Here is a 124,393-nt window from a genome sequence, read left to right as displayed (position 1 = left end):
AATAAAATATGAATTTCTAAATTATTTCACAAAGAAAAGCTTGAAATTAGAACCAGCATTGAGCCCTGTTACATTAATACACCGAGCAGTGGCTGCAACCTACAGCCTTTAAACTCATGATTAAAATGCTGACAATAAACTCATCAGTCCAGATTTCACCAACTTATTTTCTGATATATTGTGTTAAAAGAACTGAGATAGGGTCATTAAAATAAAAGCTGTCAGTTCTCTCATTCCTCATTGTACTTCCCTCATTTATTTTAAATACAAGATTTCTGACATCTCTTAATGTCGCTCAGATTTCTGAATATAAAGAGTGAATGCATTTACAGCAGGAACTTCACATCTAGCCATCAAAAGTTTGGTAAAGTTGCATGAGTACTGTAAAGTTTTCTGGGGTCCTGTTAAAAATAGCACAAGCGTCACACCACATCTATAAACTATATATTCCAGTTATCCACTTATCAGTAATTTCTGAATCACAACAAGGACACAAAGCTCACTGCTTATCACAGACGTTACATCCTCTGTAAAGCAATTTCAGAGAGAAAGAGCAACAACGACTCATTAAGATCAGCCAGAAATCTGCCCCTCTCTGGCAGCTGTGGCAACTCACAATAAGAAAGCTTGCATTCTTTGAACAATGCTGGGTCATGTATGATTTGTCCGAGACCATGTGTCATGAAAATGTCATGAAATTAAGATATTACATTTTGGATTTTCTGCACCTTCACTCTCAGTGAAGTGTTTTAAACTTTGATGAAATATGGCAACTTTGTGTTGTGCTGCAAGATAAACCCGCTGTCCTCATGAGCGCAACTTTTTAAAAACACTCTCTGTTCAAAGGTAATTTTAGTTTTTATACTTATAGGGTCCAACTAACAGGAGAAAAAAAAATGCAAACAACAAACCAGTTTATAATTGGTTAATGATGTATACTTTATTTATCCCCGTAGGGAAATTACTCATAGGAAGGAGTGGCTGCCCACTGCTTCACTGTAGCCAAGCAGGGGGCAGCCAATCCAATGCCCAAGCAGTGTGTAGGGACAGTACCTCAGGGTAGCCGTTCAGTGGATTCGACCCCCTGACCTTCCAGTCACTCATCCAAGTGATTTCTTCAGTCTCAGCTGACTGCAGGTTCTTTTACTACCGCGCTGGGTAGGAAACAGGAATTCTGTTGTACATGTACTGTTGGGTCGCAAATTTTAGAGCCAATATGATAACCTTGGATACACACCATTGGTGGATAACCTCCACCAAGTACACCAGAGCCTATACATCGGTAAGTTGGCTGCCTTCTAGCACATTGATCTGGCCTCTGTGGCAGGTATATAAACATCTAATGTTCTTAACACTTTAATGTTAGCATTTGATGGCCACTAAAGCATGTCATGTTTTATAACATTTTCTTCTTAATCATTGGATCTGTATTTTATAGGTCACCTTCAATATCCCAAACATCTGATGTGCAAGTATATAATACTCTTTTGTATAACAATGTTGCATATTTAATTGTTCAGTTTCATTTGCATGCCATTACATTTGCAGTTGATATGGTATTGTGTTGTGTTTGTGTTTATGCTGAAGGTTCAGTGTGGTACAGAATCTCAAATGGCATCCACATCAGGAGAACATACTACAAGTTAGTCTTAAGTTATAAAATTACATGATTTCCCCCTAGGGATCAATGAAGTATTATGATTCTGATTCTAAAATTTAAAAAATATAAAATGATATACTTGAAAATAATTCTAAAGTAATAAGCTCAGTGAAACCGTTTTTTTCTTTTTGGTTTTATTTTTTTTTTTTGGTAAATTATTGAGGCTCTCTATCTAATCCATAACTTGAGCAATTTCAGCCACGGTGAAGTACTTCAGACCCAACCCAGCCAAATGTAGAGCCAGAATTACTACTGCATAAAATGCATTTTAATCTTCTGTTTATACTCTTATTTCACAGTATGTGTAGTGGCAATTCCTTTACTTTTGAAAGATCAAACGTCCCACAACTTAAAGTCCACAAGCCACTGCTGCATTGAGGTAATATTTCGTACGCAGGCAAAAGAAGTCCATTGTCCAAACATTTTTGTTGAGAGTTTTGGTTTATTTATCCATCTTGGCAAGCAATAACAAGATCCTTCCTGCTGCTTCTCCTGCTCTGGTAAAAAAACCATAGGCCCACCCCAATGCATGCTGGTCCTATACCAGTCTCTTTATTTATAGAAAAAATGGCCCTACAGCTCTTACTGACTAATTTAACAAAATAACAACAAACAAACAAATCATTTAAAACAAAATATTAACCGACAAATAAACCCCAAAATATAAGTAAACTAACAACAAACTTTAACTAATTTCAAAAATAAGAACAAAAACAAAAATAAAGAACAAATAGCTCCAACACTCCGGCCCCTAATTGTGCATACAATCACAATTACTTTAAAGTCCCAAAAGGAGGAGCTATTCCCTTAAACAAATCCTTAATTTTCATTGAGGATTTTCTTCACGATGAGGCTTCCAGTAGCAAAATAAGTTTTGTCACTGGCCTTTCCAAAACACTGGTCCTTGTTTGTAGTCTCACAGAACGCACCAAGCCTTTTGCATCCTGGGCCCTATTTCAGGAAGCCAGTTTAGAAAACTCAGAGTGAAAAACGATACTCAGGGTTGAGTAACCCCGAACTGTCCAACTCGGAATATTCGGTTTCAGAAAGGCTGATAACAATTAGTTCAATCAACGCGGAGTTGCTTTAACCCCAAGTTAAGCGCGCGCACGAGGATACATAAAGCCCTGATTAGTGGAGCACAGATTAAGCGAGTCTCCATGGAGACGGAGGGAAAGAAGGCGCGGTCAATGTATTTTACAGCGCTTGAGGCCGAAATTCTGATGGCAGCATATGCCGATAACATGCAAATTCCGCGGAAAAAAGTAACGCAGCCTCAGCTGCAAAAGAAAGGGAGCATGCATGGCAAAACATAGCCGACAGAGTCAATGCGTGAGTGTTAATTTAAACATTGATCGAGGGATTTCCACCCATTTAACACGTTATTTTATTTTATTTTTTATTTTATACATTTTATTTTGTGATGTGAGCGCAGGTGCAACCCAACAGGCCCCAAACGTTCCTGGCAGCAAGTAAAAATGAAATATAAAAATATAGTCCAAACAGGTAAGGTGTAATTGTATTATGAGCCATAGTGCTTGGTCTGTTTGTCCCATGTAAATCAATTGCAGTTAGAGGCTACATTAATTTTCCTTCTGTAAGCACTTATTGAAATTATCTGAGCACATTACAAGTACATATTTGCTTACTCTGTATGCTCAAATGTGACCCGTTATAGCCAACAGAAAAAAAGCGGAGGCCTGAAAAACAGATGGGGTCCTCCACCACCACCACTCACAGAGCCTGGCCACTTGGCTTCCACATTTGTGATAATGTTGGCAGCATCACATATGATCTTCACAGTGCAGAGAACACAAATTAGCATCCATTACTATAATGAAATAATTTGTTAGTTTGAAATGCTACAGGGAACTATGTACCTGCACATTAATGCTGTGGAAAGACTTCCTGTTCACATAGTCTCCTTCATTTACTGAAGGAGCAATGATTGGAATGTGAGTGCCATCTATACAGCCAATCACGCCTGGGAACTGTGAAAATAAATGTAAAATTTAAGTAGTAGTTCAAGTATCACCACATCATAAATTAAGTTTCGTTCATCCTGATACCTGCAATTTTGTGGCATCCCTCTTTGATGAATCTTGTGGGTCTGTGACCGGGGAACACCACAAACGAGTGCAGGAGACGTTTCAGTGCAACTGTAACATTCCTGACTGCCCGACAGACGGTAGCCTTGGAAACGTGCTCAGCGTCACCAATATTATACAGAAAGCTCCCGTTTGCAAAAAACCGAAGTGCAATACAAATAATATGTACAGAACTGAGAGGATGTCCGCGATGTGTCACATGAGCAATATTAGGCCTGAGGATGTTATTCAAATAAATTATAGATTGTGCTGAGAAACGGTAACGTTCGCACAGGAAATCATCAGGAAATGATAAAATGTCCAAACGCGCTCTGATCACTCTCTCCCGGCGGAGAGCTCTGCGGAGAATTTGGGCTTCAACATCTACTGGCTCTTCAAGGAAGGAGCACGCCATGTCTGACACTTCCTACTGTCAGGTTTCTGACAAAGAGGCGGAGAAAGTCAGGGTTAGTTGTAGTAAACCTGCTAGGGGGCAGGTTAGCTTCACGGAGTGTGTCGTCATAGTAACTCACTCAGAATTAATCTAAACTCGCTTTGTGAAACCGAAAACCCAGAGTTTTCGTTATCTCAGGGTATACTTACTCAGAGTTTGCACTAAACCGGCTTCCTGAAATAGGGCCCATGTTTACATTTAAGACTTTCGCCATCATCCATGATCCTCTTGGAGCTGTAGCGTCTGCAATTAAAACAACATCTCCAGGTATAAGACATCTTTTAGTCCTCATCCATTTTTGTCTTTCTTGCATCAAAGGTAGGTACTCAGAAAGCCATCTCTTCCAGAACAACTCTGCCATGTACTGTACCTGTTTCCACCTTTTCCTGACATGCAAATCACTTGGATGAAACAGTCCTGGTGGAAAAACTGGTTTATTTTTCAGCAACAACAAGTGATTGGGTGTCAGTGCTTCAAGATCATTTGAGTCATCTGAAACTTTAGTAATGGGTCTGTCGTTCATTATAGCTTCAACCTCACAGAAAACTGTTTGGAGTCCTTCATCATCCAGAACTTGCTCCTTAAGAACTGAGGCTAAAATATTCTTTACTGAACGAATGAGACGCTCCCACACACCGCCTTGGTGAGAAGCTGCTGGGATGTTGAAGTTCCATTTCATGCCATCCTGAACAAAAGCCTTTTGAATTTTGGCATGGTCCAGCTCAGTCAAACTTTCTTTCAACTCTCGATTCGCCCCAACAAAATTTGTAGCATTATCAGATCTGATGGTCGAAACTGGGCCTCGTCTACAGATGAACCTCCTCACAGCATTTATACAAGAGTCTGTATCAAGTGTACATGCAATCTCCAGATGTACTGCACGACTGGTGAAACAAGTAAAAAGAACTCCATACCTTTTAAGGAGACTTCGTCCTCTTTTAACACTTATAGGTCCAAAATAGTCCACTCCAACATTTGTGAATGGAGCTATGTCTGGCAGGACTCTCTCTTCAGTCAGATCCGCCATCTTTTGTTCAACAAACTTTCCTCTGTTGCGTCTACACGTGACACAACGAGAGATGATTTTCCTGGCAGCAGAATTTGCATTTAGTATCCAGTAATTTTGTCTTAGTTTTGACAGCATGTGTGCTCTTCCTGCATGTCCCAACCTTTGATGGATATGGCGTAAAATCAGTGTTGACACATGCATATCTTTTGTCAAAATTACAGGATGCTTTAATTCCATAGGCATGGCTGCTTTATTCAATCGGCCACCCACTCTGAGGATTCCTGCATCCAACACTGGATCAAGTTTGTAGAGACAATTTCCCTTAGAAACTCCTTTGAGGCCATTGCGGATTAAAGCACAGATGGCGTTGGCATGTTTCAATTAGCGATCCAATTATGCACCAATTTAGTACGTCAAAACTAAGTTCATCAGTCTTTGTAGTGAAATTATGTCTTTAAACTCCAATAGCTTCACTGTTTTCCTTTACGGCTTAAACAATATTATCACTCACCAGCTTTGACGAACGAGTGACATGTTGATCCAGGCTTCAACATCAAATCCGTCTGGATTACTCACCAGACGATCCAATAACTTTTATTCGAGTTCGACGGTGATCCTTGAAATCCTTATATCCAATAATGAAGGATTATTCCTTTGTCCACGGGAAGGTTTTTTACTTTATGTAGTGGCAATTCCTTTACTTTTGAAAGATCAAACGTCCCACAACTTAAAGTCCACAAGCCACTGCTGCATTGAGGTAATATTTCGTACGCAGGCAAAAGAAGTCCACTGTCCAAACATTTTAGTTGAGAGTTTTGGTTTATTTATCCATCTTGGCAAGCAATAACAAGATCCTTCCTGCTGCTTCTCCTGCTCTGGTAAAAAAAAAAAAAAAAACCATAGGCCCACCCCAATGCATGCTGGTCCTAAACCAGTCTCTTTATTTATAGAAAAAATGGCCCTACAGCTCTTACTGACTAATTTAACAAAATAACAACAAACAAACAAATCATTTAAAACAAAATATTAACCGACAAATAAACCCCAAAATATAAGTAAACTAACAACAAACTTTAACTAATTTCAAAAATAAGAACAAAAACAAAAATAAAGAACAAATAGCTCCAACAGTATGTATAACAATATCTATGCACCTGTCGTTATTGACAGCAGTTCTTCAGATGCAATACAACAAACCCATAGTGTGTGACTTGCAGTTAACTTATTTATCAAATATTTGTTTACTAAAAATAGTGCTGGGTACTGCTGCTATTTTTGATCCTAACCTTTTACAGGAGCAAACATAGCTGAACTGTTCCTGTGAAGTTATTCTGCTGATGTTTGTATTCAGAAAAAAAAAAGATTCTTAAAATTATTTGGTTGCTGATGATTGTTCTTCAGATCACTATTTTGCTTTTTAAAATGAATTAACAGAAAAAGGCCAGTTGATAAAGCAAGAAAAAATTACTTACAAGATATTAAACAAAAAAAATTACATAAAGTGTAAATAGTGTAAATATTTAGTTGCTTTTCACTGACTGGTTCTACAGTGATGAACCTGATGGATTGACGGCTGCAGATGTCATCTCAAATCCGCCTCTGAAGATCAACAAAACCTCCTGTAGCAGATTCAACATTAACCGGGCCAATGTCTGGGATCGTGCCTACCGAGGCTTCAGAAGGTCTTCATAAAGTCCCAACTCTGGCATGATGGTGAAATTCTCTGATGACGTGGGGCTGGCTGAAGAGGCAATAGACACAGGTGGGCCTACTCAAGAATATCTCACCCTTTTGATGGAAGCCATAAGGACGAGAAGAATATTCGAAGGAAAAGACTATGCCAAATATCTCACATTTCATAGTAAAGGTGTTTATTTTTTTCACATTTTTTGCCATGGTCAAAATGACTTTATTATAATGTAATGTCTTTATCTTTAGCTGCAGGTGAAAATGAATATTTCTACATTGGAAGAATGATTGCAGTTTCCATTGTCCATGGTGGTTCAGGGCCATGTTGTTTATCTCCAAACTTCTTTATGTACCTTGTTGGAAAAGACAAGACATTTGAGGCTCCAATTGATAATGAAGAAATCAAGAAGGCTCTACTAGAGGTAAATATGTGATGTTATGATTATGACAAACACCAATAAATAAAAATCTACATTTAATATTAGTTATTTACTTAACATAATCTTGGCAACTAACTGATGCCTGAAATGATTACTGATTGTGTAATTCAAGACTGTGTTAAATTGCACATTAACAGACAGCATGCCAAGGATGTCACTTGACATGCAAATTGTGTATGGGCAGAAATCTGTGCCATCAGAAACTGAATTTGAATAAGTTAAATTTCAATTTGAATTGCTCGGATTGAATCTGAATTGTAACTTGAATAAATGCTTTTAAAAACTGAATAGCCTTATTTAAAATTCAATTTACTGGTTTGAAAATGATCATCACTTGTGTACACTCAAAACTTCTCTTTCTGACCAGTAGTGTTTTACTCGCTGCAGCTGGTTCCTGTCCGGCCAGCCCTCTGCACAGAACTTCATGACTTGGGAACAGACGCTGTCAGACTGTAGCTGCTCACAGAGATCTGCAAGGTATTTGCTGCTAGTAGGAAAGCCCTCCAGCACTGTGTCAACGTAAATATCAGTGTCCTCCATAAGATCATTGTCTCTGGGCATCACACTGTCTATCAGCGGTAACCGTGAGAACGTGTCAGCTGTGGTGAGGCTTTTGCCTGGAATGTGCCTTATAGTGTAAGAGTACCTCATTAGGCGCATGCTGAATCTCTGTAACCGCGGTGGAAGCAAATCCAAGGCTTGCCCTCCGAGTAGGCTCACGAGTGGCTTATGGTCGGTCTCAAGCTCAGTTCTTGTGTTAAACTGCCCCCAGTACCACATGTTTTTAGTTGAAAGCAAGTCTCTCAGTGGTTTGTCTTTTTCGGAGAGTTTTGGGGTGAATTTTGCCAGCTGATTCGCCATTCCTAAGAAGCTCCTAAGCTCACTCACGGTGCTTGGCTCTTTCATATTCTGTGCCGCACTGGTTTTGTCAGGGTCAGGACTCACACCTTCTGATGACACAATGAATCCTAAGAATTTCACTGGAAATTCCAAACTCACATTTTGACATCTTCAGGGTGACGTCTCTGCACGGTCGAGGACAGCGTGGAGTCTCATGTCGTGCTCCTCTCGTGGATCCCCAGACCAGGATGTCGTCCATGTGGCACACGACTCCCGCGAGGCCGGCTGTCACTTCCGTCACCATCATGTTTTGGAAATGCTCTGGTGCACTGGAAATACCAAATGACAAACGATTGAAATGGTATCTACCAACTGACGTAATAAATGTGGTGAGGAGAGCAGATTCTTTGGACAGCGGTATTTGCCAAAAGCCCATGTTAACATCAAGCTTGGAGAAATACTGCGCACCTGTGAGCATGCCTAGTGTTTGGTCTACAGAGGGGAGGATATATCTTTCACGACACACTGACTCATTTAATAGTGTCATGTCCACACAGATGCGGACTGTCTCTTTGTCCTTTTTGGGGGCTACGACCATGCCGCAACACCAGTCTGTCTCCAGCTCTGTTTTGACTTTGCCCAGTAGTGGCAGTGGAACATGCCTTGGCACTTTCAGTGAATAAGGTTCAGCGTCAGGCTTCAGCTTAATCGTGTATGGTTTTTGAACAAGCCCGAGCCCATCACATAGTTTCGGGTACACTTTTTTTTACTGTCTCAAGGTCAATATTGTCCATTCGGGCAATTAGTTTCAGTCTCACGAAAGCGGTCATGCTTAAGAGAGCTACACAAAGATTTCTGACTACATAGATTGTCTCTGTAGTTCTCCTGTCACTGTAGGAAATGTCCTCCTTTGAATGTCTCTTCTGAGATAGCTGTGACATCTGCCCCCGAGTCTAATTTAAATGTCATGCTTTTGCCTCTCACCCAGATGTTAGCAAGCCACGGGTCTTCCCCTGAATCCAGTTCACCTAGGAAGAGTCCATCTGCGCTGTCTGCCACCTCATGCACAGTTGTAGACCTGCAAACTCTCCCGTAGTGTCCACGTTTCCCACAGTTGTGGCATTCTGCATTTTTAGCTCCACCCAGTGGAGTTGGAGTCTGCTGAGCCACAACAGCTACTGGTATAAAAAGAAGCAGATCTCCTCCTAAACCGAAGGCTCAGTGTGACAGACTCTCGGCTTTGTTTGTCTGTTAAAATGCTTTTTAAAATTCCTGCTCGAATCAATGTCGTTACAGCTGCAGTCAAAGCAAGATGGAAATAATCAAGAAGGAAAGTTAAAATCCACCCAAACTAAATGCCTTAAGTGTGTCAGCCTCCAGTTAACATGTAGATATAGAATCATGTTTTCACAGGAGAACCCGAAGTGCTCATTAGCAACTTATCTTCATTTTGTCTGGCTGCTCATTCAACACAGTCCTTTTATGAAGCCCACAATAACATTATAAAGCATTACTGTTTGCACTGACTTGTCACAGGAATCTGGCAGGAATGCAGTTTAACACAGTTCACCCTCTGATGAGGGGGACCTCAGTCAGACACGAGTGGACCCTCGCACAGCTTGAACCTACAACTCTAGTGATAAACTGCACTTCTACAGCAACTGCATTTTGGTGCTCCATTTAAAATCACAAGATTTTATGCACAAACTGAAAGAAGCATCTCTGGTCTCTGATGAGCATCAGTGACAGATACAGACTCTCACCAGGGGGAACTGTATTGCATTGAATCATATCTGTTATTAACCTCTGTCTCTCTTCCACAGCATGTCTTTATCCTGTCTTCCTTCTCTCACCCCAACCGGTCGCAGCAGATGGCCCCGCCCCTCCCTGAGCCTGGTTCTGCTGGAGGTTTCTTCCTGTTAAAAGGGAGTTTTTCCTTCCCACTGTCGCCAAAGTGCTTGCTCATAGGGGGTCATATGATTGTTGGGTTTTTCTCTGTATCTATGAAGCGCCTTGAGGCGACTTATGTTGTGATTTGGCGCTATATAAATAAAATTGAATTGAATTGAATTGAATTGAATTGCTGGCAGTGAGTGACCTCAGGATTCACAAAAACAGAGCAGTAAAGACTTTTCTGCTCCAACTTTTTGTGAGCAAACACTCGACATCTTCCAACAAGCTCCAAATCAAGAAATAAAACATTCACATTTTCCTAAACTGGTCAAAATCAGTCATCACTAAAGGACGCTTTACGGAGAGCAATTTATCAAACTGAACAGGCAAAGCTGTTGAACTTATATTAAGAGATTTTTGTTTTGTTTCACAGAGCCCACAGTTTTAGAGTAAAGTGTTTATATGAATCGCACAAACATGTGAATTGCTTTGGAAAAATGCTGGAAAAAAACATGGTTAACATTGCATCTGATGTGGCTGCAAGCTGTGCTGTTAAGAGTTCATTTTTTCTGAATGAGAGGGTGAGGTGTTATCAGAGGAAGTGGTCATAGGCGCTGGTGGATGGCTCAAAGCTGTCACCACAGCATCGAAACCTTGGCCACGTCCTTGCAATCTTTACTGAGTCGTCAACCTGTTTGACTAAAGCCTGACATAATCCTGCTCGTAAGGAGGCACATTTTATTGTTCCATTATCGTGCTGATTTATCTCACTTAGTTAAAGGAGTGAAAAGAACAAACTAGGACGCGTCCAAAGGAGCAGAGCTGGAGATGAAGCTGCGCACACAGCTGGCTGATGTATGAGCACGTAGATTTAGCGACAATTAATCCCTCCACCCTGCACGTTCCCACGAACCTTCACGGTCGCACACTCCGATACTTTAGGGCGCACCTGTGCTGCTTACCTATGGATGAGCGAGGGCCTCGGTAAAGCTGGAACTTCTTCTTTCTTCTTTTTCTTTTATTGGCAGTTGGCAGACAACTGAATGGTGCATTACAGCCACCAACTGTTATGGAGTGTGGACTGAAACATTCATGTCTGTTTCTTTTAACAGGGATTCAGGGGTTAGTGAAGATTTGTGGGATGAAGCAAGACCCAGAAATTTTTTTTAAAGGAATCAAGGCAAGGAATCAAAAATCAAGGAAATGGTAAATGGATTGGTAGTTATATAACAACTTTCTACTCAAACAACAACAGCTGCATCTCTCATTCATTCAGTCCCACACACACTCATACAGCACTTGTATTTATGGTCAGTTGCTTTCTAACATTCCCACTCACACGGATGGATCCATCAGGGGTTCAGTGTCTTGCCAAAGGATCCTTCAGCACGAAGACAGGAGGAGTCTGGGATCAATTCACCGACCTTCCAATTGGTAAACAACCCACTCTACCACCTGAGAGTGTAAAGTAAACAGACTATGTGACAAAGGGAGACTGCACAGATGGCTAGCTAGGACTGAGTGAAGACACTTTGGACCTGGGAATGCAAAACTACAATGAGCTGCTGACATGTGATTATGTGAAAAACTATTTGTGTTCTTGAGCAGCTGAACAGGTGTACCTAATGAAATGACCAGTGAGTGTATATTAAATTGCAATATATAATTAGAACATTGTGGCTAAATGCCTCGATGCTCTCATCAGCTGGTGGTAGTTATCTGTAGTAGAGCTGAGAAGGAAACCAGAGGAGGAAGCAGAAAGATGCCAGAATATAGAGAAAACGCTCAGTGAGGATTAAAGCTGAGCTTCAGCTGTTTATTCAAAATCACTATATCAGCTTTCTCTTTCAGCTTTCAGCTGCTGCTGATGGGAGAACAGCTAAAAGATGCAGCTGAAGGTAAATGAAGTAATAATAGTAATAATAGTAATAGTAACAAAGGCGTTACTGAGAAATAAAAACGCACAGACCCGTGTTTCTATAGCGGAGCTTCTGAGACCTTATCACTGCTCTCTTATCCGCAAACCAGGGTCTCCTCTGACCCTCCCTCTGGTTTTAAAACCAGAGGCGATCATGTTTTTGAAGTCCTCAGGTCAGCTGTTTTAAGTGACACCTGAAAACTCGGTTTTGCAGGTTAGCTTTCCCCTGATTTTCCCCTTTTATTTTGGACCATGGAAGTGTGCATGTTGGAATGAATGTCTGACCACATGGTTGCTCAAACATGTATACATAACCTTAATATGTGGCTTTGATTCAACCTGTGATGCTGTACTATATAAATACATTTATTATTAATAATAATGTTATTAATTTTATTAATGGATAAAGAGGTTTTGCTTTAGTCAAAAAAGCATTCACATCTTTTAAAAATGAATTTCTGGGCTCGTTTTGAACTTTAAGTCCAAATAAACTGAACAATCTTTATATGGGAACCATTCTACCTCACTTTAGCCTTGCAGGTAGTTTCTTCTAAAGAAGCAACTCAACTGCACATGAGTGTGATAAAGAGAGCGCACAGAGACAAAAGATCTTCACGGGCCACACTAATGTAATGTATTTGGAGCTCTGCAGCCATTAGAGAAGACTGAAATTAAACCAAACTGCATTTCTGTGTTTTACAAAGGCTTTGGATCCAGAATAGGGTAAAAGCCACCACATCTCATAACATCTGCCAGATGTGGCCGAGTAATGAAGCAGTGAACAGTCTCACTGTGTGTGCCTTCATCACACGTGAGCGCTCGGTTTTTATCAGGGCTATTTATTAGCATTACCTCAGAAAACCTTCCACTGTACCCAGATCTCTCTGCTTGTAGGTCTCACTTCTTCCACTTGATGGCGCCACACACCCATGCTTTTCATGCGGTGATGCCAAAGGTATGCTGTGTTTGACCCTTTTCATGTTTCAGCTCAACAAACAAATGTTTGTCCAAGTTTATGAGAAAAATCAGGATTTGAATCCCGACTTTAACTCTGGAGTAAAAACCTGCAGCAGGTTCAACTCTGGTTTTGTTGCCTGATCTCAGTTTTTGATTTGGTTCATTCAAGCATATTTACACTCTCAGGGAAGGCTGGGTGTATCAGTATGGCTCTGTGTAACGGTACTTATCTAGACTTTTTCTAGTTTTACTGAAAGCACGTGTTTTTTTTTAAACATCAATCAATCTTTATTTATAAAGCACTTTTTATACAGCAATGTAGCACAAAGTGCTTTACATGGTTAAAAGCAGCCCACCCCACCCTCCAACTCACTCCCAACACTCTCATTAACATAAACAATCATGGATACATAAATTGGGCTGGACACACATGAGCCCGGTGAGGAAACACTATCACAGGGAGCCGTCTGCACCGGGAGCCGCTCACAGACCGCAGCCTCCAGGCTGGGCACACAGCAGGAGGGAGACAAAGGAGGCCCCCAGCCAGGCTGAGAGGACCCCAGAGCCCCAGCAGCCACGGTCGATCACAGCCCCGGTGCAGAGAGCGCCCTCCGAGGAAACACTGGAGATATGACACAATAGGATATATACAGGATAAAAAGATATAATAAATAAGAACAGGATACAATATAAATATAAATATAAATAGAGTAAGAAGATAAAAAATGAATAAGAATAAAATCAATAAATATTAGGTAAAGCCTAAATTAATAATATCAATAGAATAACCGGATAGAATAAATAAGCATAAAATAAATAAACGCTAAGTAAAAGCTAAATTAAAAAGGTGGGTCTTGAGCCTGTTCTTGAAAACATGTACGTTCTCTGCGGCCCTGAGCTCCTCCGGCAGGCTGTTCCACAGACGAGGACCATACCACTGAAACGCTGCCTCTCCGTGAGTATGTGTCCTGACTTTAGGAACAATCAAAAGGCCAGTACCAGAGGACCTCAGGGTCCGCGAGGGTTCGTATGGTAAAAGCAGATCTGAGAGATAAGAAGGCCCGAGACCATTAAGACATTTAAAAACCAGTAAAAGAACTTTACAATCGATCCTGAAACACACGGGGAGCCAGTGCAGCGATTCTAAAACCGGTGTAATGTGGGCCCGCCCTCTGGTCTTCGTCAGCACACATGTGGAGCATGTTATCTGCCTCTCACCTGTGATCAGCATGCATGTTTTTCCTGTTCTGTGGGAATACCCAGAGGGAACGCACACTAAAGACCAGCCCTTTGAGGGCAGGGCTCATACCAGGAACCTTTTGGCTGATAGGTGACCATGGTAACCACAGCACTGCAACCTGCCGCCCATGTGAACCTCAGTAAAGCCAAATCCAGTCCATGAAAAATAAACACGACCACCATGAAACTTCAGAGCGTTGCCAGACAACGCGCTTTTGTGTGTATGGGAGTGTGCGGGAAATACCTGCCTTGATTGACATCACTGAATGAGGCGTGTCCTGGGAACATCAGCCCACTTACTTTATTACTAGTATTACTACAGTTATTATTTTTATTTTGTTCTCAATAATTGGTTGTCGATTTGTGACCATAAGCAGGCACGCTGCAGTGTTCCTGAGTCTGAGAGCAAGCCGGGGCAGATCTGTAAGTGTGAGAGGAAAGCTTAGTCCCATTAAGTCCAACTTAACGAGTTTAATATTTAAATATTCTTCAATAAAGAAAATGCTTTCTTACAAAATCACAAACATATTGTATCTTTTGGAAAGTATCTCACAAATCAGCAGCTGTCTCTGCGAAACAAACATCACAATGTGTAAAAGCTACAATTTTCAAAATAAAAGCTTTAAAACTGGTCGTTGTTTGTTCAGTTGACCTTTCTTAATATTATGCTCTTATCTGTTTTCCATTTAACTGGACTGCCAGGATGATCCTGCCCCAACTTGTCTCACCAGCGTAGTTCAGGTGCTGAATCTAGAACCGGTTCCACACATTTTCCCACAAAAACCGCTGGCATAGCACCACAAAACTTGCTATTCCCAAAGTTTGAATCACAACTGTCAGTGGCTATATGAGGGGGGAATGCAAAAAACTCACTAATCCAAACCTGCCTAGTAAAAAACTCCAACTTCTGTGAACTTTGGTTCTCAAAATTGTCACATTGTCACAGATGCAGTGGTGGAAATGAGGAAAAACTGGGTTCAAACAGTCGTCTTACGATTTTAGAAGAGACCTGTTGCAGGGTTTGGGAGGGAAATTAACATTTACTGTTGAAAAATCAGACGTATCAGAAAAATGAGATGCAAACCAACCACAACGAGACACAGACATCGTAAAAGAAAGACGAAAAATGACTACAGACAAAATGAAGAGCAGTATGGGAAGCAACCAAAAAGAGACAGAAAACAATTATAAAAGGCGCAAAATGGCAGAAGAGACACCAAAAAGAAAAAGAAACTGTGCAAAAAGAAGTGCCACGATGACTCAGACAAAGCAGCCACAAAGAGACACAAACTGTCTGCAAAGAACAACCACAGAAAGATCAGTCACAAGTTCCAATACTGAAGAAATCTGAACAGGTGGCAAAGAAGAAATTACAGCTCTAAAAATACACACAAGAAAAACTAAACACAAAAATATGGTTTGCTAAATATGAGCAAAGACGCCAGACACAAAACAACAACAGAAATATTGCAACACAACCACAAAGCAAGACGATAGCAAGACTGCCACAAACTAAACATAAAGTAACAATGTCCACGGAGACACAAACTGACTGCAGAGAGCAGTTGCAAGAAGATGAGAGGCAATAAACATACAACAAGACCAAAAAGAAATGTGGAAAGATCATGAGACAAAAAACCCCCACAAAGAAACTGAAACACAAAGCAACCACAAAGAGAAAAAAGAACACAATCACAAAAAGCTCTAAAAAGTCAACCATGAAGAAACTGAAAGGACACTAACAACTAAAGGTGGCTCACAATGGCAACGAGCTTCAAAAAGGAAAATGACATGAAAGACACCACTGCAAAAACACACAGAAGCAGAGACAACAAACAAATTCCAACAGCCAATTGCCAAAAGTCCAACAAAAAGACTCAAATTGATCAAAAAGAAATGTTAAAGGACAACGAAGTCCACCAATCCAAGCAGATGACAAAGCCACAGCAAAAAAGTGGAAAATGGTAAAGAAAAGATGCTCAAAATGTCCAATAAATAAGTAAACTGGGAATAAAAACCCCTAAAGCATGAAGTTGACGGTGCTGTGTAGAACAAAACTATAACAAACAGACACAAAAACACATAAAATTAAAGGAAGGAAACATGAAGAGAACCAAAATGACTCCAGAGTGATGTCGAACAACACAAAGAGACTCTTCTTTACAGGAGGGGAAAGTGGCCCGTTACACACCCCCCCTTTTTGTTACCAATCCAAAACTCAAGCACTGCTCTCATGGACAGTTTAAAATGTTCTTAGACCAGGATATCTGTCTGTGGGTAACAGAATCACTGCTTTAGACTCCAGACAGGAAAAAGGGAGGAAATGCAACAAGAAGACAAAAGAGAAGTTGCACTAACAGAAAATGTTTGAGCAATAAACTCGCACATGATGAAGATTTTTTATCATGCGTAGGAACATAAATTTGGTGCAAACTATTAAAGGACACAGCAGAAAACCTTGCAGTAGAGTGTTTCACTGCTTGCACAACAGCTCACTCATGGTTCGGAGGGCGTGTCCTGCAGAACTCTACCTGACAATCTGTCAGTGGCTGCAGAGAGTAGTGACAGCAGGGCATGTGAAATCACGGCTGAGCTTTTCAGGCATGCGTTTAAGCATTCGACCTGGAGACAGCTTCGGGGGTGGGAGGGTGGGGTCACTGCAGCCTGGGGTTCGAGTGGGTGGAGCTACACAGGCTGAAACACGAAAGATTCCCTGGAACCTGACAGGTCAAAGAACACCAGGAGTGAAAACGCAAGGAGGAGATTTGTGTTGTTGTTAGGAAAAGTCTCCGAGCCAGGCTTCAATAAAGTAAATACAACAACATCCTCAAAAAATTGTGGGTTTTAAAAATAGTTTAAAATCTTCCAAAATGAACTAAAACTATCAACAGAATGTGAAGAAGCAGCTGTTAAAGTGGAGTAAACCAGGGCGGGGCTGGTATAATACCAAGATGTCCCAAAAGATGGAGCAGTGGAATCTTTATTTAATCAGTTAAGTCGTTAAACAAATGTTTTTATTTGCAACTGTGGCAAAGGTGAAGGAAGTCGGGGTAAACAGAAACATCATGACACACCTGGGGGTGAAAACTGCTACTAAATTAGTTACAAAAATCTCCTTTGAAGTGACCTTCAGCTGGCGGCTGAATGAGATACCAGCAGCAGCCAAGATGGTGCTGGTGGAGTCAGTTCAGACATTTGGGTGAATGATTCAGACGCTGAGTGTTAGGTGTGGCTGTGTGCAGGCAGGAATAGGACCCAAGGTGCAGACTCCGGAGACAGACGTGAACTCAAAAAAAGGCTTTAATTTAATACTCAAAATATAACAAAACTAAAAAAACTCAAAACAAACTTAAACTAGAGAAATGACAGAACACACAGCTAAGAAAACAGTAGATCGCAACATGGACACAGAGAAACACAGGGCTTAAATACACAGAGGGAGCAATCAGGGAATGAGTAACAGGAGGGAAACACAGCTGGGGCAAATCAGAACTGACGAGACCAAAGAAGCGTAAACTGAACACACTGAGAAAAGACAGAGACCTTCAAAGTAAAACAGGAAACACATAACACAGACTGAACAAAGACACAGCCTCACATGTAGGCACTACAGAGGGAACAGAGACGTGGGACCAGGGCAGACACAAACACTGACTGGACACGGGGATATAGGAACTAAGGATACACATAGACGCGAACTAGACAAGGGGATGCAGGTGATAGGGGAGACAGAGCAACTAAAGAAGACAGAGACATAAACCATAAGACAGAACTCAAAGAAACCAAAAACTAGAAAATATAAATAATATCATAAACTCAAAAACCCTGGGTCAACGACCCAGGCATCCTAACACTGAGTGATACCGAGGACACGGTTAGAGAGTCAGCTGTGAGGAAACATGAGAGACAAGCGCTGGGGTTAGCCAGCAGGCAGTGAGTGCACTGAGTGAGGAGACAGTGACGGATGATTCTCTCCAAAATGAAGCAACAAAAATTCAGAAACGCTAAAATCTTAAATCACCTGAGCATCGGGCCAAAGCAAAACTATGGGAAGGAAACTGCAGCGAGGTGCGTCTGTGCAATGACCAGCTAGCTTAGCAGCTGATTATTTAGCACTCCAGTCTCTGGTGTGGAGATTTCTGGTGTCATCACTAACACTATTCAGGATCTGTGTGGGCACACAGGCACAGACTAAGATTCAGGACCCTTAGCATCAACATGTTCAGTTCCAGATGCACAGTAATCATATAATGTCATAGATTGTGTGTTTTGTGTGTGGTGTGTACTGAATGAGGCCAGTAAAGTCTACTCTGCTCTTTTTCTAGCCCCAGGCGATGGGGGCAGCCACAAAACGGGAATGGAGCTTCAAAATGGTTGATTATGAGCACCAGGGTGGCTCCATGTGCATCTTTTATATACAGTCTGTGGGAGTTATTGACGAGGCAGACGATTCTGCCACTCGAGGTAGCAAAAAGTAAAACGAAGGCAGACAGTTACCACACACCCTTTGTTTCTTCTACTGTTTTTGATAAATACACGCAGAACTGCTCCTTACTATTTCTTTCTGTATTCATTCCTTCAGTCTTTGTTTTTATGCTGAAAAATAAATAAAAAGTATTGAAGTTTTAACAATTTTTAAAAATGTTTTTAAAAATACAGATCAAGCGACACAACACGAAGCGTGATTTATGGAGTTTGTTGCGCGTGTTGTGCATTTTTCTACAAAATAAAGCAGTTTTATTTAAAAAAGAAATACTTTTCACCCAGATGGTTAGAGAGTCTTCAGGATATAACCTGAGAAGCTTCTGTTTGACATCTTCTGAACGATCTGAAGCTTTCCTCTGCTGCTGGTCCGGAGGCACAAACTGGGACCAGCCTAAGCAGAGAGGCCGCTAATGTCCCCACTTAAGTGTCCCTTTGATGTGACATTAGGGCAGAAATGGGTCTTGGAAAAGTCCCATGTGGGCTCTATGAAAGCCGCTCTGGCAGCGGACACACAAAAGGGCAGGGCCCCTCCTGTGTGTGCTGACATTTAACGCTTGAGGGTTTTTCTTGTGTCTGAGCTGATTAGCGCTAAAATAATACAGGAACAGTCAGCTGTGTCAATGTGTCTTCTTTTCACCTTTGCACTGAAGGTGTGTGTGTGTGTGTGTGTGTGTGTGTGTGTGTGTGTGTGTGTGTGTGTGTGTGTGTGTGTGTGTGTGTGTGTGTGTGTCATTGTGGGCGTCTCTGTGAGTAGCGCAGCCTTCTCTCGTCAGGCCACTCCCGGGAAGCGCACTGCTGCTCCGCCTCGCACACGGACGCACGGACGCTGTCCTCGCGCGCCTCGGCTGCTGTGCGCTCTTCTCCGTCCGCGCGCGTCTTCTCCTCTTTCTACTGTCCGGATCTAGGGGGGGCGGGGGTGTCGAGGTGGAGGCATGTAGCAGAGGATCCACGGCGCAGAGCGAGCAGCATGTAGCAGCACCTGGAGCTCCGCGAACATCGCCCGCCTCCCTCCTCCTCCGGCTCCTCTGCCCTGCCGGAGCGCTCGTTGCTCCTCTCGGGCTGAAGCATCGCCTGCACCGGGATCTTTCCGAGGATTTTTTTTCTGTAGGGGTGGGTGGGGGGTTTGTTTACTGCACGGGAGTGTGAGCGTGTTCCTCCCCGCCGCTCTGCACCTCTCGGTCGATGGTCGTTGGGGAAGCTTCCATCTTGAGTCCCGTGTCTACCGAGAGAACCATGGCGAGCGACTCCCCGGCACGGAGTCTGGACGAGATAGACCTGTCTGCACTACGGGTAAATGTGTCCCTGCGTGTGTGATGAGCTGTCTGTGCCTGTGCGCGTGCGTGTGAGTTTGCCGAACACCTGTCCCCCCTCCTCCTTTTCTCCTTCTTCTCCTCTCCATCCTCACCGGTGATGGATGCGTCTCTGTGCCTTCCTCTCCTTTCTTGCTTCTGCCGTGCTTGCGCGTGCACACGAGTTACACTGTGCTGTATGCGGGGGGGCTGTGCTGCTCGTGATTGAGGAAATCACATCGGATATCAGAGTGTGGGCTCAGGCAGCCTCCTGTTGTTGTTTGTTCCTTTTTTATTTATTCTAAACAATTGGGACGCGATGTAACGACGCTCCGAGCTGTGCGCGTGCACCAACCCCGTACGCACACACACCTGCGCGTGCGCACGGCAGCAAGTAGAGGCTGCTGTGTCTGTGGTATGTGGGGCAGATGTTAAGCTGCCTGCTCATTGACACTTTCACAGCACACACAGATACGGAGGCTTGTGGTGCACGCGCTCACTTGCCTCACTCGTGCACGCGCGTTTTGCTCTAGGTTTCTCACTCTAACACACACACACTCACACACACACCGTGAATAATAGCGACGATAACCGCAACAGGAGCGAGTTCCGCCATTTCGCGATGTTGTGGCGACAGCAGCAGCAGCAGCGTGCACTGTGTGCAAGGGGTTATGTGCGTGCACGTGCGCGCGCCCCCGCCAGGATGTGAGATGTGCAGAAGGAGACAGTGCAGGAATGTGAGAGTGTGTGTGTGAGAGGAAAACTAATGATAGAATCACATTTGTATAAACTTTCTTATTTTTTAATTCAGTGTGTGTGTGTGTGTGTGAGTGTGTGTGTGTGTGTGTGTGTGTGTGTGTGTGTGTGAGGCACAGCTCCCCTTTCTTTGCTGCTTATGCAACACAGATGTACCTGCAGAGTAACGATCAAGTCTGGACATGATCGACCGGGTGGGACTGCAAGCCTGTGTGTCTTTGTATCTGTAAAAGGCGCACGCACAGACACACACAGACACACACATCGCTGGGATAAATAAAGACAGAGGAGTCTGTGTGTGTTTTCTTGTAAAAATCCTTTGCAGCCTCCATGAGTAGCTGAAATTAGGTCACCCAGGACGCAGCAGATAGAGCTGTGGGGGGGGGGGTTGCGTGACGCAAAGCCTGTCGCAAGCACACTCACACTAGCACACTTCCTGTTTCTGCAGAGTCCCAAATGATCTTGTGTGATCCCCTCCTCCTATAGGCAAACCTGCTTCCTCCTCCTGGATGCTCAGGCTGGGGTTAAGCTCCTCTGATAGCTCCGGTCAGATGTTGTATTAATAGCTGTTTGAGGCTCACATGGGGACGTAACCTTGGCGTCTGTCACATTCCATTATTTTACAGTCGCCTGCCTGAAATGGGGCTGAGTCAGGAGGGTGAGGTGGAGGGTGGCTTTGTAGATTTGACGCCGGCTGGCGGAAACAGGACAGGTGAGACGGTCGGGGACATTTGAATGAAAGGGGATCGTGTCAACCGAAAGGAGCGCGGTCAAAATCACAGCTGTGCATCGGCTGCAGGCAGCATCGTGGTGTTCATGAAACAGTGCAGTCGTGGATGTTTCAGAGACCACAGCCCCTGAGATCAGGCAGCAAAGGTCCAAAAATCATCCTGCAGATGGAAGGAGACACAAAACGCACAGCGCTGCTTTTTATCTCCATCGTCTCTGTGGGTCTCTGTGGCTATTTTGTGTTTCTTTGTGATCATTTTGAGTCTCCTCGTGGTTATTTTAAATTTCTTGGTGTTTTTTTTATTCTTCTTGGTATTCTTGAGAAGCTTTGTGGTCGTTTTGTGTCTCTCTTTGGTTGTTTTTGTCTGTTTATGATCCCTTTGAGTCTCTTCCTGGTTGTTTTGTGTTTCTTTGTTGTACTGAGTGTGTTTGACATTTTGCAGCTGAAGCCCACAGGCCTCCTGACCCCTTGAGTCTTGAGCCCAGTTGAATCATTTAGTAATCCACTCATTCTTTATAAGACAGTCAGTGCCGTCTCCTCTGGTGTCTCAGCAGTATCCGCTTAGCCGCTCAGCTTTTGAGAAGAAGTCCCAAAGTTCAGTGGTTATGCCCAAAAGTAGACGTGGAACACTGACGCTGTTTAATCCAGTAGTTTGGATTAACCTGAGATCCCTAGAAATGTTCGTCAAAATGACTCGATTTATGCAGAAAAACCTGTAGCTTGAGGCTGAACCGGTTTGTCTTAGCTAGAGGTTTGTTTACACCCAGCGTGAGCGTCTATATGTTCCAAAGATGTTTTTCTCAGCCAATGAGTGAGCAGAGTGATGTCTTACAAAGGAATGAGAACAATGACAGCTTATTCACGTTGTTCTTTTGGGTTTCCACTGTGGTTTTGCTGCACTGTTGAATTTGCAGAAGTGGAGATGATACCTGTGGCAGACAATGGTCTCGGCCCTGCTGCATCGTTTTGCGTTCACAGAGCTGCAGCGGCACTCAGCTCGTGTACGCAGTGCTCCAGTGTAACAGGCTACAGTTTAAAGAAGGGGTTAGCGAAGGAAAACCTCGAATCCTGAGAGGATTAATTAGAGGTAAAAGGAATATTTCTGGTGCACAGCTCATGAGTTTCCTCAAATATGTGCAGGAGGTGTAGCGATGACTCTGTTGTGGAAAATGCTGGTCCCCAGCTGCAGACTGCTTGTGGATGCAAACTTGTGTTTTACATGTCAGTGTGAAATCTCATTAGCCGCCCCTCAGGTTAAATGCAGACCTTTGTTTCTGTAGCTTTTCCCCTCATTTGCCATCCAAATTTCTTCTTCACGTCAGGTGTTTGTCATACATGTGTGGTCTCACGGCTGGTAAAAGCTGTGCACAGGTGTGTGTGGATGCACGCTAGGCTCGTTCCTCCAGGATTAGATGTGCTTCTGTTTGACCTTGACTGAAAAGGAACACTGCTTTTTAAGCTAATCCCCTTCAGGAGGCTCTGCTGTAACAGTCCCAACGCTCTCCTGTGGCCTACTGTACACCAACACACACAGACACGCATGCACGCACACGCAGGTGTGCTAATACCAAACACGCACCACTCAGGTATGCTTAAAGATCGACGTGTGTGTTTTGGGAGGTTTGCTGAATTTGAATAAACCTGAATATAAGATTATCTTGTGTGTGTGTTTATATGTGGGTGGGATTTGACCTGTGTGGGTTGTACCTGTATGTGTACCATGTGTTAGTAGTTGCGTTATAATAAGAAATAAACACATTTTTTTACATTTCAAGGGAAGATTTAAAACCAAATGCACGGTTTTCTCTGGGCTGATTTGACCCGTCTGCATTGATTTGGTGTGCCCAGTTTTGGAGACGCTCTCTGTCTCCTGACTGCAGTGGAAACGGCTCCTGTGGCACCCAAAGAATCTCTTTTTTCAAAATGTCCGCAGGAACTACTTTTTCTTCAGAACTCCACCTGACAGTCGGATCACTGTGCAGAAGGAAGTGGTGAGAGGTTTGTCTTGCCTTTGCCTGAACCATGGTGTTAGTCAGCTGTGTGCTTCTTTTAGTTCCATAGAAAGGAAATAGTTTTGAGTGAACAGCTCAGCTGGGGGTGCTCCCCTTAATGTTTCCATCACGAAGCTCTTTCAAACTATTACACTTCTAGGAGCAAGTCCTTCCACTTGGCTGCCATCTTGGTCAGGTATTTTGAAGTTCTTTATCAACGTACGTTTCCCATTAATGGTAGATTTAACCATCAGTGTGGTGTACTGAATGAATTGATTAAGGTGTTCAGTGGCAATGTTAGGTTTCCAGTATTCAGGAAGCAGTAAAACGTGACATTAACAGGAATAGATCTGAATAATGTGTGCTTTTTCCACACAGTCCACCCGAAACTATAATCTAACTTTTCTGTGGCAAGTTGAGAGATCGCAAAGTGAGATTCTGGTGAATAAGAGGCATATCTGGCTCTGCCGAATGAATCGAGTCTGTAAGAGTAATGCAGAGGTTATCTACTGAAGGACTAATAACAGTGTGGTGACAGTGGGAGGCTTTTTACAGGGTAATACCACAGGTATGCATTGCTCAGTCACCCTTTTAATGAGTGCATGCATGAAGGTCAGATTCCACTTTGAATGGCTTCATCCTTCTTCTGTCCTGCTCAGCTGTGAACCACAGTTAAGTTCTCCTGAATAACGTTGTGCTTTTTATTCCTTCTCTTCCCTCTTTAACCTCTACCTCCCACTCTCTTGTCTCTCTTTCACACCCAGGACCCAGCTGGTATCTTTGAGCTGGTCGAACTGGTTGGGAATGGCACCTATGGGCAGGTCTACAAGGTAAGGCAGTGTGCAAAAACAGGCTTTTTCCTTTTCCTTGATTGTGTGGAATTAAATCCATGATGAGAGGCAGTAGCAATGGCAGAGCCATTTTTATTTTTCATCAGTCACAGCTCTAAAAAGAAACCCTTAGTCTCAACTTGTACGGGCCCTTTGTGTTGCCCCTCAAGTCATCTCTAAAACTGAAAAGACTTTTTAGCTCCTTTCTTTTTAAGCAACCCCCGGGGAGGTTTTCTTCTGATTGGCCAGCTTCTGGAAACCTCCAGAGGGGCAGCACCCAGTGATTTCTGATCTGCTACCCTGCTCACGTTGACTACTATTGAAAAAGGAACTTAAAATCTTGAAGCTTTAGATTTGTTTACCCGTATATCTGAAATTACATCATCATGTATGCAATAAGGAAACAGATAATTGTTCGCTTTTAATGTAAATACCAATAGCAAGAATCGTTTTCCTGATATTAACAATTCTGCGGCTGTTTTGTATTCACAAGTCGACGAGGGCGGAAGGAGGGGTCAGTAAAAATTTGACTTTAAAAGCAGGAAGCTGCTGCTGTTTCCTACCAGTTTGTTTCCTCGTAATGGTCAACCACTAACCTCAGAGTGTTTCACAGAATATAATAAAATGTTTTCATGTGTCAGTGATTTGTTCTGCTGAACGTGGTGTTAGATTAATTACATTTTGTCCCGTAACTCTGAGAACCACTGAAGGCAAAAAGCTGCGCTACTTTTTTACTGTTGCTGCTGCTCGCCTTGTTTGTAAATGTTGTCTTTTTTTATTGTGATGTGAGCTTTGAGAGACTGAGTAAGAAGTCACGCCATTAGCTCCTCCGTTGTCTCTAAAACAAGCTCTCACAAATGTCATCCCGTCTCATTTTTGACTAAAACTGAAGTTACTACTGACTTTCTCTTAAGACGCCCACGCTGGCTGTAAAAGCAGAGAGGCTGTGTGTGTGCGTGTGTGTGTGTCTGCGTGCGTGTAGTCTCACTTTGAAAGCAATTAACACACTCAGACGTGTCTGCTGATGCACACAGAGCTGCAACAAACTCGTTCCGTCTGCTGGATGTTCTGTATTGATCGTTTCAACGAGGTGACGCCTCCTGTGTGGAAATGATTGATAGAACGAAATTAACCTGTGCTCGTTCTCAAGGCATCGTGGGTAAATTAAGACCTTGTGTAAAGCAGGAGACACCCTGCTTGTTTCAGCAGCGGCACAGAGCAGAGGTTACACTAAAAAAACATCTGAGCAAACTTTAATAATGGTTCAAAGATGAAGTTTTATGTTCTTATTACCCTTCATATATTTTAACTGGAGAAACCACACAACTGGAACACCAGTAGCAGCAAGGAGTCCAATGCATGCCATCCTACTGTTATAACAGCGTCTATTGCACATGCTGCACAGCTGTAGCATTCCTATTTGAAAACTTATAAAAGGTAATGAAGATCAGCCAAACGTGTGCAGGCAGCGCGGTGCACAGCGGGGATTGGGAGCAGTGTTGCTCAGGTTTAAAAAGTAATTACTTACTACTTACTGATTACTTCTCCAAAAAAGTAATCCTGTTCCTTTACTGATTACGTATTTTAAAAAGTAATTAGTTACTTAGTTACTTTTGAAAAACAAAATGAATACATAATAAAGCAATAGGCCTTTCAGCCCAATTCTATTTTTTCTGCATAATCCATCATATAAAATCTAAAAATCATTTTATTAGTTTTAATCTATTAAAATAGTACACATCGCATTAAGCAAAAATGAAATTATATGCAACAGTCTCTGACTTGAAGAAATTGTTTAGCATTTAAACGTATGTTCTGCATATTCCAGTATATAAAATTAATGCTTTGTGTTTACTCTCACTCTTTCAAATAGATGCAAGTAAAACACAGAGAAAAAAATAAAATTAAAAAAAGAAGCAAAGTCATGTGGTTGGAGTCATTTATTTGTGATGCGTTCAATGGCAGGAAATTAGTGCAGGAAATTACTCTGGGTTACAGTTAGCTACGTCATATGTGTTGGTGAGTGTGCGCTTGGTGTTCAGTAAAGGAACACCTGGGCTTTGGCGTCATATCTCTGTCATGCTGGAGTCATGCAAGCGAGGCTGCACTTCCTCCTCAATCCCACAGCCAAGTTTCTGTTGGAAAACCTTCAGACGTCTAATCACTGAGTCATAACTTTGCAGACGAACAGTGACAACAATGCTGAAGATGATGACAAATGCATATTTAAACATTCCCACCAGAAATAATGAAAGGAAAACTACTAGAAACTGTTTATACAAATACAGACAGGTAGGAATGACTACTTTAACAAGTGTTACGAGCTAAATAATCTGGGTAATTCATTGATGTATTGCACGCTGAATTTGATCACAGCCCAATGTCCTGTATTTGCCAATAAAACAAAAAAAAAGCTTTTTCATATAAAAGAATAAGCCAAAAAATAAAATCAAAGACTCAGCAGCACTGACTCCGGTCGTTCTTAATTCTTTTTTCACCTGTTTAGCAGGAGTGGGGCGGGTGGAGGTTTGCCCGGTGCCACAGCGGTCATGTCCGTGGGGGGAGCCGGTGGTTTCTCTGTGAATGTCACATTCCCGTGGCAGCGTGCTCGGTGCTTGCTCAGATTTGAAGTTTAGGTGGAGTTTATTTTCGTTGTGCTTTTTACAGTCAGTTACAATAACTCGTACTGCGTGCTAGCTAGCATGACGGAGTTTCTATACAGCTGGGTGGTGCTATGATGTTACTGATAGTGAGCTTTATTTTATTAATAAGGTTCGTTAGTAGAGTTGCCAACGGCTCCTTAAAAAATGGAATGGTCCCTCATTCAGAGAAAATATTACACGTTTCGTTTTGAGCTGAAAAGGAAAACAGTTTGGAAAAAGACTGTACAAAAGGGTTAGGTTTGTGTATGGGATTTCCTATGCCCCCTGAATGCACCATCGGGGTGCATGTCCGCAACTTTAGTTCAGAGACAAACGGCAGCTGAACAACGGACAGTGTGTGCGTTCATAAGACCGTAAGTTAATGTTTTACTTCACTCAGTTATGTTGGTGTTCAGCCATGAGTGTATTTGATGACTTACCAGCATCTCTCACATGATGATCAGGGGAAGCATTCTACTCATCCTGAAATTCTCCAATATATTCATCATATGAAAGAGGAACACAATCAACTCCGACTAGATGTGCAACGCCTGACAGAATTGATCTCTAGCTCACCTGTACTAGCTCCACAGCATGCCACATCACGGTCTGAGGATGGGACGTCAACCACACCTGCCCACACTAGTAAGCTGGTGCCAATCAAAGGTCAGAAGAGCCCACATCAGCCTGAAAGTGCCCCACAGGTGCCATTTGGGGATGAGTCTCAACATCCAAAGGACAGCCAGCATGGCCTGATTGAGGAGCTCACCCACAGTCTAAATGACGCAGATCTTGACAGGGAGCGCAGCGCACAGTCACCATCACCTTCAGTCGACTCATGCCCTGAATCTCAAGATTTTCTTTCACCAATGACACCAGGTGAGAGGCCCTCTCCACTTCAAGCGTCAGCAGCAAGGGGACGGTCACCGTATCATGCAGGCCAAAGAAGGGTTGACGAGGTGTATGCTCGTCGCCACAGGAACTGCAGTCAGCCTGCCACTCCTCCTAGATTGCCAAGGCTAGGGGCCTGCTATGAAGATGATCCATACTACAGACAAGATGACAGGCATCCTACCCCTGGTCACCCAAGCTGCCCTGACAGTCACTATCGTTCTCCTTATGGATATGGGTATCAGGATTCGAGTTATCCGTACAGGCGCTGTGGTAACTATCCAGATGACCGCCGACAGTGTCCAACCGATCGCCTGCAACCAGGTGGGTGCCCTCAGACACCACTCTCTCTCAGCAGAGCCCAACCGATAGAGACTTATCATGGACCTCAACCAACGATCCCCGACCTTGTGCACGAGGACCCACGTGAGTTTGCAAGATTAAAGCTAGCTCTAGATAACATACTTCCACTTGATGCTCCTGAACACTTCAAGTTCCAAATCTTGACAGATCACCTTAAGTGTGAAGATGCACTACTTGTAGCTGACTCATACAGTAACAGTCCATTCCCATTTGCTGACACCATGAGAGCACTTACAGAAATGTATGGGCAACCTCAACATCCGGCCTTAAAAAGGATTACCAAACTGATGGATGGACCCAACATTAGGAGTGGTGACATCAGAGCCTTCAAGTCTTTTGCACTACAAGTCCGTGCGCTAGTCGGTATGTTACACCAGTTGGGAGAACAAGGTCGGACAGAGTTGAGGTGTTGACAACTGTTTGCAGAGCCTCCCATCAGAAGGCCAAGCCAAGGAGTTGGTGGATCGCCTGCAGTCTCTCCTCTTGGAGGGTGGATTTGAACTACGACAATGGGCTAGCAATGTCCACACGGTCATCAGCCACCTACCAGTTGAATCCCAGTCAGAGGGTAGCGTTCTCTGGCTCTCCCAGGAGTCAGCTGATCCGCAAGAGCGCACTCTAGGACTCGTATGGCACTGTAAGACTGATGCACTCCGGTACAAGCATCAGCAGAGCGTCAGTTCAGAGCCAACAATGCGCAACATTTATCGGCTGCTCGCCCAGCAGTATGATCCTCTCGGGTTTCTTATTCCATATACAACCAGGGCAAAGGTCATCGTGCAACACCTCTGGGACAAGAAAAGAGGATGGGATGATCCTCACTTACCTGAGAATCTGCTCCACGCCTGGCGTTTGTGGGAAAGTGAACTCAGCCAGCTCTCACAGATAACGCTGCCGAGATGCTACACTGACTCACGCTCGGATTGTAGTCACAGCCATCGAAGCCTTCATGTGTTCTGTGATGCCTCTGAGCGTGCCTATGGGTCTGTGGCATATCTACGGACCGACCAAGGAGAAGGAAAGGTCCAGGTGGCTTTCTTGGCTGCGAGGTCGAGAGTTGCACCCAAGAAGCAACTCTCAATTCCAAGGCTAGAGTTGTGTGGAGCCCTTACAGGAGCACAGCTGGCTTCTGTTCTGAAGAAAGAACTGACCCTTGACATCCAAGATGTGGTGTTCTGGACAGACTCGACCACAGTGCTTAACTGGCTCCATTCAGATTCATGCAGATATAAAGTCTTTGTGGGAACCAGAGTTGCAGAGGTACAAGAACTCTCTGCTGCAGCATCTTGGCGGTACGTGGACTCAGGAACCAATCCAGCAGACGATATCACAAGAGGGAAAACTGTGGCTCAGCTTGCTGGTGCGAATCGCTGGAGCCGGGGGCCACCATTTCTTCAGCGGCCACCCAGCCTTTGGCCACAAGCACCGGTGGGAGAAGCTAAGGAGGAAGTGGAGGAGCTGAAGAAGCCAGTGTTCTGTGGTCTGCTTACTGGATCCGCTAGTCCAGCGATACCTGACATCAAACAGTTCAGCACATATGAGGAACTCCTGAAAGCCACTGCTCGATTGATGCACGGGGTGGCTAATGACACCAGTCACCCTGATGCTGATGACTTTAAAAGGGCAGAGCTGGCCCTGCTTAGACATTCTCAGATGGAGAGCTTCCCGAGAGAATTCACATTACTTAAATCAGAGAAGCTGATTCCATCCAGTAGCAGGCTAATTACCCTCGCTCCTGAGTATGACAAGGCTTCTGACTTGATTAGAGTTGGAGGTCGACTCCGCAGATGCGAAGGCCTGAGCCCTGAGGTACTACACCCTGTACTTCTAGAGCCTGCTCACCCAGTTACGAAGCTTCTAATCCAGCGATGTGACAATAAGCTCAACCACCCGGGAGCTGAACATGTTTTCGCTGAGTTGCGCTGGAAATACTGGATCTCAAGGGGGAGAGAAGCAGTCAGAAGACATCAGCATTACTGTCCCGAATGCAAGAAGTGGAGAGGTCAACCAGAGGTCCCGAAAATGGCAGATTTGCCACCCTCAAGTTTGAGGCTCTTCTGACCTGCTTTCTATTCGACTGGAATGGACTGCTTCGGCCCTATGCTCATTAAAGTGGGTCGGCGCACAGAAAAGAGGTGGGGCATCCTTTTCAAGTGTCTTACTACTCGAGCAGTTCACCTGGATCTGCTGGTAAACATGGATGTTGACTCCTTCTTGATGTCACTCAGACGGTTCATAGCCCGTAGAGGGAAGCCGTTTGAACTCCGTTCGGACCAGGGTACTAACTTTCGAGGTGCAAGTAAGGAACTACAAGAAGCATTCATCGCCCTAACGCCAGATCTTAGACAGCAACTGGCAGCAGAACAGATCCGATTCTGTTTCAATCCCCCTAGTGCTCCACACTTTGGAGGGTCTTGGGAGAGAGAGGTGCGATCTGTGAAAACCGCTCTGCGCACCACGTTGGGAGCGCAGATAGTGTCAGAGGAAGTGCTGAGGACTGTCCTGCTTGAGGTGGAGAGTATACTCAACTCCAGGCCTTTGGGTTATGTTTCTTCAGACATCGCAGACCCAGATCCCATCACGCCCTACTCTTTGTTGATGGGGCGGCCAGATTGCTCTCTACCCCAAGTGTTCTATCCAGAATCCGAGCTGCTCAGTCGTAAGAGATGGAGACACACTCAAGTCCTGGCTGACCAATTCTGGAAGCACTTCATACGGCATTTTATTCCCACCTTGCAACCACGGCAGAAATGGCACAAGGACACAGACAACATTGCAGTTGGATCTGTGGTTCTCATTGTTGATCAGCAGACCCCACGAGCGCTCTGGCAAGTAGGAACCATGAAAACTATCTTACCGGGGGCCGATGATCGTGTCAGAGCTGCAGTCGTTCAAGTAAAGGACCTAACTTACACTCGCCCGGTGGCACGGCTCATCAGGTTGCCTGTTCTACCCCAGGATTCTGCTTAGGTGCAGAGGACATTCCATCGAGGTCAAATTTGTACACCAAATTTGGGGGCGGCTGTACAAAAGGGTTAGGTTTGTGTATGGGATTTCCTATGCCCCCTGAATGCACCATCGGGGTGCATGTCCGCAACTTTAGTTCAGAGACAAACAGCAGCTGAACAACGGACAGTGTGTGCGTTCATAAGACCGTAAGTTAATGTTTTACTTCACTCAGTTATGTTGGTGTTCAGCCATGAGTGTATTTGATGACTTACCAGCAGTTTCTGCTTCTGTTTAAGTGACGTTATGTACAAGTGGCAGTTCGCTAGCATAACAGATTTGTTTGCTAATTAGCTTCTAGCAGAGAGATTCGTTGGTATCGTGTTGTTGATTCTGTGCTCTGTGTAACAGATGATAAACCGATGTAAAGTTGCCTTCAGTGCATAGTTGTATGCGGTGTGTTGATGCATAATGTCTGACTTTAAGTTTATGTAACCAGGTTGAAGTATAATGTCAGCTTATTTAGCTATATGCTGTACTTGAGTACACCTCAGTTATATCTTTATGTTTATTATGTAATTTGATTCCTAATTGATTTGTATCATTATGCTTTGTCTGCAGAAACCACACATACACACACACACACTCTATCTCGCCCAGCTGCGGGCACATTCTCAATTGAAAATACAAAGAATGACAACTTTATTCCTGGACTCTGCCTGTTTGTTCCTCTCACATCTGAACATTTGCAAGTGTCCTGACCCGACACTCTGAAGTGATTGCTGCCAGCTCAGATTTCTTTAACCCTTCTGAACAAAGACACAAAGCTGAAGTTATTCTGCCGTTACGCTGCACAGCTGCCTCTTCTCTCATTCTCCCCCCTCCCTCTCCTGCTGCTATGAAACTGATCAATGATCAGCTGATCAGCTTTTCTCTCTTGCTTGTTTATCTCCCACTTTGTGCCAGAAACAGGAAACCAGCAGCGGTCACATTAAGCAACAGCAGCACGTTTAAGCTTGATCAGCTGTTGTTAGAATGTATTTAATATTAATTTCTAGTATCAGCTGATGTTTGCTGGAGCCACAGCTGTAAAGCTGCTGGTCATGATATGGTTTGGATATGTGGTGAGAGGGAAACATGAAGATGAAACCAGGAGATGTCCTTACTGGATCATCAGAGCTGAACAGGTGATGGAGAAACAGGTTTACCTTTTAGGTGACATGAATGAGTTGAAGTTATGAACTGTTTCTGAGAGACAAATAACACCAGGATCCTTTTCTAAGTACCTGACAGCTGGTAACTGTGCAGGGGTGGATCTAGCAAAGTGTTGCCAGGGGGGGCAGGTGGGGCATTAACAGGGAGAGGGGGCACAAAGAAATACTTTTCTTTCTTATTCTCATTTAAAATGTCTCGCTGTTATTAAATAATTATCTGAATCTTACAACCAAAGTTTTTATCTGATGTAAAATGTATAGAAATCATACATATACCAACAAGACTGTACATCACTGTCACCACAGCGTTTGTTTTCATTCAAAGGCTTTATGGCTTTAATACCTGGGGGGCCGGTCTCTAGTCAAAATGCCCGGGCCGAGTTTTTGTCCCAGTCCAGTCCTGGCGGACGCTGTTTTTGTCAAACTCAAAGTACGCAGTACGCTGCACGGTCGTACTCTCTCCATATTATCCATCTGCACATGTCTGTTACCATCATTGTCATGAGACACTCTCACAAACAAACTCATGACGGTTTAGTAACGCAGTAACGCAGCGTGCTTACGAGAAAGTAGCAGTAATCTAATTACTTTTTTGCAATAGTAATCCCTTACAGCGGTCCCCAACCTTTTTTGTGCCAAGGAGCTGTTTATGTCCGACAATGTTTTCAGGGGCCGGCCTTTAAGGTGTCACAGATAAATACAACAAAATAAAACCAGTACCCAAAAAAAAAAACACACAGGAAAAGACCAGGGCTGGGTATCGTCACCGATTTCTAGAATTGATTCGATCCACGATTCAATTTGAATCGGGGAAATTTTGCCTCAGACAGTCAGAAATATTATAATTCAGATCATGCATCAGTACATTTCCATATTTTTATAGATATAAAAAGAAAGCTGACACCTGCGAGACTTTATCAAAGCTGTGACCATCACAGCAGAGGCCTTTGTGTCAAAGTAGCTGAAGATAAAACAGAAAAACATGAAGGTTTTCCTGTTCTGGGATTTTATAAAAATATTCTGCAGTACATCAAAAACAAAAGAAAACCATTAATGAACACATGAACATTACCTGATGCTGCTGACGTGAAGCAGAGCAAAGTTACAGAGGTTTGATTACAGACACAGCATTTTGCAATTTTGCATAATTTTAAAAAGTTTAAATTTGTTCAGAAGCCTGTGGAATGGCAGAAAAGATTTTTTTTTCCTTTTACTTACTTTTCGGAAGTAAGTAAAAGGAAAAAAAAACAGCGGCCGACAGCCTGTAAACAACGGTAGACGTGTGCGTAACAAGCAAGCGAATAATGCAGAAAACAGATTTTTAGACTGGAAACTGTTCTTGAAGTACACAGAGAGAGAGCTGTGCATGAAGTGTGATTTTATTGTGGTGGAAACAAAACAGCAAAAGTCAGAGTGAATTCATGACGATGTTTATGTGAAGCGTAGTTTGGATCTTCTTTTGCTGCTGGTTCGCTCAATATTGTTTGGAGAGAGATAAAACCTGCTGAATCAGCGCAAAAAGGGCGTGAACACAAAGCGCGGACCCGCCGACGGATCAGAGTCAGCGAGCTGTCGGCTTTCAGCCCCGACCGTGTCCGTGCCGTCGGGTGAGAAAGGCGACATCTCACTGATTCTGATCCGCGGGTCCGCGTTGTGTATAACTGTCACAGGCTGGGTCTCTGACCCAGCGCTCTGAGTTCATGTTTGTATTTTTTTCATTTTGATATGTGATTAGTTTTTGTGTCATTTCCTATCTAGCTTTAGTTTAAGCTGTTATTTATTATTGTTCCCTTGGTTTTCTATGTTTTGGGTTCTTGTATTATTCTTCACGTATTAGGTCTGTTTAGTTGTGTTGTCATGTCTAGTTTTAGTATTTCCTGTTTTATTCTGACAGTGTCATGTGTTCTTTGTTCATTGCATTTAGCTTTCCTCCTCCTGGTCCTGTCATTTAGGTTTATGTCAGTCAGCTGTTTCCCCCATGTGTCTCCACTTCCCCTGATCACCTCATGTATGTATTTAAGCCCTCTGTTTTCTGCATGTCATTGTCGGGTCGTCTGTTTACCTCACCTCAGTCATAGTTCTAGTCTTCGTCTGTATTTCCACGTTAGTCATAGTCTTAGCCTGTTTATTTCCACCTCAGTCATAGTTATAGTTTTTGGTCTTAGTACCTTTAGTGTTTTGTTTCTTAGTGTTTTGCCAGTTCGTTTTGGTTTCCTGGTTTAACCCTGCCGTCATTTTAATAAAGCCTCACCTTTCTGTTAAGACCTTACTACTCCTTGTCCTCATCTGCTTTTGGGTCCTGTTTCCACACACATCGGCGCACCCCGCCGTGACAATAACGTTTTGGGCAAAATAAATTTATATTTAAAAATCGATTCAGGATTTTAATGAATCGATATCACGTTATCAAAGCCAGAATTGATTTTAATCGATAAATCGATAATCGAAACCCGCCCCTAGAACAGACCCAGCGAAACCGAGTTAATGATAAAAAATGATACAAAAATAAACATTTCACACACAAGCCTCAGCTCTCGTGGCCCGGCACCAAACGACTCACGGACCGGTACCGGTCGGTGGCCCAGGGGACCACTGCCTTACATTACTCGTTACTTGAAAAAAAGTAATAGGATTACAGTAACGCGTTACTTGTAATGAACCACCTTTAACGATACAGCACAGATGCCTCACATTCGACTCAAGGATACTTTGGTGTACAGAGGAGTTCACGGTCGACTCACCCCTGTCCTGACAGATGGGATGAGGTGTTTGTGCTGTTATGAACTTCAACATTTGACATATTAACAGAGGCCCACCGAGTCTGAGATGAAGCTCCTGGGTTTTTGCAGTTCCTCTGAGCATTGCACAGTCTGACCTTTGGGTGAATTTGCGGGGACGTCCCCTCCGTAAGGACTGGCAGCTGTCAGGAATGTTTTCCACTTGGGAATAATCTTTCTCTGTGCAGAATGATGGACTTCAAATGTTTTTGCTTCTCTAAGATTGTTGCTGATGTCTTCAACACACACCTGAATACTTCACAGTAGCAAACTGTCTGACGTTTGCTTTCATAGAGGTGCTCACATAAGGCTGTTCGCTACAACGATATGTATCACATGGCGACGTCTGTCGTTTCCTATCACGCTATCGTTTGTTTCGCAGTGTCGCAAAACAAACTGTTTACGGCAATATTTTTTCATGGTTTTGATGGTCACTGTAGTGGCTTTATTAATTTCTTAAAGTTCTCTCTTTCTCTTATATTTAAAATATCTACACTATGGACAGACAAGCGCCGACAACAACGACAGTAAACCCAGCATGTGGCTCCACCGTCCACTTGTTTATTTTCCACATTAATCTTTCGCAGTAAAGCTGAAGATCCTGAGATTTTTTCAAAATTAACTGAAATGGTGACAAACAGAAGGACGAGTCAAAACAAATCGAGGACCTTATTCCTAAACAAGGGGCCTCTGTACTCTCTATCTATACATGTAGCATGAACATGGTTTGGTTATTAAAAAGTCTGACACGGACCAGAAAACTGTACTAATGCAAATTATGCAGGAAACCTTTCCCCACCACAGACTAAACACGGCAAGCCTCTTGTACCGCCTACCCAAGAGTCATGTGAAAGAGTACGGAGAGAGTTTATGGATGAGGAGCAAAAGCAAGCCGTCAGGTGCTCAAAATAAACCTCAGACTCAAACGTTAGGACAGGCTTTACCCCGCAGTACGCCGTGTAATAAATACTCTCAAAGAAAATGGCGGCCATTACAACTCGTGCCTAAAAATGTATAGCTTCATGCATTTATCGTCCTGACATGCGTTGTCGGGGAGATAAATGTCTTATATCGGGATTTGGTCACATCGCGCAGGCCTACGCTCACACATGCTGATGATCAGGTAATAAGAAGGGTTTGATCAGCAATACCGGACTGCTTCTTTCTGTGGAAGTAGTGAGGGTATACTTACTTACTTACTTATAAGATGGTATTGCGTGGTAGAGCTCTTTCTTTTCACATGACTGTAGGCTAAACGACTGCAGCCCTGACGTGATAGCTGTCACTTTGTCACTTTGCAAAGTAAGATTTTATTTTTATACCGGAAGCAAATTGCTCAGTAGACTCTCTAGGCTATGCTGGAAATTAATTCAGATTAATTAATGTGACGCGTCTCAATTTCCACTATAATTAGCACCAAATTATCCTCTAAACTTCATAAGAAATTGCAATTACGTGGCTGATGCTTTGAAGGAAATTACAGTGAGGCATCAAACGTTAGATATGAGTGAAAACATTTGAAAGGGGAAGTCGAATGCTGTAATGAAAACACTTAGTTCCTGTCCAGTTTTGTGGCATTTATTGAACTAAAGCAGAATCCTTTTTTTCATTCATCCTCCTTGCCAACATTTTCAAGCAGCTTTCAAATCTTTTTTCCACCCTCGGGGCTGCTGACGCCTCCCCTCCCGGCTCCCGGTTTTTAGCAATCTTTCACAGTTACAGGCTGTGAGCGAGCAATGAAGGAGAAATATCTGAATGATGCTGAAAGGCTGCTCGTGGAGGGCGTTAAAGCATGAAAGATACGCTTTAAGTTTACATTTCACTGCGGGCGTTTCGCTGACATCGCCGAGACTGTTCAGCAGATTTGGTGCGTTGCTGACCTTTTGATTGCGCTTGATGGGAGTTTTCAAAGCTCACACTGGAGGGTTTGACCACTGAGGAGGCCGCTTTGGTTTTTACTGGATTTGATTAATCAGTGAATGAGCTCTCGCAGAGTGGAGTTTATTCAATCTGTTGTATCGATTAAAGCACAGAGAGGCTCCTCCAGCCTTCAAGCTTTCTCTCTCTCAGAATATCTCCCTCTCATTTCGTCTCACTGTGCAGGCCTCATTGATAATAGAGTAGAGTCTTTATTCGCTTAGCAGGTTAAATAAGGAATCTCGCGCAGCCACATAGCTGAGATGCAGGAAACGTGCATGCTTTTCATGCACAGATATGCAACAATAACACACGTGTCTACAGAAGTGCAAAAGTAAAAGACTGGCTCTGGTGCTGGATCCGGTTTATAATATCTCCAGCAAAGCCTTCACACTCATTCATCTCCATCAGATTCCTGACAGCTGGAAAGCTTTATTCAGCTGCAGAGACGCGGCATAAATGGAAGTGTTTGATTTTAGCTCAGAAAGTGAAGTCGCTGTTCTATAAAAGGAGGTCTGAAGACAGGAGCTGCCTGTCGGAGGTGCTGATGTCACCGGCTTTTGTTTGCCATGTATTTTGGTTTCTTCCTCTGAATGCAGCATTCAGAAACACTTTATACAGCAGTCTGCAATTTACAGGAGATTTCATTGTATGAGGAAAGAACCAATAACAACACTGGCTGGCTCCTGCTGCGACTTAAATGAAGGCACAGCAGAAGAAAACAAGACTGTAGGGAACAAATGGGCATTTTGGAGGAAATAGAAGATTAATGAAAGCATATGCATACAAGAATAATTGTAACAGGTTGGCCTACGGTGTGGCTTCCTGTGGGTGTTGTTGCTACAGTGTCATAGTAATGTTGCTCTAGGACCATCAGTGCAACTTATTTTGTGAAGTCACAGCTTCTTAACTGTCTGAATCTGCAATAAATAAAATAAAATATTGGCCAAACGTCATAAAGTTTCTGCGGGACGCTGTTCAGACGCGTGCAAACCAAATGCATAGAAACCAAGATCTCTACAGACGCTCAGTCATGCTCAGAAGCTGCCCCACCATTAAGTAGCCTGGTTGGCAACAGAACTGCTCCCCCTACAGGTGGCGAGTTTTACTGGACAAAAACAGGATACGGCTTTACTTAACTGTTAAGCATACATTGAACGAGAATAGCAGTAAATGGTAGAAATAAGGTTAAAAGTTGCTTCTAATATCAAATATCACATTTTTATTGTTTCTATTCTGGCACTTCTTTAATGTGTAACCGTCTTCAAAATGTGGAGCAAACAAAGTACTTGGTAAAGTAACGGTGACTCTTTATATTTTGTATACTGTCTGTAATCCCTTCTGTAGTGTAGAGGACTAAAGTCCACATAAAGATTAGACTATGTTGCCTTAAAAAGGATCAGACACAAGAGGTTTATGTTACATAGTTACTTGTTCATGTTAGTAAGGCTGCAGTAAAAACAATAGGATTAAATAGTATTTATTTGTTCATGTTTCTGCTAGCATAAACTGCTGGCAGAAAGCCTCGAAGGCAAACTTTTTCTGTGTGTGTTGTTTTTTTTCCACACGTTGCAGCATTATGACATCACATTAGTCACTTCATGTGACAGCCTGGGGAAACATACCAGCCTGCGTGGTTACCTTCCTCTTTTGTTGTTTCTTGTCTTTCTGCAAAGCGAAACTTGTTCAATGTTTGTCTGGTTTGCTGATGAGTGCCTGCATGCTTGTTGAGTAAGTTGGAGTTTCTGCATCTGACACTTCTTTGTAACTTCCTGAAACGGATTCGGAAACTCTTGTGCCCACTTCGCACAGCAGTTGGCCTCATGTGGAGCTGAGAAAGTAGCCACTCTGAACAAATGCAACACTGTGAGTGTCTTCCAGGAGTCTCCGTCTAAAAATGTGCTCTGTTGAGTCACATCTCTGTGTGACGGCAGGATTTTCAGCCTGACCTTGAGTCTGGCCGCTCTCTGCAGCTGGACACACTTTGGCCTTCAGACACCTTTTACACAGCAGTTTATTTCGAGCTCATCCGGACGTTAGCTGTCTAAGCTGCAAAGCGGCATTTTAGCATGAAAACTGCTGCATGTGCTTCAGCAGTCTTCAGTTTGCAGCAGGTTCCAGGTTATTCTGCATTTAGCTGGAAAGAAGAGCTCGTTCCATGAAGAGAGTTCCTGGGAACACTGGCATCTCACTTCCTGGCATCAAACCCCAGAGATTAGTGCAGACACTGGTACATGATTCATGCAGTGAAATAACAGTGTGCAGTACATCACAGGCTGCATTGTACGTGTAAGTGTTACTAATCGTTCCTTTTTTAGAAATGATCAGCAGAGATTAATCAGAAAATGACCTTTGTTATGGCAGATAAGTCATTTCAGTAGGAAACCAGAAGGTGAGTCATGACAGAAAAGCTGATATGTGTTGCCATAAATAATTGGCTTGGATTTGAAAGCAGACCTCCAAGAAAAGAATCATAAACGGACAATCTTTGTTTCAGCCGTGTCTCCAGGTTTACAAGCACACATACGTTTGAATTTCTGGGATAGTTCATCTGGAAAAGTGGAAGCAAAAGTCAGCTTTCCACAGGGTAGCCTCGGTCATGCCCTGTTTATCAGCTATTTTGCCCTAAATGGAACTGTAATTTACAAAATAAAGATTGTTGTGTTGTGTGAAATAAAACTTTTTTGGTGATTAAGACCATAAAGATTTAAGGTCAGTTTTTGTTGGCGTCGTAAAGTGAGAAGTCAGGTCATTTCCTCATAGACTTCCATATAGGAAGATATTCCAATCCTAGTTATATAATGGACATGGGTGTAATCTGTAGACTCTCAGCTTTCATTTGAGGGTATCCACATTCACACTGGATGAAGAGTTTCAGCCCCTTAACATGTGCCACATAGCAAGGTGCAAGCCGCTCGTAAGCCTCAACAATATTAAGGCTAGATTGGACTAAAACATCTCAAAATCCAGCACAAAATGGAAAAACATTCTTTGGACAGATGAAAGATCAACCTCTACCAGAATACTAGTGTTTACTGATGATGTGACACAGGACAGAAGAAGCTGAATGAATGCTGATGTGTTCAGAGACAGACTGTCTGCTCAAATCCAGCTAAATGCAGTCAAACCGATTGGGCGGCGTTCCATAATACAGATGGACAATGACCCAAAACATACAGCCAAAGCAATGTGTTGCAAAAATGTTGACTAAAATCACGACTCCTGCACTTTTCTCCTCCACAGGAGATCTGATTGAGGTAGTGCTAGCTCTTCGGGTCTACTGCTATCACTCGTCTTATAGCCACAGTCGTCCTGAGAACCCAAGCTAGTAGCATTAGCATCCAGGACTGTAACGCTGGCACAGCTGTCAACAGCCTTTCTCCCGCAGATTGTTTTGCTTCCTCCTGGCTGACTGACCTGACCCGTAGCGTACATCCTGCTAATTTGAAAGGCAAAAAGGTAAAACACCAAGTGATCCACCCGGGCAAACCTGTTGGCTGTTAGAGAGAATGCAGGTTTAAGGCATTACCCCACTTCACTTGTGGGGTCTGCAATTATTTTTTATATACAGTCAGATAGCAAAGCTCAGATATGTTTCTGTACCAACCTCTCATTCTTTATTTTTAACACACAAGAGACTGTGAGAGCACAAGGTGAGGAGAGGGAGCTCCCACTGGCACAGAGAAGAAACCGGAGCTGAGATGTACAAGCAGGGAGCCGGTAGAAATTAATGTAGTGTTTCAGGACTGGAAATAGGACAGTAATGACAGCAGTGCAGTTTGGGTGATGAATGTCAAACAGGAGTCTGCAATTGACTTGCTGCCTTCGTTAGTCGGCAACAGAAATACCCATTTAAATTAAACATTCATATTTCAGCCACGTTTGCAGTCAACTATGGGGTAACACTGTCTTATTTTGCCACTTACTTGTGTGCAGGATGTGGCTCTGAATGGTTGTATGGGACAGCTTTGCTCCAGGTGTCACAGCACACCTGGCGAATTTAAGGTGCAGCAGCGGCTTAGTTGTGGCAACCAGACAGCCTCAGTCAGGGCCAGATGTGGCCCAGGTGTGGGCCAAACATGCATTTGGGTGTCACGTTTAAGTTTAGGCGTTAGACATCTACAGCCTCTTTGACATTAAGACAAGGGTTGGCAACATTTCTGATGATGAGTGCCATCTAAAATTTCCTCAGAAATCAATGTGCCATATGACTGTATTAGCAATAAATTTAATAACACTCTACACGAACAGTTACACGCTTTATAAAACAACTTTACAGAATGATATTTGTTCGCAGATGTTGGCAGCTGTCTGCGAATAGTTATCAGCTATTTTGAAACAAAAAAACAAACACTTTTATCCATAAATCCAGCTTTGTCTTTTTCCATTGTAGCTGAAGTCCGGGACAAACTGTGTTCCTTTTCAGCTCAAAACGAAACGCGTAATATTTTCTCTGAATGAGGGACCATTCCATTTTTAAGGAGCCGTTGGCAACTCTACTAACGAACCTCATGAATAAAATAAAGTTCACCATCAGTAACATCATAGCAACCGAACAGCTGTATAGAAACTCCGTCATGCTAGCTAGCACGCAGTACGAAAAAGTCAGCATAACGAAAATAAACTCCACCTAAACTTGGTTTATATCTGACCCAGATGGACTGCAGGTCATAATTTCTTACCTGAAGTTCAGTTCACCTGATGCTCGGACCGGCGGCCGCCTCGGGTCTCTCCTCCTGCCTCCCCTTTCCCTCATCCACCTGCTGGCCTCAGTGGGAGCTCCGCCACAGACACGACTAAACAATTGAGTTATTTTTACACATCTGCCAGCATCTGGCCAATCCACCACCTTTCATTGTTTATACCGTTACAAAAAACAAAACAACAAACAAACAAACGAATGAACAAAAATCATCGACCCATAAAAATGAAAAATCACATCGGGCATACCAATGGCCAGTCCAACTATAGTTGTGCCATCAGTTAACCCTTCGTGCCCAGGGTTGCCGACCCCTGCATTAAAAAATGGCAGTCAAGAGTCAGTATTGCTTTAAAGTGTGACCCCAAGGACTGCTGACATCCATACCTGTCGAGTTAGGAATGACATCATTTTCACTTTCGTTGCCGCTGATGCGCCGTGGCACCGACACAAAAGCAGATCTGAGTTTCTCTGAAACTAAATTGTCTTTGACAGCATGGCAGTATTTCATGCCTTGGGAATGATGATAAGCTAGTCTAGCTGCTGCCAGTATGGGGGTTTGAAAACAAAATAACAGCCTGCTGTTTGGTGTATTTTGGCCTCCAGTGTTTGCTTTTAAGCTCCTTTAAAACAGAGAATAATGCTTCTTTGAAACTGTGGTTTTCATATTTTCAGTTGTCCTTTTGCAGTCACTTCTAAAATGCCAAACGTGGTGAATTTGTGTATTTCTGCGACAATAGGACGCAGACAAAAGCCCACGCTGGTTGCACAAGCTCGCCGTTTCCAGAGGACGTGTTGTTACATTAGAGCGCAGAGAGAGAAACGCTAATTTGTGTCTGTCAGTCTGTTTCTGTCGTAATGTGTCGGGGCTTGTGTTCAGGTTAGGAATGCGAGGCTTGTCTGAACGCAGGACCTGAGGTGTGTTTTTACGCCTGAGGCAGCCTCAAAAGGATATTCTGCCCTTTTCTACCTCCAGTCATCCTCCTCCTCCGCCTCCTCCTCACCTGCCACCTCCCTCTGTTCTCCCTCTGCTGCTATCTTTATCTCTCTCCCTGCATATGTGCGGATTCGGGTGATATTTTAATGCAGCTTCCTCATGCCGCCCGGCCTCCATAATCTGGCTCGAGCACGCGCACACACGTGAACACACGCTGGGAGCTCTGTGTCACCTTTGGGAGATTCGTCTGGCCGGCCGTCGGTGTCGGAGGAAGAGAGATAGCAAAACAAAGAGCCTCTGTGAGATGCTATCTCTTCCTTATCTGCCTCGCCTTTTATTGCCCCATCGTGCTGGATCGCTGCCGTTTGTCCTGCAGTCACAGCAGCACTTCACACACTTAACCCGAGGTCCAGGGAGCAGGTTTACTGACTTTTCGAATTATAACTTAGCTTCAGCTGCACAAAGCTGCTGCCTACTAGTGACTTAGCCGTGTACCATCAACAGGAAGAGTGAGACAGGCTGCTACTTTGTCAGACTGTAAAGGTGCTGTTATGTTTAAAATAATTAGTCAGAAAGTTGTTGATTGATTTGTATGAGAACTTGATCCAAGGTGGAGCTTGGTCCCGGCTGGGCATGAGTAACATCTGGAGATCTGGATCCAGGAATTTTTGAAAAGATTATTTTCCATTGCGAAACAGGCCAAGTCATACGTTTCAGCTTTATCTTGATCTTGATCTTCTCATGGTGCAGTGGTTAGCACTGTTGCCTCACAGCAAGAAGATTCTGTGTTTAAATCCACCATCTTCCTGTGTGGGGTCTGCATGTTCTTCCTCCCACGCTCTACAGACATGCAGTTATCAAGGTAGCTGGAAGAGGCTCCAGCCCCCCCGTGAACTTGAATTGGACCAGTGGAAGAGAATGTACTGAATCCTAAATATGACGAGTTCATGGCTGGTGTGGAGCGTTTCCATGGGCAGTATTTAAATCGCAGGGCTGGACAGTTCAGGCTTTAATGAACAAACCTTACATACAGAGAGAAGGATGATCACCATCGTTAGGCACTTCCTGTTTTATTTTATTATATTAGAGCATATTGTTTTATACTTCCTGCCTTCTTTGTGCTACACCTGTCAGTTAATCGCCTACGTCAGTGTATCATGTACCTCCTGCCTCACTTACACTCGGGCTTTCCAACATTCCTCGTATGTTGACGTTTGTTTATTTACTTATTTTCCCCCTTAAATGTTTGTTGCTTGCTGATCATTATTGCAGCAGTTCTCCAGATTTCTAAAGGATTTTCAAAACTTTTCTTTGAGCACTGGCAGTTTTTCAGTCCACTTTACACTGACCTATGAGTGTGACCTCATTAAAGCATAAAACAGGAACTAACTGAAGCAATAAATCAGTGTTGTGTCTACACAGCTTAGTAAATAACCTTGTATCACATTGATTGTTCACATTTCTTAGCTGAAACTATGAAAGATGCCAAAAATAATTGTCAGACATATAATAGTATTTTTGCGCCATCAAGGTGATTCCCAAAGAGCTATTAGTTAAAAACATGGCACATCTAAGCATGATGTAAAGTGTGTCCTTAAAAGCGCGAGGAAACCGGACACGTGTAGAACAGAGAAGGCCTGAAAATGATCTACAGTGAATAAACAAGCTGGAAGTCATTAAGAAATGGTTAAAAATCCAGCAAAGATCTGACACAGAACCTGAGCGATGTATCTGGACATTCAGTGTTTGCACTGTTTACTGAGGCCTCATCAGGAGAGAGGTCCAACAGTTACAGTCCACAGCCATCTAGAAAACACAGTGGGGGTCTGTCATGGTCTCAGGCTGCATTTCATCCAATGGTGTTGCAGATCTTCTCCATATAAAAGTGCGATCGGATACAATACCATCTGGAAACAATGACCCCAAAGAGACAATGCACTAAAAACACACATGAATAGAAAAGCACAGAGCCTCATTATTGAAGCAGTGTGGGACGATGTTAACAGAACAAACTCCCAGAGAAGAACTTTGATGTCTGAGAATTATTCCTGATGACAAAAAGCTGAGTTCAGCCCGTGTTGAAGGGTAAAGGCGGTCATACCAAATGACTTTCCATGTTTCCATGCATTACTGCATCTTTTCCCATTCTCCTGCAGAATATAAAGGAATTAGTGGTGGCTCAAGACTTTTGCACAGTACTGTATGTTATTATGCAGCAGTTGTGGTGGTCTAGCCCACTTGTGATCAAATTGTTTGTTTGCGGCCCCCGAGCTAAAATGATTTAGACACCTGCTGTAAAAGATGCTTCGGTGTAATTAATCAGTTTTATTCTCGCCGCGTAAATAAACAGAGACAGCAGGAAAGGTGCGTGTGATTTGTGTTCATTCGTCAGGTTTTTCCCCGACTGTTAGGCCAGCTCAGAGTTTAGAGCTGTGCACATTTTCTCGTGCGGAGGTACGAACGCATTGTTTGTTATTGAGACCGATCAGAGCGAGCGTGAATCAAGCTTTACACCGACATTAATGGACAGTTTTGCTTTGTGGTTTCCACTCCTGCCTGTCCGTCATAGAACTGACTGGGAGACAGTGGAGACTAAACTAATTATCATATTTTAAAGGGAGGCTGGTGTACACTTGAGCTTTTAATGGCAGCTGGTGGGTGAAGGTTGGAGTCGGTTCACAGCACATCTACTAAAATGGCATCTGACTAGAAAGGTTTCGATTGGATCGTTAACGACAGATCCAAGGTCAGCTTTCGGTAAAATGTGACTGGCATTGTTAGCACGCTGTGAATCATCAGGCTGGTTTTTAGATCAGCTTTAAAGAAAAAAACTGACATTTTCCTAAAGTTATTGACGATTCCAAAGGCTGAATTATCGAACACTTGGCACAGGTGAAAGAAATCGAGGGAGTCGGCGCGATGAAACAGGAAACAAAAGATGTGAGACGCACAAGAGAGACGGGGAGAGAACAAGAGACTTTCAGCACTCCGAGGTGATTTCAGCCTGTCAGATATATTCAGTGTCTGATGCAACGCTGAGTAACCGAGACGCAGTCTGCGTGAGTGTGTGTGTGTGTGAGCTTGTCTATTTCAGCGTGTGTGTCTGAATCTGAGGGACTCACATGTGCAAGTGACCCAGTGTGTGAAATATCATGGCCTCTAACACACACACATGTACACACACACACAAACTGCCATCGCTTTGCCTCCTCCAACCCCACATTCATTCATTGCCCTCACTGCCAGGCCTGTTGCTAGGTTACCGTTAGGAAATGGTGTGTGTGTGTGTGTGTGTGTGTGTGTGTGTGTGTGTGTGTGTGTGTGTGTGTGTGTGTGTGTGTGTGTGTGTAGTGAGGTGGATGAATTTCCACTTTCTCGCTTTAACAGCTGCTGTGATACCGGCTTCGCTTTGAAGGAGGAGGAGGAGACGTTAGACTCAGTGTTGGATTTTAGTTCAGCTTCACTGTAAATTATTTAAACTCAAAGTCGTCACAGTGCTGAAAAAATGGGAGCTAACAGGCTGTGGCGATGTGCCCTGCAGTGAGCGCGGGGCCTTTACCTTTGGAAAGACAAACCGGAGATTGAAGCCATGAGTTGAACAGTTTCCTGTTATAGTTTATATTTTAAATGCAGAGTTGAACGCATGGTTATTCTGCGTTATATCTGCAGCGTCTGGGAGTATAAATATCAGCGAGTCCTTGGCGAGGGGTGCTGACCATGAATGAATTATTTTATTAATGGGACAGTTGTTTGCACTTTGTTAGGTACAGCCAGACTACATGATAGCATCCATAATGTAAATCTGGTGCTCTGCTGGATTAAGATGTGGTGACTGCTGAGGTCATGTGAGTACAGTGAACTCACTGAGGTGACTTAAACTGTGCGACATGTTGTGTTATGTTGCACAACATAAAGTTGGGTACGCTGGTTATAAAGAAATGGACATGGTCAGCAGCAATACTCAGATAGGTTGGTGTTTAAATGACGCTCAGCTGGTACTACACCATTACACCACCCGCAGCCTGAACTGCTGATCCAAGGCAGGGTGGATCCATGCGCCGTGTTGTTTTCCCCAAAGTCTGGCCCTAGCATCGGAATGTTGCAGGAGAAGTAAACACAGACAAGACGACGTTTTGCAATCCTCTGCTGTCCAGTTTTGGTGAACCTGTGAATTGTAGCCTCAGTTTCGTCCTCTTAGCTAACAGGAAGGACACTTGTTGTGTTCTTCTGCTGCTGTGGAACATCAGTTTCAAGGTTCAACATGTTGTGTTGTGCACGTCTGTATTCCTTGTTTGTTACAAGTAGCTGTTTGAGTTACTGTTATCGTTCCAGCAGCCTATCAGCTATTCTGGTAAATGAACTAAATGGCCTGTATTTGTATAGCGCTTTACACATCCAGTCATCCACACATTCACACACTGGTGATGGCAGCTACATTGTAGCCACAGCAACCGAGGCAAGGCTGCCGGACACTGGCGCCACCGGGCCCTCCGACCACCACCAGTAGGCAACGGGTGAAGTGTCTTGCCCAAGGACACAACGACCGAGACTGTCGGAGCCGAGGCTCGAACCGGCAACCTTCCGATTACAAGGCGAACTAATCTAATCTATAACACCAATAAGGAATTTTGTTCCCAGAGAGCTGCTGCTCGATGCTCAATGTAACGTAAAGTATCGATTCTTACTTCTGTTTGGCTCTTTGTCGTTTTCATCTACCTGACAAGCTACACGTGGCTGAACTCTAGACCAGGCCAAACTTAAAGGTGAATTAATGAGCTTAAAATGAATAAATAGTACAGCATGAATATGTAAAAGCATCCCACTTGAATTCAAAAGCAGAGGAGCTCTCAGGTGTTTGCAAAGCACAGTGTTCTGCTACATGTGAAGGGTACTTTCTGGTGATTCATTTTTCACTTCTGTGACGATTATCTGGCTGCACACGTCTGTGAAGTGTAACAGCGACGATAAACAAGCAAGCGGCGTGCTTTTATCGCTGGAGGAAGCTGCAGACAGACACATCTCTCGTGGGCACACGATCTCTTGTGATCAGAACAGTGTGTTGTCAGACGGGATCACGTAGTAAGACATGTGGCAAAAAGTATGTAAAAGGAAAGAATGCAATCATAGTTAGTGTGAAGTCATCGGCTAGACAAACCAAAGAGGGATGCTGCACACTCATGTGGCAGTTATCCTTTTAGACTCTGTTGAGTGTTAATATTTAATAAATATAATATTGTATTTACAAAACCTTGAAACGAGCAACTGAGACTGTGAATAGATCAGGAAAGTGTTCACTAAGAGCGAACCAAACCTTTCCTCTCACAGAGTTCTCTACAGTCAGACTTGTTTTTGCCCCCTGCTGGCCATCAGAAGAAATACAGGTGTGCAGCACTTCCGGTGCTTTTCTACTCTAATTAATTCATTTTTACTAAAAGCTTCATTCACCCAATCACATACATGCGTTCATTTTCTCTGTACCCAACATTTATGCACACATTCACATAACTGTGAATGCACTGGGAGCAGCCCAGGGTTCAGTATCTCGCCCGAGGACACTTCAACATGCCGATTGGCGTAGCAGGTTAGTAGGAGACCCCATAATAATGAGGCATAATATGATGCTTCATATGGCAATGAGACATCGACTTCCCCAAGTCTCAAGCAGCCACAAAAACAGCTTGTCAGGTTTCGAACGCTGGTTCTCTGTCAGCTGTATAGTTTCCTCTCCAATCTCAGCCGGGCTCCTTACAGTCCAGTTAGCATGCACACAGGACCACAGTTTGGGTTTACATGCACACTTTCATACACTAAAGACATGTTAAAAATCAAACGTCTTCCATCTGGATCTACCGGCTTCTATTTTAGTCGTTGAGGAAGCCTATTGAAGGAGTTGACATTGGGTTAGATGGATTCTGTATCATCATCATCATCATTCTTTCTTTGAAGTTTCATGGTAAAGGTGTTTTTTTCCAGCTGAATATACTGAGAATAAGGGCTGTTGCTGTATTTTCGAACAGTATTTGGAACTTGGATCCATAATATGTCAACCTTTACTGAGACCATATTTGCAAAAGAGTCTCTGACTGTATATTGTACACTTTTGTTTGTCCACAAATTCTGGACAGATGGACAGTGCAAAACATAAATATGTCCCCAGAAACCTGCTCTGCAGAGGGCTAAGGCCTGCTCATCTGGATGCCCATCAGAAATCGCTCCAAAACAAGGAATTAGAGGAAGCAAACTGGGTTTGCTCTGTTCTTAAGAGATTAGGGACGGAAATGTTGAGTAAATGTGTCCTAGATCCAAATCCGTGACTCATGTCTTTGATCGCCTCTCCACCTGTGTTCTTCAGGGTCGCCATGTCAAAACTGGCCAGCTCGCTGCCATCAAGGTCATGGATGTCACAGGCGTGAGTGACACACACCGTCTTTAATCCAGCCTTTCTGTTATACTGGGACCGTGTGTGTTATTGGCATTGTGCTGCATCTGTCTCTGCGTTTGTGTGCTTTAGGATGAGGAGGAGGAGATTAAAGCCGAGATCAACATGCTGAAGAAGTACAGCCACCACAGGAACATAGCAACCTATTATGGAGCCTTCATCAAGAAAAATCCTCCAGGAGTGGACGACCAGCTCTGGGTTAGTCACACGAACACGTTTTGTTAGCTGAGCTTAAATCAGTCTGACTGAAAGCTCCCCTGACCCACAACGACAACACGTCCTGTATATAGAGATCAAAGGATGAGATGACTGATAGAGGTTTGCAGTGAAGTGAACAGTTAATAATAAACCCAAAAACTGCACGTATATTTGTGCAGCTGGTGATGGAGTTCTGCGGGGCCGGCTCGGTGACAGATCTGATCAAAAACACCAAAGGGAACTCCCTGAAGGAGGAGTGGATCGCCTACATCTGCAGAGAGATCCTCAGGGTAAGAACCAAAACGCTGTCGCCTATGTTTACATGTTTTCCCACAAAGAAGAAACACCCAGTTGTTTCCCAGAGGAACACCGTCAGAGTCTTTGCAAAAAAGAAAAAGTCTGCCACATGTGTGTGGACAAAACTGACAAGAAAGGAAATTTGTAAATGCATCTAAAATAAATGAAATCAAATTTATAACATTTATATAAATATAAATGACAGATTTGTAAGGAAAAATGCAGATTGGTTAATTATAAATGACAATCAACAATACAAATCTAACATGTACACCTGGTTTTGTGTATCTGCATATTTTGGCCTCAAAGAGCTGAACTGAAATAATGAAGCGATGAAGCTCACGGATTAGCGAGCCTCTCCTCTGCCTCCTGCTGTTCTGTTTTGGATCGTAAGACGACCTTTGCCACTTGTTTCCCCTTGTCTCCAGGGTCTGACCCACCTCCACCAGCACAAGGTCATCCACAGAGATATCAAAGGCCAGAACGTGCTGCTGACGGAGAACGCGGAGGTCAAACTCGGTGAGGAAGCAGCAGCATTTATTCTAAGTTTCATCCTAATTATGGTGACTTGTGTTATAGTTAGAAGGCTCCTGAGGGGCCGCTCTGGATGCGTGCTGTCAAAAACATAACATGTACAGCTCGGCACTGCACCGCAGCGCTATGAACAGTGTTTTGTGTGCAGTGGACTTTGGTGTGAGTGCTCAGCTGGACCGTACGGTGGGACGGAGGAACACGTTTATTGGGACCCCGTACTGGATGGCCCCGGAGGTCATCGCCTGTGACGAGAATCCTGATGCCACGTATGACTTCAAGGTAATTTATTCTAACTAACAGTCGCCTCAGGACTCGGTGAGCTAACTTTAGGCTTAACTTTGTACTAGGATACATCGTCATGGTAACCTATGCTGCACTAAACCACCACTGAGTTTCCTGAAAACAGAAGATCGTTCAGCCCTCGGTTTGTGGAACCCGAGAACATCGTCCACGGGCGCTTGTATTAGTGACGTGTGGAGCCATTTCACACAGTCGTGCTGGTTTTGTATTGATCCTATCGTTGGTAATGGATTAGGGTTTAGTTCATATTGATTCTGTGAGGTTAAACAGCACAGCTGGTGTTGCACAGACGCCAGTTTACCTGATAAACGAAAGGAGACTCGGGTGAAGTCATTAGCACAGGATCATATAAGATAAGTGATGATTTATAGAGCTTGTTTTTCCTGCTAAAAGTGTCTCCTCTGTTGGGCCCCGAGCAAACAAAATGAACCAGTCATTCTCAGCCTCCCCAGCTTCATGTTAGCACCAGCTTAAAGCTTGAGCAGGAGTCGTATGGGATGACCTGAGACGCTCTCTTGTGTTGGTCGATTTTCGCTGTCTTCATCCTGCCATAGGACAGCATTTGTCTCTGAGGTTTTCCTATAACAGCTCTCATCCTCCATCTCTGTGCTAATGTGTCTGTATGTATCCCTTCAAATTGCTCATATTTAGTTTTGCGTCTTGTTTTAATTACAAAGTTACAGCAGTGCTGTACAGTTTATGGGCGGATTTCCAGCTCAGCTACGCTTCATAAATCGTGTTTTTGCCTGGATGCTAAACATTAGCGTAACAGCTGATCTGATCAGGCTGTTGGAGCTCAGTGACGTCTCCGTGTTTGTTTGATCTGAACTGAAGGAGCATTTAAATCTGCACTTAATAAGCTGGGATAAGATCTCACGAGTACAGATCCAGTTTAACAGTGCACGCGTGATTTTCCACACTGGTCAAACAAACCTAAATAAGTACACTTTAAAACGAAGGAAAAGGTAAAGTTTTTCCTGCTTTTCTTTTTTATTAAATTGCCCTCACGGAGCTCCTGTAGTTCAATTTCTCGTCCGAGTCAAACTGCTTGTAGCTGTGAACAAACAGCGCGCACTGACCTTTAAAAACAATCCCTCTCACATCATATCTGTTGTTTTTTGGAGTTGTGTAATCTCTGATTATTGCTACCCGAGCGCACCAACAGAAACGAGTATCGTTCCTTCAGAGAGCTGAAATCAGTGGGTCTGCAGCGGTTACTGTAAGAGGAGCGCGCTGTTATGGGGACAGGACGAACCCCTGTGGCGAGCTGGTGGAGGATGTGCGCCTACACCATTAACTCCAACCCTCCGGGGCTTTACGTGACGAGAAAGCCTGAGTCCGTCTGACAGCACGAACAGCTCAGATCTGCACCTAAAAACAGAAACATAATAATAATAATATGGTTGAAATGTTAAAGACGGGCATCTCCAGCACAGGCACAGATGGGGAGCTGACTGTATTTTTATCGCTTAACAAGTACACCGATTGGCGCGCCGATCTCCTGAAAGTGTTGAGTCGGTAACACGTTGGGAGGATGTGAACGTTTCGTGTTTCTCTCTCTGCAGAGTGATCTGTGGTCGCTCGGTATCACAGCCATAGAGATGGCAGAGGGAGCGCCACGTAAGTGTGATTACACCGTTATCAGCTGACACTCACAGCACAGTTTGTCTGCGAGCTAAACGACTAAATCGATGTCTTTTTCTTTTTTCTCTTTCTGCTTTGCACCTCTTCTTCTTCTTCCTGTCTCCTTCCCTCCCCTTCTTTTATCCTGCAACTTTAAATACTTCCTTTCCTCTCCCTTCCTTTCCTTTCCTTTCCTTTGCTCTCCTTTCCTTTCCTATTCTCCTGTCTTCTTCTCCCATTTCATGTCTCATCATTTCTTGTCTCTTGTCCTTCCCTTTTGTCTTATTTCCTGCTCTTGCTCCACCTTTGCATCATTTCCTTTCTCTCATCTCCTCTCCTTTCCTTTATCCACATTTTGGCACCTTTCCTAATCTCATCTCCTCTCTCCCATTTTTCCTTTTTAATTTTTTTAATTCCTATCTTTTTGCTTTCTTTCCTTTCCTCTCTCTCCTTTCCTTCCTTTTGCCTCCTCAGCTCTGTGTGACATGCATCCAATGAGGGCGCTCTTCCTCATCCCCAGAAATCCTGCCCCGAGACTCAAATCAAAGAAGTGGTGAGTCACTTAAACGCACACACATGCTGTCAGACATCTCTACACAAACACGATGTGACAGTGGCCTGTAAGAGGGTAAAGCTGCAGCTCTCCCTTTAATGAAGCTGCTGTTTTAAGAGAGAGAGCTATCAGCGATTAACTGGTGTGTGTGCTCGCGGTCAGGTCGAAGAAGTTCCAGTCGTTCATAGAGAGCTGCCTGGTGAAGAGTCACAGCCAGAGGCCGAGCACCGAGCAGCTCCTCAAGCACCCCTTCATCAGAGACCTCCCCAACGAGCGGCAGGTCCGCATCCAGCTGAAGGACCACATCGACCGCACCAAGAAGAGGAGGGGCGAGCGAGGTGAGCAGGCACTAACTCACCTCAGCTCACAGCTGCCTGAAGCCTCCGCTGTCAACAGATGTAAACACTGACCTGAAATCTCTGTTTGTTTTCCCCTCAGATGAGACGGAGTACGAGTACAGTGGGAGTGAGGAAGAGGATGAAGAGAGGGACATAGGAGAGCCCAGGTATGTTTACTCATGCCGTAGCCTCCACTGTAGCTGCTGGTGTTAACAGGCAGAAATCTAGAATCCAAAACTGAAGCACCACAAATCCAGTTGCCGGAGTGGCAGCGACAGTGAGACACTCCCCATCGACTCCCACAGCTTTGCAACAGAAATGAACGGTTTACAGCCTGTTACAACACAATGATTTGGTCTTTGTAGATACCTTCCACCTTCACAAGTGTTTAAAACAAAATAACTCACGTGTTTAAATTTATTTAGGGCTTAAAGTTAGAGGTCTGGCTGCTCTATGCTACAGCTGTCTATTAAACATCCTTTCAGCTGACTCAACGCTGACACCAGCCTCAAGTGGCCACTACAGGAACTGCAGCTTCTTGGAACTTCAGCTGTAGCTTCACTTGCAGTCTCAGAATTTACCGCTTCATATAACAACCATGGACTTACTTACAGATGTGACACTTTAACAGTTTACGAATGCAGGCACTTCACGTTCTGTAACTCCACCCTGTCATCTGACGATGCTCACTCTTAGCTCCAAAAAACATGATGGGTGTTCAGAAACAGAGTTCACAAACAAAAACATTATGGTGGCTAAACTTCTCTTTTATTTAGCAAAGACCTGCTATATGCTCCCATTATTACTGCTGCTCGTCCATAGGTTTGCAGATACGCTAAAACTCAAACAAGTCTTAATCCTGTTCCAGCTCCATCATCAATATTCCGGGCGAGTCCACGCTGAGGCGAGACTTCCTGCGTCTGCAGCTGGCCAATAAGGAGCGGTCGGAGCTGATCCGGCGTCAGCAGCTGGAGCAGCAGCAGAACGAGGAGCACAAGCGCCAGCTACTGGCCGAGAGACAAAAACGTATAGAAGAGCAGAAAGAGCAGCGGCGACGGCTGGAGGAGGTAGATTTAAGACCGCAGATAATAATAATAATGACAACGATAGATTGTTACGTTACACACAGGAAGTCGATTTGTCCTTCGGCTGTTTGAATCTGTGAGAAACAGATCAGAATGATTATAAAGTCACTTTTCCTGCATGTGAAACACATCACACCTGTTTGTTAGCACCTCAGCTCATCCAAATGCCAGGAAAACATGCCTGACGCGCACACACAGACACACACGGACATGCAGACAGCTGAGGTGTTGTGTAAAACGGTTTCCACCTACAGCAACAGCGTCGCGAGCGAGAGCTGAGGAAGCAACAGGAGCGAGAGCAGAGGAGGAGGTATGAAGAGATGGAGCAGCTCCGCCGCGAGGAGGAGAGGAGGCACGCCGAGAGAGAGCAGGTACGGAAACACCTGACTGACAGGTGTCATACGGGGGGGTGTGGCTTCTCAGCACATCTCCTGTCAGTTACTCTGATGAGCGACTGAAACATGGAAATGTCAAATCAGAGAAGACGCTACAGAGATGATGTAATAGGAGAATTTCACATATTGTAGATGCTGGCCTCCAGACACCAGGGGGCGCTGTAGAAAGAATTTATGGTAGTTAATTTGTACATTAATCATAAATAAATGAGCTTTACAACAACTAGAACAGGGAACAGGAACATAAACTTCTTACAGAGAATAAGAGACTTAAATAAGCTCTCACTAATCTTTGAGAATTATTATTAATGTCTTAGGAAACAACTCGCAGCTGTTACACGAGCAAATTTGAACCAATTGTTAAATAAACACAAATTAATTAGCTCTACTGTTGTAGCAACACATTCATAATAAACCAGATGGTTTGGTGTTCCGACCAAATCATTGATGACTGTGCGCTCCGTCCCTCACTCTGAGCTCAGCTCTGTGTTTTATTGCTTTACACACTCAGTTAGCTGAAAGCTAAAGGAGCATTTTTCCTCATTTTACTTCTGCTTCACAGCCTGTGAGAACTCTCGTGCTGCATCACTCCTGCATTATTCATGCAGGGTTTAAATGAGACCTGAATTAAAGAAATTTCCAAGCTGCATTATGGGAAATGAAGGTTTCTAATGTCTCTAGAGCTTATCCTACAGTGGAGATTAAAAGTCAGCATGACTCAGCTTAAAACTACATGACTGTAAAACTTCATTTTATCTCAAACATTTATGCAAAAATGTATGATTGTGCAGTAAAAGGCTGTGCTAATATTTTAAGCACCAACACAAATAATCCTCCTTTAATCCGTCTACAACCTTTGACGTGTGATGTGTGTAAAATGGTAAACAGATCACTTAAAACAGTCGTGGTCTACACGGAGCTTCTGTTCTAACTGTGTGACTACAGTTCATGACGTTTTCCACATTTAAAATATTCAGATTGTACGTTTTTCAAGTTTGTGGCTTTAATGCATTTTAAATTTGGCATTTAAATTGGATTTAATCAAAGAAGCTTGTAATTAGTTAGCTTTTTGTGTTTCTGGACCAAAATGGAAATTCAGTCATGTTGCTTCAGCCTAAAAATACATTTACTCAAACCTCTAATTTCAGAGGTTTATAATTAATGTCAAACAATTCTGCGATTATAGATTACTCTTTACTCTTTTTGTCCCAAAACTTTAAGCAACAGAAAGCAGCCGCTTGCAGATATAATCCCTCTGCAGCCTTTAACGTGGTATCGATCGTTTTATGGAGCCGGTCACTCGTGAAATGTGACAACAGAACATTTTCTAGTCCAGAAAAATCTGTGATGTGACTGAGGGGAAACATGCTACATGATGAGGCTTTAAGGTTTCACCGGATGATGAGGAGCATGTCTGACAGACAGAGAAAACTCGTTTTAACGTGTAAACCTGCGCTACGTGAAGGTTTTACACACAGATGTGGGCCGTGTGCTCGTTGTGGTTCGGGTTGCTGATTTTCAGCTGCAGGGTCGCCACACCTCCAGCCTGATACTGTAACACACGAGACTTATAAATGACTCGTAGTTAACTTCGCAGCAGCGCTTCCTTAACGCTCTCTCAGACAGAGATTTCTTCCTCTTGCACAGCTGATTTCACACTGATCTTTAACACTGCCATCTTAATAATAAGCATGTTGTCTTTCTGTTCTACTAATTACGGCCTCCTGCTGTTCCTCTTTTTTCTCTCCTCGCCTGTTCCTGACTAAATCCCTACTTTCACACCTCTTCAACAAATCTCCTACTTTTGGCTGTCCTCCTCCTCTTTCCTTTTTCCTTTTCTTCTATTTCCTCCTCGGGTGATGTCACTGGTTGCCTGGGCTCCGATTCGCTTCCATTTCTCCTGGTCGCTCTCTGATTGGCTGCCTGTGGTGCTGGCTGGGGCTGCTGATTGGTTAGGAGTATATCCGTAGACAGCTGGAGGAGGAGCAGAGGCAGCTGGAGATCCTGCAGCAGCAGCTCCTGCAGGAGCAGGCCCTACTGCTGGTAACACAACACACAAACACACACAGACTGATGAAGGGCAGAGCCTAACGCCGGGCTCAAAGTACCCTGCTTTGATTTTTTATTCACATAAAACTCAAAGTGCCTTAAACTCTAAGATACACAATCTGAAATATTACAGTGAAAGCTTCAACAATCAGATGACTGTTTTTTGGCGACAGCGGGGAGGAAGAACTCCCTGTTAACAGGAAGGGACTTCCAACAGAACCAGACTCAGAGACGTGTTGACATCTGCTGTGATCGGTTGGGGGAAGACGAGAAAGAGAAGTGAAAGAACAGAAGCATGAACTAGAAGCAGATTTGTTAATCCTATTCCAACCCTGGATTCTACAAATGTAGCGAGCTTGGTCATTCAAACCACAGATGGGTGCAGCTGCCACGATAACTCGTTTGTTATTGAAGTCCTTTTTTCATGGACATTTATAGAACCACAAGTCTTTTTTGCTTTCAACCAGAGCAGTCGCCCCCTGCTGGCAGGTAGAAAAAGAAATCAGATTTCAGGCAGTAGCATGTTGGCTTAGACCCAGAGGTCACGTTGGTTTAAAAAAACAATATTTATTATTTGGGCATTTTTTAATGCAGCAGCCGTGACGACTAAACAGGAAGGAGAGAGCAGGGGAAAGCACAGCAGTCACACTCAAACCTGGGCTGCTGCATTTTGGCCTTGTCGTGGTCTCCGGTGAGCTAACCTGGAACTCGGGGAAGGCTTCACTGTGTGTTGTCACACAGTGGTGATCATTTGAATTTGTTTGTGTTAATTGTTAAAACGCTACATGATTCATTCACATAGGAAGGGCCTCAGGTCTCCAGGCCTGGGATTGATGCTCCCGGGTGAGTTCAGTGGGAGGCTGATGTGCAGGCTAGCTTGGGAGCAGCTTTAGGTTTGCTTGATTTCTAAGCTTCGTTATGTTCTGCAATAAGTTTTAGGAGTTTTTCCCACCCAGAAGCACCTGGAAATGCCTCGTTTGTCTGATAAGCGCTAAGGATGCTACATTATACCTGGTGAAGAATGCTAGCTCCAAGTTTGCTTCCTCTACCATCACCCAGTGCTTTACAGCCTCCTAATCTAAAGTCAGTTTGATGTGCATTAACAGTTAACAGTGTGGGGCTTTTTCTCCTGCTGAGTGGGCATCATGGTTGCCTTCTTTGTATCCTCTATCCAAGCAACTTCCTCAACTAAACCACAAAGAGTGTTTGCAGCACTTAAAGAATTCCTGAAACAACTATTTCCTGCTGAGCGCTTTGAGGCAGAAGAACAACTACAGAAAAAATAATCTCCTGAATCTGTCCGGAGTTCAAACAGCACGTTTCTGTTTCACACACTGATAAATCAGTTGATTTATAATAGCTCTGAATCAAGGGAGAAACAGATGGACTGATTACCTTTCAACCTAACAAGCAGCTACTAAACCCCAAAGTAAAGGAAGACCTCGTACTGAGCAGGGAGCATTCACCCATAAAGGAGTGGGCTGCGTTCCTAAAACTTCAGTTCAGTAAAAGCCACCACTGGCCCCAAAATGTAAGATGTCCAGGCACGATTGGTCAGGTTTCCCCAGGTACACGAGAGACTAGATGATAATCGTTCGAGGCTATGAGACCCCAGCTTTACGCTCATCTCTCAGAAAGCAACCGAAATAACACTCACTGAATATTTTATAATAATAATGGATTGGATTTATATAGCGCTTTTCAAGGCACCCAAAGCGCTTTACAATGCCACTATTCATTCACTCTCACATTCACACACTGGTGGAGGCAGCTACAGTTGCAGCCACAGCTGCCCTGGGGCAGACTGACAGAAGCCAGGCTGCCATATCGCGCCATCGGCCCCTCTGGCCAACACCAGTAGGCGGTAGGGTAAAGTGTCTTGCCCAAGGACACAACGACCAGGTCCACGGTCGCCCCAAAGCTTGGGACTTATTTATGTCCCTTTAAAAGTTTAAATTCTTATAATTACAATAACAGCTCATGACGCACACACTCTGTCCTCAGAAGTCAGTTTTAAAAGGTCCCAATCGAAACCAAATCACTAAGATTATTGTCTGAGCGATGGCATGTTCAGGTGCAAAGAGCGAGGTCCAGGTCTGCAGGAAGTCACTTCCAGAGTCGGCTCTCATTGGTTCCTAAAAATCAAAGCAGCACGGTTTCCAGGAAGTCTGCCTGTTTATTGTTTACTCAAATAAATAAAGTGTGACGCGAAGGTGAGGCCAGTCAATAATCGATCAATACCAACCAAGCCGAGATGACTCACGCGTCGGGCTTTTCTTTTTTTCACAGAAAAAGTTAACAAACATCAAATCAATCAGCACACGCAGCAGTGGGCGTGTCAGTCGATGGCCACCGGCGCTGGGAAGACTTTATTCAGCTTCACCGTTTGTGATGATGCGTCTTCCTCAGTCAGTGACATCAGAACAGTCAGGGGTGCAAACTGATCAGTGCGCACGCACACACACACACACACACACACACACACACACACACACACACACACACACCGTGTTTCCATATCTTTGTGGGGACATCTAATTGACACAATGCTTCCCTAACCATCAAAATGAGCGCCTAATCCTAACCCTGACACTAAACCCACATTGTGACTCTGAAACGTCTTCAAACTCGTAGGAATTGGGATTTTGTCCCCAGAAGGGCCGTTGGTCCCCACAAGCACAGTAAACGTTCACGTTTTGGTCCCCACAAAGATACGTAAACACAGTCACTCACACACACACACGCCTAAAAGGTCTGCTGCAGTCTTTCACACGTGGCTCAGATAAATGCCAGACCTCTAAAGGGACGTTACAGTGTGAGGAGAAATGTCAGCCGATGGCATTCAGCTCGTCACTTATGACCCTCGACGTAAGAACACACGCTTCTCTAAGATTTCTTTTTATATTTAAGAATTTTCCTCTTTCAGTCAATTAATAGAGAAACAAATGGGGAAAAAAGAAGTAAAGTATAAAGTGCGGGATGCGTTTCAAAAAGCTCATTTTACATTGATAGTGACTGTAATAGTTCTATAATCTGATGCTTTAAATGAATATTAAAATTGTGCAGCACCATCAAAGTTTGCCTTGAACCAAGATCTGCAGACGGCGTGCAGCTCTGCATGTTCCTGTGGCTGCAGCTCTGCTACACACTGACGTTCCTTTACGCAGACCAGTGTCATTCCCAGCATCTTTACCTTTAGTAGCCATTACTTTCATTTCATGTCACAGATCAGCTCAAAGACTGTGAGAAGAACTTGGGGGTAAGAAAAAGGTGGAGCTCATAGAACTAATTAGCACCTGCAGCAAAGCAAACAAAGACACCCAGAGCTCAGGTGGCTCGGAGGTCGTTATCAAGATACATCAAATTAAACGTGTTCGTGATATCATAAAACAACTCCTCCCCAGTGCAGTGTCGCTCCATGCTGCTTAGTTTTGGTGCATCATTCATTAAAATAACCAAAAAGCACCTCAAAGGTTCGACAGCGTCTGACGTGTCAGGCCTAACGTGCAGGATGGAAGCAGCAGAGACGGACCTCACGCTTGTTCTACTCAGAGGCAGCAGCAGAGTTAGCCAGCATGGCAATTAGATTTTTGAGCCATCAAATGTTTTGTAATTGTGTTGCAGTCACTGGAGTGCTCTTGGATCATTTCTCCACCCACAAATGTCTACTCCTAACAGCCAGTGGCAGAGCTACTTCCTTCCAAACTACAGCTGATAGCTGGAATTAACAAGAGCTTCTGAGGAAGTCGTGCGATTCTTTCTGCATGTATCTAAAAGTTCAATCAAAGAGCTCCACTTTTTCAGCTCTCTCTCATCCTGATAGTCAGCAGTGTCAGCGGGCTTCGCAGTCTGTGGGAGAATCTCAGCGGGTGGGTTTTGCATTTGGTCTAAACACACCACAGGACCAGTGCTCTGGTGTCTACATGCAGATCAAATGCAAGCTGGTCTCAAGACGTGCAGGATAATTAAAGTAGCATAAAGGTTTCTCTTTGCACTCGTGCACACAGGCCATGTTGAGCTGAGCACACGAGCCTGTTTGTTTGAGGAAATGTGATCCTTGTTGTTTTTATCTCTGCAGCTCGACCTGCGCTCAGCTGACGTCTCTCTGTTCTGTGTGCAGGAGTACAAGAGGAAGCAGATCGAGGAGCAGCGGCAGGCCGAGCGGCTGCAGAGGCAGCTGCAGCAGGAGCGGGCGTACCTGGTGTCGCTGCAGCAGCAGCAGGAGCCGGCGCGACCGCCGCAGGACAAGAAGCAGCTGTACCACTACAAGGATCAGGCGCCCAGCAGCAACGACAAGCCCACCTGGGCCAAAGAGGTAGCCTGCAGGCACGCAGTTTCACACGACGAGCCTTACTTTCTTTCATTTTAGTGCCGGTGCATGCTTCTGGGGGGGCACAAGTCATTTAACCGGCAACATCATTTATGTTGATGAGTGTGGAAGAAGCTGTTTCAAGGCGGCTTTGCTCTGATTGGCTGCCCCTCGCAGCAGAGGTGGCCATATTAGTGACACCCTGTCCCCGCTGACATCACACAGAGCCTGAAACTGATTGTTGATTTTTTGATGCTTTTGATCGATTACTACAAACAAATCTTTGCATAAAATAAAGACAAAATGAAGAATACAGCTACATTTAAACAAGTTTTTTGCCACATGTTATGAGAAACATTCGATCGCACTAAAAGTCAGACTATTGTTTGTTTTCCCTTTGTGACTATTGGAAAAGTGGTTAAGCACCAACACCTTCCAACATGTTTCAAGAAAAGAGCTTTTACCGCTCTGAGGATGTGACGCTGCTGTGCAAACAGGTGCTGCTAGCATCCAAATGTGCACACATACACTCAGGTGAAGCTCTGCTGCAAAGACAAAAGGCTGGTTTATATGTGGGAGCAGGAACAAGACTCTACCCACTGAGCAGCTTGTGGTTCCACTCAGACTCACACAAACAGATGTTTCCATTTATAGCAGCACTAACTGAGCTGGAGTCGTGTGAATCAAAGGCCAGCGCGCTCTGTTTGTTCAGGACGCGCTTCGAGTTTCCCACCCTGCAGGCATCATCGGAGCTGATCTGCAGAAGAGTCTGCGATAAATAAAAGTGACAACTTTCTGATTTCTTTCATTTTCCAGGTGAAACAGCAGAGCGGCAACAAACAGGCGGAGAAACTACCAAAATAAGAGTTTCATTTTAAAAAGGCTTGATGTGTAGTGACTTGAGTCGTCCGTGTTCGTCACTAACAGGGTGATGAGCTCAGCGTGTTAAAGGTCAAACTGAGTCGTAGTGAGATGTTTTTCTGCCTTTTGGAGTGTTTCTGTAAAGAGGGCTTACATTCCTCCCATCAAACAAATGTGAATGCAGATCACAGATCTCACTCTCTGGACACCAAAACCAGCGAGTGTCCTCCTCCTGTCCTCCTCCTGTCCTCATGTGCGTCTTCTCCTCGTTAAACACCCACCTTGCCTTCCAGGTGATGCATCGAGCTCAGAGCAACTCCCCCCGCATCGCCCCAAAGAACTATAACTCCTTCACAGAGAAGCAAGACATCAACTTTGAAGAGCTCCTCAAGCTCCCTGGGTACAAACCTCGGCCCCGTCCCCCCTCCTACCCTGTCCACGTCAGCCCCACCAGACATCACATTCACACACCTCGAATCCGCATCACCTGCGTCCCCGAGCCCGCCTACTCTGAGCCTGTGGGGTCCCGGAGGAGCCCTGACAGGAGTCCCGACAGGAGCGCTGACTCCAGGGGCCGCAGCCCCAGCCGCTTGGTTAGTCGGAGGAGGAACAGATGCTTCCTCATCTTGCCGTCTGTCCAGCTTCCTAATTAACCTCCTGCTGGGATGATTTCCCTTTAATCTCTAATAAGAGCTCCTCTAACCAGGTGAACTGTCTAACTGTAACTCTGGGATGATGTGGACTCCTCCCTTTCTCACCTCCTCTCACCACTTGGATCTGTTGGTTAAGCTCCTCTTTGATTGGCTACCTCTGCACTTTCAACCACTTTAGCTCAAAATGTTGAGTTTCCACGGACACCATGCTGTTTGCAGACACACTCATTTACAGGGCGCGCAGTGATGTCACATATAGCATACTGATGTATTCTTATGGCATATCTACAGCATATATAGGTGTAGACGAAGGAATAACCTAGGTAACCTAGCCAAAATGTATGGCACGCCTACAGCGAGCCTACAGAGTAGCTCCTACACATCTATGCTGTAGCAAACCTGCAGCTTACCTGTGTACCTGCATGTCTACCTCAGAGCTGCCCCACGATGGCCTTTACTGCACTAACATTCTCACGTTCAGCACAAACGTTTTGTGCAGAGATAAGTATTAAATCTCTCTAACAAAGAAAAGACGACGATACAGCTGAAGCAGTTCTGCTGCAAAACAAGGACATTAGTTGATACCAGATGAGCCCAGAGTTTTACTAGTGTGTATTTCTTTAAAAAAAGCATATTTATCCTAAAATTTGAACCTGCAAATCTCATTTTTTCTTCTATTCCTGTTAATTATCTGGAATACTGAAGAGGTGTATGTCACTGAAACACAAGTAAACCCATGTTTTGCTCCGGGGCTCCAACTACATGGTGGTCAGTGACTCCAGCAGAGACCCTTCAAATGTTTTTTATGCAAGTTAAAATTTGGATTCCACAAACAGCATCGCTGACATGACATATTTTGTTGTTTTGGGGATGTATGTAAGAACACTTGGTCGCTGTAACACCTGCCCTCTTACTTTTCTTTCCAACTCTTAACTTTAACCATCGCTTTCCATTTTACAGGCTACTGACTGTGCTGGTGCTGCAGGGTGATCTCTACCCAGAGCAGCTCTCACTCTGGTGCTTCTCAAACCTATGCTGTGCATGCTGTTGTATAATATTTACAGGTCATTTGAGTTTATCTGGTGATTTAGAGCAATAAAGAGGATAAAAGCGGGTAAGAGTTTAAAGCCACCCAGACTGAGAGCTGCTCTGTTATTGCATGCTGTGATTTTATCTCTAACATGTACTTAATCAGATTTCCTCTTCGAGGCTTCATGTTAACTTCATGTTAAATTCCAGGTTGTTGAAGTCGTTGTTTGTTCTGTAACATTGGTTTTATTTGCCTTTTACACTCTTACACAGAAGGTACGAGCTCATAAAATCTGTGTTTCATGTGTGAACTCTGCTGATTTTGTCCAAACCATAAATTAGGGCCACTTTAAACTCATGACAGACACACATTTAGGGCAGAGCTCCAGGTCTGCCCCCTGGTGGCAGCTGGTGGACAGATGTAGGACAGCTGCAGCTATATCGGTGTTTCTCCCTGCGGACGCTGAACATGGAAAGCACACTGTGTGCAGATAGGTCTACCCTCATCTCCCAGGATTTCCCTTCGAGCTTCAGAAGAGCAAATGTTTCCATCACAATGTTCCCCTCTAAAAACACATGACCGCCGTTTAGAGAGAACCGACCCTGTGGAGGTGCACCTCATCGGGGGCCGCAGGTGACGTGTGCAGCCAGCTCAAAACCATCAGACGTGATAGTTTGTTAAGCTGACAGTAGAGGAACGAAGAGCAGACTTACAGTGTTTTACAATTTAATGAGAAGCAGCTGAATTCACACAGAAAACAACTTCTTTTAAAAAGTCACTTTTGTCTGACCTGAAGACAAATAAGTTCTCCTGTAGATTTACAAGCTGAAATCATCAGCCACAGTAACCAGCAGCAGAATATGAAACTGAGGGAAAGAGATCAGATGTGAGCTCTTTATTTAACTAATGCAGGAGAAAAGGCCCTGAGACAGACTTCACTTTACTGCACTGTAAAACACATTTCAGGTCAAATTCATACAGGATTTGTATCTAATTATGTAAAGATAGCAAAGAAGGTAAAAGTAGACATACTTAATGTGTAATAATGCCCCAATCAGTGTTTCATGTTGGTAATAGTTAAGTATATAATAAATGTAATAAGTTCAGTAAAGGCCAACGTACTGATTTTCTAGATGAATCAATGTGTTTGTTTAAAAAATCCAAATACAAAGAGTCAATTTTCCATCTACACACTTCAGCTCCAACTAATAATTACATTTTTAAAACATTTCCACAAACATTTCCACAGAAGCTCAAATAAATCAAGTCATTGGGAGAATTAACGGCACCACCGCTGGCTGGAGATCAGACCTCCAGATGTTGGTTTAGCCACATGTGAGAACAGCCGTTATCTTTTAATGACGCCTGTTTTTATTTCGTATCCATCAAACGCTTCATTAAGTCCGATACTTCCAGTTTTCATTTACAGTTTGACATGAACTAAAACATCTTCCTGTTGGGAGCAGAACAACGTGATATCTATGTAAATATGAATAAGTGTATATCACGTACTGCAGAAAAAGTCTTCACCGAAGTTCATCTAAATGTTTGTGTGCAGAGATGCACACAAACAATAAACAATATTGAGCTGTAAACAGTAACTCTGCTTCTTTAGCAGGTTAATAAACCTGTGCAGCAAAGAGATTCATTCACTGTCATGTGTCTGATGTGCTGCTTCTGCTGTTGCTCCTGTGTTATAGTTTTAAATTGTTGTGGTGAAGCCAGCTTCATTTTCTGCATCTTTCGAGCATTAAAAGCAGTAAATAGACGTCATTTTTAAACGAATCCATTTAGCTCTGCACAGAACGAGCTGTTTCCTCTGATTTCAGCAGAAGCACAGTTTAACCTCCTGAAACAATTATTCGTTTCTACCTGAGGAACAAAACTGGAACAAAATGTCTCAGACTTGGTAACGAGCTACAGGAAAACTCCCAGAAGAAGAAATCAGTCAAATCAGCTTTAAAACCAAAACATGTGAACAGACACACACAGCTTAGAGGACACTTTCACCATGGTGTGTGTGTGTGTGTGTGTGTGTGTGTGTGTGTGTGTGTGTGTGTGTGTGTGTGGGAACATTACAAGCTGAACCTCTTCTCCTGCATTGCAGCATAAAGTCTCCAACCGGATCTCAGACCCAACCCTGCCGCCTCGCTCCGAGTCCTTCAGCAGCGGGGGCATCCAGCAGGCCCGGACTCCGCCCATGCACCGCTCCATGGAGCCACAGGTGTGTGACCTGTGTTTGTGTGTTTGTCTGAGTGTGATATACGTTGGTACGGTGCAGTGGAATTCACTGGTTCTCTGGGACTCACCAACTGGCCCGTCTCTGAAACAGGAAGAGAGGATTAGACTCAGGACTGTGGATGTTGTGGTTATGAGGTTGTCCTCTCTGCTAGCTTCAGTATCGTGTCCACAGGATGTCAGTTTAGTTTAGTTTAACTCGCTTTAGCTTTTTCTTTTTTAATCAATCAGTGAGAAGAGCTCCTTTCGTGATCAGCGTTCAGGCCCCTCAATAATGTCTCTCAGTTATTGGACACAAAGAAATTTGTACATAAAATATTTGCAGAGAATGAAGCGTGTGCGTGTCCTGGACATGCACGCACATGCAGATACAAACCCTCCACACTTCTGTGGAACCGTCACAGATGCCCACGAGTGCATTTTAACGTGATGAATTCAAAGATCGGCGAGTGTTGGAGCCAGCGAGGTCGCTCCGTGTCGTCGATGCGTCCGATCGTCACGGACACACGTGGGTTTTGGTTTCATCAAAGGCGAAGCAGCTGAAATGAAACTCTGAGCTCTTTTGAACATCAGCAGAGTGGCCTCATTAGTGCAGGAGAGGCTTATGTGAATGGGATTAAGTGTCTGAGAGGAGCTAGAGTGAGACAAAGATTAATAAGGAGATTGTCGGGTGTGATGGAGCGGTGTCGGCAGGCGGTGACGCAGCATTGTGCTAGAAAGTGCGCAAAGCTTTGTGACGGCTTTTGATCGTATAGATGAAGAGCAGGAGGATCAGGATGAGCAGTTATTGCGAGTTTCTCCTTTGTGAGTATTTGAGTTGAAAGTTATGTATCTTTGCAGTATCACCAGCCATCCCTGCAGCGAGTCTCTCATGCTGTGGTGGAGGTCCAGCTGCACCGTCTGTAGTCTTTTCTGATCTGCAGCAGGAGTGAGCTCGGCGTAGTGGCTCTCCACCCTCTGGGCTCTGGTTGGACTGACCCTCCAGCTGGCAGCAGGTATCAAGATTAAAATAAGGGGCCCGGAGGAATGAGAGTGCTTGATCAGAAATAAATACAGTGAAGAAAACTGGTGCATGAAATGTTGTAATAATAAAAGCGTCGTGAAAGCCTGCACTGGAATCACTGTTTGATTTCAAATCCACTGTGATGGAGTACAGATGCAAAATGACAGGCATCCAGTCGGCAGGGTTACTTATCAGTAACAGTACGTTTGGTTCTGGGTCTCAGCTTGTCTGAGGAGTTTTCAGCAGTTTATAGGTGTCACCCCCTCAAACTGGGTGGGGTCTGTTTATGTTATGGGAACAGTGGATGGTAATGGAAATAAGCAAGATGGAAACATGCCAGACTTTTCCTTGACATCTCTCCGTCTGTGCTCAAGTAAAGCCGGTCTGTGGGGAGTAGTTTCAGTAAAACTCTGGTAGGAGCTGAGTCCTGCAGGTGTGATGCACCTGTTTGTATGACATCAGGAGACACGGACAAACTCCTGGGTTTGGACAGAACGCTGCTGCACGTCACCAGCAGGAGGCGCTGTTTGTCTGCTGGGCTGTTGGAGAAAATACTCACACACACACACACTCTCACACACACACTCACACAGTGCACTGCGAGGAGTGTTTTCCCTCCTCCGTGACCTCATCTTCCTTCCTCTGCATCACTCCTCCTGTATTGTTTCCTCTTGACTTGCCTCCTAATCACTCTGTCCTGATCCTGCTCTCTCCCCTCCACTTTGCCTGTTTCCTGCCTGCGCGCATGTGTGTGTGTGTGTGTGTGTGTGTGTGTGTGTGTGTGTGTGTGTGTGTGTGTGTTCAGATGGCCCACCTGGTGCAGGTGAAGAGTCATGGCTTGTCAGGCTCCCAGTCCCTGTACGACCCCCACGGCGTGTCCTCCTCCTCGGCGTTGCCCTCCCCCTCCCGGCCTCCCATGCCCCGGCAGAACTCTGACCCCACCTCTGACACCCCTCCTCCCCCGCCCCTGTCCCGCCTGGCGCCCCCCCTCGACAAACTGGACCGCAGCTCCTGGCTGCGGCAGGACGACGACATGCCCCCTAAGGTCTCTGCATGCCACCGCCAGTGTGTTTTTATCCACGTGTGCTGAGTTTGCTTTTCTTTAAAGTCTGTTTTTACCTTTTTCTGTCTTTTTCTGAGTTTCTCTTTACTTTTTGATTTTTTGAGTGTTTTCTGATTGTATTTATCATTTAGTTTATCGTTAGTTAAACATGATCTATTTGAAAAAAGGACTTACTCTGGTAGAAATCACAAATTTCTACCAGAAATTTGTGATTTCTGGTAGAAATTTAAAATGATTGTGTTGTGTATTTAGCTTCACATTAATTGTGTTCAGATTAAATGCAAAGCTGGGTTTCAGAGCACTGCTCTTTAGTCTTGTGTTATGTGCTGCAAATATCCTTCATCCCAGTGAAATGAGCTTTAGTTAAAGCTGCTCAGCGAGGCATAATTCTGTCAAACGTTTTTCTTATATAAACACCCAAATGATGTCAGTAACTGCTCTAAAACTAAAAGACTAAGACAAACAGACTTTGTAATGGATAAAGGACAGTCTATCCCCATCACCCTGATTAAAATTGTAATGCACAGACTAAAATTCTGCTCATTTTTGCTTCCTTTTTGAGTTAATTTTGTGAATTAAAGAATGCCTTTGCAGCTCTCAGTTTTGTACTTAAACTCTCTGATGTTTTAAAATGTCAGCTTTTAGCCTGTTGCTTCCGGACAGATGTTAAAACCTGCTGCTGTTTTGTGTTTCCAGGTTCCTCAGAGGACGACCTCCATCTCTCCGGCTTTGGTCAGGAAGAACTCTCCTGGAAACGGGCCAGGCCTCGGCCCGCGGGCCGGCGCTCACCTCATACGGGCCAGGTATGTGCAGCTCCGATGTCGACCGGTGGAAATGTGGGTGTGGGTATTTGTTCACAGTCATGTCTGAGGCAACGCTGTGTTTGTGTTACTGTAGCAACCCTGACCTGCGGAGGCCCGACATGTACTTGGACACTCCCCTGAAGAGAACAAGCAGCGGCAGCTCCTCCAGCTCCAGCACCCCCAGCTCTCAGGGAGGCTCCAACGAGCGCGGTGAGTCACCTGTTTGTCTGTGAACTCACAAAAACCTGACCTGAACCCACGAAACCCAGTCTGAGCGCCCAAGTAGGCCTTTGAAGGTCTCTCTCAGTGTAAAGGTACTGTTTGTAATTACCCTCTGAAACTTTTTTGCTTAAACTCTCACCACCAGGGGGCAGCGTTTTATTAGTTGAGATGTTTTTAGATATTTTGATGTCTCATTTTCGTTAATATTTCATGCTTGTTGAACTTGTTTCCTTAACAAGTTTAAATTTTTTCCATTAGTACTCGACATCGCTCAACGCGACTCAAGGTGGTACAGCTCGCCTCGCCTCATTTTCTCAGTGTGCGTGGTCCTGGTTATAGTACCGTGTCCGAGGTTGTGATAATTAGTATGTGACATGAACGCTAAAACAATGACATACCTGCTGCTCGGCCTGAAGCTTTTAGTCACACTCAAGGATCACGGCGTTGGTTTTTGTGGCCTTTTCACTCATTGCCAGGTTTCAGAAATGTCCATTTTGATTTCGTCACACACTCTCTCATGACTCATCGAGTGACGCCACTGACCAGCAATCGGTGGCTTGCAGTCTTTTGACGTCACATTTTTGCCTTGGATCACTTGGAACCTCGACCGAGTAGGTACTAAAAAGTACCTGGTAACAGGTACTTTGTGTTCGTAATGGCCAACCTGATTAAATAAAGGTCACACTGACTTGCTGCACCACCTTGTGGTTCAAATTGGTATTGCGTTAAAGTCTAACCTCACCTTATATTTCCCTATGCACAGACGTTTTGGACATAAAGTCATAGCAGTTGATTTTTTTACGCTCAGTTGATAATTTTGGATTTTGGAAGGCTCACCAAACCCACTGATGAAATGCTGCCCCCTAGTGGAGATATTTGTAAAGGGTAATTACAAAAAGTGCCTTTAAATTGCTTCTTAGAATTCTTTCTTAGCGTTCTGTCTTCCCCAATTTGTGCAAGCTCTGCTGTTTTATGAAAAACATCCTCTTGTGTTTGGGTTTTAGGTAATTCAGCCTCTAAGACTGAAGGCCACGACGCCAAAGACGACAACAGAGAGATAACCCGACCCAGCAGGCCTGCAGTGAGTACACACTGTGTATAACACAAACACACACACACTCCTGCAGCTCTCCTGTGTGTGGCAGTGCCACAAACCCCCGTAAGATTAAGAATACTCATTAAATAAACATGCGGTGAAAGCCTGACTGACTCTTCTCTCTGAACTAACCTCTTCCTGTCCTCCATCCCTCCTCCATCGTCCGTCAGAGCTATAAGAAAGCTGTAGACGAGGTTAGTGATGTTTCTCCTCCTTCATCACCTCACCGCACTGGCACCCTCACATACGTTCTGAATTAAACTCCCGATGTTACCCTGTGCGATTCTTTCAGAATAAAATCATGCTCGGCTTGTGATATTTTTTTCACTCACATTAACACAGGCTTCGGCCCAGATAATAATGAGAGCTGGAAAAGTTGAAAAGCCGTAAATGCTCCTCGCTGAGAAGCCCTCCAGCAAAGCCTTTGATTTTTAGTTTCTTGCTGTGAATTTTCACTTTGAATGAATAAAAAACACAGTTTGGAAAACTGTCTCCAAATGCTTTGAAGTTTCTTAGAATAGACTTTAATTTTCACCAACTTTCCACTTGTTCTCATGTATGTATCATCGATTCATGCTGCTTTTTTAAATTCATTATCAGGTTTTCATACCGAATAAGTTATATTTGTATTTAAGGTCTTTGTTTTCAAAGAAAGTTCTCAAGAAATATCTTATTTTCCAAATTTCCTTCACTTCCTGAAACTTTAAAAGAAGAAAACGTCTCTCCTATTTCAAAAAAGATTTAAAGCTTTATCAAAATCATCCAAACTTCTCTTTCTGAAATTATTCTCAATCAGTTTCAAAATATAAGGTCTTAAAAAATCCTGATTTTAAACCAAAGTTACTGTTTTCCAATAAAAATCTTCTTACTTTTGGAAAATGTGTCTGAAAACATTCCCTTCTGTTTCCTGTCAAAGAGACTCGGTCTGGATTTAATAAGTTATAATTATGAATAATAATTATAACTTGTGTCATTTCCACATGTGCCCCCCCCCTCCCCCCTTTTCTTCCTTGTTATCATTTCTCTCCAGGAGTTGGTAAGACCCCCCTCCCCCCCGTGCCCCACCAAAGCCCCACTTCCTACCCACTGCTCACGTGCACGTTTTCCTGCTGTGAACTGAAGATGTTTACATGTAGTTGTTTTGCTGAGTCTCTGATTCATTCGCAGGATCAGGATTGGACGATGATTCAAAGTTCAAATAATCACAACTCAAATCTTTCTTACTGACAGAGTGCAGAGTGAAATACTTTTGGTCTTTTAATCCTTTGAATTTAGTTCCTAGTAATTTAAATGAAATGTTTATATTCACCTTATTACATTTCTAATAATAGCCAAAGACATCCTATATTTATTATATTTGTATTGATGATGTCTGATATTTTAGTTTGTTTTGTCTGTTTTTACATTTTCTTCATTTCAGCATTTATTTATATTAATATTTTATATTTATAGTATTTTTTAGAATGCTGTTTATATTTTATAGTCCTTATTTTTATGTGTAAAATTACTTCAGATTTTTAGATTAATTGTATTTTTTGTTTACTGTATTTATATGATTACTTTATTACTTAATTTTTGTAGCAACTTTATTATTTTGTAGTAAATTATTATGGATTTTATAATCATCCTAATTTATAAAATTATTCATTATTTAATATATATTTAATATACAGATGATAAATATATTATCTGTATATTTATGAGTGTATTATTTTTTTGTGTTTTATGGGGTGTTTTAAATTTCCAATAATAAATTTTCCTCCTTTACGCTGCGTACGTGGTTTGTGAGGCTCACAGTGAAACCACAGTGCTGCACAGAGTTCTCGTGTGAAGGTTTAATGCATTAAGGAGGTCTTACAGGAGAAGCTTTTGGTTATTCTTGTGATCCAGAGAGAAACATTTACTGTCGTATTAAACTTCACAACAGGAAAATGTTGCAAAGAGCATCTCAGCTGTAAAGACAGGATATCGGCTGCTTTTCAAACCATCGCCAAACATTTCTAACTTGTTTAAACTGGTGCTGCTGTGACGTGTTTGCAGCAGAGGCAGTGCACAGAAGCTGGATGAGGCGTCAGGGTGCATGTACCTGGCTGCTCGCTGTAAAATATCACAGAGGCTCAAGTCTGCTGAACTTTGACCTCCCACTTTGAGGCATGGTGCATCCTCCTTCTCTCACTTCACCGTCCTCCTCTCGACGGACTCGCTAACGGCTTGCATGGTGGCACAAAAACCAAAAACACATTTGCTTCCTGCTCTTTGCTTCTGAGCCGCTGCAGCGCCGCAAAGAGGCAGGAGAGCTGCGAGAGTCACTGAAGCGTTCCAGGATTGCAAAAATAAGGAATATCAGACATGCAGCTTTTTTTATTGTGGGGGGGGCATAATCCAGGATGATGAGAGATGTTTGTGATAGCATGTTTCACTTTGTTCCACCTCAAACTTTGCAGCACACACTGTGAGATTTTTGTGTAAAAATGAATTTTCCTTAAATGATTGATTTAAGGAAACGTCGCCTCAGGTCAGCTTTGTTTCATCTCTTTGATCGCTGTGTTTTTATATTACTGTGATTTTCTTATTGTAAAAATGTTTCCTGCCTTGAATTTGTTGTGAATCTTTCTCTCAGACAACTTGTATAGTTCGTCTGGTCTCTTATGTCGAGCAAGTGAATTCTGAAATATCGTTTAAAATTAAAATTGCTTTTGCTGCCAAATTACTTTTCCATCATCAACGCTCTTACTCGGCTAATTAAACACTTTATTTTCAGTGTGATATTAATCTAAAATTTAATGAAATGCAAATCTGTCTTCACACCTGAGAGTTGTGCTTTTGTGGTGTTGGAACAGCTTAGCAGAGCTTTTTAGACGTGATAGTTAGGCTACAAAAGACTTTCATAGATGGACCGAATTCCTTTCAGTTATGATATTTAAACCTCCAAGAAGCCACACGCCGGATATATAAGAAGATAAACTTATTAAAGACAAAAATAGTTATTGCATGATCATTTTGGACCTGCACACTACTGACTTACAGAAATGAAGAAAATAAATAAGTGTTGAGTCACTTTTGAATTTGTCTTCCTGCAGGATCTGACGGCTCTGGCCAAAGAGCTTAGAGAGCTGCGGCAGGGCGAGGAAACCAGCCGCCCGCCGGTCAAAGTGACTGACTACTCGTCGTCCAGTGAGGAGTCCCACAGCAGCGAGGATGAGGAGGGAGAGGGCGGGGCTAACGATGGATCTGTGGCCGTCAGTGATATCCCACGCATCATGTGAGTGATGGTGATAATTCAGGAATAGCTTTGCATCCAAACCAACGAAGAGCACGACCACAGACCGTACCAGCTAACGTTTAGGTCTGAGCACGGAGACTGAAAGAAACACCTGTAAGAAATGTTTCTTAATCATTTTTTAATAAAATGGATTTTGTAAAGGATGGATGCAGCTCAGGCGCTGAGGATCCAACTGCAGGAAGCACAAAGGTTTAATCTTTGGGTGAGGTCAAAGGCAATCAGTCAGTGTGCCATAAAATAAGGCGCAGACAAAAGGAGAAGTACATCAAGAATTCAAACACGCAGGAAAAATTGCAGCTAAAAAGGACAACGATGGAGCAAATGGTTAGAGGCAGGCTGTGATTGGCTAATAGGAAGCAGCTGTGAAACACAACAAAGATGATGCCAGTTAGGGCGAGGCTTTTAATCACAGAGGAGGGAACACTAACAGCAGTAAGATTTGTAAGATTTTACAAAATAAAACAGGAAACGACAGAAACCCAACAGGAAGTGCCTTAAGTCTGGATTCTTTCTAATATTGGCCACCAGGAGGCGACTCTTCTGAATGCAAAAAAAGAAAAACAACATTTTCCAGGTGTGCTTATGGGCTCAGTCCCATTTCAGGTCATATTGAGCAAACCATTAAGTCCATTTTGTAAATTTTGGTCATTATGAGGGTTATGCAGGAGGATGCACATCGGCTAATGATGCACAGCGCTATTAGTGCAGCTCGGAGGACGGTTTGCTTTCACAAACATTTGGCCGATACTTGTTTTGCAGTTAAGAGGCGACTTTTGTGTTTTTCCCTTGTTTTCCCAAAGTCTGCAGCTCTGTGCTACACTCATCATTCATCTGGCAAACCTTCCTTTTCTATGTTTCACTGTGAAACAACAGCTAAGGGCGTTAAGAAGAGGCTTCAAGCCCCTCTTGCACAAGATGATATATATGCAGTATTTATGCAGTACTGAGTGGGTTTTTTGTACTTCTTACTTGTTTCTCCACACGCCATTATCACATATATAACCCAGGAGATGGATCTGTTCAAATTGTTAAGCTCTTATTTTAAAGTCAGATGCGTCTGTTTAAAAAAAAACATTTTAAAAAAGTTATTAAAAGATGATAAAAATCTGTTTTTCAGGCCCGCTGCGAGTCAGAGCACCAACGAGTCCTTCGGCACAGCGGGAGAGCACAACGACACCAACGAGGACACGTATGCAAACAGCTCCCAGGACAGCACCCTGGTGATGCGTGAGGTGAGTCTCCGTTTTAACCTTTGACCTTGACTGCACAGAAACCGACACTCTTCATCTCTGCACCAGATTTGTTGCTTTTTTACTGAGTAGAGGGCAGTGATCGTGGTCTGTTTACACAGCTTGCCCTCAAATCTCAGATATGATTCAAAATCAGCTTTACAAAACAAACTGATTTAAACAGTTTGTTTAGAATATGCTTTGGGGCTTTTATTGTGAAAGGACAGTGTAAGGGGAAAACGCACAGAAAATGGCCCAAAGCGAAGCTGAACCTGTGCCTCTGCCTCCAGTGAGCTGGAGCTGAAAGCATAGTTTAGAGGTAACAGAACTATTGCACATCCATTTCTGTTTATTATTCAAATAATCTTTGAACTCCGCTGAAGGTTTTGGAGAAAACAATCTAAGAGACTCACCACAGTGTAAGTGTGTGTTAAAGGCCAAGCGTGGTAGAAACACAGACCTGATAGCACATGTGCCCACCCTCCCCAGTTTAAAAATAACACTGAAACAAGCACACCTGCATGGGTCCCGCCTCCCTCCATCACCTGACCTGTCAAACAGCCTCGCTGCACAGTAGCCCGCACCTCTCTCTCTTTTTCCAGAAACACAGGGAACGGAGGCGGAGCTCAACCGCCAGCAACGGTTTCCCCGGCAAACTGTTCTATGGCAGCGCCAATCTCCCCGATTTGGTGCAGCAAAGCACCTCCCCCCTGGTCTCTCCAGGGGATGCCTCTGGGGTCCAAGTAGGTGGAGCAGCACCCAGATATCGGCCCTGAAATCCTCTCCACCCTAAACCTCCCCGTATCCTGACAAACCTCAACCCTGCTCGCCCCGACACCTGCCCACACTGCTGCTTTATCAGGGTGGGAAATTACCAGCAGCCACATTTAAGGCTGACATTATTGAAGCTTGTGGACTAAATGAATAAAAGGTGCATATGTAGTTTCAGAGGATTGGCCACAAAACCGAGCGCTTGTACAAGATCATCTTCTTGTGCACATCTGGAACGATTTCAACACTGCTCATATATTTAGGCCGCTCAGTTTTGTCTCCTTATACTTCCGATGAGCGGATCTCAGTGATCCTTTGCTTCGATCCTTTGCCAGTCACGCTGTAGGAAAGGGTCCTTAAGGTGGCCGTTGTTGTGAATTGGAGCTACAGGAAGGAAACTGAATTGATTTCAAAGAAGAGAAAACTCAATGTCAAATCTAACACGGTGAGATGCCCCCGAAAAGTTTCGGGGGCAACAGATAAAAGTGGCACCTTTAATTTCCTGCCCTGTCCTGTTTGACTCAACCTGCCTTGCTCTACTCGTTTGATCCTTCTTCGTTTGTTCCTCCCTCGCTCAGTTTTCCAGCCTCTGATCCAGGAAGTAACCCCTTTCCTTTTTCTGAGCACCTGATACAGGTCTCTGACAAAATACAGGAAACACTGATGAGGACCGGTTTATATTTTGTGACACTTCATAGAAAATCTTTGTGTTTCCTATATTTTGATCCCAGTTTTTTTATACAGATTTTTTGCTGTTCATGGTAAGTGTTTGACAAACACGTGTTGGACTGTAAAGTCTGTGTTTCTGTGGCTTGCAGTTTGGCATGGGAGGCAGCGGAGGCTCCAAGTCCTCCTTCACGCCATTTGTTGATCCGAGGGTGTACGGGACCTCCCCGACCGACGAAGATGATAAAACCTCAGCCTCAGGTAGGCTTCTCTTCTAATTTAAAGCATCAGTCACATGAGCAGGTGGTGTACAGTAAACGCAGCCTGGCAGCAAACTGTTTTTACCCTCTGAAAGGTCAAATATAGTGTTAGTGCTGCTGATGCTTCTAACCCGAAAATCTCAGGTTAAAGTTTCTTTAGCCCCCCCTATAGTAGCCATGCATCTGCAAGCTGCTTTGCAACCCACATCCTGACAGCCTGACTTAATCATGTTTGTATCTGTTGTTATTGATTGCCAGCGTTTTTATATATATATATATAGATAGATATATATGTAGTCTAATTTATAATTATGAAAATAATAGAATCCAATATATTAGTAGCGTAAAATGAAAAAATAGTGTAAAATATTGTATTATTGTCTCAGGGATGGGGCAGCTGCAGATGAGATGATGATGCATTTTGTTGTACTTTGTGCTGCAGCGCTGTTTGCTGATGAGTTGCTGAAGCAGGAGCAGGCGAGGCTCAATGAGGCCCGCAAGATCTCCGTGGTCAACGTCAACCCCACTAACATCAGGCCGCACAGCGACACGCCCGAGATCCGTAAATACAAGAAACGCTTCAACTCGGAGATCCTCTGTGCGGCTCTCTGGGGTAAAACTGTCACGTCAGCAACAGCCTCGTGATAATTTGAATCCTGTGCAGATACAGAGGCGCTAAAAAGGAAGCGTGTGTGTGTTTTGGGCAGGAGTGAACCTGTTGGTGGGAACGGAGAACGGCCTGATGCTGCTGGATCGAAGCGGTCAAGGCAAAGTTTACAACCTGATCAATCGAAGGCGCATCCAACAGATGGACGTCCTGGAGGGACTCAACGTCCTGGTCACCATCTCAGGTTGGCAGCTGATTTCACCAAATGCCACATCACAGATCCACAGTTGATGGGTTAAACTCACAAAGACGCAGACACCATTTAATTTATGTTTGTTCCATACAGGAAATGAATTATCATTTCATTTCAATTCTGAATTTTCCTCCAAAATAGGGAAGAAGAACAAGCTGCGGGTTTACTACCTGTCCTGGCTGAGGAACAGGATATTACACAATGACCCTGAAGTGGAGAAGAAACAGGGTTGGATTACAGTCGGGGACCTGGAGGGCTGCGTGCATTACAAAGTCGGTACGTTCAGATCGTTTATGGGAGACGTGCGGACCTGTTCACTAACAAACTAGAAATTAATATCTATCATATCTTATGTTGAATTAAAATCTTTTTTAGCTGAAATCCTGAGATTTCACATTAAAATGTGTCTTTATTTCTGCAGTGAAGTACGAGAGGATTAAATTCTTGGTGATTGCTCTGAAGAACTCAGTTGAGATCTATGCCTGGGCACCTAAACCTTACCACAAGTTTATGGCTTTCAAGGTAATCAAGCTAAGACTTGTGATATTTGGAAAAGTACATGATACTGATTTCTTTGTATTTCTTTATTTTATTTGTCTTCTGCAACTAGAGAGGAAATATCACACGCCTGATTCACAAAGTTATATCCAGCTGCTTTAGTGCATGACTGAACCTCAGTCAATCTTCTTTTCTCTGTCTGCCAGTCTTTCACTGACCTGCAGCATCGCCCCCAGCTGGTGGACCTGACTGTAGAGGAAGGGCAGAGGTTAAAGGTCATCTACGGCTCTAGTGTTGGCTTCCATGTAATTGATGTGGATTCTGGAAATCCCTACGACATCTACATCCCCTCACATGTAAGTGTGTGTGTGTGTGTGTGTGTGTGTGTGTGTGTGTGTGTGTGTGTGTGTGTGTGTGTGTGTGTGTGTGTGTGTGTGTTACTAGGACAGGCCTCCACAAAGTAAATCAGTAATTTCTAAAGTAAAGACTTGGTTTTAGCTCAGGGTAAAGTTAGGCTTGGGTTAGGTTTAGGCTGAGGCAGTGTGTGTGTGTGTGTGTGTGTGTGTGTGTGTGTGTGTGTGTGTGTGTGTGTGTGTGTGTGTGTGTGTGTGTGTGTGTGTGCTGGTATTAATACACTGCTGCTTGTCTTCAGGGACAATTCTTCACAATGTGAATCACTTTGTAAGGCAGGGGTGTCCAACTCCAGGCCTCGAGGGCCGGTGTCCTGCAGGGTTTAGATCTCACCCTGGGTCAGCTCACCTGAATCACATGATTAGGTCATTACCAGCCTCTGGTGAGGAGGTAACTCAGCCATTTAAATCAGCTGTGATGGATCAAGGACACATCTAAAACCTGCAGGACATCGGCCCTGGAGTTGCCCACTCTTGGTGTAAATCTTTCCCACCACAAAAGCAATACTCCTACTATGGATGTACGTGGTTTCACAACAGTACGTCCTCTGAAAACAGCTGTGAACCTCTATTGTGCACGTACAGGGACCTGCCTTCCTTCGGGGAACATGTCCCCATAATATAATAAAGCCCAATGTAAAAGAATTAGGAGAGAGCCATAACTTCAATTTCAGTGGTTACAGGGAATTAAACTGGTAATTCCATAACAAATGTTTTAAAAGTTTTCTGACTTTACCCCAAAAAGTATTAAAAGTTTATTTTAGGTAACATTAAGGTTAAGTTTGGCTGTTGTTGTTGAAGCTGGTGCGAGGCTCTGCGGGGACACGCCCCCATAATTCATTCAGATGTTCCAGTTAGGCCGAGGTCAGACAGATAGCAGCTGTGGTTACAGTAGATCACACCGAATGAATCAATGTGCTGTAAACATGACTGCATATGTGTACTTTATATGTAACTGTGTTTGACTGCATGTTTAATATGAGTGTGATTTAAGGAGTGAACGTGTGAGGAAATGTGAGAGGATGAATGAGCTAATAGCAGAACAAATGAAATGGTGAATGTGTGACAGCCCCAGAACAGAAGTGATGAAGAGAACAAAGGAATGTGTGAGGAGGAGAGGCTGTAAGTCACAGATGGAAATGTTTCAGCGAGTGAGTGAATTAGCAGATGAATGAGTGAATGTTTGTTAGTGAATGAACTGGTGTTTGAATCCAGAGGCAGAGGGTGAATCGCTGTCCTCCTTTAACCCCGCTTTGGTTACAGTCAGAGATGGACGGGCCAAGGAGACGGTAACCACAGCAACCGCCTCTCATTGCTTTTGGCAGTCATGAATCACGCTGTGCTCGTGTCTGTTTCCATGGCAATTGCGTGGCTGAGGAGCGGGAGGCTTTATTGTTGCAGCAGTTTCTTCTCTCTCAGGGTGGGGAAGGGGGGATGTTAGAGGGGTCCAGCTCCTAACACCCCTGCCCCCACCCCATTCAACACCCCCCCTCCCGTCTGTCGTCCTGGCAGATTCAGGGTCAGGTGACCCCGCACGCCATCGTGGTTCTGCCCAAGACGGACGGCATGGAGATGCTGCTGTGCTACGAGGACGAGGGCGTCTACGTCAACACCTACGGACGCATCACCAAAGACGTGGTGCTGCAGTGGGGCGAGATGCCCACCTCCGTCGGTACGTCAACCAATCAGCTCGCTTTTCCCTGACCCCACTGACCTCTGACCTCTGATAAGCGGTCTCAGCAGATCATCTTTCACCCTCACTATCTACCACACCCCTTCTCCGCTCAGAGCAACACGCTTGCCTTTTCTTGCCTTTTGCTTTCACCTGTAAACAAGAAGCCCAGACTGTCGTCTCACTCACCTGTTTCATTACCTGCTTAAAGGGATACAGCAGGTTTGGGCACTTGGTCAACTCAGAGCAGTGAGCTGATGAGAACAAACTGTCTCCATCGCCTCCGTTACCTCTTTCTACGTCTTTACCGTGTGAGAAAATTTAAGTCAGTTTATTTTAAAATCAGCACAAGATTTAGAAAAAGTAACCGTGCTGGCTCAGAGGGAGTGACTTTATTGATTTGAACTTTTACAAAAAGTAATCATGATTAAACTCTTTATATTACAAATATACTCTGCATACACTTTAGTCAACACATAGTGTGGCCACCCTGAAGCACACCTGGTTTATTTTCTTATGTAAGGTCCAAACTTCACTAAATGAACACCAGGTTTAATTCAGCAAGACATGAAACCAGGACTGAGATTAGGGGAGAGTGAGGGCCATTTTCTCAACGACTTCATTGCATTTTGACTTCTCTTTGCAACCCGAGCAACTGATCAGGACTAAAAGTAAAATGTTTAGTTAAATGTAGACAAAATGATTCATTCTCACACATCCAGCATTGACCTGGGGGAATTGCAACAAACTCGATGTGTCTGCAAATCCTTAAAACCAGGCAAGCTTTAGCAACACGCACACGCCAGGATCATGGAGAGTTTAGTGTCAGTGCTCTCATCACACGAGGGGTAAGTTGACCAAATGTATGACATCCCAAAACCTCGACGTATCCCTTTAACGTTAAGTGTTGAACATCCAGCGGCTGCATGAGCTGATAGCGGCGGATCTTTGCCTTCCTCACTCCCAGCTCTCACAAGTCGTTTACTGTCTGCTCGTTCTTCTTTGTGAATTGAGTTTGTGTCGTGTGTCTGCTGTGTTAACTTCTGTCCTCTTGTTGTGTCTCGTTGTTGACCGTGAAACATTTCAAAAGGCACTTTCTCATCCGCTCTTCCTTTCATCCTTGATTGCTCGAGCTCTGCAGTAACCCGGTCCAGACAAAACGTTTGTGAGATCCAGCAGCAAAGCAACGAGATGAAAGCTCTGCACCAGATCAATGCAGGGGCAGCACATCTAAATTCATCTATTATTTAGAAGTAGCGTGAGTGCATCAGAGCGCAGCCGAGCATGAGGGGTGGATCTTGAATCTTACGATCCAAGTCAGTCAAAGCTGGTGTGTGTCTCCGCCCATCCTCACTCTTACAGATTTCTCTGTGCTTAACCCTGAATGACAAAAACACGTGTGTGACTGTGTCTCTGTCCTGGAGCACTGTTGCTGACGTGTCACATTTTCTGTGTGGGCATCGTCTCCTGTTAACATGTTTTTGTGTATTTAACTGTCAGACCAGATTGTCTCACAGCCAAGCCCGGCTTCGACCCCTCCCCCACCCCGTAAAAACTTAAACGCCTGACTTATTTAACTCTCCGCTGCGCTTATAAACACCCAACCGATCCCGATCCTCCGTATGTGGGACCCTTTTTGTCTTTTCTCCCACATGAGAATAAAAAGAAGCACCAAGAAGCTGCACTGACCCTGGGTGACCAGGTGGACCGGCCTGAACACGGTTTTAATAACTTCTGATAAAAGAAAAGATATCAAAAAATCTATTAGTGCCACTTTTCCTGAGCTTGTAGTTTAGAGACTTTCCCTCCAGTATTCTGGTGACGCATTAATATAAATGAAATGGAAGCTTCTGGCACAACTTCACTGCACTGTGAAAGTGCATGAAAGAGAACAAAGATCTAAAGAGGTCAAAGCTCCAGCAACATTTATTAATTAACCTTCATCAGCCTGATCAAGAACTATACTGCACACAGCATGCAAGTAACATATGTAATAGAGTAGAGCAGGGGTCCCCAATCCCAGGCCTCGAGGGCCGGTGTCCTGCAGGTTTTAGATCTCACCCTGGGTCAACACACCTGTATCACATGATTAGCTCATTACCAGCCTCTGCAGAACTTCAGGACATGTTGAGGAGGTCATTTATCCATTCAAATCAGCTGTGATGGATCAAGGACACATCTAAGACCTGCAGGGACACCGGCCCTCGAGGCCTGGGACTGGGGACCCCTGGAGTAGAGAGAAAAAATTTACACCCAATCAGCTCCATCCTGTATATTTATACAGGTCATTTGGGGCGTGAACAGGAAGAGGATACATCTGAGTGATAATTTAAGTTTTTCCTCATACAGTGTTACACACATCCACTATGAGGGGGAAATAAATGTAAAACAAATAAACTGGTAAAAAGGTATATATAGATTTATAATTATGATCTTCTGGGGCGATCGTGGCTCAAGAGTTGGCAGTTCAGCTTGTAATCGGAAGGTTGCTGGTTCGAGCTCCGGCTCCGACAGTCTCGGTCGTTGTGTCCTTGGGCAAGACACTTCACCCGTTGCCTACTGGTGGTGGTCGGAGGGCCCGGTGGCGCCAGTGTCCGGCAGCCTCGCCTCTGTCAGTGCGCCCCAGGGTGGCTGTGGCTACAATGTAGCTGCCATCACCAGTGTGTGAATGTGTGGATGTGTAAAGCACTTTGGGGTCCTTAGGGACTAGTAAAGTGCTATACAAATACAAATACAGGCCATTTACAATTTCTCACTTTTATCAGAAATTAAGCAACACAATAAAATGTATAAAATCAAACTTCTTCTTATGATTTAAAAAAGAAGCTGAAACTTCTGGGGCTTAAATATTTATCTCTTTATCTTTTTTAACCCTCATTCAACCAGCAAGTGAAACTCTTGAGATTAAGGTTCATTTCCTCTGAGAGCGCGCTGGCCTGAGAGAGGCAGCATTAACAGAATAAAGCAGAGAAACCTCACACAGCAGAAATAAGGAGATCCTGAACTTTCCCACTGTAGTGCACATCACAAACAAACATTTCCCGCTAAACCTTCTTGAGACTTCACCATCATTTTAGGGGAGTGTTCATTTTAAAAGGCCACGGCTGTGCACAGCTGGGCGAGCTGTCATCATTTACTGGCCTCCACCCTGCGGACTCACGTTTCACAGTGTTCCCTAATCCTGCAACTAGGTTAAACTGGGTTCTGCTCTTACAGTTTTCCGATTGGCTGACTTTGCCCTTAAACGCTGTAATGACACTGCTGCTGGACAGCCCGATGCAATGTGGCAGCTCAGATAACTGCTTTACATCAAAGCGACGAGGTTTGCCAGACAGCAGGCCTGCGACGCGTCTCTCCCAACGCTGGTCGTTCACATCCGTCAGAAACTGCTGCAATAATCTCCCGGAAGTGAGGCGGAGGAGGCCTCGAGGTGTGACTGGCCTGGGTGTGAGACTGGTGCTGAGTCTTCTCCTGTCCAACCCCCTTCTGTGTGTGTGTGTGTGTGTGTGTGTGTGTGTGTGTGTGTGTGTGTGTGTGTGTGTGTGTGTGTGCGTGTGCACCCTTTCCTCCCCTGCAGCCTACATCCACTCCAATCAGATCATGGGCTGGGGAGAGAAGGCCATTGAGATCCGGTCCGTGGAGACGGGACACCTCGACGGAGTTTTCATGCACAAGCGAGCTCAGCGACTGAAGTTCCTGACGGAGAGGAACGACAAGGTGAGTCTGTGCACACACAGCGCACACGAGCGAAGGCGCCACACCTGAAACACACCTGTATGACGTGCTGCCCTCTCCCTGCAGGTCTTCTTCGCCTCGGTGCGTTCTGGAGGCAGCAGTCAAGTCTTCTTCATGACCCTCAACAGAAGCTCCATGATGAACTGGTAACCCTTCCACCTCTTGGACCCGCAACCCTTGTTTTCTTCACCCCGAACATTGGCCACTGAGGGATGGAGGGATGACAGGAGGACGGTGTATGTGTGTGTAAATGTGTGCGCGTGCGTGTGTTTGTGGATAAACGGACAATTGAGCATCAGGAGAAAACTGCAGGAGTGTGCCCACCCCACACACACCCCCCCTCCAGCTGCAGGGGGCACTACAGGGCCCCCGCGGACGGTGCCACTGCCTGCTGAGCAAAGGCGACTCCTCGTGCTGTCGGCGGACGACGCCTCCTCCTCCCCTGCAGGCCAACGGCTGCTGTGGACATGCCGAGTAGCCTTCGACCTCCCCGTTCGATTGAGTGAGGAGCTGCAGAGTGTAGCACATCAGTGACTTTACATCACAGCAGTGTTCACACTGCGGGCACAGCGGCAGGTGGTTTGGCGTGTCACAGTGAAAGCTGGTACTGCTTCTTATACTGTGATTAAATTAGGTTAGAAGCATGAGCGTCCACACTAAGCCTGCTGGATCTGACAGTTTTGTGGATTTGAGCGCCACCAAATGAACGTTGACGATCGTGAGGATGTTTTGTCACCTGCACACAACGTGGTTTCTGGCTGCCTTTAAGTTTCTGCTGAGACAAACTAGTCCCTCGAAATAATCGCCTTCCTTTGTCTCGATGCACATTTGACTCAGTAAGAAGTGAGAGGGGTGCGCACAGATGGCTTTATTTAAGGTAGTGTTAAAAGAATAGAGATCATGGCAAAGACTTATTTATAGCCAAAAGCGACTCGCTTTGCAGAATCTTTCAAATAAAGAATTTCAGGCTTTAGAAGAAGTTAAAAAATCCTCAGAGAGAAATTGTTTTGTTAGTTTCTCAAAAGCAGAGGAAGAGATGTGAATGACGCAGTGGAAAGAGAGTTAGTGTGACCTTAACCTCCCAGGACCTGGCGTCCACAGATGTGGCTTATTTAGACCAAAATACTCAATTTTGCTCTACAAGGGCCTGATATCCACTTACGAGGACGTTTTACTGCCACTGTTGTATCGAAATTTTCAACAAATATCCTCATATGTGGCTCTGATGTTTCTTAGAAACAAAAATCAGGTAAAAAAAAAAAATCTGGTAATTCTGTGTTTAAATAATCATCAGGTCCCAATCAGCCCAAATATCAAAGAGAAATTAAACATGCTGCCGTGGAAGAGTTCAGGTCTGAGGAGGTTAAATGACTAACACAGTCTCAAAGCTTTCTATTAATCAGTGACAAATCTAGCTACAGTTTTGTGGTGACAAGTCTAACCCCGTTTTTAACCCTTACTTTAATCAGTCTGGGCTCATAAAAATAACCTGACAGTTTGTGTCCATGAACATGACAAAAACAGTTTGCCTTGTCACGACTTTCATGTTTTGTTATGAGACTGTGCTGACATGAGAAATGATGGCCGAGTGCAAAATAGACGCTCACGCTGAGCTTATCAGTAATAATTTTTACTTTTTTAGTAATCCATACCCGTTCAGTACACGTTCTACGAACCGAAGAGAGCAAAGTCTGAGTCGAGCCCTGACGCTGTCCCCCTCGGATGCATGTTTTCTGTTATGTGAGCAGCTTCTGTCATATTTCAGGCCTGCGTCGAGAACAAAACCACTGGGTGTGCATCACTGTGGCCTTACTAGAGCTGTATCGGCAGTATAGGCAGCTTCTGGGTTGAAAAGCAAAGAACCTTTTCAATGGTGATCAAACCACATGTTTATTGGTATTATTGAGGTGTCAGAACCCGTTAAGGATACGGGGGAGGACGTCAGATGTCATCTTTATGGAGGAAAGACTCAAACATGAAGGCTCTTCCTCACAGTGGCTAATACACGTTATGAATTTAACACTGGAATCTATCTGCAGATATCCAAACCTGCAGAGCCAAAGCTGTGTCTTATATGTGAACTGGAAGAAGCTGAATCGGTGCTTCCAAAAACCAACAAATGTGTGTGTTGAAATTCTAAAACACCCAGGCTTAGTGTGGATAAGCTGCTTGTTGTCACGCCGATAACGATGGCGGTTAAATGTTTTGTCTCAGACCGATGTAGCTCTTTGTTCCAGCAGGAAACCACGAGGCCGTGCAGACGGCGTTTCTCACAGTGTGAACACTGATGCTGCTGCTGTTCTTCCCCGTCGGAGGCTACAACAGTTCAGACGAGCAGCGAGTGTCGCGGAGCTGCTGCACAGCCGGCTGCTTTGTCCCGGTTTGTTCCCAGCAGGGGGAGGGAGGTTGTAGATATTGTACCATTGCTGCAACAGCAACACAACAACAAAAGTATTCCCATCATTTTCTCACAGGAAGAACTCAGCTGTAGAGTAGGCGCCACCTTCTGGAGGTTTTTACTCTCGTCTGTCCACGCTGCTGTGTGCACTCGTGTAAATACTCACTTTGATGTTAAGGACAGACAAAGAAAATAATGACAGTCTAGCTTTTTATCCTTTCTTTTCTGGCTCATCCCTTTGTGAATCTGTCGACGCTTTAGGGGGACTAAGCTCAAAAGTTTAGTTTGGATTTTTCTCTCCATAATTCATTTGCCTTTATTTCGTTTTTGCATGATGGCATTCATGTTTTTTTACGTTACTTGTTATGAGTTGTAAATTTGAGGCAATACGCGGTGGGGCGGGGGACGTCTGACTGTGTACCCTACATCTCTGAGCTGAAAACAACAGCTGGGCTTTTATCTGCTGAACTGCACACTGGAGGATCACACGTTTACCATTAAAGTTTTTATGTTCACGATCATTTCCAGAGTGCAGCTGGTAAAGAGCGAGCAGGAGCGTCTTCTTAAAGGCTGGAGCTGAGCCTTTGCTGACTGTACGCGTTTGTGTTTATAGAAGGAAGCTGCTCCATCCTTTACTTGATCTTCTTTTGCTGTTTTTAAAAGAGATGGTGGAGGGGGCGAGTGATGGCGCGTTAAGGCCAGCTGAAGCCTTTTACATGTGCAGGATGTTAGCAGCACCCTGTGAATAAAGGTCAGGAGGCAGGGTCAGCTTGAGAAACCATAGATTAAAAAAAGAGATATATACTGTAAGAATTTTCGTTATGATGATGATATCCTACTGATCATTTTAGAGAAAGACAAAAAAATAATGTTCACTTATTAAAGCATAGTTGTCTTTCTACAGAATAGAGAACATAGCTATAAGAATTTCTAAAAAAAAAATCAAACAGTACAATGTTTTTATTGTGGTATTATTTGTATTTGTATTTCAATTTTTGTACGTATCAAGACTGTGAACATATGTACGATTGTTAGCCTCTGAGTGTGCGTGAGTGTGCGTGAGTGTGTGTGTGTGTGCGCGTGCGTGGAGGTGAGCAGGTGTGTGACATGCATGTGAGTTTTCACCCCGTCTGAATCACTGGAATCAATCAAAAGACAACCTCGACCTGGTAACACGCATCTGTGGTGTTGGGAATTCTACAATAAATGTCCTCTCCTTGTACAGCAACCACACCTGACCCGCTCTCTTTATTCATACCCGAGTCACACGGCAGCTTCTGTGTTCTGAGTGAGATAAAGACCTAATAGGAAAAACACTCATTTGTTTTAGACCCAGAGTTTCTACAGGCTGCAGCACAGATTCACAAACAGTCCCGGAAACACTCCTCAGAGATTTTGTTCCATATTGAGATGAAAGCATCGCACAGTTGCTGCAGGTTTGTTGGCTTCACATTCACAAATTCTGACGCCACAACCATGCCACATTCAAAGTCAGTTAAATTACCTTTCTTCCATCTGAATGTTGCAGACCAGGCAACATTTTTGCACTCTTCTGTGGCTAACTTTTAGTGAGCCTGTGTGGTCTGTAACCTCAGGAGGCTCAACGGGCGTGGTCTTCTGCTGCTGTTGCACATCTGCTGCAAGCTTTGTGCTCCTCTGCACACCCTGGTTGTAACAACTCGTTAATTAAGTTATTGTTGCCTTCCTATATATTCAAAGCGGTCTGGAAAAATTGACTTTATGTACAAAACATCCATGTATGTTGTTAAAAAGATAACTGAATGTGGCAAGGCTGTACTTTAGGGTAATACCAATTTGTACCAGATGGTGTTGTTATTCAGTGTAAGCTTTATTTAACAAGGCAAGTTATAAAGAACACGTTTTTATTTCCACTGACAAAAAAGTAAAGCATCTTGAAGAAATGGAAGTAGAGCTAAAAGGAACGTTTAAAGAACCAGAGCGTGTCATCTGAAAACATCGGAACACCTAGTTGGGAAAAAAGCTGCCAGACTTAAAGCTGACTGAGGTCCTTTGGGATGACCTTAAACATCCCATTCATCCTGGAATATCCTCCAGTGTGGCTGAATTAAAACATTTCTTCAAAGAAGAGTGGGCCAAAGTTCCTCCACAGTGATGTGAAACACTTGTTGTCCATTATCACAAACACTTGTTTGCAGTTTTTACTGGTGAGGGAGGCACAACTAGTTTAAGAGGCAACTGGGCAGCAGATCAGGAGGACTGCACCTCTCTGACTAACATTAAAATTTGTTTTATCAGAAATGTTTAAGTGTGACAAATGTGCAAAATAGATTCAAATAAATAAATCAGGAAGTAGCCAAATCCTTTTTAACTGTAGACACATGCATGTTCCTTTATCCATCAAACACTGAGCTGGTCACTGCATGGGCTTCAGGGAAACTACAGAGAACCACCAAGAGTGACCAAAGCTCAGTGCATCTGCACATTATGTTCACACTCTACCATGTAACGTCTGAATGCATGCTCGATCCAGGTAAGGAAATCCCAAAACGTTGATTCTGTTCATCAGGATGTAACGTTTTCAGCGGGAGAAACGTTCTGCCACTCATCCAAGTGACTACGAAAAACCAAAATAACAAGTTTCAGAGACGTACCGCACACAAAGAATTAAAGAGGACATCACACAGCCAGTACCCCTGATGGGATCAGGGGCATTAGTACACGTTTCTCGGCTAACATTAATGCTGAATGTGTTATGTTGAAGCAACATATGGTTAAAGCCAAACTAATGGATGGAGACCTTAAACTTCATAGCATCTACAGAGTAAAAGGATCTTTACATATTTATCAGTACTTTAAATTAGTATTAAATGTACTGAAGGAGTGAGGAGTGTCCTAAGAAGATGGAAGGAGTTTTGCCACTAGGAGGCGTTAGAGAAAATTCACTGATTCTATGTTATACATGAATACGAATGTCATGTATATGATCGCCTAATGGCGATTTATTCTTGCCACTAGGTCATGTAAATATCTAGGAGCAGTTTATTAAGGTTCAACAAAACACCTCACCAACGTTCTGCATGTCTTCCTCCACTACATCCATGAACCTTCTCTGAGGTGAGGTCTTCCTCCTTTCCGCTAGTTTCATCTTCATCATCCTTTGTCCATTATAACCCCAGTCCTTCCTCTGCACATGTCCAAACCATCACAGCCTTGCTTCTCAACCTGAGCTGTTCCTCTGATGTTTTAATTAACATCTTCAGCTCTTCCTCCTGTTTTTGTTGTCAGTACCACCGTGTCCAATTCATACATCACAGCAGGCATCGCTACCATCTTGAAAACCTTCCCTTTCAGTCTTGCTGCTATCCTTCTGTCACAAATAAACATCTGCACCCACTCGACTCTGCCTGCACTCTCTTATTCACTGTCCATTGCTTTGGCTGGTTGACCTCAGGTATTTAAACTCATCTATCTTCACTACCTCTGCTCCTTGCAGCCTCACTGCTACACCGATCTCCCTGTCATTCATAAATGTCTTTTTTCTTCTGATTTTCATCCCTTTTCTCACCAGTGCATACCTCTACCTCTCTGCCACGTGCTCCCTGCTGTCACTACAGCTCACAATATCATCTGCAATACCATAGTCCACAGAGCATCCTGACAGACCTTATCTGTCAGTCTGTGCACCATCACTGCAAACATGTAGGGACTCAAACCAGGCCTGTCACTTCTACAGCACACCTCCCCACTGTCTCAGTGCCCTGCACCACCCTCAGACATGCATGAAGCTATTCTGCTGATCTGATCGTTACCTTTTTTCTTAACCTACCTTCAGTAACTCTCCCATATCGTCATGGTATGACTCATCAACTTTATCCCTCTGTACCTAGTAAAGCTCTGTACATCACATTTGTTGTAATAAAAAGACCTCATGCCCAATATTAAGTATTAGAAATAAATACCTCGTGTTTAACAAAATATTAGCCAACCTAAATCTAATCCATACCATTGTGTAAGTACATTACCAGGATTTTTTTTTTTAAAAAAGTAGTATTTTTGTATTCTCTTGGCCGGGTTGCCATGTTTCCCTCAGACTTGGCATCCCTTTCTGCCAGGCTGCTACCGGAACACATAAACGCCCCTCCCCTCCTTTCTTCCTCTACGGATGCTGCAGTCAAGTTGGCCGCGCATGCGCACTTTAGGTCCTCTTTTTCTTGGAAGGTAAGTGTGGCATGGCGCGTGTTGCTGCCTTGGGGGGGATAAACGGTGGACTTTAGCGGTTTTTAGGTGACCCATTAACGATTTCAGAGGTATTAAAGTAGTCATGTACTGGTTTGAGATGCCGAGGGAGTAGTTAGTCGGTTTCCCGGTGGATGTAGTCGGTGGCAGGGTAGGGTGTGGGTGTCCATGTTCCGACTAGCGCTAGCATGCTGAATCAAAGGGACATGCGGCCTTCGGCGGCGCGCTCCGTGGAAGCTGCTTGTCATTCTCCGCGCTAACGCTCTTGTCTTCGGTTCGCGGTTAAAATCCGCACTGTTAACCGACGACCCGGCGGGCCGATCAGGAAAAAACAGACTGATGGTTTGTACCCGGTCCGCTGTCGATCCGAGATTAATCCGCGCCTTTATTTGGACCGAGCTGAATGGACGGCTAGCTCGGTTAGCCGCCGCTAGCAGCGCGTTAGCTCGGATAACGGGACTTGGTGTTTGTGAAACAGCAGCGCACGTTGGCCAGCCGCAAATCTCGCGGCATCGAAATCCTGTCCCGATAGCGTTACAATAAATGGTTATAAACCAAAACATCCAGAATAAAACGTGCTAATTTTAGCGTTTGATGCACTATTCTCTGCTGTCTTCACAGCGCTATGTTACATTTGTAAACTCTGAGCCAGCTTAACTTCTGATCATTAAAAGATTAACCTTTAATTTATTTATGTGGCACCGATGGGGCGAAGAAGTGGCTGCGAGTGAATTTTGACTTTGAACTTCATGCGTCCACTGGGCTTGCTAACATTTGCGATAAAACTGCTGCGGCAGATTGAGAAGTGGCGCAGCCGTCCAGCCTCGTGTCGAGCCGGGGTGGCGACGTCCACGTTTCGGCGGAGCTTAGGGATTTGTTTTTTTCTTTTTCAAATTGGATATTCAAAATGTATAACTCGGATCACACTCAAATTAATTTCCCAGCAGATCAAGAGGACTGCACCTTTATTCATTTATTTATTTATTTTACAATAGAAATCTCGCGATATCTACCTAAAAGTAGCAGAGAGCTCTGTGGGGCCCAGGAAAAGGCTGCGGTAGTCTAAATCAAAGCAGGAAAGAAAACTATTAAAGTGGCTCAAAACTCAGCCGAGCATAGCAGATTTATTAAAGTAGAAACACTTTTTTTTTTTTTTTTTTTTACATAATTTTTAAAAAATTGCAATGTTTACAGCAAAATCCCCTAATTTGCTTTTTCTTTGGTATTAATGTTAATATATTAAACAAGGCTGTATTGAATTGCTTTTTTTTTAATCAATGTATGCCCAAGGTAGTGTTTCAACCCTTTAAAAATGGGGAAGCAGTCGGGGGCTGTGGTTTACATTGGGTCAAAATCAAAGCCACAATCAGGCATGTTTAAATATCATGAAACTCCTTAAGCTTTAGCTGAGTTGAAGTAGAATCAATGTTTTTCCAGCAAGCATTAAACTCTGACAAACATTGCAAACATTTAATTCACAGGACTCTATCTACATCAGGCTGCTGTTGACAACTGTCATGAGATTCATGTTTTCCCTCATTAACTACTGTGAAAACACCAACGCCGACACTTTAAGTCCTCTGTTATGTACAGAACAACTATTATATTTGACCAGGGTCAGGGATGCCAAAACTGTTGTAATTTAACCACAATTTGGCAAATGTCTGAAAGTGGAATAATTACTGGGTCATTTTACAGGGTTTTTCCCCGTAACACTTGACATCAGAAGCTTTGAAATCAGGATGCTATTGGACAGATGTAAGAGGTGTATTGAACGTGGTCATCTGTTTCAAGTGTACACTTGACTAGGTCAGGTTACCTTCTGATTTTTGCTCGCTGTCGTGTTAATGCCATGTCTTTCTCCACGAGAACCTAACCCTGTGACTGCTTAGTGTGGAAGTCTGTCGATATAAATTTCTGTGCTTGATTTCGGGGTTAGTGATGTGTAACTGTCTCCACCAGCGCCCCAGACCCATCGCACCATGGCAGATCCCGATCTCGATTTCCAGACTGGTGAGTCTGGCGCCTCCGCCACCTACCCCATGCAGTGCTCTGCTCTGCGTAAGAACGGCTACGTGGTGCTGAAGGGTCGTCCCTGCAAAATTGTGGAGATGTCAACCTCCAAGACCGGCAAGCACGGACATGCTAAGGTAAACTCAGAAGCTGTTTAGTCCTCTTCTTTTATTTCAGATCATTTTGTACCGCATGGTAAACAGCATTGGTCAGGACAGAAAAGGGGGACCATGAACATGAAACAGGACAACGCGCAGAGTAAAGACCAGACAGGCTGAGAGCTTTCAGGTGGAGGACTGATGAAAGCTGCAAAGTTTAACATAAAGTTTTGGAGCAGTACCTGAGGCTCGGCCTGGATTCTCAGGTTTCAAACCTGTCTGATCCAAACTGCATGATGTGTGCCTTTACTAAAACAAGGCCTTCTTATCTTTACTCACAGTGTTCCTGTGTGTACTTTGCCCTCACATGGGACTCCGTCATGATAAAAATGGGGGGTTTTTCAGTTTAGTGTTCCACGACCACAAAATGGGACAAATGTAGTCCTTAGATTTGAGTCCCATTGAAGATGCCTTCTGACCTTTTTATTGGTTGATTTATATTAACATGATGGTAATCTCCATCTTAGTACTAACAAAATGAAATCCAATAATTATCTGGGCTTTTCTGACTGAAGCGGCCTTCTGTGCAGCCAGGTTTCAGTTATAGCAAAGACTTACTACAGCCCAGCTTTGTAAACCTGGTTAAATACTTAAATCTGCCTGTCAGAAGCTTTAGGGAGAAATCCAAAATTTGAAACAAGTGTTGAGTAATTGAAAATGAATAGAGAGTAAAGCTGCAGTGGATGTTTGTCTGAATTTCCCAAGATTTTGTGGTTTACCAAACTCGGATATTTTAATGTGTGAAATTTTTATTTTTCATCACTTTGTGCCTTATAACAGCCGTCCCCAACCTTTTTTGCACCATGGACCGGCCTTTAAGGTGTCGCGGATAAATGCAACAAAATAAAACTAGTACCGGTACCGAAAAAAAGAAAATTTATTCATAACACACGTGAAAAGACCCAGGAAAACCGAGTTAACGATAAAAACGATAACAAAACAACGCTGAAAACCGATACATTTCACACCTGAGCCTCAACTCTCGCGGCCCGGTACCAAACGACTCACGGACCGGTCTGAGGCCCGGGGGTTGGGCCTCGGATGCTAGATTAAACTAAGCCTCACTCTTAAAAGTTCTGTTTTTAAATCAGTCTGTTCTTCTTTCAGACAATGACCTAAAATCTGTTTTTGTGCCAAAGTGTTTGCAGGGAAAATCCAGAGTTGACAAAATTGAACAACCTTTTTATGTCACGTTTTATTGAATGTTCCATTTCAGCTTGGAAAGATTCAGATCTTAAATCTAATTAAACGTTTACTTCCATCAGGATGATGTGACTCTAAAAGTCTAAAGATAGATGGCAGCACAGTCGATTGTTGCATAGAGCAGTGACACAGTGAAAATGCACAATAAGCATCACTCGACATGAAATGCACGTTAAAACTAAGCAGACCTGAAACAAAAGATCTCATTGAGCCAAATAAAGGCTGGTAGTGATGAAGCTGGGTACCTGTAGCCTGCACCGTATTTAATGTCACTTTGAATCAATTCAGTGAGGGCAAAAAAATCTGGAAAACTTCTGCTCATTCAATTTGGGTTTTAAAAAAAAGTTTGATTTTGCAGCTGATTGCAGGAGCAGCAGATTTAATTGCATTTTTTAGTTAAGTGCAAACTTTCAGACTGATGGAAGGAAGAACACTTGGGACCAAAGATGACTTTTCATGCAGATTTTGAATTGGTGTAACTTCAGAATCGAGCTTTAAGTAAACCAAAATAGCCCCTCATAAAAACGAATATGTGGTTAAGCTGAAACCGTAACGCAGGCCGTCGGACAGTAGGCTAAGGTTTCTGTTTAGGCATTTATTGAAGTTTGACCCCGGGCTGGTGTGATGCATGACACTGGCAGGTTGATCAGTTGCTGTTGTGCTGCTTTCAGTGGCTCCTGTTTTCTTTGTTTAAACACTTGTGAATTCCTCATCTTCCCTTCAGGTTAACCTGGTTGGCATCGACATCTTCACCAACAAGAAGTATGAAGATATGTGCCCCTCCACCCACAACATGGATGTTCCCTCCATCAAGAGGATAGACTATCAGGTACTTCCTGTCAGCTGACTGTTTGAAAAGGCTACATGGTGGTTGAGCGGATACATCATCTGGTGTTTGGGTTCCCAGTCGTTGCCTCCCAACAGTGAGTCAGCAGGTGGAAATATTCACAGGGTGTCTTTCTGTTGTGTGAATCAGTCAGTCCAGAAACCTGACTTGAAGTTTGTTTTATAGTCGGAGAAATGTTTGGGATAAGAGCAGAACACGTGCTGCTGAACCTCATCGTCCCTGTGGATGTTTTAATGTTAGAATGGAAGGAAACATTTCCACTCACTCATCCCACTCACGCTAAATAAGCCTGCAAATAATCCAGTCACTAACATTCATGTTGGAGAAAATGAGACGTAAGCTTTAAGAAATGGGCATCTTTACATGAACGGCTCAGATATCTGCTAAAATAAAGATGTGACCACTCGGGTTTCAAAGGTCGGGTTCATCGGTGAAGCGGTGCAGCTGAGATGAACCCTGAGTAACCTCTGGCTGCTGCACGCAGCTGGTTCCAGGCCTTTACCACAGTGCAGATAGAATTTGAAATAAAGTGTAACTGGTTGTGGTCTTGTGTGTTTCTGAGCCAGTGAAAGTTTCTGTACTGTCCTTCTTTTGCTCACTACCTTTACATTTTTATCACGTTGTGGGATAGTCGGCCCAGCATCCAATACCTAAACATGCTGAGTTTGCAAATGAACACGTTTCTATGGAAACGGCACAAAGAGTCCGAATAATTAATGTACATTAGTGCACTTTGCATGGATACATTTCTCATGCAGAGCAAACAGCTAAACTGTCATGTTACAGATGTGCTACCACAGCTGCTTTAATCCGATGGTGTATAATTAGCATTTATGCTCCAGGTGACTGACTGCAGATGTGTGTACAGGTGTGTTTTCACTCTGTGTGTTAAAGTGTGAGAGGTGCTGAGGCTCAGCTGCAGTCTGCTCACGTAAAGTTCTGTCAGAAACAAACACGGGATTGTTTAAGTGTTCGTCGGCTTCATTCTACAGTTGTCTGTATCAGGATGGACTTTGTTTTATTTTTCAGTGAAGTGCCGGTCCTTACTTTGTGCTGTGGGCTTGGTTAGCTGTGATACTTTTGCATATGACAGCAAAACCAAACTGAGCACAGCTGCTTAGGTGGTTAACCTAAATAAAAAGTAAAGGTTCTGTCTCCTGTACGCTTCACATTAATAACTTGCATCATTAAAGAAAATCTCTAGTTTAACTTTCCTTCATCTGTGGCTTGGAAATGGCCAAATCCTCTCAGTAAGGATTTTTGGGCACTGCTGGGGTTTCCTGGTCTCAGAGGTGATTACACGTGACCATCCACGACATTTAGTGTCAGGATGGAGGCTTGGTATAATTTGATTGTTAACAAAACTCGTTTTTCTTTTTTTTTTAAACAGGTCATATTTCCCACAGTCCTGGAAATTTGATGAGCACTTTACCCTTGAATAAATAAAAGGCTACTTGGAGTTGACAGATTTCTGAGATTCAGACATGGCTAGAAATTGACTTCGTATCATTTTCTGGCTGAAAAAAACCAAACTAACATTAAAGTTGTGCTGAAAGTCATTAAAATGTTTATTACGTTGTGGAAAGTTTTCCTTTGTGATACATGTGCAGGAGTGACTCTGGTGCTATACAGCTGGAATAGCTTCATTTGGGACTCAGAAACTTTGAACTGTGGACAGACTGGAGAATGTGGATCGCATGTTTTTATTGTGACCAGCTTGAGGTCTGTGCAGATGTGATCAGTGAAGTCTTTTTGTTTTTCTGCAGTTGGTTAACATCAATGAGAACTATATGTCCCTGATGAGCGACAACGGCGACATCAGAGAGGACCTGCGCGTCCCCGACAATGAAGTCGGCAAGGAAATCGAGTCAAAGTTCGAGGCGGGTGAAGAATTCATGGTGAGTTTAGTCTTTTCATATAATTCATATTTGTCAGCCCGACCTGAAGCCCCGTTGTAGCTGTCACAGTGGTGAATCTGTCTAAAGCACAATGGTGTGGGCTAATTCCTGGGCTGTGAAACAGTTTGTCATCAGTATTAAAAAACAACCTTGTTTTTGGGTCATAAATTGATTAAACTTCCGTGTAGTCTTGGAAAGAAAAGCGTCTGGACTTTGAGTCGCTTGAAGACGTTCCACCTCTCATCCGAGAAGCTTCTTCAGTTCAGAACTGAAGAAGCTTCTAGACTAGGAGGACCTGGATGACTGAGAAGCTTCACAGACAAGCTTCCATGTAGCTGGAGGCTTCGGGGTTGGGAGTCCTGACCCGGGAGCAGAGGGTGGAGATGGCGAGGAGGGCGAGAGCTGCACGTGTAACGTTTCAGATGATTGACTTGAACACGTTGTTTGTGTGTCTGTGCGCTCTCCGCAGGTCACCGTGATTGCTGCCATGGGGGAGGAATGTGCTGTCGCTACCAAGGTCTTGGCCAGCAAATAAGGAGTTGATAGACTTTGCTGCCCGGACAACAAGCACCACCCACAACCAGTCTCTTGCATTCTCATTGGTTCTGTCACCAAAGCGTCGGCCTTCACAGACAACCTCAATCATTCTGTTGTGATCTCTCTCTCTCTCTCTCTCTCATCATTGATCTTTTATTTCTCCCCCCCCCCTCTGCTCCTCCTCCTTTTGGTTTCTCCTTTCCATTTGCTGTTGGGATTGTTCCGCCGCAGCTCGCTGCGTGGTCCTCTGCCTGATCACTGAGGTTTTGTTTGGCAACTTTATATAAAACGACTTCAAAACAAAAACACGATCAGTCGCTCAATTCCTGCGTATTCTGTTTGCCTTCAGACGTGTTGGTTTTGCCACTCACATTCCTGAATGTTGAAATAACAGCGGGATTCAGCTTTTGTATGATTATTTTTTTATATTCTTTAGATTGAATACAGCAGGTTTAAAGCCTTTTAGAGGGAAGGGGATCAGGGGTCGGGGAGGGGCTGGTTTTGAGTTAAAGCCGTGGGAGGGAGGGAGGGAGGGTTGCCCCTGTAGATACTGAATTCTGGATTAGGTCGCCCCTCTAGCAGCCATACCGCTTTCCAGCATGGCCTTTGAGTGCGACTAGGTCCCTTTTATTTTTATTTCCCCTCCCCTGACCGGGGGATCGTGGTGGCCGGCACGTAAAGAGCACTCGAGGTCCCCCCCAGCATGTCAAAGCTCTAAAACCAAGATTTCTTTTCTCCCTTTCCCCCCTCCCTTAAAGAGAAAAAAGAAAAAGAACAGAAACTTCAGTGATTAACCCTCGTGATGCCAGTCTCTTGTCTGTGTAGAAGTTTGAGGGGGCGTGAGGGTCCCGTGCACTCGCACCTCTCGTCCATCGGGGCCATCCCCCAAATACAAAAAAAGAGGAGTGTTGTTTCGTTTTTAAGAGGGCGTGAGTGTGTGGCAGTGTGGGCCTCCGAAATGTGGGAGGCGGTTTGCAGTGAGGTGTGTGTTTCTTTTTTTGAGGGGCTCGATCGGGTTGGGGAGGGTGGTAGAGTTGCAAACGTTTTTTGTTCACTCGAGGCCTTTGTCACCTGACTGGAGATGGCAAAATAAAAACGATGAAACAAATGGAGAAAAACTGCAACCGATGTGTGGTTTTCTGTCTCAAGTATTTTATGGTCTCAAAGGTGGGTGAGCGGGCTGCTGTATCATGTATTTCAAAGTCCTTATTTTGTCATTTATATGCTTAAAAATACTAAACACTGCTCACGGCTCAATTCCAGCTCCTTGTTTTTATTTCTGGACCCTGCTAGAGTCGCCTTTATCACTGCTGTCAATCTAAATGATCACCTCGCACAGATATGAAAATAAGTGTTCTCACTGACTCGTCCTTTGTTGGTGCCGTTTTACTCTTCTGTGGAACTACAAACTCCCTCGTGGGTTTAGTTAATGCTGAGCTAAGACGAAGCTCTGTTTGATTTAATCAGAGAAAAATTAGTTCAACTGCGGAGAAATGCTTTGGGAACTTTTAGCTCTGTGACTTGACCTCATTGAGGCAGCTTTATTCTATGATAATCGCAGTAGTACTTTTCATACAGCGCTCCACAAAATCCACCTTTCAAACGGCTTCACAGGAGCAGCAGAATCAAACTATAGTGAGAAATGTTGCAGAAAAACTCTGAAAAGTCCTAAGAATTTAAAGATGCGACTTGAAGGAAACGAGCGCCTCCATCCTCCTTCCATCCAGCAGGCTGTTCCAGACCCTCGAGGTCCAGCTGGGTCCCTGAAGCCAACTGAAGACTGCTTCCTGAGGCTCTTGGGTAGGTATTTCTGAGCGGGGGTGTGGTCCTGAAGGCCTCTAGGAGTAAACAAATATGAATTGATTCCTGATTGGCTGCCCATTGTAAGCAGAACTGACTGAGCAGGAGGTGGGTGGGGCTTCTTTTTAAGGCTTGTCTGTAAGATTCAGTGAGTTGACCATATTTACAATGGAGCACTGTTGTTCTTTTTGAACTTGGACAAATGTGCGTCAGCAGAATCCTTTCTCTCCACCAGCTGATTCGTTCAGTCTGAAACATCGCAGCTGTCTCCCTATAACGATGTTTGGGAAAGAGTTGAAGTGAAAACAGTAGCAGGGATGTTCATGAAGCCTGCAGATCCTCGGCAGTAAATCCCATGACCCTACTGAAGTTGGAGGAAGATACTTTCCTGCAGGGTGTAGTGTAGCTGCGCCGTATCAGGGAGCAGCAAAGCACCACAAAATGGTCGTTTTCGAACATCCTGGATGTTCTGCTTCACGGCTCCTGTTATACATGTGACGAGTGATCGGAAGCAACAGTAGTTTGAAATACCGGAGTTATCTTTTGTTGTTTGGCTTTTCTTACCCCAAACTCCTCAATAAGCTACCCCAGAGTTACTCAGACTGATAAGCACATTAGATTAGATGAAACTTTATTAACCCCTCGGGTGGGTTCCTCCAGGAAATTCAGTTTCCAGTAGCAAAGCACCGAAGAAGTTGCATGTTGCAGATACGATAAGGGAAATGAGAGTCAGGATATAAGCATAAATACACCATACACATATATAGATATATAGATATAGATATAGAGATAGATAGGCCTATAGAGATATAGATATATAGAGATATAGATACAGAATATACAAAATGGATTAATAGGATTGCTCATTTGAGTGAGTTTATTGCACAGTGATTATTGCACAGTGATTATTGCTGTGCTGCTCCCCCAGCACACCACAGCATAGAAAAGTACTCCAGCAACCACCGACTGGTAAAACATCCTCAGGAGCTTCCTGCAGATGTTAAAAGACCTCAGCCTCCTGAGGAAGTACAGTCGGCTTTGGGCTTTTTTATACAGGTGCTCTGTGTTGCATGACCAGTCCAGTTTATTGTCCACCCACAGCCCGAGGTACTTGTACTTGTTGACCACCTCCACCTCCTCCCCCTCTATCTGAACCGGCAGTGGACCTTCTCTGGACCTCCCGAAGTCCACAACCAGTTCCTTAGTCTTTGAGGTGTTGAGTTGCAGGTGGTTTGTGTGACTCCATGCGACAAAGTTCCTCACCAGACTTCTGTACTCCTCTTCCTGATCATCCCAGATACACCCCATGATGGCCGTGTCATCTGCAAACTTCTGAATATGGCATAATTCAGAGTTGTAGCAGAAGTCAGAGGTGTACAGGGTGAAGAGAAGAGGGGACAGCACAGTTCCCTGTGGTGCTCCTGTGCTGCTGACCACAGTGTCAGACGTGATGTCCTTCAGCCTGACGTACTGTGGTCTGTCGGTGAGGTAGTCGGAGATCCAAGCCACCAGGCAGGAGTCCACCTCCATCCTGTTCAGTTTTTCCTGAAGCAGACCGGGCATGAAACATGAAAGAGACTTTGCTGCATCTGATCAGTGCTGACTGAATATGAAGTTTAGTCACAGCCAGCGTTCCCTCTAAGCTGCCCGTGCGCAATTGCGCACTGCTGGCACGATCTCTGCGCACAAAAAAATCTAACCTGGATTGAAATTAAAGTAAATATGTTAACAATTCTGTTCTGCAGTGTGAGTCAGTGACTGGCTTCTCCTGTATGGGATCAGAACGATGCCACATTATCCCATAGTGCAGCCAATGATGCGATTCACATTCGTATATACGCAGCTAATCAACGTCGCTGACAGGCTGTGACAGCGTCCTTATGTGCCGGTGTTTTAGCAAAGCGGCTGATGTGGAGTGAAGCCACGTTAATGACAACGTGTACAATCATTGGAGACGTGAGCAGGACAGACGGAGCAACTGACGGACAAAGTGTGGACTTTATACCAGTTTTTAAATTGTGTTGATCAGCCACGAAAACCAGAGTTATGATAAAATATCTGCAATGTTTGGTTTTTATATTTATTACAGGAAGAAACTGTAAAAACGTCGTTTTATAAGGAAAACGCTGGAAAGCCTGCGAGCAAAAAGAAAACCAAAACCCCGCCCTTTCCTATTGGTGAAAAAATGTACCATGTTGACCAATCAAAAAAATGATATGGCAACATGGCATTTAAATGTTTAGGGAGGGGGAAGTTTTAGGGGTGATGGGGGTTTTGAGATGTGAGAGATTTGTGACGTTTAGCACAAATCTTGTGTAGTTAGTGTGTAGTTAGTGTGTAGTGTAGTCAGTAGTTGTTGTGTGTGTCAGAACAATGAGGCGACTGCTGAGTGTTACAGGTGTTACAGCAGTGACACATCTGCTGCTGTCAGGCCTGCAGGTATCAGGCTGTTGTTCTCCTTCATCTCATAGTTGACAGAAATTATTTTTTGGAGTGGAACAAATAATTTGTGTGGCATCAAATTTGATGCAGAACAGCTGATTGTTCTGTAAATAGTTTGAAATGTTTGTTTTAAAAACACCTTGGCTGCATTTTTAGGTAAACAGCTGCAAAAAACTTTGTTTGCAAAACTCAGTAACTTTTTTGAAGAAGTAACTATGTAATTAATTGCCCAACATTGGTCTTTATTTACTGTATTTTGCAGACAGTTACAGACTCTGTCCCAGACCACAGACTCATAATACAGTCAGAGCTTTATAAAAAAGAAAAAAGAAAGAAAGAAAGTTGTGTTTTCAAAATTGGTTTAAGTTATTTTTCCTTCCAACAGTGTTAACATGCTACACAGGTCATGAACAAGATTTCTTCTCATTGTAAGTGGGCTAAAGTAGTTAATTAAAAGTAGTCTAACATAAATGCTGTAATTAGATTATTTTAATAAACATGTAACTTGGATGATTGGATGCTGGCGTGACCACAGTGCACACGTCTGATGTTGCTCACAGTGGTCCAGGGGACGCTCAGGGAGTTTGTGTGTTCGCTCAGACACATGAAACATTAGAGGGAACACTGGTTACAGCTGCTGCAGATAAAACTGTGCGTGTGTGTTACGAGTTTTGGTTAGTAAGACTTAACAACTGGTTGTAGGTGATGCCGTCGTACTGGTTAATCTCTATTGTGGTGCATAACCTGTTCCAGACCAGGTTAGGTCTGCAGCATTAGTTACCATAGTGATGCATCCTGGTACAAAGTGAGCAGTCGAGGTTAACCGTTGGTTTACCTCGACGAGCCCAAACCCTGCTTCCTAGCAGTGGCGTCTATGACGAGCTTGCGCGACTGTTAAAACTCCCGCCTGACAGGATGGAGACACGTTTTTAAAGCTGCGGTTGATACAAACTCAAACATGTTGAGCAGTGTGAAGAATTCAGACACAAAATACGAACTTCTTCATTTTATCTTCCCTTCTGGCTGCATTTTAATCAGGCATGTGAGTGAGCAGTGTTACAACGGTTTCCATTTGTTGCACCTTTACAGGGAAGCAGCAGTTTAACTCCCTGAAATCTGTCTCTGTGCAGACACTCAGCTGTACTTATGTCACTGACCTCAAATTGCAAACTTCCCTGAATGTGCTTTCTTCTGATTGGCTGCCACACCCAACAGGTAGAACAGCAGCAAGAACTATACCATTACCTTTGAGTAATGCTGATCCTGGTGTTCTGTAGTGATGCTGCTTCTGGGTGGAAGGATGTGCAACTGCTGTTCACTGATGCATGAATACACAACTCTTACTGAGTTTAACAGAAAACTCCAGGTGGTTTCATTCTCTTACAGCTGAAGTACAGCTTATCTTATCTTAGATCAGAAGCTGCACACTGACCTCTGCGACCACTGAAAATATGAATCTTGTTTTCCTTTTAGTATAAAGACGAGCTGTTCTGAAAGTGTTCACATGTACGAGTTGGAATGTGTGTCCTCGGTTTTTCCTTGCTGCAGTTCATAGATAAACTCTTCAGATCAAAGACATCCGAGTCATCCATTTCCTGACCCGTCTGGCTCTGGGTTCCTCTCCACCTCCTCCTGCTCTTCTAGTGGGTCGCTGAGGTGTTCCCGAGCCAGCTGAGACCCCAGTGTGTCCTGGTCCTGTCCTGGAGTCTCTTTGAAGTTGGACATGCACAAAACATCGGACCTAGCAGGCGAATAATGGTGCGATCTGCCCTAAAGGAGTTATAGATTTAAGACTGTATGTGAAGGATGGATGCATCCACCTACACGCGTTTTCTGGTCTCGGGATCCATTATTTCAACAGTGTAATTACTATTTTTAAGAAAATATATTTTCCAGTACCTGCTTAGACCCACAGCATATTACTTCTTATATATCAGCATTAAAAATGCTCTAAAACGGTGAAAACAGTTGAGAAGTTTAGTTATGATTAGCTGAGGTGAGGCCTTGCAGACCACGCCCCCTACCATCACGGCTTTACAGCATCCAGATGGGTGAGTTATTAAAAGAAGATCAACACCTGCATTGTTTTAATGAATGTATCCACGCAGACCAAAACAGTGTTTCTAACAGGCTGTAAACATATTCAGAGTCCAGTGAAATAATTAGAAAACTGGAATATAAATTGATTAAAATGTTGCACATTTGCAATTAACGAACTTTCAGGGTTTAGGGTTGGGTTTGGTGATGGCACATGTTAAATGAGCAGGTTGTCATAAACTAGAAGACGCTGCCTTTCACATGGAAGATTTTCCTGTGAGTTGAAACCAACTCCTGTAGTCCTAACTCGACCATCGATGGGCTGTTCATGATCTCCTGGCTCACAGCTGAGGTGATCCTGTCAGGCGTGCTCTGGTAAAATGGGTGCAGGGAAAGTAGTTTTTATGGTTCAGTTTAGTAATACTCGTGTTGGGTGATGGAACCATATGTATGCAACCTGCAGCACATTGTTTAAGCAGATAAGAACCTGCATGAGCGGCTGAGAGCGGGTCTGAACAGAGAGAGCTGGAAGAAATGGATGAATGTCTGCAGCTTCTGCCTGCAAACACACAAACCCGCACAGTGCAAACACTGCACTGCACAAGCAGCAGTCACGGGGGCTCAAGTCCATCAGATGGGCTGTAAGTAGGTAACGTTTATTTATAAAACAGCTTTATAGGTCAGCCGTGGCAAAAAGACGACTCAGATGTAAGAAGACCTGCAGACACGAGGTGGGAGGAGCCAAAAACACAGGCAGGAAGCCTGACTTTGCAGACGTGCACAGATTTAAAAACAAGAATTTAAATTTGAAATGAAAAGCACTGCAGATCTTTCATATGTAGGCCACCGCTGCCCAGGTCCTAATCTGTGGAGCTGAAGTTCACTGAGGAGAAAATGCTCATCAAAGATGATCACATAAGCAAAGAGGCCGTTTGCTCCGAGGTCAGCGTGTGGATCAATCAGTTTATGAGTAATACTGAAGAACACCATCATGTACACCACCTTTCTTTTTCAAATCTACGTCTGTTTCCTGCTCACACGGCTAAACACGGTTCTCCTGGCCACCACACGGCGCTTCCTCCATGTGGGGATCCTGACTGTTGGCTCACTTTCAGAGTAGACGGTTTCCTTCCCAGCAGGAGAGGATCTAATGTTTCTGGCTCTTTCACGTTTTCTAAAGACATTTCTACTTCCTATCAGACAGTGTTGTGGTTTACATATTATCTCTTCCTCACTTCCAGGAGGAGACACAGATGCCCTGGGATTGTGTCATGAAGGGCATCCGACATGAAAACCTGACAAAACAAACATGTGGCGCTACCTGCTGCGGTGGCCCGTCGTGGATAAGAGAGCGTCTGAAAGTCTCTTATGCTGGAACGTGACTAAAATGCATCAGGAGAGACGAGCACAGCAGTGAGGACTAATGCCCTTCACTGGTTTCCTTTTACTGGAAATTACAACCAAAAAGAGGTTGTGTGTGTGAGAGATCCCCCCCTGAAACACACACACACTTTTTGACCACTAGAACTGCTAAAAATATCTCTGGGGTGCAATCGGTTTACATCATCGACCCAGAATGCATTTCACACAGAGTAACGTGTACCAAGCGTTTGGGACGTGTAAACGAATCAGAGTGTTTGTAACAGAGTGCTTTAGTGGGGGAGGACATTTGGAGCATGTTAAGGAATGTAATGGGAAATATGTATCTTTCTAATGTTACAGGCTTTGATTTCAGGTATATGTGGAGGGTTTGATTGTAATGTCACATTTCTAACCAGCACATCATGAACTGTGAGATTTGCTGCAGACGCCTGCTCCTCTGTAACACGCCTCAGAGCCTGGGCTGCACACCCACTGTAAAATGTAACGTTTCTCATATTTCCTACTGTTACTGAAATACAGAGAAGTTGAAATGTAGGAATGAACAGATGAGGATTGTAAAAGAAAAAGCTTTAACAACTTTGTTTCGCATGTAAATGATTATAAACCACAAATCACATTTTAGTTGGTGGCATGAGGGAGCACACATGACTGTAGCTGCACGGTGGGGATTTAAATACTATTTAATGAATCAAAACACCTGATCACGCCCCGTCCTCTGGAACGCTGCAGCTTCTACTTTAGTGCTGAGCATCTTTTGTTGTGCTGAAGTGGCAGCAGCGGCGGGCACGCCCTGCCTCAGTGCCTCATGTGAAGATGAATCACTCACTTGCCTGCATATCTGCACAGTGAGCCAGACTTCAAACCACAAAGGCTGAAAAAATGGGACCCATCGAACCAGTTATGGGTTCTCTGACTCATCGGGAGGAAGTTTTTCCCTGTGTGTGTGTGTGTGTGTGTGTGTGTGTGTGTGTGTGTGTGTGTGTGTGTGTGTGTGGTGGAAATGTGGCCGTGTGTGTGGTGGAAATGTGGCCGAGTGTGTGAAGAGGCAGTGAATGATTGACCGGACTCAGCAGGTTTATTATCAGGGTGTTTTTGGGCTGCGGTTGACCTTTGGACTTGCATCCTCGCTCACAGACAGCAACAACAGCTGTCAGAAAGTGTGAAACGGTTTGTTTTCAGGGTAAACGCGGGTGACACTTGAATGTAACTGTTGCTGTTTCATCTTACAAACGTAAACCAAACGCAGATTAAACGGTTTTCACTCCAGCTGGAGCTCTGCGCTCGTTAAGTCGACCCATTTTCCTGATCCATGTGCTTTTACAGCCCGTTCACCATATTTGGTAGGGCGCCGCGCATGACGTCACAGCTGCGTCACCTCCGCTGCCTTCTTTCTCGTCCGAGCTCTCAACATGGCGCCGGTAAGTCCTGGCAGCTCGTCCGGTTTTTGCTTAATTTGTTCTGAGTTTCTTCGCCTTTTTGTTTCTCTGGCACTTTGATCAAGTCCCATAAAAGCACCCATCGTTAATGACGGGTGGCTCTACCGAGAAAACTTTATTTACATCCAGAAAACTAACAAGTTAGCCGCGTTAGCATTAGCTCGTAGCACTTGGTCACACGTGTCTCATTCTGATTGCAGACCAGACTCCACAGAGAAAAACGCGTATTTGTTTCTTTAAACAGTTTTAATACCTGGAAGTCTACCGGGTTTGGGTTTGTGGCTAGTATCTGTGTATTTTAGGATACACAGGTGAATTCGGCATAACTTAAAGTCATGTTCCCTGGTCTATTGTCACTAAATAAGGAACATTGTCTATCATATTAACTATTTTGTTCTTGAGCTTTGGTGCTATTACTGGTGTTTGGGATCACTAATCATGGAACTAAAATAGACGCCAAATCTCATGAGTAAAATAATGATAACTTAAAAAAACCTCCTGCCAATCCAAAGGAAAAATACTTGTCTTAATTGAAAGCACACATATTACATCCATTGTACATGACAGGCTTTAAATAAAATGTCAGTCCCATACCTGCAAAACTGGTTTCTACAAGACTGAATCTGGCAGAGATTGAATGTTCCTTTTTTTTTCTTCCAGGACTTGAGTCCATATCCAGACAGACATAATATCAGATATTTAACGCAAGACATTCGTTTTGAGAAAATAAATGACAGTAGGGACTTGTTCAAAGCCTCACTGGAAACACAACAGAGCACGAGCCAATAAACAGAGCCTGATGCGTCTTTTAAAACGAGTGACCTCAAATTTTTTATTATTTTTTTTTATGACTGTATTCAAACATCAACCAAAAGCATCAGGAAACTCCTCACACACTGAAACTAAACATTAGCACTGAAGGGTTTATGTTTGACCGAGCGGCTCCGACTCTGGCTTATTTTTAGCTTTAGGTCTCCTCGTCATCTTTTTTCTTTAACCATCCGGTACCCGGAGATTTATCTAATGTCATTTGAAGAAACAGACTTTGCATAACTCAAGAACCATGTGGCGACGTCACTTCACCACTGTTACCTTGGAAACCAGCTATAGCAATAAGCTTTGCTCACTATGTTAGTTTACGCGTGTTCTAGTAAAGTTAACATGTGAAACATGATCACAGATCAGAATGAAGAGGCCAGCTGGTAAGAAGTCCAAGAAGGGGGCTGCATGGAAGTTCACCCTGGACCTGACCCACCCTGTGGAGGATGGGATCCTGGACTCTGCAAGCTTTGTAAGTCTTCTTGCAGTCGTCACTACTTTAGCAGAAATCCAGTTCAAATCGTGTCCCCCAAAAGCGACAAATTAATTTATTAAAGGGTAAATTTGGTGGTTTTTGCAAGCAGCTGACCCAATCTGTGGACTAGGGCGCCCTTCCCTAGCTCCAGATTTACTAGGGTTCTCTTCCCTAGTGCATTACTATGCTCTATCCAATAGGAGACCTTCCTTAAAGAGAAGATCAAGGTGAACGGGAAGACGGGGAATCTGGGTGACATCGTCCAGGTCGGCCGCATGAAGAACAAGATCAACGTGACGTCTGAGAAGCAGTTCTCCAAAAGGTAAAACGAGAAGTGTCACAAGAACCAGAGAACCTTCCTGGAAACGGTTCTGATGGTCAATGTTCTTCCACAGGTATCTGAAGTACCTGACAAAGAAGTACCTGAAGAAGAACAACCTCCGCGACTGGCTGAGGGTGGTGGCCTCTGACAAGGAGACGTACGAGCTGCGATACTTCCAGATCAGCCAGGACGACGAGGAGTCCGAGGCAGACGAGTAAACAGCTGCAGCCACATCTGTGTGTGCGTCAGCGGGAGAATAAATGTGGGAAAGAAATCTCGTCTGTGTCGTGTTTTTGTCTGACAAAGTCAGTCCTGCAGCGTCCTGCTTAGCTGGTGTATGAAATCATGTTTAGCAGTTTTATGGAGCGAGTAGATTTGATCAAACATTCCCAAAAAAATGTGAGAAATTTTAAAATTGGTGAGGAAGAAGCAGAAAACATGTCAGCATACATTATGTAATGTGTACTCTATTATCAGTTGTCAAAGGAGTAAAGAAGTGAAAATATGAATAAAATAACATTTTATTAGGATCAGAAAACAGAAGCAAATAAAATGAGAAGCCAAAGACATTTCCAGTATTTACACAGAACCAGTTTAGTCTGTTATTCCAGTTAACTGCTGTTAAAGTGACAAACTGGTTAACTGTAATAATCTTCCAGGTTTAGCTAGTTCTACTTCATGCATCAGCAGAGTAAACACACAGCAGGGCTGCACTGTTCATATACTCCTAGTTTCGGGGTTCTTAAAGCACAGCCTGCATGTAGGTACAGGAAGTGATGCGCTGCTGTTTTCATTCATCCAGAGATGGGCTCAGTTTTCAGTTCCTGCTCTGCTGTCCTCACACCGTCGCAGGCTTGGCTTCCCTCACAATGATAAATACAGGTGACGTCAGATGTAGCAGGCACCTCTGTAAGGATTATAAACCATCATCCTCTGAATGAATATAAGATTGTCAAATTTGGAAAGCTGTATTAAAAACAAAGAAAGGGGAGACTCGGCTCAAAGGATACTGTGGATGGAGCTGCAGTGCAGGAGGAAAAGGTGGAAACCACAGAGGAAGTTCATGGATGCAGTCGAGAGTGTTGGTGTGACAGCGATAGGTTGAGATCTGGGCAGATGACCCGCTCTGTGCACCCCTGGAGGGAGCAGCTGGAAAAACAAGACAGGCTGGTGTATAGGAGATGGCCAAGCAACCACCAGGTGGTGCACTGGCATGTTTAGTTTATGAGCAGCATCAGTGTGATATAATGGGATACAGCTTAATGATATTGCTTGAGCGCAAAAAAGTGTCGCACAAATTCTCAAAATGATTTGAGGCCCAGAGTTCCCACAGAGACACAAACGCCTGCAAAACGAGACATAAAACTTGACACAAAAAGAACTGAAGATGCACCAAAAGATGTAAAATTGCTTTAAGAAATGATGCCCTATATTACCCAAAGTATTCACTCAGCCATGCAAGTCACTGAAATCAAGCATCAGCATGCAGATTGTTTCCACAAACATTTGTGGGTCGCTCTCAGGAGCTCAGGGAATTCCAGCGTGGTACCGTGATAGGATGCAACCTGTGCAACAAGTCCAGTCTTAAAGATTCCTCACTACTAAATATTCCACAGTCGTGTGTCAGTGGTGTTATCGTCAAGTGGAAATGATTGGGAACGACAGAAACTCAGCCGTGAACCAGTAGGCCATGTAAAAATCACAGAGCGGGGTCGGTGGACGCTCAGGCACGTGGTAAACAGAGGTCACCAACTTTCTACAGTGGACACTTGTTCTCTTAGAGGATAAATCTCACTTCTCTGTCTCAATCTGATGGGTGAGTCTGCGTTTGGTGGGTGCCAGGAAGAATGGTACATGTCTGACTACACTGTGCTAACTGTAAAGTTTGGTGCAGGGTGAGGTTATATTCATGAGATGGCCTCAACCTTTAGCCCAACCAAGACATTTTAGATCATTTCATGCTGCCAACTCTTCATACATGAATGTGCACCAGTGAACAAAGGAAGGTCCACAAAGACAAAGATAAGCGAGTTTAGTGTGGAAGAACTTGACAGGCCTGCACAGACTCCTGACCTTAACCTGACAGAACACCTTTGGGATGAATTAGAAGCCTCTGACCCAGGCCTACTCATCCAACACCTGCGCTTGGCCTCACAAATGCACTTCTGGAAGGAAGGTCAAAAATTGCCATAAACACACCCCTGAAAAGTCTTTCCAGAAGAGTTGAGGCTGTTATGGCTGCAAAGACTGGGTCAAAATCCAATTGCACCCTATAGATTAAGTCAGGATGTCCCTCAGGTTCACATGCATGTGATAGCAGAAACAAAAGCCAAGAGCGATGAAAGAGACAGAACAAGATTTTTAAAAACGGTAACATACATATTTAAGGTACCGTACTGCATGAAGATTCAAAAAGAACGACAGCCATAACAAATATAAGCTTTACCAAAAAGGAAAGTCTGAAACTCTTGAAACAACATTAACACGGGAGTCTATGAGGAGTGAAGCGTTTTGGAGGCTCAAGTGGACACTAGAGGAACTGCAGCAGAAGCAGAAAGGAGCTGCAAAGATCAGTAAAAATGCCTCCAGGATTATGAAAAAGTTACAATAGAGAGATGTTTAGACTCTTTTTCAATTCCGATATCTTCTCATAAAGTCTCAGTAAAACAAGGGCAAAAAAGTAAATTACACTGAAACAAAGCCTCACGGGAGCTGTAGTTGTCCTAATCAGGCACTATTGTTTTCTTTCACCTTGAGCAGCAGTGAATAAATTTGCACTCTGGCTTCAGGGGGACGTGCCAGCAGAGTCCATCCCCTCGGGTCAGCTCTGTGCTCCTGTAAGAAGCGCCTGGGATAACTGCTTTATTCCCGTAAACAGAAAAGGATGTTTTATTTTGCTGCTGCTTTCTCTGGCAGCGTGTCTGGATTCACTCCCATCTGCTCATCTGTTGCATATAAAGCGTGAACCTCAGGAATCCACCTCATCTGCTCTGCAGTCAGCGGCTGGTGTCATCTCACATTTATACGATGGGTGTTTATTACAGAAACAGTTCTCTGGAAAAACAGTTTACAGTAAATTTGAATCTGCATAGAAACTAGTAATTGACACTGGCAGATAACTCAAATATTTGCCTCAAAATAGTACGGGGAGCAGCAGAAAATGAAAACGCTGATAAATGTCGGTTCAGTGGTTGGCAGCTTGTCAGTAAATCCTGAAATTGAGACTTGAGCCTATGTTCTTGATAAATAAAGCATTAAAATTATGCATAAAATTTTGTTTGTTTTTAACTGAACGAGTCTCTTGATTGGGCTCAGTTTCGCTCCTGAAGGTGTGAACATCTCTGAGCTCAGCCGTGTTTCCCACAGACTGTCCTGTGCCGACAGTGGTGGAGTGTCCTGTTTCGGCTGCTTTATACCATCATGCAACTGTGTATGCAGGTAACGCTGTAATCGGACTCTGTGGATCAGGTGACGAGCAACAGCACATATATACAGCTGCACAGACAGAGTGTAGACTGATGGTTTTATTTCAGAGGGCCAGCTGGGTGCTGCTCCTGGTGGGAGGGGGAATCCCTGACTGCTTCTTCGGTCCCTTTCCTCAGTGCCTGTGTGTCAGTCTGTACAGGGTTTCCAAACAGATTATTTCTTCAGCAGATGCAGCAGTTTGAAAACCACCTCCGGGTTCTGATACATGTTCTCAAAGTTACATTTCAGTTTAAGAAGTCCTGGTAAGTTTTAAGCCTGGTGTTAGTGTACTGCAGCACCAAACAGACCACACAGACTCACACTGACTCGCAGTGGGGATGTAGCTCAGTGGTAGAGCACATGCTTTGCATGTATGAGGTCCTGGGTTCGATCCCCAGCATCTCCAGGTTTTATACCATCGAGCTTCTGCACTTACTCAAAGACATCCACACAAAACAAATAAAACTGAGGTCAAAATGTCACGTGAAACAACTACAGGTTACAAAAGGTATACCCTGGTTTTAAAGCACAATACTGCAGAACGCACACACCAAAATGCATCATTTATGATGCATGTTATCACAGATAAGCTATAGTTGAAGCAAATAGTCAGGATGGCCGAGCGGTCTAAGGTGCTGAGTTTAGGCTGCCGTCTCCCCTGGAGGTGTGGGTTCAAGTCCCACTTCCGACAGTTGCTTTTGTCCAAGTAAATGTTCAGAGGAGCATGTTACTAAACCTCCTGAATTCCTACATAATTTCCATCAATAAAGTATTCTGAAACTGAAATCTCACAGGCTGCTAGCGCTGCAGCAGCGTTGGGTCCGGGACTCTGTAACCAGCAGACTCCAAACACAGCACCCTCAGGCCCTTTTCCTGATCTTTAATCACATCTCCCTGTCCTCCAGTCTCCCCACCTTCACCCAGTATGTCACCTGCCACACCAGAGACAATAAAACATTGGACTTATTGTATGCTAACACCAAGGAGGCAGCTCATCACCTCTCCCTCCCCTGGGGGGCTCAGATCACAACCTGGTTCGTCTCCAGCCTGTGTATAAACCTCTGGTACACAGAGAACCAGTTGTTAAACGCACAGTGAGGAAATGGTCGGCAGAGACTGAAGAGGCCCTGAGGAACTGTTTCCGTTCCACTGTGTGGGAAACCTCTGCACCAGGCTGCAGGAGACTTGGGGTGGGTGAATGACCTCAATAAATATTTTAATAGGTTTGATCAACCACCCACCCCTCCCCCCAGGATCGTCCCCCCTGCTGCAATCTCCCTCATCTTCAGGCGCTGCCTGTCTTTCATATCAGGACTTCACAACCCAGCTCCCAGCCATCACACCCACCCCCGGCTTCTGTGAACTCCAACATACACCGCCCTCCCCCGAAACCCCCTCTCTCCATCTCAGCACTTCAAGTGAGGAATGAGCTTCGCAAGATCAAGGTGCAGAAGGCTGCAGGTCCAGATGGCGTCAGCTCCAGGCTCCTGAGATGCTGTGCAGATGAACTGTGTGGCATCTTAGGATGCCTGTGAGGTCACAGGGCTGTGTCGCTGGTCTGCTGTGCTAGCACCGTTCCTCTTCACCCTCTACACTGCAGACTTCTCCATCAACTCCCCACGCTGCCACCTACAGAAGTTCTCTGACGACTCTGCCATAGTCGGCTTCATCACAGGTGAGGACGACTCAGAGTGCAGACAGTGGACTCTGGACTTTGTGGACTGGTGCCGGAAAAACCAAGGAGTTGGTGGTGGACTTCCAGAGACGCAGACCCACCACACTAACAGCGGTGAACATCCAGGGAGTGGACATTGAGATAGTGGACTCTTATAGGTACCTGGGTGTTCATCTGAATAAACTGGACTGGAGCCACAACACTGATGCTCTGTACAGGAAGGGTCAGCGCAGACGCTACCTGCTGAGGCAGCTGAGGTCATTTGGAGTCCAGGGAGCGCTTTTAAAGACCTTCTATGACTCTGTGGTGGCATCTGTCATTTTTTACAGTGAGGTATGTTGGAGCAGCAGTTTATCGGCAGATGAGAGGAAGAGGTTGGATAAACTCATCAGGAAGGCCAGCTCTGTTCTGGGATGCACCCTGGACCCAGTGCAGGTGGTGGAGACAGAAGGACTCTGGCCAAAATAACATCTCTGATGGACAGAGTCTCCCAGCCCATGCATGTAAATGTTGCTGAACTGCAGAGCTGCTTCAGTGACAGACTGCTGCATCCTCAATGCATGAAGGAGTGTTTCTGCAGGTCCTTCCTCCCTGCAGTGTCAGACTGTACAATCAACACTGCTCCCAACAAACAGATGTTTACATCAGCGCTGTAACTGCACTATTTTATCAACTGATTCGCACTACAACCTGGGTTTGCCTCTTATCTGTATTTAATTTTAGTAACGGTACAGTACTCTGTTTTTGGTAACTATTGTCCTTGATGTAAATATGTAAAAATTGTGTGTTTCTGTTCTGTGTCTTGTGTACTGTTTGTTTGTATATGTGTCTTTCTTGCTGCTGTTACACCCAAATTTCCCCTTGTGGGACAATTAAAGGATTATTCTATTCTATTCTATTCTATCGATTCTTCAGTGGTAGAGCGCGTGCTTCGCATGTATGAGGTCCTGGGTTCAATCCCCAGCATCTCCAGGTTTTATACCATCAGGAGTTGATCAAAGTTCAGAGATGATCATACTGAACAAACAACCATGAGGTCAAAAACTAAAAAAAACACATCTCCTTAAATTACCACAGAAACCCGCCAGGCCGAAAACCTTTGATGGTCTATAAAAATGTGGGGAAAGAATCTGCATAGCACTATAATCACAAGAAAAGTCTAACAGACTCAGACGGCAATAAATCAACACAAAATGTCCACAAGACCCAAGAAGAGCAGCCAGCAGCTCCAGGTTTTATGCTTCTGAAGTTGATCGACGTTTTGACCTGAGGTTAAAATGACATGTGACAAGGTTTATAGCACTAAACATGATAAGTCCTAAATCTTTCTGGCTTTCAGGAAACTATTAGGAAAAGTAAGACAAAAAATGTCCACAAGACTCAAGGACCATCACGTCTACGCTGTGCGTTTGTCAGGTGATTCATGAAGTTTGGTTACTATTAGCAAATTGCGTTTGTGTGCTGAGAGACACTTTCAAAGATATCTACACTGTACCAATAACCACGCAGTCAAAATGTCCGTCACATAAATGTCAACAACATACATGTGACAATTACAAAGAGACTCCTGATGTCAGCAAGACATTTGTTCGGCAACCTCACACACGGCCTCGCACGACAGGTTGAGGTTAGGTCTCAGAGTGATTTCACTCATAACCTTTGGTGATGACCAACTCCTGTTTCCACACCTTGGCTCCTGCGATAATGCACATGATTAATTGTGGGTCAACGACCTCCTTCAGGAACAACCCTCACCAGGACTCTTTACCAAATTGTTTTAAGACTGAAAAAGCCTCTTAAGAAGTGAAACATCTTTTCAAAACTTCATGAAGTCCAGTTACTTTCCCCCCCAAAGCTGCTGAGAGTTGCCTTGAACTTGGTTGCCTGACCAAGTTTTTTCCATCAAGCTTCTGGAGCTTCTTGATTTTTCTTGATCAAAGTTCAGAGATATCAATACTAAACAAATACCCCAGCTGTGTAAAGGGGATGTAGCTCAGTGGTAGAGCGCGTGCTTCGCATGTATGATGTACTGGGTTCAATCCCCAGCATCTCCAGGTTTTATACCATCAACTTCCAATATATTGAACCTTTGTAAAGCTGCCATCAGTTTGCTCCTGCAAGCTTTGAAAACAGATGCTTTTCCACACACACACACACACCTGTTGAGTTCCCAGCCCTGCACACTAACAGAAACAAACATCAGCTCAACTCAAACACACTCTCACAGCACCTCTTTCGTCCCTTCTTTGAGTGACCAATGACAGCTACATGCACACGCCCATGCTCAGCCTCAGATGTTGAATATTTTATCAAAATGGTCACATGGTTTCAGCTCTGAATGATTAAACACGGCCATCTCCTCTCGTCACATATCCACCAGCTCTGCGTTGGACGGAGGAATCTGCCTCAGGAGGGAAACTGAACAGCAAGTGAGTGTGTTGCCTGTGTGCTCTGGTGTGCACGTTCAGACTGCGTGATTTGTGTTTTTATCAGTTTTTAAGCCTCAGACTGTCTCTTTGCTCTTTTGAACCTAGGCTGTTTTTGTAGGGCTGATTTCAGTTTAGGTGTTGACTGAACTTGTATGTTTGAGTATGAAGCTCTAAAACAGATGAGAGCTTTGGACGTGTAGGTGTAGAAGTTCGCCTGTGCGTGATTAAGTTTTAGACTCCACGTCCGAACCTTTCCATCATGAAACAGGATCCTCCTTGGACATCATTAAAGTTTCAGAGAGGGAGTCTCGCTCTAGTGAGTGAGGAGAACTGCTGATGGTATCCCAGCTTCATTAGCATGGAACGATTTTAAAACACACCAGCAGGACCAGAGGCTTCAAAGTTTCAAATGGCTGTGAACGTTTCTTTTGGAAAGCTTGAATACAGAAATGATTAGACACTAAGTGACTACTATGATACTCAAAGTAAGAGATTTAAAGTAACTGCTAAGAGACTCGAAACAACAACAACAAATACCATCCGAGGAACTTCCTAACCACAAAGAGACTCCACGCAATCACAAAAACAAACAAATGACCAGAAATGCACTCAGAATCACTGCACAGAGACTTGTTTAAACTACTTTCGTCTACCCCCTTGTCATAACAGGGCACTGTAGTGGCTAACTCTGTGTCTTTGTTTTGGCAGAGTTTATATGCAGATGCCCTTCCTTATGTTACCCTACAGGGGGTAGAATCAAACAAGCAATCTTTTGCTTCGTCAAATGACCACAGATAGACTAAAAAATGACTCAAAGAATCAAAAAAGATTCAAACTGCTGTCAACAGACTTAAATGATCGTAAAGAGCCTCAAAGAAAACTGAAATGAACACAATCAAGAGATCCAATCATGTTATCTATCAAACCCTCCACTGTAATCCATGAAGTGCTGCAGTCTGTTCCTTTTCTTTTCACAGAGTTTCTGCGCCCTCTTTAGACTTCTGTTTCATGGAGACTGATGATGATGTGAAAGTATGAGACAGTGACAGGAGGAAGCTGGAAGGAGTGCACAACTCACCAACATTAACAGGTATTAACCAGGGTTAGCGATGGCGGCGTGGCTGGGTCGGGTATCACTGGGGGATGCCTGGTACAACATGTACTCTCGCTTGCTGAGGACCAAACCTGTGGGCTCCATGGCCCACAGCTCAGACGACCTCACCGAGCTCGCGGAGGGGTCGGCGGTCGGGCTGGCCAAAGTCCTCACCACTGTGGACCTGGTCTCCCTCGGTGTGGGAAGCTGTGTTGGCACAGGGATGTATGTCGTTGCGGGGCTGGTTGCTAACGCGATGGCTGGGCCTGGGGTCATTCTGTCCTTCATAATTGCAGCGGTGGCGTCCATACTGTCAGGTAAGCAAAAGTCTTTAAGCATTCTAACCAACCAAACAAAAGATTTAGAACAATCTGGCCACATGTGTGTCTTTTGCGTGAAGGTGTGTGCTACGCAGAGTTCGGTGTGCGGGTCCCCAAAACGACCGGTTCGGCGTACACCTACAGTTATGTGACTGTTGGAGAATTTGTGGCGTTCTTCATTGGCTGGAACCTGATCCTGGAGTACCTGATCGGCACAGCGGCAGGGGCTTCAGCTCTCAGCAACATGTTCGACTCGCTGGCCAATCACAGCATCAGTGACTTCATGATAACACACCTGGGCACGGTCAGAGGCCTCGGTCAGTGCCTCCAAAACTGCTTTTGTGATTTGTTTACCATTTACAGTTTATTTACTTATCTGTTAGAGAGGATAAACAGTTATGTCAAAGAAGATTTACCTCTAAGCTCATTTATGTTATGTTGAATAATAAAAACAATAGTTAATACCTGATGCTTAAACTCTTTGTCCTTCTGTCTCAGGTAAAGGCGAGGACACGTATCTTGACGTTCTGGCTTTGTTCATTGCCCTGGTGGTCACTGCTGTAATCGCTCTTGGAGTGCGTAACACTGTGGGCTTCAACAATGTCCTGAATGTGGTCAACCTGGTGGTCTGGGTCTTCATGATTATCGCCGGACTCTTCTTCATCTCTAGCAGCAACTGGGAGGGTGGCAAGTTCCTCCCGTATGGCTGGTCGGGGGTGAGAAACTGTTTTGCTAAAGGGGCTCTATCAACTAATTTCCAGCTTCCAATCAAGAGGTTACATTCTTTTTTGGAAGATGGGTGCCTTTCTCTGAATGTGCTTCTGTACCTGTCAAAATGGAGTTCTTTCTCCCCAGTGTCACCAATTGCTTGGTCACAGGAAACTGTATGATTGCTGGGATTCCCTGCAAAATATTCTTTCCTATATAAAGCATCTTGAGATGACTGTGTTGTGAATTCAGGCAAATTTAAATTGAATTTTATAAATAGATTGAAAAGTGAAAGTTAAAGAGTCAACTTTTGTGCAATTACAAAGGCTTAAAGTCATCTTGCATGAGTTAGCTTAGCGTTAGCTTTACCCACTGAGCAAATATCTGTTGATCTGAGGTCTGAGGCATTTTTAAACTGCTCAGATCTAAAGTTTGGGTTTAGAGATCACCTAGTCAGAAAAGCAAAAGCATCAAAGCAAACAAACGAGCAGTTCAAGACTTTACATTTTGATCAGTTGTAAAGGGGACATGCACTTCCCAAAAAGCTAACCCACAGACGCTATAACATCAGAAAGATAAAAGAAAGGAAAAAAAACCGTCAGAAGCCTGAACTGACTAGAATTTTTTGTGAATGCATTGACTTCATTATTTTAAACAATTATCCATGTTTAACATGGGAATCTAGCATTAGAACAGCATAATCTTTATATTACAGAGACCAAACAAAAGCAGAATAGGTGCACTTTTTTAAGATGTAAACTGTGAGATCTGTTAGTAACCCGTTCTTTCTGTTCAGGTGATGCAAGGTGCAGCGACCTGTTTTTACGCCTTCATTGGCTTCGACATCATTGCAACGACAGGAGAGGAGGCCAAAAACCCCAACACCTCCATCCCTTACGCCATCACTGTCTCGCTGGTCACCTGCCTCACTGCCTATGTGTCGGTCTGTACAGAGTCCAGCATGTTTGTTTTTAACTCAGCCAAATTAATTTCCCCATCAGATTATTTCTTCTGCCTTTTTAGTCCTGATATGTTCAAGCCTGATGTCAGTTGTGAGAAAACTACACAGTGTAATGCAGCACATATGCGCTTGGAGAAGCTCTGATGGGGATGTAGCTCAGTGGTAGAGCGTGTGCTTCGCATGTATGAGGTCCTGGGTTCAATCCCCAGCATCTCCAGTTTTTACCTCTGTCTCTAGGCAATCAAGCTTCTGGACTTGACTACAGCAGACATGTGTCAAGGCTTTATGGCACCAAATGTGTGAGAAGTCCTGAATCTTTGGGTGCTTCATCATCAAAAAACTATTAGGATAACTAAGATACAAATAAATACTAAATCACAGAGGACCCTTAAATTACTACAAACCAAAACCTTCTGATGAGGCATAAAAATGTGTGAAACAGATGAAGTCTGTTTTCCCAACAAGGGGATGTAGCTCAGTGGTAGAGCGTGTGCTTCGCATGTATGAGGTCCTGGGTTCAATCCCCAGCATCTCCAGATTTTATGCCATCAAGCTTTTGAGCTCTCACGTCTTGCACATGCATAGGGAAGTTTTTCATTTCCTTAAGGTCAGTCTATAATTTGCTTTTGTGAGGTGAGCTCTAATGATCACAAATACACTTAATATAGGTAGAAGAGATTAGGACAACAAAATAAGACTCAAAACACAGAGACGTAAGTGGCCACAAAGAGGCTCAAAATCACTACAAGATGCATATCAGAACTATAAGACAGTCAAACATCAGTAAATAAATAAGTCCCAAATGTTTCGGTGGTTAGGAAATATAAGGTAACTAAAAAAAAAACCCCAATATACTTAGAAAATGATCTTGATGCATGCGCAAAAATCCAGGTAAAGAAATCCAGAAAGTGTATTCTGTTCATCTGGACGTTGAGTTTTCAGCGGGAGAAACATTTCATCCAAGTGACTTCTTCAGTCTCTGCTGACTGCAGATTTCCCCAACTTATAAACAGCATATCTGCATAATGACCAAAACTAGCACCACTGACTAACAATGGGGCCTGAGGTCAGTTTCATTAACATTAAAATGCAAATTATCATGACCACTGATGAATGGCCATGAGTACCATCCAGAGAGAGCTGGGGAATGGCTCAGTCACAGCATTGTAAGATGGTGAAAAAAGTGTCCTAAGAACCCCTCCTTGATTCAGACATTCAAAATGTCCACGAGATAAAATGGTCAAAAATACACTTAATATGACTACAAGCGACTTATGACAACAAAGAGACTCAAAGAACAAAACAAAACGCAGAGACACAAGTGGCCACAAAGAGACTCAGATGTGCATTAGATAACCACCGAAAACCTACCAGACCAGAGCTTCTGATGGGCTATAAAATTGTTAGCAACACATCCACAGGGGGATGTAGCTCAGTGGTAGAGCGCATGCTTTGCATGTATGAGGTCCTGGGTTCAATCCCCAGCATCTCCAGAGTTTTTCTCGATGTCCAGGCCATCAAGCTTACATTGATTCGGTTAATGAAAAGAACCAGCCTTTTGGGATTTTCCTCATCATCCCAGAAGGTTGATCATAGGTCAGTCTATACATCGCATGCATCAAGACGACCACATAAAGATTCCAAATCACCACAAAACCTTCAAATAACCACTGACATCCTCAAAAGAGTGACTTCTATCTTTTGGATGTAGAAATTATGTTTTGGGTGGCCTCAGTCGGTGACATGATACGGTGAGGCAATGTTTCAGGGGTGAGGTTGTTCTTAGTGAAAAGTTGAGTGGAGAATCTGATTAAGGCTACGTCCACACTAATGCGTTTTTGTTTGAAAGCGCATCGTTTTCTCTCCGTTTGGCCTCCCGCCCACACCGAGAGAAAACGCTCTCGAAAACGCATACATGTGAAAAAGGTGCTTTTGCGTCACAGTGTGGACAGGACTTTTTGAAAAAAATGACACATTTTAGTAATGTGATGCAGTCATGTGACCAATTAAACAAAGATAGCGGAGGGCATTATGCAGCAGTTGTTTTGTTTGACAGCCCTATCAAAGATTCATATCAGTCTGCAGATGCTCCAGATTGCTTTTCTTCAAATTCTTTCATTCTCACTCGCTTTTGCATCTTTGTAAATTTGTGTTACTCGCAGCAACAACTCCACCTCATTGTTAGTCCATTTAAAAAAACTCGGTGCTTTTCCTCGACATTCTGCCGCGACGCTTCAAAGAGCTGGAAAGTAAATACACGGCACACAGAAATGAGGCAGGCCGAATGTTCTTGCGTTTCATGTGTGCGCAGTACTGGAACGTGAGCGTTTTCATCCGTTTCAATGTGGACGCACAACTCTGTGAAAACGACTGAAAACGATAGTGTGGACGCGGAGCGCTTTCAGACGAAAACGCCGTTTTCAAATCTATCCGGGCTAGTGTGGACGTAGCCTAAGTCCTTGAAAAAGTGGTTTCACCCTAAACCTCTGATGATGACCCACGCCTTTTCCACACCTTGGCTCATGTGATGAGGCACATGATTAATAGTGGGTCAACGACCTCCTTAAGGGACAATCTCACTAGGGTTTAAATACCCAGGACTCTTCACCATTTTGTTTTAGAACTGAGAAAGCTTCTTGGATGAGAAGTGACGCATCTTTACAAAACTTCATGAAGTACAGTGGTTTTATTTTCCCCCCAGCTCCTTATACTAAAATGATCTAGATGACTGACCTATGACCTACACTGATAGTGTCATGTAGCAACACTTAGGACACACACACTTAAGGGGATGTAGCTCAGTGGTAGAGCGCAAGCTTTGCATTTGTGATGTCCTGGGTTCAATCCCCACCATGACCGCTTTTATACCATCAAGCTTCTGAACTTCAACGTATTGATGCGTTCTCAATCATCCAGGTAAGTAAATCTCCGAAAGATGACTCTGTTCATCTGGACGTAATGTTTTCAGTGGGACAAACGTTTTGTCACTCATCCAAGTGACCAGCCCAGCGAAGGAACAATGGGCTGGGAGGTCATGGGTTTCAGTCATTATGCAAATTGTAAAAAAAGTACTGCTGGTATTTACAATAAGAGTGCAATGACAAGACTCAGAGATCTGACCCCGTGGCATGTGTATTTCCACGAGTTTGTATTTGTGAAATGATTCGATTGCAAATGTTCCAAATGTCACAGACACTGTTGAGAGCGTTGGTGCAGTGACTCTAACAGCCACATCTCCTGATGTAAGACAGTATCAGCCAGTTGAAAGATATACTGTAAGAATATCTGCATCACATGTGACCTCTTAATCACCTTTATCTAAGTGTTCATTCCTGATAAAACGGTGATTGTAATAATAGATATATGATAATAGAGTCTCTCACACCTCTGCATTTTTTTATTTCACAGGTGAGTGTGATCCTAACTCTCATGGTTCCCTATAACCTGATCGACGTCTCGGCTCCTCTCATGGAGATGTTTGCTGTGCATGGCTTCATGTGGGGGAAGTACACTGTGGCTGTGGGCTCTATAGCTGGACTCACCGTCTCTCTGCTTGGCTCCCTGTTTCCGATGCCCAGGGTCATCTATGCTATGGCACGGGACGGACTGCTGTTCAGGTGAGGAGGTACATGAAAACACACAGCCAGCTTAAGGAGTTTTAATAAGAAATGTTTCTGTGTCTGTGTTTTAAGGTTTCTGTCTCACGTGACTGCACTCACACACACTCCCACGGTGGCGTGTGTGGTGTCGGGGAGCCTGGCGGCCGTCCTCGCTCTGCTGGTGAGCCTCAGGGACCTGATTGAGATGATGTCCATTGGCACCCTGCTGGCTTACACTCTGGTCAGCGTGTGCGTGCTGCTACTTCGCTATCAGCCTGACGAACAGACCGACACACATCAGTTTGAGTCTGAAGTTCAGGACATGGACGGCCTGAAGCACGAAGATGCCAAAGACGATCAGATCTTGAGCGAGAATGACGGGTCATCTTCTTACCACACCGGCAGGACGGAGGGGGAGGGAGATGACTCTGATTTTCATACAGGCCACCCCTCACTGCTGAAAAGGCTTCTGGGAGGTCATTACTACACCCTGCGGCTGCGTTTGGGAATGCCTGATGCGTCAGTTCGACCAACCCCAGCCACCGGCCGCATAGTGACCAGATGCACTCTCTCCCTCTTCTTCATGTCCTTCCTCCTCTGGTCTACCATCATATTTGGGGTTGAGCAGGGCACAGGTGCTGGGGCAGTGATTTCTGGACTGATGGCAACAATGATGGCAGGGTCATTAGCAAAGCTTTTGATTATGATCATACAGCAACCAGAGAGCACCAGGAGCCTGCCCTACATGGCACCATGTGTCCCCTTTGTCCCTGCAGCAGCCATATTGGTCAACAGTTACCTCATGCTTAAACTGTCTCCACTCACCTGGGCAAGGTTCACCATCTGGTGCCTCATAGGTGAGCTGAAACAATCTTGATAATAGAGTGTTGTAGATTTGAAATGGAGCATTAATCAGTAATTCAATGACAATCAGTTTATTTAAATATCGAGTTATATATTAAAAGGAGAAAACACCAGTTCTGCAGTTGCCTGCTCGGTCAGATAGGTGATAAAGCAGTCGTTTTGTTATCTGGTTGCTTGGTTGGCTGGTTAGTTGCATGACCTGTTGACTGATAGGTAAGTTGTTTGGTTGGCTGCTTGACTACTTGCTTGGTTTATTCGTTGCTTGGTTGGCTAGCTTTTTGATTCGCTGGTTGGGTACTTTGGTTGCTCTGATGCTTGGTACAAACGTTTTTAAGATGCAATAAGCCCGACAAAGGAGAGAGAAAATGCTTTACATGTGAGGTATCCAGGATTTTGTAAGAGCTTTGTAATTCTCTTCATATGGAATTCATAAAGGTTGACAATCCTACACAAACTGATCTCTGTACCTACTGACCCACCCTCTACTGCATATCCATCCTCAGGTCTGTTGATCTACATTTGTTATGGAGTGTGGCACAGCACGCTGGAGCTGAATGCTCGGGAGCAGCAGGCACATGCCAGTTCCTATCAGCGCTATGACGACCACTTGGATGACACCGTCTCCCCCGGTGACGACCTTTACACCCAGGAGCAGGACGAGAGACCGTATCAGGGGTGGTCTGCACCCGAGGAGAGAGGATACCACTACCAGCAGGGAAATCAACACGAGATCCAATACGAGGACCAAGAGAGCGGAGAGCAGGAGCAGAGCCAGTATGAAGATAATGGGGACCAGTGTGGATACCAGTCTGGAGCAGGAGGCCAGTATATGGAGACAGGCAGTAGGTCCAAGGGAAGGACCAATTATGGGTTTAATGATGAAGAGGAGAACTGAGTAATATGAAAGAGTGAATAAAACGTACGTATGAGGCAATATTTTAATGTTTGTGGAAGCTTTTATGAAAACTGGGATCAGATATCAGCAGAGGAAGGAGGGCACTGAGAGAAGCCAACAGCAGATGCAGAAGCTTCAAAACAGTCTAACCTGTTTGGGTCGAAAGCAACTGGACTTCTTTACTCCAGCTTCTGCAACCTTTTGGACGAGAAGTGAAATGTGTTTGAGAACTTAAAAGAAGTCCAGCTGCCTTTGAAGATCTACCTGTATGAGCACGAATGTACACAAACACCCACCTGCCTCTGACAACCTGACAGTGACAGCAACCGTTAATGAAACAAGTTGGACTTGTGTGAGAAGAAGTGTTGTTACAAAACAAACCTGCCTTAATCTTACTTTATTCTTTTTCTATTCTTTAAATAAATAAAATGGTAAATGGCCTGTATTTATATAGCGCTTTACTAGTCCCTAAGGACCCCAAAGCGCTTTACACATCCAGTCATCCACCCATTCACACACTGGTGATGGCAAGCTACTAAAGTAGTGCTCAGCCGAGGTTCAAAAGAATCCAGACTGTGTAGACGCCCATCTGTTGTTTAAATCAAGACGAACTGAGCATGCTTGAGTGAGATGCTTATCTTTTTAAAGTTAATTTCCTGTTATTTTTAACAGGCACAAGCACCGATACCATATAAAGCATTTTTATTAGCACTACTCATGTGCTGCATGTCTTCAGGCTAACGTTTTAGACACCAAAAGGCTTATGACCTTAAGATCAGGACCTTTCCATAGTGACTAATCCCAACCATACCCAAACATGTTAATGACTAACCTCGTGTGATGATGGATCATCTTAGATGTTCTCTTAACTGAAGTTTGGTCTTTTTTTAGCATCTTCTTCGAGCTGTATGAAGGCATTTTCTCTGCCAATCAGGCCAACATGAACTTTTACTGAGAACAGTTTAACCCTTATTGTCCATCTTCCCAGTGCTGATGTGTTTATATTAACCTAACCATAGCTTTGTAGACAGCCACCAGTTAGTACATCATCATGTCTCAATTAGTCCCAAAGAATTTGGACTAATTACCATACAGCATTTGCTCTGAACCAAGCTCATATTAAATGTTTATACTTTTTGTGCCTAAAGGTCACTCAGGCCACTTGCACGTGGTTCTTTGCAGACTCAGTATCACTGCTTCCTTTTGCACATTCAGGTCTTCGTTGTCTTCTTTTCTGCTTCCCATAGCCGTTCACACAAGTCTGTTCAGAGA

General features: G+C 44.0%; 4 protein-coding genes, 2 long non-coding RNA genes and 5 other non-coding genes across 24 annotated transcripts in view; 9 read left to right on the top strand and 2 right to left on the bottom strand.

The window, feature by feature from the left end:
• The first annotated feature begins 19,467 nt into the window (after window positions 1-19,467).
• tnikb (TRAF2 and NCK interacting kinase b) lies at window positions 19,468-86,752 on the top strand. Of its 10 annotated transcripts, XM_026180613.2 has the most exons (34): window positions 19,468-19,961; window positions 24,202-24,267; window positions 49,006-49,062; window positions 49,165-49,290; window positions 49,470-49,580; window positions 50,016-50,106; window positions 50,270-50,400; window positions 51,987-52,041; window positions 52,519-52,597; window positions 52,760-52,935; window positions 53,036-53,102; window positions 53,804-54,002; window positions 54,275-54,391; window positions 56,372-56,458; window positions 60,585-60,779; window positions 61,928-62,227; window positions 65,425-65,541; window positions 67,364-67,603; window positions 68,318-68,424; window positions 68,519-68,634; window positions 69,651-69,727; window positions 69,913-69,936; window positions 72,823-73,004; window positions 74,143-74,257; window positions 74,857-74,997; window positions 75,844-75,952; window positions 76,394-76,564; window positions 76,659-76,802; window positions 76,953-77,087; window positions 77,233-77,333; window positions 77,516-77,665; window positions 79,232-79,391; window positions 82,969-83,108; window positions 83,193-86,752. In XM_026180613.2, exons 1-34 carry the CDS (start codon window positions 19,854-19,856, stop codon window positions 83,274-83,276), a joined length of 4,278 nt encoding a protein of 1,425 aa, XP_026036398.1. In that variant the 5' UTR covers window positions 19,468-19,853; the 3' UTR covers window positions 83,277-86,752. The 10 variants fall into 10 exon arrangements, with proteins under 10 accessions (XP_026036398.1, XP_026036400.1, XP_026036404.1 ...); XM_026180615.2 differs by lacking the exon at window positions 56,372-56,458; XM_026180619.2 differs by lacking the exon at window positions 61,928-62,227.
• Window positions 86,753-87,352: 600 nt separating this feature from the next.
• On the bottom strand, window positions 87,353-89,455 carry LOC145431185 (uncharacterized). Its single transcript, XR_013911530.1, has 2 exons — window positions 88,573-89,455; window positions 87,353-88,120 (listed from the first exon to the last, which is right to left on the bottom strand). It is a non-coding gene; the product is annotated as an uncharacterized LOC145431185 (long non-coding RNA).
• A 145-nt stretch (window positions 89,456-89,600) lies between these two features.
• eif5a (eukaryotic translation initiation factor 5A) lies at window positions 89,601-97,522 on the top strand. Of its 5 annotated transcripts, none has more exons than XM_026180652.2 (5): window positions 89,601-89,724; window positions 91,705-91,892; window positions 93,841-93,945; window positions 95,730-95,861; window positions 96,331-97,522. In XM_026180652.2, the coding sequence occupies exons 2-5, from the start codon at window positions 91,725-91,727 to the stop codon at window positions 96,394-96,396; spliced, it is 471 nt and encodes a 156-aa protein (XP_026036437.1). In that variant the 5' UTR covers window positions 89,601-89,724; window positions 91,705-91,724; the 3' UTR covers window positions 96,397-97,522. The 5 variants fall into 5 exon arrangements, with proteins under 5 accessions (XP_026036437.1, XP_080162894.1, XP_080162896.1 ...); XM_080306768.1 differs by having other exon boundaries at window positions 89,690-89,813; XM_080306770.1 differs by having other exon boundaries at window positions 89,719-89,790.
• A 7,570-nt stretch (window positions 97,523-105,092) lies between these two features.
• rpl22l1 (ribosomal protein L22-like 1) lies at window positions 105,093-107,386 on the top strand. Its single transcript, XM_026180654.2, has 4 exons — window positions 105,093-105,478; window positions 106,677-106,787; window positions 106,991-107,112; window positions 107,186-107,386. Exons 1-4 carry the CDS (start codon window positions 105,470-105,472, stop codon window positions 107,328-107,330), a joined length of 387 nt encoding a protein of 128 aa, XP_026036439.1. The 5' UTR covers window positions 105,093-105,469; the 3' UTR covers window positions 107,331-107,386.
• Window positions 107,387-107,615: 229 nt separating this feature from the next.
• LOC113029673 (uncharacterized) lies at window positions 107,616-108,911 on the bottom strand. Its single transcript, XR_013911531.1, has 2 exons — window positions 108,123-108,911; window positions 107,616-108,045 (listed from the first exon to the last, which is right to left on the bottom strand). It is a non-coding gene; the product is annotated as an uncharacterized LOC113029673 (long non-coding RNA).
• A 2,000-nt stretch (window positions 108,912-110,911) lies between these two features.
• trnaa-ugc (transfer RNA alanine (anticodon UGC)) lies at window positions 110,912-110,983 on the top strand. Its single transcript has one exon. It is a non-coding gene; the product is annotated as a tRNA-Ala (tRNA).
• Window positions 110,984-114,234: 3,251 nt separating this feature from the next.
• Window positions 114,235-114,306, top strand: trnaa-cgc (transfer RNA alanine (anticodon CGC)). Its single transcript has one exon. It is a non-coding gene; the product is annotated as a tRNA-Ala (tRNA).
• Window positions 114,307-115,676: 1,370 nt separating this feature from the next.
• The window catches only part of slc7a14b (solute carrier family 7 member 14b), an 8,859-nt gene continuing 142 nt past the window's right edge, over window positions 115,677-124,393 (top strand). Inside the window, exons 1-7 of the mRNA XM_026180634.2 lie at window positions 115,677-116,091; window positions 116,175-116,411; window positions 116,593-116,810; window positions 117,599-117,745; window positions 121,172-121,380; window positions 121,456-122,219; window positions 122,730-124,393. The exon at window positions 122,730-124,393 is cut by the window's right edge and continues 142 nt beyond it. Coding sequence (XP_026036419.1) covers window positions 115,791-116,091; window positions 116,175-116,411; window positions 116,593-116,810; window positions 117,599-117,745; window positions 121,172-121,380; window positions 121,456-122,219; window positions 122,730-123,121 — 2,268 coding nt within the window. The 5' untranslated portion in view covers window positions 115,677-115,790 and the 3' untranslated portion in view covers window positions 123,122-124,393. The remainder of the gene's footprint in view (window positions 116,092-116,174; window positions 116,412-116,592; window positions 116,811-117,598; window positions 117,746-121,171; window positions 121,381-121,455; window positions 122,220-122,729) is intronic.
• trnaa-cgc (transfer RNA alanine (anticodon CGC)) lies at window positions 117,909-117,980 on the top strand. The gene has a single exon. It is a non-coding gene; the product is annotated as a tRNA-Ala (tRNA).
• On the top strand, window positions 118,228-118,299 carry trnaa-cgc (transfer RNA alanine (anticodon CGC)). Its single transcript has one exon. It is a non-coding gene; the product is annotated as a tRNA-Ala (tRNA).
• On the top strand, window positions 119,185-119,256 carry trnaa-ugc (transfer RNA alanine (anticodon UGC)). The gene has a single exon. It is a non-coding gene; the product is annotated as a tRNA-Ala (tRNA).

The sequence above is a fragment of the Astatotilapia calliptera genome, chromosome 9 (genome assembly GCF_964374335.1).
Source record: "Astatotilapia calliptera chromosome 9, fAstCal68.1, whole genome shotgun sequence".
Classification (NCBI taxonomy): domain Eukaryota; kingdom Metazoa; phylum Chordata; class Actinopteri; order Cichliformes; family Cichlidae; genus Astatotilapia; species Astatotilapia calliptera.
Note: the sequence above shows the minus strand (reverse complement) of the source record. Positions and strands in the feature narration are given on the sequence as shown.

Bases quoted from the DNA above. Each gene is read 5' to 3' on its own strand.
- tnikb (XM_026180613.2), top strand. From the start codon at position 19,854: ATGGTCGTTGGGGAAGCTTCCATCTTGAGTCCCGTGTCTACCGAGAGA. The intron at 19,962-24,201 runs GTAAATGTGTCC...TTTCACACCCAG, and splicing joins TAGACCTGTCTGCACTACGG to GACCCAGCTGGTATCTTTGA. The intron at 68,425-68,518 runs GTATGTGCAGCT...GTGTTACTGTAG, and splicing joins GCTCACCTCATACGGGCCAG to CAACCCTGACCTGCGGAGGC.
- eif5a (XM_026180652.2), top strand. From the start codon at position 91,725: ATGGCAGATCCCGATCTCGATTTCCAGACTGGTGAGTCTGGCGCCTCC. The intron at 93,946-95,729 runs GTACTTCCTGTC...GTTTTTCTGCAG, and splicing joins TCAAGAGGATAGACTATCAG to TTGGTTAACATCAATGAGAA. The intron at 95,862-96,330 runs GTGAGTTTAGTC...CGCTCTCCGCAG, and splicing joins AGGCGGGTGAAGAATTCATG to GTCACCGTGATTGCTGCCAT.
- rpl22l1 (XM_026180654.2), top strand. The intron at 106,788-106,990 runs GTAAGTCTTCTT...TCTATCCAATAG, and splicing joins TCCTGGACTCTGCAAGCTTT to GAGACCTTCCTTAAAGAGAA. The intron at 107,113-107,185 runs GTAAAACGAGAA...GTTCTTCCACAG, and splicing joins GAGAAGCAGTTCTCCAAAAG to GTATCTGAAGTACCTGACAA.